A 131,149-nucleotide genomic window follows, 5' to 3' on the forward strand; every position below is an offset into this window, starting at 1 on the left:
CATCATTCAAGTAGGCCATTGGGCTGTTAATGCCTCATGATGGAGAGGAATTCTGGGACTTGAGTTGTTGGAGGAGAGAAATATTTGGTTCTTCATTTGTTGAAGAAAAAGGGGGTCCCGTGACACAACACATTTGTTGGTTTCTGTATTTTCACTACAGATAACAGACCTAATCATGGTGCCTGCTTAGATACTAAAGGATCACAACCTAGTAATGGTAGCTTTGTTTGCTAATAACCATCGTTTATACTTCTTCAAAGTAAACAAAAAAAAAATGGTTCTAAAAGATCATTAAAGTTCCAATTGTGTATGGAACCACAGAAAGCGTTTAAGGTTCCAATTGTGTATGGAAGGCAATTAATTACTAATGAAACAACCTTCAAACTTGCCAGTACCAGCGTAATACATATCCAATATTAAAGGTTTTCCATTCCATCTTTCCCCTTAGCCTGAGTTTGTTTGTATCCATGTGTAGGAATCAAAACCTCCATAAGACCTTTACACTCAGTAAGTGTTCAATAAACAAAACAAGATTTTTTTTTTTTAATATTTTATTTCAGACAGTAAGAACAGAAGAGAATACATGGTAACAACTAACAACTGTTAGAGCAGAAAGCCCTTTATTAGGCCTTCTCAACATTTCTTCCACAAAGAAACAAACACCTGGGTGAAAAGAAGAGAGAACATCTACCATCAAGCTCATATTGTCTAACCCTACAATACAACATCCAAAAGCTTTCCCACTCAAGAAAGACCGAGAACCTTTCCGGTGGCGATGTCGACATCAATGTCAAAGAAACAGGGGCGTGTTGGGAGCCCCGGCATTGTACTCATAGTCCCAACCAGAGGATAGATGAATCCAGCTCCAATGCTGGCCCTGACATCCCTGATCGGTATCACAAATCCGGATGGTGCTCCCTTCTCAGACGAGATGTGGGAGAATGAATACTGGGTTTTTGACATGCAAATAGGCAGACCAGAAAACCCTTGTTTGCTATACATCTCGATCTGTTTCTCCGCCTAAACAGAAAGGATAACGCATATCAGTATACAAAACCATTTATAGTGTAACCAATAACACATAGGAATTGCAAATGCAGTTAGACCAGAGATCTACCTGCTCTGAGTATTCAACACCGGCTGCACCATAGGACCTTGCTATTGCTTCTATTTTCTCTTTGATGCTAATGTCCAAAGGATACAGAAACTTCAACGGCTGTGTCACATTCTCACAGGCTCTTTGAACGGCGACACCAAGGTCAACCTAAAAATTTTAGCAATAGTTAGTCAGTTAAGCAATCAATCTATCTGTGGGCTTAGTGCCTTAGTGTGTGTAGCCAATTATAGAGACAAGCTAGCCACAAGTCAATGGTCAAGTTAGCCCATCAGCCCCTTGATTTTGATGGTATTTCTAATAAAAAATTGAAATGCATTTTCATAATCTCCATCACTGATAAATGCATATCTACTACTTGTGCCATTGTAGAATAATGGAAGAGATACAGTTCAATAAATATTATTAGAGACTCCCAACACATGTGGTGGACATAAAATTAAGCTAAGTTCATATCACTGGTCCCCCACAAGGAAATTTCCTATCCAACCCGGTCCATTGCATTTGACAAAAGGACTTCCTCCTGGATAATTCCAAGACTTATCCAGAATGGACAGAATTAGATGGCTACCAATCACCAGAATGTGCAAACAATTACAGTGGGAGTAATGGTATATCTAGATGGGGCCTGTAGACTGCCTATTTTGGAAGAATGGGCATGTAGGCAAGTTAAATGGCAAAGGTCCCATGCTTATTCTACAAAAATATTGTGCCATTTCTCTCTGTATATGCAAAAAAGCATATTGTGCCATATTTCCCTATATTACTACCACTTTAGTCTGAGCAAATCCAAGAAATAGAACCCAGGATTTGCCACCCCAAACACAATTCAAGCCATCTGACAAGTGACTTTCTTTCCTGGATGATTCCAGGACCATCCAGAAGGTAAGAGGCAATCAAGTGAATACTATCAAAAGATGGCTCAACTTATAGTTGGAAATCACCTGTGGAAACTATAGATTGGACAATTTGGATCAATGAGTATGTATGCCACTTACACTAACACAGCAGTAGATTTTTTTCTTCTTTTTTTTGGGGGGGGGGGGGGGGTTAGGGTGTAGTGGATTTTCTTGTAAAAAACAGTGTCATAATGAGGAAGGTGTTACTAACCGCTCCCTTTCCACCATGAGCATGATGTGAGCATATAACAGCATCAAATGCACCTGCATTCAAAGCAGCATTTCTTACTGCATTTAGCTCTGCTTCAGAATCAGTGGAAAACATGTTCACCGCAACCACAACATTTGCCCCATATGCTTTTGTGTTGGAAATATGCCTGGCCAAGTTCGCACAGCCAGCTTCCACAAGGGCCACATTTTCAGATGTATAGGCACGGTCTAGAGGCCTCCCAGCAACCACCTCCGGACCTCCACCATGCATCTTCAAGGCCCTTATTGTTGCTACAATAATAGCACACTGAGGTGTTAAACCACTGTACCGGCATTTTATGTTCATGAACTTCTCAGTGCCAATATCAGAACCAAAGCCAGCCTCTGTGACTACAAATCCACCTGGTCCCACCAGTTTTAGTGCAATCTTATCAGCTACAATGGACGAATTCCCATGAGCAATATTAGCAAAAGGCCCTGCATGTACAAGTACTGGTGTTCCCTCTAGAGTCTGCATCAGAGTTGGGTTGATGGCGTCCTTCATTAGCACAGACAATGCACCCCCAAGACCAAGATCATCCGCTGTAATTGGATCACCGGCCTTGCTGTTCCCTATAACCATTTTCCCTAGCCTCTCTCTCATATCAGATAGAGAAGTTGTAAGGGCCAGGACTGCCATGATTTCACTAGCAACTGAGATGTCAAAACCTGTTTCTCTCACCATCCCTTTTTCTTCAGGGCCTTGCCCAATTGTGATCTTCCTCAGGAAGCGATCATTGACATCCATAACCCTTCTCCAGGTGACGGAGTCAGGGTCAATGTCAAGCCTGGCAAACTTCTTCACTTCTTCCGGAGTAAGATCATCAGGATTGTCCTTGGAGATGCCTAGCTTCTTGAGGCGCCTGAACATGATGTCGGCAAAACTACGTTTGCGTTCTTTATTAGGTGGGCATAACCTGTTTAAAAGGGCCTTATCTGACTGAGTAGCCTCATGGAAAATCCGGGTATCAATGGCAGCAGCCAGGAGGTTGTTTGCAGCTGTAATTGCATGAATATCACCTGTTAGATGCAGATTGAACTCATCCATTGGAATCACTTGACTGTAACCACCACCTGCAGCACCCCCTTTGATTCCAAAGGTTGGTCCTTGAGAAGGTTGACGAAGGCAGGTGACGACCTAATAGTACAAATGGATACAAAAATGATTCATGGAGAACACAATAATCAAAAACCAGATTCAGGAGGATATCATCAAATAATAAATTTAGAAGCAAAATAGCCGGAAGCATCTTACATTTCATAATTACAATCTGTCATTATCAAAACTTCGTCGCCGTCAATCATGACAGAGAAAGTAAAAGCTGCTAAGAATCTAAAATTTCTTACAATTAAGAAAAAATCCAGAGCAACTTCAATGACAAGGTTCCAGCAGAAACTCTTTACCCCATCCAAGTGGGAAGGGAAGTTGATTATTGTAAATCTGCCAAACAGGCTGGCTTAAAAATAAAATGCAAATACTGTTCCATCCCCTCTATGGCACATAAATCTAACCTCCTTGAGGCTTTTAGAAAAATAAGGATCATGCTGCTTTTCTCAAGGATTTAGAACCCAGGATCCCAAACTGGATCGGAGGAGTATGACCCCAACCTGGATCACCCAATTCAACATTGGCTGAGATTTTTTATTTATTTATTTATTTATTTATTTTTTTTGGGGGGGGGGAGGAGGATGCGATTGGGGATATTGGTTTTGTATTGGTGAATTGGCTGGTACCATCTGACCCTATCCCAAGTCTGGAAATCCTTGGCCCTTCTCTTAAAACTTTTTAAAGTCTCCCACTGCTTCAATAACTGGGGCACGGCTGAGGAAGCAGCTACTGTACCAGGCTTGGGGTGGGGCTGGGGCTGGGGCTGGGGCAGGGTCACCTAAGCTTTGGGCAGGGTCACCTAAGCTTGGGTCTGCATACTGAACCATAGCTTAACCACAGTTTATGAATACAATAATAAGTTCAAGCACACCCCAGGAAGGCATTGTTCATCATTTTTCAGTGATAAACCACATGCATCACTGACTAAAACTGACCTCAATTAAGTAAATTATAGCTGTTACCATCATTCAGTCCATTCAGAAGGAAGTCTCCAACCAGAATCGAACCACCACTTCCTTGTGTGGATCCCTAAGTCATCTATGGAACTAAACCGGACCACCAAAAAGGAACCCTTCGCTGGTATGATTGCAAGCTTTTTCCATGTAAATGTCACAGTAATAAGGACACTTTAAGGAATCACAATCAGGAAGTTGAATCATTCCTCCATAAAGAGTAGCTTTCTCATGAAACTTAGACATAACCATTAGGCACCATCTTTACAAATAAACCACCAGTCCCTGTCCTGCTACTAGGACCACGGCTAGGTGTGAAAGAGGCCAAGGCTGAACTATCCACATCAATAGAATCATGAGAAGTCTCACGAGATACGCGTAGAACTCGTGAAAAAGTGTCAAAAAGTGTGGCTACCTTATCACCACCAAGTATCTGGGAGCAAACAGAGTCAAACTCCTTCCCAAGACCACCTAGAAATCCCATAACTGTGAGCTGCTCTCGCTGGTTCTGCATCTATTGCACATCAGAGGTGATGGGAAGTAGGAAATTCAGCTCCTCATACATCCTCTTAAAATCAGCAAAGTACTGGGTCAAGGGGCAACCCTTTCAATCAGCTCTATAGAAATCCTAAGACAACTCATAGATACGAGATAAGTTGTTCTCCCCAGGATATAGAACATTCAAATAATCCCATAGCTCCTTTACTGTATTAATATATCGTTCCCTTTCTAATTTTTCAATGAATCAAACTTTTTTTCCACAATAGCTTCTTCTCCACACCAATTTACTTATCTATCATAGTTAACAGACATTTTCACATGACAGACCTAGGAGGTGCCACAGAAAATAGGCTCATTGTATAGAGAACAACCACAAACTGCAAAAGGTTTATCTTTGTCCCCCCCCCCCCCCCCCCCCCCCAAAAAAAAAACACTATTCACTGATCTTTGGTTTATCTTAGTCTAACCTGCTCTCCCTATTTGAGAAAGTAAAGCTGAAGAATAGAGTAGAACTTGGAAGTGCTAACAAGACTTCTATTTGAGGCCTCTAGTCCTAATGTAGTCCTATGTAGGTAGGAGACCTACTAGGAGCCAGATAACAGGATCAATAGCAAAAGGGGTTGCTGGTTCGAATGGACAGCACTAGGTTTTAGGTTAATTCTAGGGTTTAGGATGGGAATTTGGGAATGGGTCTTATATGGCTTTAATATGCAGATCTAGGGGGTCATTATGAAAAATAATTGGATTTGGTTAAGTTTAAAATTCCTGCAAAATTAGGGTTAGGGTTTCGGGTTTTAGGAATTAGGAAATAGGCTGAATTTAGGGTTTCTAATGGTCAGATGGGACTCAAATTGGGATCGAGTGTAGGAGAGAGAGGGAGGGATGTTTGCTGGAAGTTTGGCACAGATCTGATGGTTGGAAGGTGAATGCTTGGGGATTAAGCTAAAATTCGAAGGAATAGTTGCAGGTTCAATGGAGGGGATGGAAGGCTGGCTGTAGTGATCTGATTGGGTCGATGGGAAAGGATGGATTAGGTTAGAGGATGAAGAGGGGAAGCATATATGTAGGAAACTAAAATTATTTACTGGTTTGATCTCCTTCAAAGGCAGCAGCAGCAGCTTGAAGAAGTTCGATTGAAGAAGAAGAAGAACCTCCCGGTACTGGACAGACACAAGGAGTCATGAGAGTCCACTCACCCTAGCACCTTGAGATCCACAAGGCAACACTCACACAAGGGAGCAATAGCAGCAACAAAGGCAGCAAGCATAAAGCTGAGTTCTTATTAATCAAAATTCGTATTCAATGCTGGCCTCCCTTACAAATTTATATAGAAGACTCAAAAATAGACTTAGACACTAAAAAGGAAAGGCCTAACCCTATCCCTAACCTATTAGGTAACTTAAGCTAACTAGGAAATTAGAATACTAAAAGAAATAGACTCAAAACATGGCTGGACTTATAGAGTCCTAATCCAACCCAACTTACATCACATGACCACTTAACCAAGTCACATGATCACTTAAATTGAACCAATTGGATGCAACCAATTTGAACCGGTTCAATTAAAAAACATAAAAATAAACTAAGTATTGGGCTAATCCCGTATGCAACCTATATACCCCTAGTTTAGGCTCATTAAAGTGGCATAATACATAGAAAACCCTTGGGAACAAAGGCCCAACATGTATATAACCCAACCCTAGGCCTATTTCTAAAGAAATAAGCCAATTTCAATGATGAACCTGAATCAAGTCCCTATTACCTGAAGTCTTGAACCAGTATTTTTTTTACCATAAACCTAAATATTGGATGTGCTTTTTAAGTCCCAGAAGACATTTCATTCACGAACTGTGTAGGTAACTCTTTAGGATATGAAATTTTCATTAAGTTGCATGTTATTTTGTTCAACCCCAAAAATTTTCTTTATGAAAAGCGATCTACTGAAGAGATTTATCCTATTTCCCTGTCAGGTTTTAGAAGAAGGGCCAAATTTCTGTGTGGGTTTGGAACTAGATGCATATAGTGAGAAACTGAGAATCGACTGGATCTTGATACAATCATGAGGGGAACATCCGAACATTATGATTATTCCAAACTGAAAGACACAGCAGAATCAGATATTCATGACAAGGTCCAAGTCTTTTCCTCTACAAGTTGGTAATCAGGAGCTTTGCCACCAAAATGGTTGCTTAACTTATAACAATGACAAAATCCCATTTCTGAATCCCATCTATGACAGAACTCAATCAGCTTAGGTCACAATTAAGATCATGTTGACTCAGCCAGATAAAACTATAACTCTAATTGCATTATTCCACGACTTTACCAGAAGTAAACTGTCTTAAGTCTCGGATGATTGGAATTTATTTCATCTAAAATCAAACTTTGGTGATACAGATGTTAATAGGCGGCCATCAAATATATTGCTAAAGAGTAGTATCCAGTACTTGGGCCATGAAGCCAAAGCCATCATAAGGTTTCTAATCTAGTCTAGACAGTTTTGATAAGTAAAGAAGTTGCCTCAGCACATCAAACAGTCATCACCAAAACAGGTAATGAGAGAAACCATCAACAGGACTTCTCAAAAATCTTTCCCTGTTGAAGACTTTCAACTATTGCTTTAAGATTCTATTCAGCAATTCATCTACATCTAGTAAATGTGAATATTAAAGAATTCAAGCATTGGATGTATCTTCCGATGAAACATACTATCAAACACAAGTCGATTGGATTTCTCCCCCACCCTCAAAAGAATACTTAGAAGGCTTGCGCAGTAAAAACGAAAGATACCCACTAACTAAAAAAAAAAAGCGGTTCATAAACAGAAACAAAAAAGATCACCTTTTTATCCATAAAAGCTCCCAGTGCTTGACATAGACCGACGGTAGTAGTAGATTTGCCTTCTCCAAGAGGGGTAGGAGTAATTCCTCCAACAACAACATAGTAGCCGTCTCCAGACCCTTCAAGTTCATCAAGAGCCGATAAAAGAACCTGAAAGCGAAAAACCAGAGAGTTCAAAATTCAAATCTCTAAGAAGCAGTAAACAATGAATATAAACAGAGAGACTTACAAGGGGGTCTGATTACCTTGGCCTTATATTTTCCATATAGATCGTAGTGTTTGGGATCGAGACTGAGCTCTTTGGCAATCTCTGAAATATGAAGAGGTTCAACTGAGTTCGCAATGTCGATATCTGCAGGGACGGGTGAAACAACCTGTAATCTCCTCGTAGTCATTTTCTGGATTTCGAATATTTCAACGTCTTTCTCTACAACCGCAACAAGTGCAGAAAGAACTGCAAATCGAGCGGTTTTTAAGGGCCAAAGGATGAAGGAGAGATAGACCGTCCAGAGAGCGAAGACATCGGCTATCGTGAAGTCAGCGGCATAAATTTTTGGTGGCAGAAAGGGAGTGATTGGATATCTTTTTTGTTTTTTTTTTTTTTTTTTTTGATAAATGGATATCTTTTTTGTTGCCCCTTTGTTTTTTTCATATATATTTCTGGGGCACGAGCACGAATAGTGCCATTTAAAAAATAAGAAAGAAAGAGAGAGATGATATTTTTCTTCCCCACCAATAGACGCAATATTCTATTTGGATGGTGATTAGGAACATCCAAGTATCCAACGAACTCTTATTCTCTGATCTCCAAAGTGGAAAAGTGGGGGAATCTTCAGCATCCCATTGATGGTGAAGAACGATATTGTTCACATGGGTGATGGGTCAGGCTATGGTAGGTATTAAGAGAGAAACAAATAAAAAATAAAAATCCATGAAAAGAATACAAAGGCAATGTTGGGATATTTTTCAAAAGTTTATGTATTAAATTCACTTACTTTGAAAATTATATAGGGGGTTTATCAAAAAAATAAAAAGGGAAGAACGTTTTCATACACGACTGTAATATAGGGGGAACGTATATATTTGGATGGTGTAAGAGAATCTTGCACATCAGCACCTTATTGACCATTGGATAAGATAAGAGGCATCTCAATCATTCGTAATCACCACCCTACATCAACTGTGATCCACCACCAATGCATGGTTTGTCTCTCTCCCAGTCCCCAACACTCTCTACCACCTACGAAACCCCACCGTTGTCACTTTCTATTGTAGTCGACTGTCGGTCCACATGTATTCCTTTCTTCTTGAATATCATCGGCAAAAATCAGCCACTATACGAAATCAAGACGAGAGCCTAGGCATCTAGGGTGCCAGAGTCAAAGAGGCTGTCAAGGGTTCGTTCGAAGTTAAGTTGTTTCTATTTTGTGGCTTTAGCAAAGGAGACAAAGAGAAACATTGAAGGGAGGTTATCAATGCTCTTGACACCGCAGTAGAGCGTAGGGAGAGGTAGAAATGGTTGAGGGGATTATTTAGGGATTGAGCTTATTGTGGTACTCAGGGTCTTGAGATTGGGAGCATGGTTCATAATCTTGGGATTAGATCAATCGATTCACACTGTTGCAATCAAGGTTGTGTAAAATTGAAGTTTCAATTTCAGTTTTGAGCTTGGCTTCTCGGCATTTATCTCCATGCCTGCAAATACGTATCTCGTTTACTTTGTTGTGCTTATTTTTGTTTCTTAATTAATCCATGTATTGATCTTGGGATTAAGGTTTTAATACCAGTGGCTAGGTTGTAGAGGTGCAACATGAACGGATGTGGGGTTGTAGCGGGTAGGGCAACAAGGAGGGAGGAGATAATTAGTATGCCTCAAAAGCTAACTGTAATTATTAACATATTCACACCATATAAACACACAAGAAATCATCTATGGAGATCAAAATATCAAATAGATATATCCAAATTGTATAAATTATAAAATTCAAAACATTCTAAGCTATTAAAAAAATTACAAATTTGATGTGAGATTTGCCCAAAGGATTTTCAATTTGTTTAGTAGTGAGATTGACAAATCTTGCCACATGAAAAAACTAAAGGGCATGTGAAAAAGCTTTATACATTGGGCGTGCACAAATCCTTGTTCTCAATAATCATTTCAATGGTTAAAGAATAATGACTCCCCCAATTGTTTTCTTAACACTGATTTTGTAAAATAAAAGTAACGCAAAACCCACTATTTTTGTTAAAATTTGCCAACCAGTATAATAACATTTCCAAGGATCAAGGAAGCCTCTATTAATGTTGCTTTAGAGGCTTTAGTGCTTACAATACAATATTAACAAGTGGAGGAGTGAGTTTTTTGTCTAAGAGTGCGGCTCCTACGCTAATACAAGTCAATAGGATTATAGGAGTGCGTGTAAAATTATAAACGAGATTTTTACCTTTCATTGGGGGTTGGATGGTCATTTCGTACCATCCTATCTTCCCGAGTCCCGATCGACTTCATTTACCCTATTAAAAAAAAGGGGGAGTGTTCTCTATGTGGGATGCAGGGACCACAGCTTGTGCCAAAAACACATTGGTGGGTGAAATTTCCGCCATTCATGGCGGTGCAGCGATCATTTCCACCCTATGTGTGAGGGCGTGGCCCCTGTGTACCAAGCAGAGAACGTTTCTCCAAAAAAAAAAAAAAAAAACCTGTGAGAGATATTTATTGGGGTTGTGGTGGGCCCTTACTCTGAGCCATCTTCTTTATTCCTTAATCATCCGACATCTCTTCTTCTGGATAAGGTTTCTCTCCAAGTGAACGAAGTCCAAGACTAAAACAAACAAATTCGTGTCTATCTCCAAGCCATTTTCACTTGCGAATTTCCAAGTCTAATAAGAAATCAAAACAAAGCTTCCCTTTTTAATTTCAACCCTGAAATCCTGCAATTTAGAGTGTTACCATTTCGAGTTTGATCGGCTCCATTAATGCTTTTCTTGTGGTTTCTCAAAGAGTACCCATCATCGGCTTAAATTACACTTAATTTCCTTTGCTTAGAAGAGACAGAGATAGAGAAAATGTCAGTTTTAGCAGCGAACTCTCACATTCTATACAGAGAAGTACATCAGAGAGATCAACAACAACAGCAGCAGCAGCAGTCATCAAGTAGCGGAAGCTGTTCAGTGACTGTAAATGGAGTGGGGTTGACGTCGTCTTCATATTTTGGGAACAATATTAAGCAGAGAGAGTACTGGAGAAGGAAATGGAGAAGAGAATTGAAGGCAGAAGCGTTTTGGCAGCAAGATGTGTCCAGACCCACCGTGATTGAGTTGGAACACATCGCCGATAATGATCAACTCGATCAGATTCTTCTCCAGGCCCAACAGCTTTCCCAACCCATCATCATCGACTGGTCCACCCTCTCTCTCTGTCTCTCTCTCTCTGAACTGTTAATTCTTGGGCTGTTAACTTCTAATATGAACTCTTGAGTTCTGTATTTGATGGGTTTGTTATTTTATGTGAATTTCCTTCGTCAGGATGGCTGCTTGGTGCCGGAAATGCATCTATTTGAAGCCTAAACTGGAGAAATTGGCAGCAGAATATGATAAGAGGTGAGTCAATTAGCCACCTCTCTCTCTCTCTCTCTCTCTCTCACACACACACACCCACACACACAGTCGCACAAAAAAAATTTAAGGTTTTATTTAACGGTATCCGCACTGGTAATCTGGTATCGGCCACCACCAAAACGAAACTGATTGATTGGAAATTAGGCTAATTTCATTAAAAAAAATTCAAATTTTGACCATGTCGATCCATATGTATCGATATTTGTCAAATGTACAAGAGAGAGGTAATAAAACACTTAGAAAAATGGTGAAAAAAACGCTACCTGGTCATGCGCCTTGTGTGGTTCTCACCTAGACACACAAAGTGCTTTGGATGCCTGAAAAGATTACCAGCTTATCCCATGTTTAGGCTAAAATCCCTGTCGTCCAAGGCAAGGCGCTTTGTGTGTCTAGGCATGGGAACCATGCAAAACGCGGATAATGTTTCTATTATTGATAGAAAAATGGACTTAACTCCTCTCAGGTTCCCTGTCCGGTCAGGTTCGTAGGTTCCTCTCATAGGGGATCGAAAATGACGACCTCACCCCTTGTCCGAACACACTACCCGGGTGGGGTGAGGTCGTCATTTCCGCCCTCCCTATGAGAGGAACCTACGAACCTGACCGTGGAGGAAACCTGAGAGGAGAAACATTCAGAAAGGTACATTGGTTCAAAACATATGGTCATAACCGTTGCTGAAGGAAAAGGTGGAGATGTTTGTTAAATCAAACCCATAGTCAAGCCTAGAAGTAATGGAATATGGTTTAATGAAAAAAAAGGTTGAGTGTTCTTTTCGACGCCGGTGTGCAGTTCAAGCGTTGGAGGGGGCACCATGGGAAACCTGTAAATAGGAGGGGGATTTAGGACATTTCAGGAAGGGATGCTATCTTAATCGGACCCTGATCCTCTACTGCCAAACTGACCGGTAGGACCCTACTGCCAAGACACAGCAAGGCGGGGAATGATCGCCTTACCCCTGCCAGAGCGCCTTGCCCAAGTGGGGGTAGTAAGATGGTCATTTACCGTCTTGCTTTGTCTTGGTAGTAGGGTCCTACCGGGCAGCTCGGCAGTAGAAGATCCAAATTGATCTTAATCTGAGGGGGGGGGGGGGGGGGATGGGTGCATGTATGCAGTTTTTTTATCTAAGTTGGCGATGTGGGGATCTTTTCTCATAAAAAAATTGAAATATATGCTATCGATATATACTTTCCTCTTACAATCCTCTTTCCTTTCTTCTTGTTAAAGATGCATCTCTTCTCTTCCCCCACTATTGGCTTGATGGGTAAGCTGTCAATATCAAATGACTAACGTCATAAAAAAATGGTAAAAAGAATGATGCCTAGTCATATGTCCCATATGCCTAGACATAGGAGCTCAAGAAATTATCCCTTTGTACCTATGAAATCAAAAATCTCATCCATGTTGATGCCCTTGTGTAGGCTCTCTCACTGACCCCTGTAGGGCCACACGACTAGACAATGTTCTCTTACCCTAAAAAATTTTACCCATATCTATTCCTGTGAAAAAAAAATGCTAATTGGTCACGTGGTTCCTACTCTCAAACACAGAACCACGTGAAATTACCACTCAGCCCCCAATGAACTAAAAAATCTCATTCAATTAGATATTCCTGCATGTGTTCCTATTTGGACCGTGAGGCACTACACGACCAAACAACGATCTCTTTCCTTTTTCCCTATGCTAAAGTTTCTTTAAATGCAATTAAAACACCATGAGCTCAACTAAAAAAAAAAAACCTTCCCTTTACGTCCCAACATTTCCTCTCTACATTCTTGTTCTCTTCTCTCAGGTCACAATTCACAATCAAGCTCTCGAAATCTTTCTTTATTAGTTACCAACCCTACTGGAATATAAGATGAAGCAATGGGTGAGGTAACAAAACATAGAATAATTAGAAAAATCTAATATGTGGCATGAATCGCCTAAAAAATTATTTGAATATATAAATATAGATATATAGTAAATTAAAGATGTGGATGGTTGGTACAGCTACTCTCTAATTTGTATTGCCTCAGGATCAAATTCTATTATGTGGATGTTAACAAAGTCTCTCAAGTTCTTGTGAAGCGTGGAAACATATCTGTATGTGAAGTTACACCCCTTTTAATCTCTCTTACCTTATTTCTATCATTCTATCATCCTCTCTCTCTCTCTCTCTCTCTCGCTCTCTTTATGAATAAGAATATCTAACATAACTGTTTTTTTTTTTTTTTTTTTTGGGGTCTTCTTCCCCTTTCTCAGAAAATGCCTACAATTCAGGTTAGTTGATCTCTTGATATTTCTTTAATTTTCATTCAAATCAAAATACATGAACATAATGAAAGAGAAGAAAATAAAAAAGAGGGGATGGGTGTGGTATTTTGCAGTTGTGGAAAGATGGAGAGATGAAGGAAGAGGTGATTGGTGGGCATAAAGCATGGTTGGTGATTGATGAAGTCAGAGAAATGATTCAAAAATATGTGTAATGGGGGACAACATTTTTTTTACTTTCTTCTCTCTCTTTTAGCCTATCTTCTTGTCCTTACTACCTCATTCAACTAATCTGAGTATATACTATTTCTTTACAAGTAATTAAATGTTATCTTGTAATATTAAAAAAAAATATATGGTTAAATAAAAAAGATGTGCATAGTACATGCTAAAAAACAAAAACAAAAACAAAAACATAAACATAAACAACATTTTAAAGGCAAGACTTACTATCCGGATGCATGAGGCATGCCTTGGTTGTTGGTTGCAGCAATTCATCTATAAGAAGAAGGTGGTTGGAAATCTTTTAGAAGGCCAACTCCCACTGCCCATTACCTGTTTGATGTGTGGCTTAAATTAAATGGTATTATCTTGCTAGCTAGTAAAGGACCGAACTACTTCTTCTCTTTTGAATTTTGGATGTCATACCAGTTCAAAAACAACACTAGAGTAGCTTATTACATCTCTCAAGCCCCAAACTGAGATTTGAATTGGAAAAGTGATTCAAGTTCAATATTTATTATAGGATTAAGTTTCTCTCCACCTCCAGAGGACGGTTCACAAACCCCTCCTAAGGTTTTAGTATGTTCCAAAATACGCTCCCTATACTCTTTTCCACCCTCTCCCGGGATCCCATTCACCGTGGGTGGAAGTAAACTCGGTCCTTAATCATAAAATGTTCTTAACTTCTAACTTCTAAGACCATCATCATTAGCCGGCTGCAGCAGGGATTCTGATCCTCTACGGCCGGGCAGGTAGCGGCCATTGTGCTGCCTACAACCAGACAGTGGCGAAATGACCGCCCTACCCACTGCCCGAGCACCCTGTCCGGATTGGGTCCATGCCCCTGTTTGGGTGTAGGCAACGCAATGGCCGCTACCTGGCCGGCCGTAGAGGATCCACATTGCTGCAGCAGACGCTCTTGTTAGGCTGTTGTTGGTGGCAGTATTCTGCTTGACAAAGGCAATGATTCCCCGGCCTGGGCATCTTGGTAAGGACGGCCATGATTTGGCATATCCTAAGAGAGCGAGACTTACAGAATTAAGGGGTATTTAGGTATCAGTATGGTATCAACAGATTTGTATCAGTAGTGACAGATATTGATATTGATACGATTCAGATATGGATTGATGGTATCGATATTTTTTGGGATAAAATGCTCTAATTGGATTTAAAAAAAAAAAAAAAAAGGGGGCATATCTAATGCACGAGACTTTACCCATTGCAAGGTCATAATGTATGCAGTTTTACCCCTGCTTTGCGAAGAGAGCTCTTAAGAGACCAAATGAGTCATTTCCAAACACAATAGAAAATATACAGTAGAAGCAAACTCTAGAATGGTTTATCTTTCAAGCAAAGAGGGTATTTTCTAGCATCCTTCTATCGAAGATGATATGATTCATTCCATTAGGTCTCCATTTCCATTCAATTTCTGTTCAGTGATTCGAAAACAATGTGGGCTGGTGCTACATATCGACTCTTCTTGTCTCCAATGGGTTTAATTGGAATCACGAGACTATTATCTGCTTTTATTAAATGCTTAGATTTGGATCTTTGTGAAAGCACCAAACCAAACAGTTTTTCAGTTCTTTGCCTCTCAACATATGTGAGACTGTGACAGACCAAGACCTCTCGACATGAAAGAATAAGACGAGCTTAAAATTTCTTGTGTCAAGTTTCAACATGAAAGATTCAGTTTTTTTGTTTTTTTTTGTGGGGGAGGGAGGGGGAATCGTTATTCTCTCCTGTTATAGGACGGTGCTGTAACGCATCGTGCGGCAACTGTAGAGGCCATGTGCATCATGTGGGACTCGTTGTGCCACATGACCTCTGTAGCATCACACGATATGTTACAGCACCGTGTTGTCACAAGAGAGGATAAAAATTCGAGGGAGGGGGGGGGGAGCGTATGCAGAAGGGAAATGGTTAAATCTGCGATTAAGGTTTTATAACATAGGGGCACATGAAATGATTGTCACACCCTTGGAACCCCATAAATTACTAGAAGTGCGACGGTCATTTTGCGCACCCTATGTCAAGGCATAGGGTGGCATACTCCTATATGGTTTTAGTATAAATCCCAAAAAACCCTTGTGATACCCTCTCGTGTCCATCCTTCAGCCATGGTGAATTGATTCCCATTCATCGTGGCTAAAGGAAAAGTTGGCCCTCAACTCAATAAACTATTATATCTTTGTCCCTCTCAACATCCCAAACAACCCCCCGTTAAAAAATTTGAAAGTCTATACATACGTGAATGCTTTATGAACAGTTTCATGATGACACATGTCTTTTTTTTGTTCTCTTAACTACAAGGATATTTATGGAAGCAAACCCCCATCGTGAAGCTTATCCAGCAGCTTCTTTTAACTAATTGCATTCACACCTTTTGAAAAGAGGTACTAAATTAGGTTCTCGTTTAGGTGAAGGAAGTATGATCGCCTTATTAATAGTTATGGACATAGGTCATCACGAAGACTCATTCGTGTAGGTAGGTGATCCAGGCTCAAAAAATCAACTTCAAAAACCCATAAGATCCGGATTGACTCAAAGGAACTTACTAAATAACATGAGTGCCTGAATGATAGAAAATTCATGAAAGAACCAGAGAAACCATATCCTCAGTTATTTACAAGCAAAGTCACAAAATAACAAATTAAAGAATAAAAGATCATATAAGATTTTGGCTCTAAGATACAAGTATTCAAAATAATACTAAGCAAAATAGCTAATTACAGTCCTCAAATCCCAAATTGAAAATAAGATTGTTTATAATAATCATTCCCCGCAGGCCGCAACAGAAAATTCTTCCAGGGATGTTGTTGGTGGCTGAGGCTGTGATCCCCTTGACGGAGGTGATGGTTCAGCGCCGGCAGGTAAGTCGGAGAAAGCAGCCAAGAATCGGCGTACACTGAGAGAGCTAACAGGTCTGAAACTAAGGGAGCGAGAAGGGATGTTATTGGAGAAGATGGGGGATGATTTAGAGAGGATGAAGTAAACCAGCGCTTGAACAAGTGCAAACATCCCCACCTTCAGTAGTATCTCTCCCAAGCTGCTGCTTTGGATCAACATTTCTAATTATAAATCTACAAAAGAATAGGAATAAAACCCAGAAGATGAAAATGATGACCAACTCTAATCCAAAATTTAAAGAGGAAAATGAGTAAACCCAGAAGATGAAGATGAAGAACAATTGAAGAAGATAAATAGGGAATGGACGGATTAGATAATTAGGAGGAGCTCTTGCGTTGGTTAAATAATAAATAGAGAGAGAGAGAGAGATGGGGAAGCAATTTTCACGTGTCATTTTGACCGGAGGCTGAAGCTCTGATTTTGATGATTGCGTCAACAAAGAGAAACAGCAGCAGCGTAGGAACTTTTGTTTGATTCATATTTTAATCCACAAAAAACCTATTCTTCATTTTATCCGAGTAACCTACCCAAACCCACTCCCATTTTTCCCTCCTTGGATTCAAACCCGACAATCAAAACTCTTCATCTTCCTTTGATTCAAAGTCTCAGGACTATCTTCCGAACCCTAGCTTGCTCGACTTGGATTCGGATTTTCTCCAACTACTTGGGCGTCCAACTCCTCTCCAACCACCTATCTAAAGGCTGGGAGGCTGAAGATGCGTTTTCAAATCCTCCCAACCGTTAGATGGATGGTTGGAGACTCGACCTCTCGCTGCGATGGGAAAAGACCTCCTCTCCAACCACCCATCTAATGGCGGGAAGGATTTGGACCCGCATCCCCAGGTATTGGGATGCATGTCCGAGTCCTCCTTGCCGTCCTGCGAATCTTCACTATTTGTCTGGGCACTCTACTCGAACTCTTCCAAAAGTTGTGATTCAACTTCTTGCTGCGGCCTCTTCATCTTCACTATTTGTCTGGGTACTCAACCTCTTCCAAAAGCTGCGATTCTACTTCTTGTAGCGACCTCGTACATCCATCGAAAAAACCTTGAAAAGCAGCATTTATAAATACAAAATCTACAGGCTTCTTGAAGCACATTTACCAAAATACATCTGTCAGAAAAACATTGATATAAAATTTACATTGTGCATTGCCATGCCTCTGTGGGTTTGTAACAAGAGAAATCCACAGAGAAATCAGAGCCTTGAATTCCAGGAAAATCACAAAAATACAGCTTGAGATGACTAATTATATTTGGTGAAGTTACATAACTTGGTCCTTGTCTCCTCAATCAAATCTAAGCATTTTCCCCAGAACCATTCATCTAGATCTGCAGCTCTGCTTTCCTAGTCGTACCCTGCGCAGCAAAATATAAACAAAATTTGAGTGTAAGTCGCTTTTATAAATGAACCAACATCCAATTAAGCAGGTGATATTAAAAATTCTAAAACACCTTGAAGTGTGTTTATGTTCTTAAGGCTTTTATTCTGTAATTTGGACCAATTAGTTCAGTACTCAGTAGTGATACCTTTGGAAAATAATAGCAGTTTTATCTGTGTATCCAATACATTTCAAGTGGACTTTTTCCTTCCACCCTTTTATTATTTTCTCTTTCTTGTTGGTTAATCCGTCTTTGGGGATCTTATCTGGTTTCAGTGATAGACTGAGCAGTTCTAGGGAGATAGATCTCTGTAACACAGTGAGCTTTGTTTGAGTTGGATGTTATTTCTGGTTTGTTCCCTCTTTCTAGCATTTGATTTTTGATTTCCTTGCTCTAATGTTGGTAGATGTATGAGATTATTTTATTTTGGGTTTTGATCAGACTTTGATCTTCGTCTAAGATCATTGTGTATATGAGGAGGGCCTGTTTGTCTTTGCCTATTTTGAAGAAGTCAATATGTTTTAAGAGGTGGGAATTTTGGTGACTGAATCCTTTTGGCATATCTGACTCCTTTCCAAAGGAGGAGGAAGAACAATTCAAGATGTTCAAGGGGCCCCAGAGGACCTTTCAAAAGCTAGTACTTTGAAACCTGTAATAGGAGCCCAAGTTCAAAACAATGAGCTAAACATGCCTGAAGTTTCATAAGATGTTTCCAAATCTGCTAAGCATGGCGCAGCTGAAGGGAGTCCAAACAAGAACAATAGAAAAATTGGGAGTTTTGTGAGTCTCCTGCTTGTTTTGCAGATCAATAAAGATGAAGATGAATCGCTGATTCCTGATTTTAAAACCCTGATTAAACTGTCCCTTATTAAACCCCCCCCCCTCCCAAAACCCAAAACCCAAAACCCAAAACCCAAAACAACAACAACAACAAGAAGAAGAGGGAGGGAGAGAGAGAGAAGTTGAATTTCTGGGTATTCTTAACCCAATAAAAATATTTATTATTTTCCCATAAAACGAATTAAAAAGAAAACGATAGAGAAATAGATATTGAAATTACAGGGTATTCCTCACTGTGAAATTTCTTCCTCTCCAGTACAAGTGAGGGACAAATATGTCTTTTAGGTGAAATTCGAGCCTGAAAAGATAAAAGAGTTCAGTGCATGAAAAGAAGAAGATGGGTTTCAAGCACTGTTTCAAAAATCGGAGTCAGATAGGTATTAGGTATTGGCCATAATCAATCCCAACTTCGGCAATTCTTGGTTGGAAACCCTAGAATCACTGAGTTTTCAGATCAGCGTGCCAATTCGAGGGTTTTTTTGGGATCAATGCGATCCTCATTTTGTGTTTTAAAATACAGTTCAGCGTTGGATGAGACATGCCAAAGGTGAAGGAATAAGCAAGAATAATATTCAAGCTTTAGATATGGATTCCTATTGCTGCTTCTGTATACAAAAAAAAAAGAGAGAGAGATTGACACGAGCTAGCATGTCTTCCTTTCCTGCGATTTCTCTAGAAGACTTTTAATGAATGGATCTAAAGCTGATAAACACTAATATCTGTGCTAGATACTCTCATTGATGGTTTTATGATTTGCATACCATAAGTTGGAAGTGGTGTCATGTCTTATTATTTGTTGCAACCTATATAAATAATGGCTTTGAAGGAAATTCACAAGAACTAGAGCTACGAGGAATATGCCCCGGCTGCAAGGAGCTCAAGAACAGGGGTGAGTAAACGCATGCTATAAACATAGTCTGGACGGACTGTCAAGAAATGGTAGCTTATCTAATCCAATAAAGTGTCAAAGGACTGACATTGAGATTTAATTAATATATTGTATGATGCATCTTAGCTGATGTATTTTGAATCTGTGTGCCTTGTTAAGAAGTCTAAGGGAGAGGTGTCTACTGCTCATAAATGGACAGTTAAGGCTATAATAGATAAGCTCTCCACCTCTAAAAAAAACATGATGTTGAAGCTTTGTTATTTCTTGAAGTAATTTAGTTTCGTTGACCTTCTATTTCTTGGTATTTCAAAGAATGGAAGCAAAATTAATGTACATTCAACAGAATCAGATATCAAAGGAACGGGTTCCATCTCACAAAAATAAAAATGTAACTGGTAGAGGAGAAGAAAATAAAAAATATCTAAGTCAAGAGACTAAAGAAGAAAAAATAAAGCACAAGAAAAACACATTACATCCAAGAAGTATGCAAGTCTTCCGATTCAGGTTACTTCTTTAACTAAGTAATTACAGTGGATTTTTCCATCCAGTTTTGGAGATCATCAGGAATTCTTTCTTCTTTCGGGGAGGAGGACAAACACATTTTGGATATGTTGGCTTAGGTCAGAGAGTAGAACACCAGAAATATCGGAAAAAGAATCGGGACATCAGATTACAAATTTAACAAATTAATTAATTACACAGCATAAATAGGGGAAACAATTCCCTCTAACGCCCTAGTGCAATTTCAGGCATTGGACGGGGGTATTATGGAAACTCAGCAAACAGGGGGGTATACAGGGCATTTTAAGGGGGTGGTGCTACAATGTTTTGGATGGCGAAAACGACGCCAACGTGCAATTTGGGTTTATACTGGTGTCTTGGGTAACTTAAACCCACATAAATAATACATAGAAAACTGTCTTACATTACCAGTCTATAGTTGATGAATACCAAGTAAACAACAAATTAGGTTACATTTGGATGGATTATTATCCTCTCCAATTCTTAAAGCCCGACAGTGCGGCAGTGCTAGGTGAAGATGCCGACACATGGCAGCTCGAACACATGGCAGTGCTTGGATGTCCGAGCTACCAGGTGTCGGCATCTCCACCTAGCATTGCCAAGCTTTAAGGAATTAGAGAGAAAGGCACATAAACCATCATTACTTCTCTCTTGTGGGAAAATCTTTTTGTGACCAAAATGGTCACAGCAAAGGCATACTGGTCTTTGTCATTTGACCCTTGAAGCAATCCTCTTTATTCTATCTTAGGAACAGTAAAGTAATATCAACTAACAAGGGCAGTTATTTTAGAATCAGTCTTTATTCTAACAATGGCGGTGCAGAAGATTAGTAATGAAAGTGTTCTCTCGAAGAACTGAAAAGTAGCAAGCTCATCGGGATCTTCATCAAATCATTTCAGCTATTTCTACTAGTCCAAGTTGGAAACAAAGTATAAGAACTAGACTGAAGGAGCTAGCAACAAATCCAAGCCTATCAATGAGTAACATTACCTATAACTTATAGGTTCTAATTTCTTCTTCAGATCACGACTTTAGCTGTTCAACTTAAGTTGTGATCGAGTGTTCAATTGTTAAACTCAATCAAGTGGAAGGAGATCCTAGACATGATGCTACATGGTGATTATTTCAATTTATCGTTTCACTTGTAAATGATTACTCACTTGTAGGTTAAGATAATTAATTTATAACTATTTAGTGATTTCGCAAACCTATCATCTACAAATTCACTCTATACAATGTCTACATGAAAAGAAAATTTTTAACAAAATTATATAAGCATAATAGTAACCTCATGGATAATGTTCAATATGGTCAAAAATGTTTGAAATGAATAGTGAAAAAACATCTACAAAGTCTAGATCAATTTTCTCGCTCCATAAAATTAAAAACAACTATTAAATGCAAAATCTTAAATTATTAATATTTATTAAAATTTTAAAAAATAACTAAATTTTTACCAAAAACCATTTGTGTGCAAACACGTTACGACTGAAACTAACAATTTGATGAAGGTAGAGACAATTAGCCCTCTTTTAAACTGTCATAGAAACACAAACACAATTGCTATGCAGATTTATTTACCAAGAATATAAAGGAGACAGAGAGAAAAAAAAAAATTGGGTTGGAAAGTGGACACTCCAAGTGAAAAGCTATACATAGAAGTTTTATATTGTAATAGAATTTTTTTCTCTCTCCCCCCTATATTCTCTCTAAATAAATCTGCCGAACGATTGTGTTTGTGTTTTTATGACAGTTTAAAAGATGTCTAATTATCTCTATCCTCACCAAATTGTTAGTTACATGCATAACATGTCCGCGCACAATTGTTTTTTGATAAAAATTTAATTATCTTTTAAAATTTTAATAAATATTAATAAATTGATATTTTACATCTAACAGTAGTTTTAATTTTACGGCACGAGAAAATTGATCTAGAATTCGTAGGTGCTTTTCCACTATTCATTTCAGTCATTTTTTAGCATATTGGACGTTATACATGAGATTACCATTATGCTTATATCATTTTACTAAAAATTCCTTTTCATATAGACATTGTATCAAGTGAATTTGTGGATGATAGGTTTGCAAAATCACTAAATAGTTATAATTAATTATCTTAATCTATTAATGAATAAATATTCACAAGTGGAAAGACAAATTAAAAATAATCACCATGTACTGATGTAGCATCATGTCTAAGATGTCCATTCCACTTGACCGAATTTAACTACTGTACACTTAATCACAACTTAATACAAATCGAACATGTATTGGGAATGTCTTTTCACACTCATGTGAAATAATGTTTTCCTGTCATCAAAGTAAGAACATGTTAGTCCTACAGTGAGTCGGAATGAGAATTTTCAAAATCATACAAAGAGATGCAACCACGCACATTTTGAATGCAATGAATTTGAGTATTTCAAACAATGCAATAGTGTTAAAGAGTGTGTGTGAGCGCTCAGCCATGTGAATTCAATGAAGATGGATTCCATATTGTGCAAGGTGGACTTCGTTGATGGCCTCCCTCTCTACTTATACATGTTTCCAGCATTCTAATGCTCCCATTGATATTTTAACTTCCAGATTTCTTTTTTCACTGTGGAAATCAGCATACATGAAATTGACGTTAATAAACCATTTTCACACCTTAATTTAATTCCACCACATTTTGATTCTCTAGTCTACATTTTGTTTTCTGTTAAAACATGTGATAGCAGAAAATGTGGCAAACGAGAAATCTTGAATAGAAGAATTAAGAAAAATGACAGCAAATATTGTAATTGAGAGCGCAACGAAGATTTAGTTATCCTTCAAAACCTAATTAGAGTAGGCTGAACAGAATAAATTAAAAAAGTGATTTGTAATATGCTGTAAAGGTTTGGGAGAAAAGGCCAACATTTTGGACCTTTCAATATGCAATTTGAAGAATGAAAATCTGCAATATGAGTGTTATAGCTATTTTTAGTCACTGATGCATGGAGACCCTCCCAATAGATTTTCTAGAATGGTAAAGGTTGTACTCAAAACTCACTACCAGCGAAAATCTGAACATGCTCAACGTTTGGTGCTTCAAAAGTTTTATTTCTTTGAAGTACAAAAAAAAATCCTACTGTAACTCACTCTATTCTGCACTCTAGAGTCTTGTTGAGAAGAGATTACTTGATTGAGTCCAGAAATTTGCCAAAGAATGTATTAGGTTTTATTTTAATTTTCTGTACAAGATTCTCATTGTATATTTGAATTGTGTTTTGATAAGATACTCGTAGGTTAGGGATTATGAGAGCCTACTACGGGTCACAATAATATAGATGATTGTATTTTCTGATTTAGACATAAATAATTGAAAGGAGGGTGAATTTGGAACATGGAAGATTATGGAGTGGTAATGTCCTCTTGTATGAGAAGGGACATTGAAAGTGTGATGTTTCTAAAAGGAGACTTTAAGTGAGACGTTTATGCCATCAAACAGTTCAGAATATAAAAGTACCACACAATGGCTGCTTGTGGCCACATCTTGAGATTGAATCCCCCCCCCCCCTCTCTTTCACCTCAATGCATGGTCTATTTTGTTAGTGGATCCATTAGGAGTTGATTTATTTCATAATTTCATTTTATGGCTGAGTCGTGGTAGAGTTAGAGTTAGGGTTTTATTTCTAAAAGTCCAACATATAATCAAGTTCTATTTTAGTTTTAGAGCTAGCATATGAGTGATTTGGAACTCAGATTGAATATGGAATAGTTGAGTTATGGTTTGAAGCCAGTGTGACTGTGCGTGTCCCCTCCCCCCCCCCCCCCCCAACCTTCTTCAATCCCCCTGCAACTCTGGTTTTTACCAACTTTCTCTCTTCTCCTAATCGGTCCTCCACCAATTTGGTATGAGAGCAGAAGGATCCAACTCCTTCTCTGTTAATCTCTCCCATCCCATTTTTAGAGTGCGTTTCGTAACGTTCAGAACAGCATTCTGAACAGTTCTTCTGTTCAAAAAGAACAAAAAAACATGAAAAAATGTTTGGCTTTGCGGTTCGTTTTTTTGTTCTTTTAGAACGAACCGGAGGTCTTGAGCACCAAAAGAACGTTCTTTGCAGACCGTCTCTGAGACGGTCTGTAAAGAACGAGAACGATTAGACGATCTAAAATCGACGAAAACCCGTGAAAACCCGTGAAGTTGGAGAAGGCTACTTGCAATCAAACGTTGGGAAGAGAAGGGGAAGAGAAGGAGCAGCAGAGGGGGAGACCTCTACCTGCAACTCCGGCTTCAAGGTAAGAACTTCAAACCACTCTCTCATCTCTCTCTGGCTCTCTCTGGCTCTCTCTCCCTCTCACTCTCTTGCTCTCTTCCTCTCTCTGTCTCCCTCTCTCTCTCTCTCTCTCTCGCGCGCGCGCGCAGAGTCTCTGCAAATCATTTGGCGCTTGTCTCTGTTTGTGAAGTTCCTTTATGGTTTTGGAAAGCCCCAGATCTGACAAATCTATACTGTTACACACGGTTTTGTCTCAGGAATCCGATTGCGAGATCTGGAATTAAAGGAGTTTTTTATGCTTTGACGAAGATTAGAAAGCTGTTGCAGAGATTTGGGGCTTAATCGTGATCCCAAGTTGAAATCGAGGCATTCCATCCAACAGGAACGCGGTTCACAGTTAAATTTGGGGCTTAATCGTGATTCTGTGCATACCGGACAGTTGCAACGTAATCCGACCACCAGATCTTTATCTCCTCTGCCTAACACTAATCTCTCAGATTCATTTAAGGAAGCTCAATCTGAGAAGAGGAGATTTTCTACTCCAGGCCTGCGAAGAAAATAACCCGATAGAAAGATTCCCATGAAGATTTTCCCTAGAGATTCTCATCGTACTCGGGCATCGGATTCCACGTCGTCGTCAACTTCGATTTCTGATAAATTGAATAGCCGAAGGGAGTCATCGTGGACGAAGTACTTTGATCATGGAGGAGGAAGGGTCACTGCGGTGGAAACTGCTGCAGATGAATTCAAGGTTGATCTCTCTCAGTTGTTCCATGGGCTTAAGTTTGCCATCTGAGCTCACAGTCGAATTTACCATGGAATTTATAAGGATGAACCTGTTGCTATGAAGATTCTTAGTCCACCTGATGATGACGAAAATGGAGCCATAGCGGCTCGGCTGGAGAAGCAGTTCACTAGAGAAGTTACTCATCTGTCTCATCTCCACCATCAAAATGTGATCAAGGTAGCTCAAGTCTCTCTTTTCTTTGTTTATGTTTTATTTTTGTTTTTACCTTTTTTATTTTCATCTTTTAGGGTTCACGGGCGAGGGATCCTAGTACTCAACTTTTATCGAATTATGATCACTGAATTATTATGTTGTAGCAGCAATATACTCTATTTCCCTTTGTGCCTTCATGTTTATGCGTTGCAGCCATTCTACTATTTGCATTGTTGAGTTCAGTGATATTGAACTGCTAGTTGTTCTGTTCTGATCTAATTTTTGTTTTAAGTTATCTTGTGGAAGACAATTGTGAGAGATTGCTCCCCAAGCTTATTACAGTGTGTCATTTGGGAACCTAGAGTCAGATAATTAGGGTTTTTTTTTTTTTTTTAGCAGTTAACCCTTAGTTTTTTGTGCCCAAACTATCTATTATTCCTATGAATCTGATTGTAATTCCATTTCAATTCATCATTTGTTTAAGCCATAAAACATTCAAAAAAAAAAAGCAAATCAATCCACAACTGAGTTTTAATAATAGGCAAACCTGATCTTCCTGTGATTTGGGTTTTGAACTGGAATTAGTTGACTCTCCACTTTCAGTTTCACATTGCTTCAAAGCTCTCTCTTTCATGGAAGGTGTTGAAGCAGGGCTTGGACTACTTGAGCTGAGTTCAGGTGGAGTACTTTGAGTACCCACATCTATAGTATTTATATTCTCTATTTTCTTGTCTACATTCAAAACCACAAAAATTTGGGAAACTGGTGATATCTCCCAAACAAGAAATCTGATCAGATTCCAACACTATTTACTTCAGATCTATCCATCAGATTTGAGCCAAAATTTGGGAAACCATTCTTCTCCATATAATTGACCTTCGACCAGCTTTTGGACCATATCTGAAACTTTGATTTGCTGTTATTAAATTTATTTTTAAATCTGGTTTCTAAATCTGTCACTGTGAAAACCATCCAAGAGAATTTGAAACAGGTCAAATTTTAATAAGATATTAATCATGAGATGTGATCTTCAGCCCAGAAGGACTTGATTGGATGATATTGATCTGGGTATGACAAGGGAGAATGGTTCAACCCTGAACTTTTGATTTCTGATCTGAGTACCCTAGGGGGGGACTATCATATGATTGCCCTTTAAATTATAAGTTGTTCAACTTTCATATCCATACCTTTTTTTTCCTTTACTTTTTTCCACTCACATAGGAGAAAGGGGATTGGGGAAGACAGAAATTACTGAGAAAGGAAGCAATGAATGGCAGGTAAGAGCAGGGCCCATTTATGTTATCTCTTAGGACCAATTTCAAAAGGTTCTGACATTGGCACCCCCATTTTTCTGTTTGTACTAATAGCCTTTTCTTTGAAAAACAAAAAATTTCTTTACTTTTCATGTCCAAAATAACCAAGTGCTTCAGTTAGTTAAGATCATTCAGTCTATGGAATCTCTTGGCTTTCTAGAATCCAAAAGAATGGAAAATATAATTTGGTTTAATCTGTTGTGTTAATTCATTGACAATTTGATGGGCCTTTAGCTCAAATTGGTAGAGCACTTGAAACATGAGCATGTTCCAAGAGGATGGTGGTTCGAGTCCACCTAGGCCCTCTTTATTCAACTGTTCATAGCATAGTTAATTATGCCAGTAATCCACTCAAAAACTCAAATTTAATAGCATATTTGAAATTTGACATCTTTTTATACTTACTTTGGTTATTTTAATGAAATATTTTAATTTTATGCTAAGGTTGGTAAGAGAAAAGAATTTTAAAGTCTTTTTTAGTATAATTGACAAAGAAATAACATTATTATAATTAATATCAAATAGGGAAGAACAGATTTTATCAAACACCATTTTCGTTCTGAACAACGTTCTTGAGAACGTTACCAAACAGTCATTTTCAGTCTCAGAAAGCCGTTCTAGACCAAGAACGTAAAAAAACGTTTCTAGTCAAGAATGGGCGTTCTTTGTTCAGACCATTACCAAACGCAGCCTTAGTCTTCTTCCTGTTCTCTTATATCCGTTTCTGTTCTGCCATTCGACCAGCCCATCCCCGCAGAAACCCTCTCCTTCTCCCAACCCCAACTGTAACCTTCCCTTTCCCTTCCACAGCAACCACTCTCCTCACTCGATTTCACCCCAAAAAAAAAAAAAAAAAAAAAAAATCCCTTTCCTTTGGTTTCCCTGCTGTGATTACAAGCAAAATAAACCGACCAGCAACCTCTTATCTCCTTCTTCTTCTTCTCTCGCTGCAACAGCGAGCAAAAATATAACCTCAACACCCCCCCTGGCTTCCACTGAAACCCTCGCCCCCGTGTTCCGCCAGAAACCAGAAACCAAAAAAAAAAGAATAAAGAGAGACAGAAAACATTAAAAAAAAGAAAAAGAAAAAGATGAGAGACCGCCAGAAACCAAAAACCAAAAAAAAGAATACACAGAGAACATCAAAAAAAAAAGGAGAGAACTCGTACCTGGTTCGAAGCTGCCGCTGCATTCTTCCGTCGAAGTCGCTGTCCTTGGCTAAAGTCCAAGAGCGAGTAGAACTCCACTACCACAAGCTTATCCGGATTTTTATCATCTCAATTTCTGACATCCTTAATTTCTCCCGTTAGATTTATGACACGTGTCCTCTTAAAATCCAACGGTCAATTTTAAATTCCAATTTTCGATTTTCGCAACCCTAACATCCTCTCTCCTCTCTCCTCTTTATTCTTCATTTTTTCGGTTTTGGTTCTTTTCTAAGGCCACCCCAAACACATGAGTAGAGCACTTAGTATAGGTTTTAGAAAGCCAAATTGGATTTATAGCCCTGACTAAATTGAACCATAACCTAAAATTTTCTTTTGGTTCTAACAACCTGCGGCACTCCTGTTCTGACCTCCTTAGGCTGCAACTTTAAAGGGGCTATATCTCTACATCTAGCCTTTGTTTTCATGAGATATTCTGGGGTTCCTACCTAGTTATTACTCCCTTGCATCCATCAAAACTTGGGCTTGAAAGTTATGTAGATTATAGACCTTAATTCACATGGTTGATGGAGGTAAGTGAGTCTTTAGTTCTAAAAGGAAGAGCACTTGGTTTGTTCTCAGGAAGTGATGGTTCGAGTCCATCAAGACTCGTTGAGCAGTCACAATTTAGGTATGATGGTTTACCATGCAAATGGTAATGGATTGTCCTGTATCGTCTGTCAATTGGGTAGCTGCTCCTTGTGTTGTATTTTAGATTGTTTGGTTGATTTATTCAATTATTTTTGGAAAATTTACACATACCATCCTTGAGGTTTGACGAAAGGATATTTTCACCCCCTAGTTTTGAAAAATTCTGCATACTCCCTTGAGGTTTACAAATGGTAACAAATAAACCCATTCCGTTAGTTTATGACTAACACTGTTAAAATCAAAAGGTAAAGTGACAAAAATACCCCTTCAAGGAAAAAAAAAAAAAAAAAAACTTGCAACTCATCTTCCCCAAATTGATTGGGGAAATCGATTGGGAAAGATGAGTTACAGGTATCCCCATCGATTGCTCCATCCATGGCTTCTAATGGAACACTTCAAGCCTGGCAAAGAGCTTGAAACACTTAAGTTGAAGGGATCTAAATCAGAGCACAAAAATAATAACAAACTGAAGACTGATGGGGATTTGGATTTGACGAACCGGTGGAGAACTAAAAACTAATGTCAAAAGACCCCATCTCTCTCTCTTCCCTCTTTATAACTTATAATGGTCCAGGAGCCTATCTGATCTCCTCTTTAACGGTTCTTTCATACAGAGCATGTAACTTGGCAGTGAATAATAACTTCTGAGCAGCAGAGGACTGTTTGAAAAAAAGCCCAAATTCAACGAAATTTCAGTAAAAGCTTCAATGGAGAACAGAATGCCAACAGTACAAGGGAATCTCAAGTGGGTATCTTTCTCTTTCTACTTTTAGCTGGGCTTTTCTTTGTTTCAGAGCTCGCTCTTTAGCTCTGACTAGGGTTTTCTGGAGGATTTTGAATGCTGGGTTATGATCCTGAAATCAATGGTCTATTGATGTTTCGGTGGAGTTTCCAGCTCTTGATTTGAACTGGGTTTAGGTTCTCTGGGACTTCTCATGTGAAAATTTGGAAGGATCAATTAGTTCAGTCTGCAGTGATAGCTTTGGAAACTGTAGCAGTTTTACCTTTTGTGAAATCGAATACATTTCAGTTTACTTATTTTCGCCTTGTCTTTCCACTTCAGGCTTTGAAGTGAACTTCTTCCTCTCTGTCATTATCATTGCTTTCTTGTTGATTCATCTGCCCCCTGTCGATCTTCTTATTTGTTTTCAATGATAGATTGAGTTCCTAGGGAGATCTCTATTATATCTGGTTTGTCCCCTCTTCCTTGGCGAAGTCGAAGAACCACACTAATCCTAAATCGTAAATCAAATAATTCCAGAAGAGATCTCAGATAAATGGCGAAGTCGAAGAACCACACTGCGCATAACCAGTCACACAAGGCTCACAAGAATGGAATTAAGAAGCCCAAGAGGCACAGACATCCACCAAAGGAATGGATCCCAAGTTCTTGAGGAACCAGAGGTATGCTAGGAAGCACAACAACAAGACCGGTGGATCCGGGACCGAGGAGGAAGAGTAAACAATGGAACACTACAACAAGACCGTTGGATCCGAGACCGAGGAGAAACAAAAGAAAAACCCTTATGGTTTTGAAACCTGCAACTCATCTTCCCCAATCGAATTGGGGAAAATGAGTAACAGGTTTTTTTTTTTTTTTCTTTGTAAGGGTAATTTTGTCCATTCACCTCTTTTTTTGTTTTTTAGGTTCTTCTTAGAAGGGCAATTCTGTTAGTTCAAGTCTAATTTTTAACAGTATTAGTCATGAACTGATAGAATGGGCTTATTTGTTACTGTTTGCAAACCTCAGGGGTACGCAGAATTTTTCAAAACTGGGGGGTGAAAATATCCTTTTGTCAACCCTGAAGAGTGGTATGTGTAAATTTCCCATTATTTTTTGAACATAACTTTTTATATGATTCAATTTTCTCTAGACTTAAATTATTCAATTTGATTCCCTACATGTATGCTGTGCAATTCAGTCTTGGGTTGAAGCTTGGACAGTGGAACTCTGATCCATCTGAACTCAAATCTTCAATTGATTGTTCCCTCACTTTATTATTGTTGTTTAACAACATTAAGATTTTATCTACACAACCTGCAGCACCCTTGTTCTAGGCTGTTTTCCTATCAAATTTCTTTGTTCACCTGATACAATTTTACTTACTAGTTTAAAGTGAAACTTAGGGATATTAAAGGGTATGTCATTACTGACCTTCGACCAGGATTCCTTCCTAATCTGAGCTCTTATTTTGAAGACATCAAAAATCTCCTATTTTGAGCACATGTTCTATTTCAGATCTGAAGAATTTCAAATTACTTTAAATGTCTATGGGTTGCTTTCCAATCTTTGCAAATTATGCAGTCAGATTCTTGAACGGCTCAAGAATCATTGCAATATGATCCCATTTTGATTTCTTCCATTATGCTCAACTTCTACTGAAGAAAGTTGAGAGGTTGAAATTAGATGTTCTCTTCTCTGGCCGGTTGTTTGACTAGTTTTCTTTAATCTCTCTAGAAATCCCAAACCTCAAATTTTGATTTTCCTTAAAGGTCCAATGTTGTTTCTTCTAGAGATCTTCTTTGGGCTGACTAACCTTGTCGATTTTTTATTTTCTTTTGCATCACTTTACATCACACTTAGGTCCATACTCCAGAGACCTTAATATTGTGAACCATAGCCCCAAAATTTTAAATTTTCTCTTTCCTGTTGAATACTTGAAGTCTTACATTATAGGTGTAAGTCAAGATGCAAAACCATAGATAGCTAAGCAAAAGCCTTAGTTAAATACATTCCAACAACCTTTGTAATGGAATCTTTCAATCAAATCAGAGCTGTATCACATATGGCTCACTTCTATTCACAAAACTAAGACTTTTGGTGACAACAAGATGCACCCTATATATATAAGCTGAAAGCAAACACACTGCATACAAATTTTTTTATGAGTTTCTATGCTGAAATATCTAATGGAACCATCCATGCCTTGATTTATATAACATCACTTCTGGTGGATTACCTATGCTGATCAAGAGTTATTCTTTTAAAAAATCCAGTTTCTACCAATATGAGAGTATCATGCATCTTAATTTCAGAATCAAAGTAACATAAATGATTAAAAATCATGCATCTTAATTTCTTTTAATTTCATTTGTTAAATCATAGCTTTTTAGGTCTCATATTCATGTATCTTAAATGACTAGATATAACAAAATTTGATTAATGCATTCTTATTTCTCATATAACTTGATATCAGAGCTTAGGAGCTTACCTTTCCAATGATTTGCGGTGGTAGCATTGGAAGTTATGATGTGAAAGCACCCGGAGAATTTATATCTTCTTTGTCAGTATCATCATCTAATGATTTATGATTTCCAGTTGGTGGATTTGTTGGGTCAAAGCTTCCACCTTCCATGGTTCAGTTAGCAGAGGATGTAGTTTTGTAGTTAGAATGGCCCTATCATGCACAAGTGCTGATCCTGATCCGGATTCATCCTCTACTGAGCAAAATATGCTTAAGAAAGTCATTTTTTAACCCTGATCTGAAAAAATTGGTCAAGAACTCTGCCCTTTTTGCTTGCCTCAATGGATTTACTTCCCTTGAATTCTTGAAGGGGTCTCCCAAGATTTCGAAGTCAGCACAGAACTGCAAGTACTTAAGGTGTTTGGTAGCTCAAAAACTCTACAAACAATTTGAATTTGGTGTATCTATAGATGAGCTTTTCATGGTATAAATCTATTAGATCTTGCTATATTGTATCTCTTAAAAATAGGCTTTTTGTATGTAGTTCTTCTCTAATTACTATAACTAAAACAGTGTTTTTTCTATTTTATTCACGTTGTAACTCACAAGCTTTATTTCTGTGGCATCAGTGCAACTGAGTTATCCTAGAGAAACACTAGGAACACTGAACCCCAGTAGTAAATGGAGTTATTGTTCTGCAAGTTTCTTTACTTCATTTTCTTGAGTGGATGAGAGTGGAGAAAAGTTGTCTACTACACCAACAAACAAATGCTGACACCATGTGAAGTTCAATAGCCAAATCTGCATTATTAAAGCCAACCAATTCGAAATCGGCACCTTCAACATAAATAAACCATGACAACCAACATCTCATAATCTTCCAAACTACATGCAAGTGACCTTCAGACTGATCATGCATTAATAGGCAAGCCCTCATGTGTTATTCATGCAATTTTTCCATGATTTTGGACAAGGTAGTCAAACACTCTGACTTAATTCGTCTGAACAGGAACTATGTATAATACTGACAAACAAGAACACAAACAACCAAATTGGTGAGTACCAACGTGTAAAAGTCATTTATTAGAATCACTATGTTTCTGTATCTGCCGAAGTACTATTTCACAAACTTAACGAAATTCATTAGTTGAGAGATGTTAGAAGAAAATCATGAGCATACACAAGGGATATGCACATTCAAGTAGAAAATAGTGTAAATACATTTAAACTAAAAGAATAGAAAAAATGAAATGCTTTAAAATCTTGAAAGAGTAAAAAGAAAAAGGGTTTTCTGTAACCCTTCAAGAAACAAATTGATTCTATAATAGACTCCCATTGACATAAACAGAGCAAAGGCACCTGCCATGTCTATATGTAAAGGACACACCACATACCAAACTGGCATGAGTTATTTATTTAGCAACTTAAAGCCAAGTAGCCAACTGATAAAATGCCCATGAGAATGGGATTCAAACAGATCTCATCTTTTAAAGCGATAAATAAAATAATAACATTGATCCTTCTTGTCCTCTATGCCATCATCAAATGCAATCGGAGGATCATCTTTTCATGGACTGCCCATGGTCACAACATATATGACATCAAGTGGGATTGATATCCAACAGCAGAGACACCCCTATCTCCACTGCAATCATAAGTCTCATTAACAACCAAAGGAACTATAGCAGAGAGCATTCTCAAAACAGCCTTAAGTTGCAGCATCATATGGAATATTTGGATTGGCTATTGGGACCTTATTTTCGGACATAAGAGGTTCAATCCTAGTGAGATCATTTTAAGAGCCATTTCTGGAGCGAAAGAGCAAGTTGAAGCGTTTCATTTTGAAAGAAGACAGGTTCCAAGACTGGTATAATGGATTCCTCCTTTGACTCCATTTTTCAAGTTCAACGTGGATGGTTCCAGCCAAGGAAATCCAGGCAAACCAGGTATCGGAGGAATCTGTAGAAGTGCCAATGCTTTTCTCTGCTGCTTTTCAGAAGGCATCGGCTGGAATTATGCCCTAGTAGCAGAAGCTACAGCCGCCAAAAGACCTATTATGATTGCAATGTCTCTTAATATTAAGAAGATCATCATAGAGAGTGACAATCTCCTTGTGCAGATTCTCAGTGGCAAATCTCAATCCATCCCTTCACTCCCAGTGTGGCCGATTGTATGTTTTTGGTTCAGTTTTTTGATGAGATTTACTTCTCTCATACTCTTCGTGAGGCTAACTCTATAGTAGACTGCCTAGCCTTTGCAGGAGCCGACTCGCAATGTTCTACTTTCTCTAATTCCCCCCCTCCGTGTATCCTCTCTTGCTTGTACTTTGATTTTGCTGGAACTTTGTTCCTTCGCTAATAAATTTCGTTTATCAAAAAAACAAATAAAATAAAATAATAAATAAGCAAATAGAGAAAAGTTACAATGCAAACTACATGATACTCTTCCTTTCAAATTACTAAAAATGATGCCCTGCCTATCGAGAATGCTTTAGAGTAAGTGCAAAGGCAATGTCCACTACCATTAAGCCATGCCACTGACTTATCACAGCTTCACAATAAATCTCACAGATAAAGTCAAAACAAGATACACACACAATAACAATCACCAAATTATTAAAATAAATGCAATAAACAATTAAGATATAAGTAAATCTCCTATCTAGCATGAGAATTTTGGTGGATTTGAACCACCATCTCCTGGGGACAAACCCAGGTGCTCTTCCTATTTGAGCTAAAGACTCACCTACCTCTTAACCCAGGTGCCCTCCTACATGGTTTTAGAACAACTTAGCACTATCAGGTTAGTCAATTGCCCAAGAGAATTCATGTAGTTGTTCCAACTATTACCTACATTTCCTCTTTTAATCCTGCTGAAATTTCTCATCAAAACCACTGGGCACACTTCTTTAAAAAAAATGAAGAAGAAATCATAACAATCAATATGTTTTTCATGCTAATTGCAAACTACTTTTAAGTGGGTTCTTTTCACTCCTTCAGATACATTTTGCTCCTGAATGTGAAAGCTTTATAATGGGGGACAGAATAGGAGAGGGGAAATTTGAGAAGAAATCAGAAAGAAGGGGGGGGGGGAGAAGAAGAAGGGGGGGTGTGCACACGCACAAACTCACTTTTTTTTCAATTCATTCTTGCATAATCTCTAATGATGGGGAATTACATCATATATAAAGAGAAATAAAAGGCACCCAAAATTAAAGACTCCTAATTACTTACTAAAACCAGACTAACTAAAATAGAAACCCAATAAAACTCAAATTTAAAATTTCTCTGTGTCTAATAACTACCTTAAAATAAAAGATTACATAATAATTTTCCAAATAAAATTAACTTCCTAAAATCCTACTAGATCCAAACACTCAAATTGGACCCGGTTCAACTGGGTTTGGGTTGGTCCAATGTAGTACACTAGTTGGGTCGGCCCGGTCCAAGATTGTCCTGCATCACTTTATCAACCTAATAACCACAGAACTAGCCCTTGCACATGATAGTTATACAAGGATACTGCAAGTAACAAAAAATGGGGACTTGGATCCATGAGTTGTTTGATCACAGAACACACAGCACTGAGAGCATATAGATCAAAGATTATAATCAGAAGGAATGACAACTGAGAGATGTTATATATCATTCAGAAGATGGAATTGCAGAGAGATTTCAACAACTTCAAGTAAGCAACAAATTCATTGAGGTTTCTCATTTGGCTAACCAACAGCTTTGTTTAAAGGGTACTGCAAGTAACAAAAAATGGGGCAATGCCCATGAGTAGACTATAATCAGAAGGAATGATCAACAAACAGATCATTAGAGGTCGCAGCAGGGTTCAACAGATCGGCGGAGACCTTACCATCCCAAATCGGCGGGATGAGCCTCACCTAAGCAGCAGGGAGTCAGAGCCTTAGAGGCTGATGCACGTGAGAGAGATTAGTCAGAGCCTTAGAGGTCGCAGCAGGGTTCCTCTTCCACGACGGGGTGAGGCTCGGGTTCTTCACAGGGTTCTTCCATGGCGGGGTAAGGCTGGGGTTCGCAGCAGCAGAGTTCTTCTTCCAAGGCAGGGTGAGGCTGGGGTGAGCAGCAGTAGGCGACGCTGGTTGCCATCTCTGAGAGGTACTCCGGCAGAGAGAGAGAGGGGGAGAGGAGTGAAAACTGCAGGAAAGAGGAGAGAGAAGAGAGGATGTTAGGGTTGATATGCATGAAATTTGGGCATTTAAATTTGACCATTCGATTTTCCTTGTACACGTAGTGTCATTTTGAGAGGGAAATTGACAGATGAAGAAATTGAGAGGATAAAAATCCATCGAGGTGGGGACAGCTTGAACACGCATCCAATGGCTCAAACTCTTCCAAAAGCTGTGATGCAACTTCTTGCTGCAGCCTCTTCATCTTCACTATTTGTCTGGGCACTCAAACTCTTCCAAAAGCTGCGATCCAACTTCTTGCAGCGACCTCATACATCCATTGGAGAAACCTTGAAAAGCAGCATTTATATATAGACAAATCTACAGGCTTCTTGAACTATATTTACCAAAGTACATCCATCGGAAAAACCTTGATATAAGATTTACATTGTACATTGCCAAGCTCTGTAGGTTTGTAACAAGAGAGATCCACAAAGAGAAGCCAGAGCCCTGAATTCCAGAAAAAAAAAAAAAAGGAAAATCACAAAAATACAGCTTGAGATGACTAATTATATTTGGTGAAGTTACATAACCTGGTCCTTGTCTCTTCTCAATCAAATTTGAGTATTTTACCAAGAACCATTCATCTAGATCTGCAGCTCTGTTTTCCTAGTTGTACTGGGAGTACCCTACGCAGCAAAATATAAACAAAATTCGAGTATGAATCGGTTTTATAAATGGACCAACATCCAATTAAGCTGGTAACATTAAAAATTCTAAAACACCTTGAAGTGTGTTTATGTTCTTAAGGCCTCTATTCTGTAATTTGGACCAATTAGTTAAGTACTCAGCATTGATACCTTTGGAAAATAATAGCAGTTTTACCTGTGTGCATCCAATACATTTCAAGCGCTTTGAAGTTGACTCTTTCCTTCCTCCCTTTTATTATTTTCTCTTTCTTGTTGGTTAATCCGTCTTTGGGAATCTTCTTATCTGGTTTCAGTGATAGACTGAGCAGTTCTAGGGAGATCTCTGTAACACAGTGAGCTTTGTTTGAGTTGGATGTTATTTCTAGTTTGTTCCCTCCTTCTAGCATTTGATTTTTTATTTCCTTTCTCTATGTTGGTAGATGTATGAGTTTATTTAATTTGGGTTTTGAACAGACTTTGATCTTCGTCTAAGTATCATTGTGTATATGAGGAGGGCCTGTTAGTCTTTGCCTATTTTGAAGAAGTTAATATGTTTTAAGAGGTGGGAATTTTAGTGACTCTGTGAATTCTTTGGCATATCTGACTCCTTGAGTTCTATTCCAAAGGGGGAGGAACAGTTCAAGGTGCTCTAGGGGCCCCAGAGGACCTTTCAAAAGCTAGTGGTTTGAAGCCTGTAATAGGGGGCCAAGTTCAGAACAATGAGCTAAACATGCCTGAAGATTCAAAAGATGTTTCCTTATCTGCTGAGCATGGGGCAGCTGAAGGGAGTCCAAACAAGAACAACAGAAAAATTGGGAGTTTTGTGAGGTCTCCTACTGGTTTTGCAGATCACTGAAGATAAAGATGAATCGCCGATTCCTGATTTTAAAACCCTGATTAAACTATTAATTCCCCCCCCCCCACACACACACAAAAAAAAAAAACAAGAAGAGGGAGGGAGGAAGAGAGAGAGAGAAGTTGAATTTCTGGGTATTCTTCACCCAATAAAAATATTCATTATTTTCCCATAAAATGAATTAAAAAGAAAAACATAGAGAAATAGATATTGAAATTACAGGGTATTCCTCACAGTGAAATCTCTTCCCCTCCAGTACAAGTGAAGGACAAATATGTCTTTTAGGTGAAATGTGAGCATGAAAAGATGAAGATGGGTTTCAAGTTCTGTTTCAAAAATCGGAGTAAGATAGGAATTAGATGTGGATTCCTATTGCTGCTGCTGGACAAAAAAACAAAGAGAGATAGATTGAAACAAGCTGGCATATCTTCCTTTCCTGCAATTTCTCTAAAAGAGTTTTAATGAATGGATCTAAAGCTGATAAACACTGTAATATCTGTGCTAGCTATCTCTCATTGATGGTTTTATGATTTGCATCTCATTGCCTCTAGTCCTTCCCATTCGATTGCTTAGAATCAGATGGAGGGTGTGTGGGAGCTTGATACATACCATAAGTTGGAAGTGGTGTCATATCTTATTATTTGTTGCAACCTATATATATAATGGTTTTGAAGGAAATTCACAAGAACTAGAGCTACAAGGAATATGCCCGAGCTGCAAGGAGCTCAAGAACAGGGGTGAGTAATAGTCTGGACGGACTGTGAAGAAGTGATAGATTGGCTAATGCAAGAAAGTGTCAAAAGGCTAACATTGGGATTTAATTAATATATTGTATGATGTATCTCAGCTGATGTATTTTGAATCTGTGTGCCTTGTTAAAAAGTCTAAGGGAAAGGTGTCTACTGCTCATAAATGGGCAGTTAGATAAGCTCTCCACCTCTTAAAAAAAACATGATATTGAAGCTTTGTTATTTTCTTGAAGTAATTTAGTTTTGTTTTCATAAAAAGAAAAAAAAAAGCTTCACCTTCTATTTCTTAGTATTTCAAAGAATGGAAGCAAAATTAATGTACATTCCACAGACTCAGATATCAAAGGAATGGGTTCCATCTCACCAAAATAAAAATGTAACTGGTGGAGGAGAAGAAAACAAACAAGATCTAAGGCAAGAGATTAAAGAACAAAAAGTAAAGCACAAGAAACACACATTTACATCCGAGAAGTATGCAGGTCTTCCGGTTCTGATTACTTCTTTAACTAAGTAATTACAGTGGATTTTCCTACCTCAGTTTTGGAGATCATCAGGAATTCTTTCTTCTTTCGGGGAGGATGAGGACACAGGCACTTTTTGGATAAGTTGGCTTAGGTCAGAGAGTAGAACACCCAAAATATCTCCCATCTAAGATAAACTGCAAAAAGAATCAGGACAGCGGATTACAAATTTAACAATCGATTAACTACACAGCATAAATAGGGGGAAGGATTCCCTCCGATGCCCATGTGCAGTTTCAGGCGTTGGAGGGGGGTATTACGAGAAACTCAGCAAATAGGGGGGTATACAGGGGATTTTAAGGGGGGGGGGGGTGCTACAGTGTTTTGGGTGGGGAAACCGACGCCAGTGTGCAGTTTGGGTTATGTCCTGGCGTCTTGGGTAACTTAAACCCACATAAACTGTCGGTCTGTCGTGCATCCAGTCTATAGTTGATGAATACCAAGTAAAAAGAAAATTAGGCTATATTTGGCATGCAAGAAAATAAATTTTGATAAAGAAGAGAGAAAGGCACATAAACTGATAAACCATCATTACTTCTCTCTTATGGGAAAATCTGTTTGTAACTAAAATGGTCACAGCAAAGGCATGCTAGTCTTTGTAATTTGACCCTTGAAGCAATCCTCTTTATTCTATCTTAGGAAAGTAATATCAACTAACAGGGGCAGTTACTTTAGAATAAGTCTCTGTTCCGGCAATGGCGTTGCAGAAGATTAGTAATGTAGACTACAGTGGAAGTGTTCTCTGGAAGAGCTGAACAGTGGCAAGCTCATTGGGATCTTCCTCAAATCGGTTTGGCGATGAAGCAGATCAGTCTAGAAGGAAACATTTCAATTATTTCTACTAGTCCAAGTTGGAAACAAATTAATGTAGCCGTAGAATAGGAGATAATCCTACTAGGAGCTAGATAAAAGCAAGGTCTGGTCAAGCCTGCTGTTTAGGGGCTGTTTTAGGGCAAAATTAGGGTTTAGGATGGGAATTTGGCAATGGGGTTTATAGGGCATTAATGGGCAGGTCTAGGGGGTCAATATGGTATAAAAAGGTTAGGGTTTGGATGAGTTTTGAAATTCTGCAATTCTGGACAGAATTGAGTTGCAGGTTTTGGGCTTTAATGGAGTTATGGTTTATGGGATTCAAACCAAAAATAAAGGGGATCAATTGGGGGAAAGGATTAGAGGATTAGAAGAAGAATTTTGGCGCCAAACTTACTGGAGATTCCACTGGCAGCAAGCTTCGACAGTTGTGAAGGATAAAGCCACCTTCGAATTTGAAGAAGATCCTCCCAGCCATCACGGCGTAAGGAGTCAACCGGATTCCACCAGTCCCTTTCCACCTTGATAGAACCACAAGGATGCACACTCACAAGGAGCACAAGAGCAGCAACAATGGCAGCCAACAAGCAAAAGCTTTTTTCATTAATCAAATTCGTGTACAATGCTGGCCTCCCTTACAAACTTATATGGAAGACTCAAAAATAGACTTAGACATTAAAAAGGAATGGTCTAATCCTATCCCTAACCTATTAGGTGCCACTTGCGTTTGAGTTGACATGTTCGGCAGTCCCTGTGGCTATACGGTCGATGTGGTCACCTTTGGTTGTAACCCTTTTAGAGTAAATAAATTGTATAGACGGTGTCGATCAGGTAGGACACACGAGTTGTTTTCAGGTTCAATCCAACATTGTCGCTCGTCTAACCAATCACCACCTACTGCAATAAAACTCTTTGAATGTGGTACCGGCTGATACCAAGCACCATCATGGTATGAAGAACACCCAAATTCAACACAGACTTTACCTGCAGGCATGATGCAAATCTCTCCTGATTGGGACAACATATCCACCACGAATTGTGAAATAATGTTGTTACGTCGCCTCTCATCAACAATTAATATGGTTGTGCTCCCATTGGGTAGACAAACTCGGGTCTTAAAAACGAATGGAGGTGGGTCTTTAGAGGCTTGGTTGGAGCTTCCCTCCGCCATAACTTTGATACCAATTAATGTAGTTGTAGAATAGGAGATAATCCCACTAGGAGCTAGATAAAAGCAAGGTCTGGTCAAGCCTGCTGTTTAGGGGCTGTTTTAGGGCAAAATTAGGGTTTAGGATGGGAATTTGGCAATGGGGTTTATAGGTCATTAATGGGCAGGTCTAGGGGGTCAATATGGTATAAAAAGGTTAGGGTTTGGATGAGTTTTGAAATTCTGCAATTCTGGACAGAATTGAGTTGCAGGTTTTGGGCTTTAATGGAGTTAGGGTTTATGGGATTCAAACCAAAAATAACGGGGATCAATTGGGGGAAAGGATTAGAGGATTAGAAGAAGAATTTTGGCGCCAAACTTACTGGAGATTCCACTGGCAGCAAGCTTCGACAGTTGTGAAGGATAAAGCCACCTTCGAATTTGAAGAAGATCCTCCCAGCCATCACGGCGTAAGGAGTCAACCAGATTCCACCAGTCCCTTTCCACCTTGATAGAACCACAAGGATGCACATTCACAAGGAGCACAAGAGCAGCAACAATGACAGCCAACAAGCAAAAGCTTTTTTCATTAATCAAATTCGTGTACAATGCTGGCCTCCCTTACAAACTTATATAGAAGACTAAAAAATAGACTTAAACATTAAAAAGGAATGGCCTAATCCTATCCCTAACCTATTAGGTAATTTAAATTGACTAGGAAACTAAAATACTAAAGGAAATAGACTTAAAACATGGCTGGACTTATAGAGTCCTAATCCAGCTCAACTTACATCACATGACCACTTAAGTTGTCACATGACCACTTAACCAAGTCACATGATCACTTAAATTGAACCAATTGGATGCAACCAATTTAAACCGGTTCAATTAGAAAACATAAAAATAAACTAAGTATTGGGTTAATCCCGTATGCAACCTATGTACCCCTAGTTTAGGCTCATTAAAGTGGCCTAATACATAGAAAACCCTTGGGAACAAAGGCCCAACATGTATATAACCCAACCCTAGGCCTATTTCTAAAGAAATAAGCCAATATCTATGATGAACCTGCATCACAAATATAAGAACTAGACTGAAGGAGCTAGCAGCAAATCCAAGCCTATCAATGATGACATTACCTACAACTTATAGGTTTCAATTTCTTCCAGTTTGCAGTGCCAGCAGCAACTCCTGGCTCAACTTGGAGTTCCACCAGATTCAAAAACGATTTTTCTGTTTTCCCATTTTATTTCAAATTGCATCCCTAGTTTTATTAGGTTAATTTGGTCAATAATTAGGTTAGTAATTAGCGTCCTACTTGTTTCTTTAGATTGAGCTTGAGTTCTTGGACGAATTTTAAAGTTTTACAGCACTATATGTAGAACCCAAAACAGGGCATTATACTGCATACGAATTGTATATATCAATGAAGTTATTTTACTTTAGCTCTTCAACTGTTCTTCAACTCTTTTCTAATTCTCTCTGTTGTCCGTTGCTTCCGATGCTAGGAGGATGGATTCCCTAAGCTCTGGGTGAATTCTTACATCCATTTCTTTGTCATCTACTTCTTTGGATTTCCTCCAACAAAGGTAGCTCCCATTGACATCTGCAAAGGAGAGAGAAAAGGAGAGGGCGAGAAGGTGCAGAGGACAAAGAAAGTATCTAAGGCAGATGAGAAAGGGAAAGGATTACTTCGGGTAAGCAAGAATTTGTGGGAGGAGGAGAGCTTGACATTGTTAGCAGGGAGACTGCTGCTCCTGCGACTATGATTGAGAAGTATAGAGAGAACAGGGTAAACAAAACAGCGATTGTGAAAATGGAATGACATAGGGAGTCCGGGAAGAGAGATCAATTTTTCTAGTTGAATGCTGGGAGATGGTTGCAGGGTGGAAGAGAGACGAGATGAATAAATAAGCAGCCATTACAGCAGCGACAGCAGCTCAAACTATCCCCTTAAGCCTTGGCAGTCACCTGCAGATGCATCATACAGGTGGCTTCAGTAATTCCTTTTCATCGTTGTTCCTCTCCTCCTCAGTTCCTCATTCATCCTCTTTCACCAGCCCTTCTACTAAGCCAAACCTTCCGATGCCATTACCGCTATTAATGGTTCTGTAATAATAATGAACTAGGAGAAGAAAAGAGAGAGAGGGAAGAAGAAGAAGAAGATGGTAGACTATAATCCTTTGGGGAGAACAATCGATTGGTTTGTTCTCCCCCTTTCACCAATATATATAGAATAGGGTAAACAAGTTACAAAGAGAAGAAAACCCCAAAATACCCTCACTAAACCAGTCTCGGTGTTAGTGCCAGTAGTTAATACCGAGATTCTTATTCTCAGTTTCTAACACTCCCCCTCAAGCTGGAGCATATATGTTAATCATGCCCAGCTTGTTACAAATATAATCAATTCTCACACTCCCCAAAGACTTAGTAAAAACATCAGCAAGTTGCTCTCCTGTATGAACATGTTGTGGAGCAATAAGACCTTCTTGTAGCTTTTCTCGAACAAAATGACAGTCAACCTCTATGTGTTTTGTCCTTTCATGGAACATAGGGTTGGAAGCAATGTGGAAAGCAGCTTGATTGTCACACCATAGTTGTATAGGTGACTTGTCCACAAACTTCAATTCAATCAACAATTGCTTCATCCACATCAATTCATAAGAAACCTTGGTCATAGCCCGATATTTTGACTCTACACTAGATCTGGCTACTACTGGCTGCTTCATGATCTTCCAAGACACCAAATTTCCTCCCACAAAGACAATATTCAGTAGTACTCCTATCCACGGGGGACCCGGCCCAATCAGAATCACAAAACCCCTCAACACGTTCATGACCATGGTCAGTGTAGAGTAGACCACGGCCTATAGCCTTCTTGAGGTATCTCAAAATCCGAATCACAACATCCCAATGCGACATCCTGGGAGAGGACAGAAACTGACTCACTATACTGACCGGAAAGGCAATGTCTGATCGAGTCACAGTGAGATAATTCAATTTACCAACAAGTTTTCGATATTTTTCCGGATCATCAAAAACATCACCTTTGCTAGACTGAGCAACCTCAACTCCAAGGAAATACTTCAACTTGCCAAGATCCTTGGTTTGAAATTTATGTTGCAAATGTATATTCAGCTGCTTAACGCCTTCAGCATCATCACCAGTGATGATTATATCATCTACATATACCACCAAAAATAACATGCCAGCCTTGCTATGCCGGTAGAATACCGAATGATCATTACCATACCGAGTTAGCCCAAACTCCAAAACCACATCAAAAAACCTCCCAAACCAGGCTCTACGATATTGTTTCAAAGCATACAATGATTTCTTGAGTTTACAAACCAGACTAGACTCCCCCTGAGTAACAAACCCCGGAGGTTGCTCCATATAAACTTTCTCCACCATGAAGAAATGCATTATTCACATTCAACTGAAATAGAGGCCAATGATGAGAAGCCGCAAGAGAGATTAAGAGGCGAATAGATGCAAGCTTGGCAACCGGGGAAAAAGTGTCAAAGTAATCAATCCCATAGACTTGGGTATAACCCTTTGCGACAAACCGTGCCTTCAAACGGGCCAAGGAGCCATCTGGATTCACCTTCACAATATATACCCACCTACAACCAACGGCCTTTGCACCAGCAAGTAAAGGCACTAAATCCCAAGTGTGATTTTCAGCTAAAGCAAACAATTCCTCCTCTATAGCTATCCTCTGGCCAGAATGGGATAATGCCTCTGAAACAGACTTAGGAGTAGAATAAGATTCAATAGTAGAGAGACAAGAAGAGAAGTTAGCAGACAAACCAGCATAAGACACAAAATTAGACAAAGGATGTTGAGTACAATTACGAACACCGTTACGATGAGCAATGGGAATATCCAGATCAGAAACAAGAACATTTAATTGAGGAACTGGATCTACAGACAAAGTAGATCACATCCAGAATGGTATAAGACATCTTGAACTCTTTGAAGCTTCCTCATTTGTAGTTTTAATATTTTATAATATTTATTTCTTTTTTATCAATTAGTCTAAATTTATTTATTTATTTTGTTGGTGGTCATTTATAATGAAAATATTGAAATCATCATTGAAGATTATTCCTTGGCATATGGGTGTCTTATAAGAAACATCATTTGACATTCAACCTTTGGGAGGACTTGACATTAGGAGAATCTATCTCAATATAAAACATGATATGTACTACAACCATTGAAATTACTCTACCTGAACATATAATATTTGATAAGGTAGAAAATCTTTCAGATATTAGGCGACAGAAGGATAGGCTTAGATTTTCGACGAACTTTTTTTTCCGGTGTGTCTCGTTGTTTCAGCGAGGTAGAAGGAAGGGTTGGGAAAGGTGAGGTTAAGGTTTCCTTCGATCTCTGTGTTCAACAGAATCGGTTTATTTATTTATTTATTTTTTTTTTACTGCTGCTGGTCGTATAGCATAAGTAATGGAAGAGAGGGGATAGAGAAGAAGAAGAAGAATGGGGTGAGAGAGATTGACAGGGAGGGGTATAGGAACTTCGTTTAAAACTATTCCTAAGTATCTCAATAAATCTTAAATTTATTTATTTATTTTTTACTGCTGCTGGTCGTATAGCATAAGTAACGGAAGAGAGGGGATAGAGAAGAAGAAGAAGAATGGGGTGAGAGAGATTGACAGGGAGGGGTATAGGAACTTCGTTTAAAACTATTCCTAAGTATCTCAATAAATCTTAAATATCTATTAGACTACTCAATCTGGATTCCCAAACGGGTTTGGGTCGGTACAAGGTAGTGTACATAACTGAAAAAGCAATCCATTTGAAGCTTCCTCTTCTCCAACAAATATTTACTAAATTAATACCAAACACAACGTCTATTACAAAATAATGCACAATAACCTTTTTCAATAACTTGAACCGTTAGCTCTTACATACTTCACTATGTTATAAGAATAATAAAAAAACCCCACCATATAGGCAAGTATGGTCTCCTCAAGTAATCTCTTCCTGATAGCAACAATAAGATTATAATAGAGTGCAGAATAGAGTGAGATACAATAAAGATTTTGTGTTTTTTCTTTTTAGAGAAAGAAAACTATCGAAGCACCAAAAATTGAGTTTTTTTTTACATATTACAAATCACTCTTTTAATTTGTTCTATTCACCTTGCTCTAATTGAGTTTTGAAGGATTACTAAATCTTCTTTGAGCTCTCAATTTCAATATTTAATATCATTTTTCTTAATTCTTCTACTCAAGATTTCTCGTTTACCACATTTTCTTTTATTACATGTTTTAACAGAGAATCAAAATGTGTTGGAATTAAATTAAGGTGTGTAACTGGTTTATTAACATCGATTTCATATACACTAATTTCCACATTGAAAAAAGAAATCTGAAAGTTACAATATCATCCCCCAAAAGATAACTTAACCTTATCAATGGGAGCATTAGACGGCTGGAAACATGTATGAGTGGAGAGGGAGACCATCAATGAAGTCCATCTTGCACAATAAGGAATCCATCTTCACGATGAACCCACATGGCTGAGCGCTCACACACACACACACACACACACACACTGTTTAACACTATTTACATTGTTTGAAATACTCAAATTCTTTGCATTCAAAATGTGCGAGATGGTTTTGAAAATTCTCATTCCAACTCATTGTAGGACTAACCAGTTCTTACTTGGATTACAGAAAAACATTATTTTACATAGATATGAAAAAATGTCAAGATACATGTCCGGTAAAGTTGTAGCTTAATAGTTTTATAATGTTTATTTGTTTTTTATCAATTTGGTTAAATTAATTAATTTATTTTGTTGGTAACCATTTATAATAAAAATATTGAAATCATGATACAAGATTATTTTCTTTGTCATTCTTAACTCTTAACTGTCATTCAACATTTGAGAGTATTTGGCTTTCGGAGAGTTTATCTTAATATAAAGACATGATTACTACTTGTAAAAATAAATATGTTCTACAATCCAATAAATATAATATTTGATAAGGTAGAATGACAAGGTAAAAAACATCTCTAATTATATTAGACGAAACAATATTTGATAAGGTAGAAAACATCTCTTCTATACGATATATCTAAGGCTTTGGGAGAATTTATCTTCACATAAAATATTTGATATGGTAGAAAACATCTCTAATTATATTAGGCGACACAAGGATGACTTGGTGATCAATCATACGGTTACAAAGAAGTTTGTGTTCCCTACTGATCGTCTCCAAAAACTTTGCAGGTTTTCTTTTATACGACTTATCTAAGTCTTGGCAATTTTTTACAATATAATTTATTGATTTTGATATTGTTATGGTTTTATAATGTAGGTAGAGAGATTTAAAGAATTACAACATCTACACAAAAAAAGTTCTAATGATTAACGATTCTCTTCTTAAAATTGTAATTGTAGTCAAGAATGAAAGATTCCGCTTTGTTTGTCTTAAGAATGCTAGTAGGTTAAATTATTAGTTTTTTAAGTATATATTATGTCTTCTAATATTTAGATATTAATTTATTTTAGGTGACTCATTAAATAAATCAAATAGATTTAATGTAACAAAACTATCTAATTGTTTAGATGTTTTATTTCAATCTATTTGATTTATTTCATAAATTAATATACAAATATTAGAATACATAACAAAACAAAATTTCTCATCCTCAGTCTTGTTTAAAAAAAATGTTAATAATCTAACTAATGTTATATACCTCAGTCTTGTTTACAAACAAAACAAAATTTCTCATCCTCAACTACGACTACACTTCTAAGAAGAGAGTCGTTAATCATTAAACTATTTTTTTTCTAGGTGTTGTTATCCTTTAGTATCTATCTATCTACATTATAAAAACCATAACAATGTCAAAATCAATATTTTACATTATAAAAAAATTGTCAAGCCTTAGATATGTCGTATAGAAAAAAACCTGCAAAACTTTTGCAGATGGTCAGTAGGAAAAACAAGTTACTTTGTAACCGGGTGATTGATCATCAAGTCATCTTTGTTTCACCTAATATAATTAGAGATGTTTTCTACCTTATCAAATATTATATGTTAAGATAAACTCTCCCAAAGCCTTAGATATGTCGTATAGAAGAGATGTTTTCTACCTTATCAAATATTATTTCGCCTAATATAATTAGAGATGTTTTCTACTTTGTCATTCTACCTTATCAAATATTATATTTACTGGATTGTAGAACATATTTATTTTTACAAGTAGTAATCATGTCTTTATATTAAGATAAACTCTCCCAATGCTAAATACTCACAAAGGTTGAATGACAGTTAAGAGTTAAGAATGGCAAAGAAAATAATCTTGTATCATGATTTCAATATTTTTATTATAAATGGTTACCAACAAAATAAATTAATTAATTTAACCAAATTGATAAAAAACAAATAAACATTATAAAACTATTAAGCTACAACTTTACCGGACATGTATCTTAACGTCTTTTCATATCTATGTAAAATAATGTTTTTCTGTAATCCAAGTAAGAACTGGTTAGTCCTACAATGAGTTGGAATGAGAATTTTCAAAACCATCTCGTACATTTTGAATGCAATGAATTTGAGTATTTCAAACAATGTAAATAGTGTTAAACAGTGTGTATGTGTGTGTGTGTGAGCGCTCAGCCATGTGGGTTCATCGTGAAGATGGATTCCTTATTGTGCAAGATGGACTTCATTGATGGTCTCCCTCTCCACTCATACATGTTTCCAGCCGTCTAATGCTCCCATTGATTAGGTTAGGTTATCTTTTGGGGATGATATTGTAACTTTCAAATTTCTTTTTTCAATGTGAAAATTAGTGTATATGAAATCGACGTTAATAAACCAGTTTCACACCTTAATTTAATTCCACCACATTTTGATTCTCTAGTCTGTATATTGTTTTCTGTTAAAACATGCAATAAAAGAAAATGTGGTAAACGAGAAATCTTGGGTAGAAGAATTAAGAAAAATGATAGCAAATATTGAAATTGAGAGCTCAAAGAAGATTTAGTAATCCTTCAAAACCCAATTAGAGCAAGGTGAACAGAACAAATTAAAAGAGTGATTTGTAATATGTAAAAACAAAACTCAACTTTTGGTGCTTCGACAGTTTTATTTCTCTAAAATAATTTTTTTTTTAAATCCTTACTATACTCACTCTATTCTGCACTCTATTATAATCTTATTGTTGCTATTAGGAAAAGATTACTTGAGGAGACCATATTTGCCTATATGGTGGGGGTTTTTTATTATTCTTATAACATAGTGAAGTATGTAAAAGCTAACAGTTCAAGTTATTGAAAAAGGTTATTGTGCATTATTTTGTAATAGACGTTGTGTTTTGTATTAATTTAGTAAATATTTGTTGGAGAAGAGGAAGCTTCAAATAGAGTGTTTTTTCAGTTATGTGCACTACCTTGTACCGACCCAAACCCGTTTGAGAATCCAGATCGAATAGTCTAATACATATTTAAGATTTATTAATAAGATATCTAGGAATAGTTTTAAACGAAGTTCTATACCCCTCCCTGTCAATCTCTCTCACCCCATTCTTCTTCTTCTTCTCTATCCTCTCTCTTCCGACGACCAGCAGCAGTAAAAAAATAAATAAATAAATAAATCGATTCTGTTGAACATAGAAATCGAAGGAAACCCTAACCTCACCTTTCCCAACCCTTTTACCTCGCTGAAACAGTGAGACGGAAAAAAACTTCATCGAAAATTCCAGCGAGCCATCCCACCCCAGCGATTCCCACCGACAAACCCCCAATCCCATCCCTTTCGATCCCCTTAGCAAAACCCCCAAACCACCATCACCCACCTTCTTGGTTTCGGCAGAACCAGAAAACAGAGAAAAAAAAAATGAACCTGAGACGAGATGGCGAGAGGCAGAGAACCACATTTTATAAAAAACAAAAGAGAAAAAGAGCGCAAGAAGAAGAAAAGCGAGAGAAGGAGGCCTCAAAAGAGAAACCATACCTGATTTCAGCAGCCCACAACCGTGATTTGAACTGAAGCTTCATCTTGCACCGCTGGTTCAACGGTAGAAGACTCCAATTAGGACTTCCCTAACCCTTCGTTGGTAAACTTGGTACCCACGATGGTTTTTTATCGCCTCAAGTTTCTAACGTCCCAGTAACCCCAAGAACGACGGTCAAAAATTGAACCATTATTTTTACCGGTCTTAACCCCGGAAACCCTCTATCCAAGGACGCTAACCTGGGTAACCTGATACCCTCACCCCTAACCAAGCATCTAACTCTTCGTCTCCTCTGGTTCGCTGAGATCAAAACGTCATTTTCACTTCCCTAGGAGTGGAACTCGACCACTATACCAGCCAGGCTATTGGACTGGAAAAAATTTCGCAGACCATGATCAAAAAGGGAATTGGATCTTGTGCAGCTGTGGCGGGAGCTGCACTGTGCAGCACCAAAACCCACCCTAAATACAGGGGGAGGTGGTCATTTCACATGTGGGGCCCAGGTGGGACCCACCTATAAAATGACTACCTTACCCCTATTTTGCTTGTCGTTTAGTGGTGCTGCACAGGTGCAGCTCCCGCCACGGCAGGATAAGATCCTTTTCGAATAAGATAGGAAGAAATTTTAAAAAGCAGCACAAAGTTGATGAGAAGCTAATACTGTAGTACAACTTAATCCCTTCCCTTGGCAAGAGTAGGGGTGTCAACCGATCGGGCCTAGCCAGGGCTCACGATGCTTAAAGCCTGCATCGTGATCGCCCGTTCAAGTCTTCGGGCCGAGTCGTGTCAGGCTGGGTCGGGTTTCAGACTATAATCAGGCCTTAACTAGGTTGTGGGCATGTTTAACTCTAAAACGGGCCTTAACAGATTAAGAATAATAGAATATTTATTCAACGTGGATCCTAGCTACTTGGTCCCTTTTTATTAGACAACCTATTGATATCACTCAAGGTTGTTGAGGAGGACTAATAAGAGAGAACCAAAGTGGGGGTGGAGTCATGAATAATTTATAAATATTTAGTTCACAATGTTTCAAAACCAGCAAATAAGGTCGGGCTAGCATTCAGTCGGTCCGGTCGGGCGCCCGACGGGCTAAGACCCCACATCGAGACCTCCCGGTTACTAAACATGTCGGGCCGGGCTTTAGCCGGTAGGCTCGATCGGTTCTACTGGGCTGGGCCTAGAATTGACACCCCTAGGCAAGACTCTGTGGTTGCTATGAACTATCGTTGTGGAATGCTAAAACATTGAGCTCTAAGAGAAATTGGATGGATCCGAAGTGATAGATGTAGAGACCCCATCTTCTACAGTTGACTACTCGGGAGGGGCGACCTAGGGGGGAGTAAAAGGGCTACCTGACAAAGTGGAGCTGTCTCTTTGCCTAAAGTGGGCCAACGAGGACGTCGTCGTCTACGCGTGGGGGAATGTTACACTCTTGAGTCCCACATCGGTTGCCTTGGTGATTTCATGTCTGCTTATAAGACTTTGGGCTCTCCCTCCTCTCAAGCTAGCTTTTAGGTTGGGCTCTACTGAAGTCTTGTAACATTTTCTCAGTTTAACGTTTTTCTCCAATCATACTAATTTAACATATAACCACTTTTTTTCTCCCTTCGTGTTATACACTACACTTAGCTGTGTTACTATCAGAGAAAGTTGCAAAGCCCTCTCGCATTACCACCTAACTTGTCAAAGGTTCTTGTGAACTTGTGATCAAATCATAGACATGATAGTGGATTTTTTTTAGTTGCATGACTGTTGGTGGATTTGAACCATCATCTCCTTCGTAAATCCAAGGTGCTCTTCCATTTTTGAGCTAAAAAGTCACCTACCTACACTAGCCATGTTAGTTCCATTCCGATTGCCAAAAAAAAAAAAAGACATTCACCAACTCAATTTCACAAACACTGTAACACCGTAGAGTTAATAACTTGTGAGTCAAAATAGGACAAATTAGGAGATTTCCATTGCAAATTGCAGATCAAGTTGCAGAATGCAGATTAACAACAATTTCAACCCTAATCTAGTTGAAGAAGAATGCATATCTCAGAAACTAGGTTCAAATAAAATATAGAAACTAAGTTTGCAGGCCGTACCCAGTGCAGAAGGGGTTTAACAGGGTCTGGGGAGGGTCAGATGTACACAGCCTTACCCATGTTCCAAAGAGGTTGTTTTCAGGATTTGAACCTGTGACCAAGCGTTCAGCAAGTGAGCACTTGACAAACGCGCCAAGCACGACCTTCCAAAACTAAGTTCGCAGCTTCCCAATTATTAAGAGCAATATTAAGATCTCAACCACTGCAACATGGGTGTCGTAGTAGTAAACCTAGCTGCGGTGCCTAGAGATGTAAACGGATAGTCGAAAATCCGTATTCGACCCAAGTTCGTATTCGTTTATGAGGATTCGTATTCGGAAATTCACTATCCGGAAACTATCCGAATCCGTCCGAAACTAATCAAATACAAATATGGTAATCCATATTTTCGACCGATTATTATCCCATTCGTTTAGCTATCCGACGGTATTAAAATATCCAAAATAAAATATTCGTATCCGTCTATCCGATTAAGTTGCCTTCTTGGATTTTGTATTTTATTTATATTTATAACTTAGTAGCTAGTAAGTTAGAAAATACGATTGTTTTATATGTATTACTATTTGACTATGATGGATGTTATCATATACCTATTAGAAAAACATATAAAAACAAAACAAAAAGTAGAAATACATAAAAAAATGTAAATAAGACCAAAAAAAAAAAAAAAAAGAAAAAGGAATTAGGAAAGCCAAAAGTCTAGATGAAAAGCCAAAAGTCTCGATGGAAAGCCACAAGTAAAAATGTGAATAAGACAAAAAAAAAAAAAAGATAGAAAAGCCAAAAGTCTCGATGGAAACTTGGAAAACCAAAAACCTCTTTGAAAATTGAAATCTCGGATTCTCGGTCTCTCAATTCTCAACTCTCAAGACCCTCAAGTATAACCCTAAAGCTCAACGTTCTCTTTGCCTTCCTTCGCTGTGACTACAAATCTACAATCCCTCTCTCTCTAGTTTCATATACATATCGTTTCATGCCTTCCTGCGCACATCTTCGTTGTTACAAGCTGTCGTTCTGCATGCGCAATCACCAGTAGCAACTGTCAAAGGTAAGTCTCTCTCTCTCTCTCTATTGTTTCTTATGCATCGTTTTCTTCTTTATAGCATTACCCCTGATGCCATTTCTACCATTCTAATTTCTAGCGAATCCATCTCTTGGATCGTCCTCTGAAGTCCCAGAACTCATTGTTCAGGTTGTCGATCTCAAGCCTTTCGGCAACAGATTTACGAGAGTTTCTATCTTTCAGATTCTTTTTTTTTTTTTTTTTTTTTTAACTGTATGTGTTGGATTTGTTATAGTCTTATCTACAGTATCACTTATTGCTGTATATTTGTTGGGTTGTTCCATATTTGGATACTACAGGTTTGGTTCGATTTTAGATCAGGCTCTTCTGTTTTATTATATTTATGAGTGAAATCTTTAAATTGGACTTTGGAGGAACTTGCAAACAGGATTTAAGAAGAAATAAAGCTCAATAAATAGAAAACAGTAAGTGGACAATCAGACAGTAATCGGATAGAAACATTCGGATATTTGGTATCTGTTGCTAAACGAATCGAACCGGATAATATCCGGAATCCGTTTAACAAGTCGAATTCTAATTTGATATTGTATTATTATATTCGGCGGATATTCGGATCGAATTCAGATAGCAGAATTGTAAACGAATTCGAATTCGGAGAGTACCCAATTCGATTCGAATTCGATCCGTTTACATCTCTAGCGATGCCCCTACTGTGCTTGAAGAGGGCATGCATTTTTGGGGTTAGGACGACGAACAAAGTCATGACCACAGCGAAGAAGACGACATCCATTAGTTAGGGTTCAATTTGTTTAGGAGACATCGTGGATCAGTTCGGTGGAGGAGATGAGGGTTTAGGGAGGAAGAGAGCTCTAGTTTCAAATCGGTAGAGCCGAAGAGTGAGACACTCGTAACTAGGGTTAGGGGTGAGGGTATCAGAATTTTTATCACCTGCAGTTCCCTTGCCCGGTACGGTTCCTTAGTTCCTCTAATAAAAGGGGGGTGGACCCCACCCAGGCAGTGTTTGGTCAGGGGGTGGAATGGTCATTTCAGCCCCCCCTATGAGAAGAACCGCACAACCGTACCAATCAGCAAACCTCAGAGGATAAAGGTCCGAGGGTATCATGTTACCTAGGTTAGCGTCCTTAGGTAGAGGGTTACCCAAATTAAGAGTCATGGTAAAATAGCGTTTCAATTTTTGACCGCTGGATCTTCTTGATCCACGTGTCATTCATATAGTGGGGTACTATTAAGGAACTTGTAGATTAGGAACTTGAGAGTCCATCCCCTGGGAAATTATCTCCTCTAGGACCCTACCTGGGCAGAGTGTTCGGGTAGGGCTAGGGTAGTCATTGCAACCCCCACCCCCCCCCCCCCCCAACCTCTCTTGTTAGGGGGGCTGGGAACTGGGCAGGGCAGGGAACTGGAGGGCATAAAGATCCCTATTCAGGGGAGACTAAAAAAAATGAACTTAAAAAAAGAAAGTACTAATGTCCACCAATACATCTCTCTATACATAATGAAAAATCAACAATGTTCATCCAAAAAAAAAAAACCTAAAGGTCCTGATTGACTCTAGGATTTAATCAAATACATGTATGTATCCCTTTCATACAAGTAAGACCCAAACGAACTCTACTAAATAACATGAGTGCATCAATAATAAAAAATTCATCCAAGAACCAGAGAACCCATATATATCTCTCAGTTATTTATGCACAAAGTCTCAAAGAACAAATTAAAGAATAAAAGATCATATACATATATAGAAGCCACACAGATTTAGGGTCGAAAATACAAGTATTCATGAAAATAATACTAAGCAAAATAACTAATTACAGTGCTCAAATCCCAAATTGAAACTAAGATTGTTTAAAATAATCATTCCCCGCAGCAGAATTTTCTTCCTGGGGTGTTATTGGTGGCTGAGGCTGTGATCCGCTTGACGAAGGTGATGGTTCAGCTCCGGCAGGTAAGTCAGAGAGAGCAGCCAAGAATCGGCGTACACTGAGAGAGCGAGCAGGTCTGAAACTAAGGGAGCGAGGAGGGATGTTATTGGAGAACATGGAGGATGATTTGGAGAGGATGAAGTAGACCAGCGCTTGAACAAGTGCGAACATCCCAATCTTCAGAAGTATCTCTCCCAAGCTACTGCTTTCGATCATCATTTCTAATTCTAAATCTACAGAGGAAAAGAAATGAAACCCAAAAGATGAAGATGAACAACAATTGAAGAAGATAAATAGGGAATGGATGGATTAGATAATTCGAAGGAGGAGAAGCTCCTCTTGCGTTTTTTTATTTGGTGAATGAGCTCCTCTTGCGTTTGTTAAATAATATAGAGAGAGAGAAAGATGGGGAAGCAATTTTCACGTGTCATTTTGACTGGAGGATGAAGCCCTGATTTTGACGATTGCGTCAACAAAGAGAAACAGCAGCGTAGGAGCTTTGGTTTGATTTCAGGTGGGCCTTAGCCTTAGGTGAGTCATCGTCTCTATCTCAGACCGACCTTGGTGGGTGGGGGCACACCATACCTGCCATGCCATGCACACATTGGTGGAGAACTTCATGACAGGAAGAGAGTTGGATTTTACCCCCAAAAAAAAATAAGACAGAGAGTTGGAGAGAAGAAAAGTAAAATGCTTGCTTTACGAGCTCTTCTTCTCCAGACTCTATAGCCAATTAGAAGAAAGAGAAGCAAAACTTCTAGAATGGTTTGCTATCTCTCTCTTAGCCAAAAGATGGACTTTCCTTCTTAATTCTTCTACAGACGATGATGATGATGAAATATTCATGCTTTCATGACGCAAGTAGAAAGAATTAGAGTGTCAATCGGGCGGTTCTATTTGGTTTTTCGGTTTTGGTGTAGCTTTTAGGGAAACCGAGTCCAAACCGCTAAGGGCTTTTCTGTTTCTGTTCGGGATGGGTTTGGGTTGTGTTTGTGCTATCAGGTTAGGTTTAGACCGGTTCGGTTTGAACTTGGGTAAGAACTGGTTTTCGGTAAGAATTAAGTAGATTTCCTAGGGTTCGTGGGTCGGCCTTAGGTTTCAGTTGGGCCTATCGATCGGGCCAAAAGGTGGTCCATTGGTTTAGCCGGAATTAAACCAAAACCGAAGTTCTTAATCATAAACCGAACCCAGCCCAATAAGGGCTTGGTTCGATTTGGATCAGCCTCATTGGGTTGGATCGGGCCAGTTTAACCAACTTGGTTCAGAGTTTGACATCCATTGTTATAGCCCTTGTAAAAGGTCGAAAGTATGTCTACATCTTGAAGCAGAAGAATCCTAAAAATCGATTAACCTTTTGGAATTGCTGTGGTTTGTATGATTACACTCTCATTAAGACAAAACTTGAAGAAAGAAGAAAGCCAAAACCAAAGGATCACGCCACTCGTAATTACACTTTTTCCTGTTATTTGCCACTCAAAATTACCATATCCGATCCCAGAGAAAGTCCCAATCAGAATTTAAAAATTCAGAATCAGAGTCGAATCGGTCAATTTGAATAAAAATCGGTGAATGAATCGTCTCTATCTCAGACCGACCTTCGTGGCTTCGTGGGTGGGGCACACCATTCCTGCCATATTGGTCGAGAACTTCAATAACTGACGTAGAGAGTTGGAGTGAAGAAAAGAAAAATTCTTTCTTTACCAGCTCTTCTTCTCCTCCACACTCAATATCCAATCAAAGAAATAAAAGCAAAACTCTAGAATGGTTCTCTCTCTCTCTCTCTCTCTCTCTGTATTAGTAAAAGATGGGCTTTCCTTCTTAGTTATTCTTTCTCTGATGATAATGATGAAGAAATATTCATGCTTTCACGACGAAAGGAGAGATACAAACGGGAATGCTGTGGATGCGTATGGTCACTTCCATTGAAGAAAGAAGAAAGCCAAAACCAAAGCATCATGCCACGCGTGATTACACCTTTTTCTGTTATTTGCTACTCAAATTTACCATATCTCGATCCGATCCTAGTGAAAGTCCCAATCAGAGGATTTTTCAAATTCATCCAAAAAATAAAATAAAATTCAGAATCAGATAAGTCGAATCAGTCAATTTGAATAAAAAACGGTGGAGGAATCGATTTCAATTCCTATATAATCTAATTGGTCAATCCATACTAAATTTCTAGCGTTCCGATTGATTCCTCTTACTTGAACCTTGATCCCAACCCTGATTCAAAAGAATAACAAGCTCATTTTTGACATGTTCTCTCTCTCTCTCTCTCTCTCTCTCTCTCTCGACTTTGCATTGTGGGTATTCTTCACCCACTAAAATATCCATTATTATAAAACGAATTAAAAAGACAAAAATAAAATAAAAAATAGAGAAATAGATATTGAAATTACAGAGTATTCCTCAATGTGAAATCTCTTCCTCTCCAGCACAAGTGAAGCACAAAGATGTCTTTTAGGTGAAGTCCGAGAGTGAAAAGATAAAAAGAGTTTAGACCATGAAAAGATGAAGATAAATTTCAAGCACTGTTTCAAAAATCGGAGTGAGATAAGTATTAGGAATCAGCCATGATCAAATCCCAATTCGATGCTTGACACCATGGTAATAAGCACATACGTGAAACAGAAATCAAATCAAATCAAATCCACTGACTTCCACCTCACATAATTTTTATCAAAACAACTCAAATCCATGACTTGATTGACTACATAGAGACATTTGGGTAGCCAATGTTGTAAAGATGTTTCTACCCAAAAAAATTGTTGTAAAGATGTTTAGAGATGCAAACAAACACCAATGTTAAAATAAAGCAGCTTCAGAGCTGAGAGTGTTAAGAGTAAGTTGTTAAGGTTTATAGACATGGATTCCTATTGCTGCTTCTGCCAAAAAAGGAGATTGAAACAAGCTGGCATGTCTTCCATTCCTGTGATTCCTCCTAAAAGAGTTTTAGTGAATGGATCTAAACGTCTTAGATCAGAATTCTTCCTTGCATCCAATATTCAGGACCTTGTCAATTCTATTCTAATGAATCCTACCATGTCTAAAGCTGATAAACACTGTAATATCTATGCTTGCTATCTATTTCTATTACCTGTGGATGTGTCGCAATAATGTGGTGTTGTTTCAGCAACAAAGTCCAAACCCAACCTTGATAGTTCGACTACCAAATGGGTTTATGATCTGCAACTTATTGCCTCAGTCCTTCCCATTTGATTGTTCAGAATCAGCTAGAGGAAATGTGGGAGCTTCATACATACCGTAAGTTGGAAGGGGTATCATGTCTATTATTTGTGATGACAATTATGAGCATACAAATGGAGCTGCAGGATGGCCCTCCATACTATTATTTCAATCACTTTGTTGCAACCTATATAATTAATGGTTTGAAGAGAATTCACAAGAATAAGAGCTACAAGGAGTATGGCAAGGGCTGCAAGGAGCTAAAGAACAGGGGTAATCGCATGCTATATAGTCTGGACGGACAGTGAAGAAGTGGTCGATTGGCTAATGCAAGAAAGTGTCAAAAGGCTGACCTTGGAATTTAACTAATATATTGTATGATGTATCTCAACTGATGTATTTTGAATCTGTGTCTTGTTAAGAAGTCCAAGGAAGAGGTGTCTACCGCTCATAAATGGGCAGGCTAAGGCTAGAATAGATAAGCTCTCCACCTCTTAAAAAACATGATGTTGAAACTTTGTTATTTTCTTTAAGTAATTTAGTTTCATATTCATATTACCACAAAAAAAAAAAAAAGCTTCACTTTCTATTTCTTGGTATTTCAACGAATGGAAACAAAATTAATGTACATTCCACAGAATCAGATATCAGAGGAATGGGTTCCATCTCACCAAAATAAAAACGTAACTGGTGGAGGAGAAGAAAATAAACAAGATTGTAAGGAGAGAGATCAAAGAAGAAAAAGTAAAGCACAAGAAACACACAGTTAATCCAAGAAGTATGCAAGTCTTCCGGTGCAGATTTACTTCTTTAACTAAGTAATTACAGTGCATTTTTCTGTACTTCAGTTTATCATTAGGAATTCATTCTTCTTTCGGGAAGTAGGACGCAAGGCACTTTTCAGATAAGTTGGCTTAGGTCAGAGAGTAGAACACCAGAAATAACTCACTTCTGAGATGCACTGCAAAAAGAATCAGGACAGCGGAATACAAATTTAACAAATCGATTAACTACACAGCATAAATAGGGGGAGGATTCCCTCCGACGCCCATGTGCAGTTTCGGGCATTGGAGGGGTATTATGGGAAACTCAACAAATAGAGGGGTATACAGGGCATTTTAAGGGGGTGGAGCTATAGTGTTTTGGGTGGGGAAACCGACACCAGCATGCAGTTTGGGTTTTGTGCTGGTGTCTTGGGGAACTTAAACCTGCATAAATAATAGATAGAAAACTATCGCACATTACCAGTCTATAGTTGATGAATACCAAGTAAACAACAAATTAGGCTATATTTAGAATGCAAGAAAATAAAATAAAAGTAGAATTTTGAAAAAGAAGAGAGAGAAAGGCACATAAGCCATCATTACTTCTCTCTTATGGGAAAATCTGCTTATAACCAAAATAGTCACAGCAAAGGCATAACTGGTCATTGTATTGACCCTTGAAGCAATCCGCTTCATAACTGGTCAGAGCAAAAGCATAACTGGTCTCTGTTCCGGCAACAGCGGTAGTACCACCGCAGAAGATTAGTAATGTAGACAACAGCGAAAGTGTTTTCTGGAAGAGCTGAACGGTGGTAAGCTCATCGGGATCTACATCTAGTCTGTTTGGCGATGAAGCAGATCAGACTAGAAGGAATCATTACAGTTATTTCTAGTATTCCAAGTTGGAAACAAAGTATAAGAACTAGCCTGAAGGAGCTAGCAGCAAATCTAAGCCTATCAATGAGTGACATTACCCACAACTTATAGGTTTCAATTTCTTCTTCAGATCACAACTTAAACAGTTCAATATGGGTTTCTCCATCATCCCATATCAGAATTGAGTTCTGAAATTCAACTTTACAGTGCCAGTAGCAACTCCTGGCTCAACTTGGAGTTCCACCAGATTCAAAAAGGAGTTTTCTGTTTTCCCTTATTTCAAATTGCATCCCTAATTTTATTAGGTTAATTTGGTCATTAATTAGGTTAGTAATTAGAGTCCTAGTTGTTTCTTTAGATTGAGCTTGAATTCTTGGAGGAATTTTAAAGTTTTTCAGCACTATATGTAGGAGCCAAAACAGGTACTGCATACAAATTGTATATCAAAAAAGTTATTTTACTTTCAGCTCTTCAACTGTTAACACTCTCTGTCGTCCGTTGTCTTCTTCTGTTTTTCTTTTCTTTCCTATACATTTCTTATGTTCTAAACGTAGCCTTAATGTTCCATAAATATTTGTTTATGTTTAGACTAAACTGCTTCAACAGAAATTGTTTTACAGGAACTATCTTAAAAGCAAAGAGACATTGTATAGGAATAAAAATAACAAAAATATTATAGTGAAATCATAAATCCCTAGAAAAAAATTGGAAAAATAACATCCAATTAACTTTTCTGGAAGTTATTTTCCCAAAGTGTGTGGTTGTATCTTGGTCAACAAAATAGTTACCACCCATGAAGGCCACTACTCCCATCATTTGGGTAGATTATTTCCTCCATCTCCCATGCCAAAATAACCTTCCATGTCATGTCAAATTTATTATAAAATAAAGATGAAATGACATTAGAATAACTAATGAATCTAACCAAAAGTTGATTTCCCCAGAAATTGCGTTCTATTGAAACAGATGGAGCTGAAATATAAAGGAAGCTAGAAAGACTCAGAGGAAGATATTGGTAGCCGACCAATGGAAGGAGTACAAAATGAAAACCTAATGCAATCATAAGATATAGCAACAACAAAACCATTTTCATCTTACCAAAAAATAAAATAAAACAAAATCATTTTCTAGCTAGATCTCATCCCTGCCATTCCATCCTGAGATTTGTGGGTTCTCAAGAATTAGCAGATGAATGTGATCAATGATTTCATCTGGATTGCTACAGGGGGGAAAGATATTAACAGGGGAAAAACCTGATTATTAGGTGCGAGACCCCAGCAGGAGCATCATGTGTCTCCAGATTTTGAAAGCTTAATACCACTTCTATATACTATAAAACCTTCGAAACTTAGAGAGGATATATAAATCAAATCCCAACAGGGACCATAAACCAAGAAGAAAGACTAGTAGAATGAGACAGAGAAATAGAAACCGAAAGAGTACCTGACGTCTGCAAAAATAGAATCCCCAAAAGCCACTCAATCGGAAGACAAATAACCCCTAATTTCAGACAATACAGTATCACCATCCTCATCCAATCCGGCGGTACTCTCGCCCACGCCACCACTACTAGCACTCAGAAGGGTCCTACTTCCTCCCTCAATCGGCCAGCTGGAAACAGTCTCACCACTATTCGCAGGTCCCTCGGAGCTGGTCTCAGCTTGTGCCATCTGAGGTGAGTCCGCAGTAGCAGCAGTTGACCTCACCGGAAACACAGACCTGTGCCTCCCATCAATATTATGCGCATTCCGCAAGAAAGCCTCAGCCACCATCAAATTCCTAAACCTCACTTGAACCCTAGACCCTCGATTAAATATGCTGCGGTTGGGCTGCTCGGGCTCATCTGTGGGGAGGTGAAAGCGACAAACGGGGCAAGAATTGTGCTGCGACAACCATGGCAGGATGCAATCACAATGGTAAAGGTGCTTGCAAGGCAACTGCTTAGCCTCGACACCGACAACGAACTCGTCCTTGCAGACCGGACAGAGGAGAATATCGGCAGCCAACAATGAGCTCGTGATTTTGACGGTGGGGATCGATTCGACGGTAGATTTCGATGCTGGAGTTGAGGCGGGCTGACGGAAACGAAAGGTGTTGTCGACGGGGCCGGGATCACCGACTTCTCCTTCAGAGTCGGGGGTGATTTGGAAGGTGTCGTCGTGGGTGGCAGGGGTGTGGTGGATTTGGGGAAGGGAGACGATAGGGAAAGGGTCGAGGGAAGTAGTGATTGGAAAGTGAGTGTCAGTGTTAGTGTCTGTGTTATTAGGGTTATTGGTATTGGAGGAGAAAGGGGGGAAGAGAGTAGTAGGGGATGATACCATCTCTTCAAGAAAATCGCCATGACAATGAGGGCAGACGAGATGCGAAGAGGAGAAGAGAGAGACGTTCATGTGGCACTCGTGACACCAAAACGTCAGCCTTCTGCTGCCGTTGCCGTTGCCGTTCTGCTGCCGTTGCCGTTGCCGTTGCCGTTGCGGTTGCCGTCATCGTTGCCGGTGATGATGGTGGCCGTGGCGCTAATTGACGACATTTCGGTTTCTCTCTCTCTCTCTCTGTGGTTTTGCTGCTGGCAGTGCCAGTGGCAGTGGGTGTGTCTTCTTGACTTCTGGGGATTGCTTTTTCTTCGCAGAAACGCTGGCGAGCTCGAGCCCTTGGCCTATCCGCTCCAAGTGGCTGAGAATTTCCAAAATGCCACTGATCTAATATTTTAATTTGTTTTCTTTAGGTCGAAACCCTATGCAAGGACTCATTTGCCCTCAAAGACATTCATTCTATACATTTTTTAGGAAAGATATTAATTTTATAATTTTTTATACATTTTTGTGCATGAGATATTTGTCAGGTCATGTAAAAACAAAAAAATGTACTAATGGATGCACGTGAGCCAATGAGATTACACGCAAGAGTATCAACATAGATGCAAGTTTTTATTTCATGGATGAGATTACAAACAAGAGTATCAACATAGATTCAATTTTTCATTTCATGAGCCAGAGTAGTATTTCCTTTTCCACGTGGTTATGTGTTTAGGCTTAATATAAACACCACGCGGTCAAGGGTTAATTTTATCCTCTATCTGTACCATACTAGTCGACACCAATACGAATCGATTTTGACCGATACAATTGATATTGAACAAATACCTAAAACAAAGGGTGTCAAAATCTAACCTAAACCGTTAAAACCAATCAAAAAAATCCAAACCGAACCGAATCAATCCTTATTAGATTGATTTTGAACTAGGTATAATAGGACGGTTAAAAATTGGACCACACTAGACCAACCGATAACAAACCAAAAACAAAACCAAATGAAAATGATAAAAAATAATGAATATAAAGTTATGAATAATTGAATTGATTTCAATATTAGTGAACTAATTTATGGTAATAAGGGAAATTGTTACAAATCAATGAGAGTTAGGTTATGAAAATAAGAAAATTGATTTGTAACAATGTTTCTTCTATTGATCTCCTTTTGAAGTGTGGGATTAATAAAATATTTTATGTAGTTGAAAAAAGAAAGAGAAGAAAATATACACAAACCAAACCTAACCTATTTAAAAAAACCCGGTACCGAATCAAATCCAAACCGCTATCAACCCATTATCATAAACCAAAACCAACACGAAACCAAACCACACCAAAACTAAACCGAAACCAAAAATTCCTTATTGGTTCGATTTCGATTTCCCTAAAAATCACACCGAAACCCAAAAACCAACCCAAACCCAAATCAAACCGACCGCTTGAGGTTTATCCTCAAACCATGTTCGTTGCCTATAAAAGATTTAAATCTGGCGGCCATGCCTCCTAAAGATATGAGGTTTCCCGCCAGAGTTTAAATCTTTTATAGGCAACGAACATGGTTTGAGAAAAAGATACTGGATAAGTAAGGAAGGTGAATCATCCATTTTGAATCTAGCTAATTTCTGTAACAATTTTTTCATTCATTCTTTCTTTTTATCTATTTTTCTTTTTTAACATTTCAAATCTCGTTGATCGAACAATCCAGTGGAATTAGCCAACCTTATATACCCTTGTGGCCTTGTATACCCAGCGGTTTGCAAAAAGCTCAAAAACAGTTGACCCAAATATGGAACTTTATCTGAACTTTGGGAAGACCAGGCAAGACAAGAAACTAAAGAAAACAGATCAACAAACAGGGCATGTTTCTTCTTCTCATCAAGCAGGGCCAGACAAGAAACATGTGGAAATGAATACATAAAACGATGTAGAAAAGAACAAAAATCACAAACAAACAATCACACAGCACAAAAGGATTTATGTGGTTTGACAAGATTGCCTACGTCCATGATGAGATGAGACCTGCTTCACTATCAATTTTAAAAAACAAAAGGTCACACCTCTCAGATTACAGAGAATTCACACTTGGCAACAAAAGTTATAAAGAAACATTATACAGATACAGTTTACTGAAGTCCTCTTAACAGCACTACGCCTCGAGGAATACAAGACATCGTATGCCAAACACTACAAGAAGCAGATCTTTCTTCTTCTTCTTCTCTTTAAAAACTTCAAGAAAACCAGGCAAGGCAAAAAAACTACACTACTATAGATAACAGAGCATTATCATCAAACAGGCCAGGCAAGAAACTAGAAAAAACAGACCCTTCTTCTTCTTCTTAATTATTGCCAGTTGAACTATCTACCTTCAAACAAGAAAAGCATTATGGTAAAAAAGACAGTCCGAGAGCGTGACTCCTGCGCCCAAACACAGGATGGGGGCAAAATGACATCCTCGCTCCCATGAAATACAGAAATCCTGCCCTATTGATTTTTCCACGCACTCACATTGGCCCCCGCACTGGTGCAAGGGCCACGTTCCCAGACAGAAAACTCTTCCCCAAGCTTTATTTAGCTTGTGGGAACCAGTTCATATGCGTAAAGCTCCAACCAAATATCACAAAATGGTATGCAGACCCCCAACAGGTTTTGCTGCTGAGCCTCCCCATACAGTAAACGAGATCTGAAAATAAATCCTACCCTCATACACCATTAGCGCTGTAAACCAGCCCTATCAAGTTCAAAGACTAAGGTAAAACAATAGGCACAAACACACAAGATTACAAATATGATATGGACCTCACCATGGATGCATAGACAGATGGATTTAGTGTGATTGATCTAAACCCCCACCTTGATCATTGTTCAACACCTCAGTTAACACCCAAAATTCTAACTTCACCAAGAAATTTCTTAGTACAAATTGCTCACTCAGCAACACAATCACCATTCCCACAGTGATTCGAGTATTAGGTCACTTCACTCCGACCTTTGCCTCATCTAACTTAATGGTTTTTACCCAGTTTTGTAACAGTCACCCAATAATAATTGGCAACGCAGCATTACTGACTCCTCCCTTGGATCTCACCTAGCCATCTCCAAAGCCTGGCAAGCCATGATTTTTATGTAGATATCAAACCTCTAGATGTATGGGTCTGTACCACCAAAGATGCAGTCTACAGTGACCACAAGCAGCAGCTTCCATGCCCAACGAGAAAGATGACTGATCATCCAACTTCAAGCAGCTTTTCCCATGGTGCAATTTTTTTCCCCAGTTTTTATAACAGCCACCCAATAATAATTGGCAACTCAGCATTACTGACTCTTCCCTTGGATCTCACCTAGCCATCTTCAAAGCCAGGCAAGCTATGATTTTTATGTAGATATCAAACTTCTAGATGTATGGGTCTGTACCACCAATGATGCAGTCTACAGTGACCACAAGCAGCTGCTTCCATGCCCAACAAGAAAGATGACTGATCATCCATGATCCAACCTCAAGCAGCCTTTCCCATGGTGTAATCCCAGTCCAAAGTCTTCTGCCTCAGAATATTCTTAAACCCTATCAACATACCAGATCTCGATCCCGCAAGAATTAACTTCTTAATGCAGTAGACCAAGCATGCATATTCATGCCTATTTGCAAGAACTATATACCTAATGACAACCTCTGCCACTGAAAAGAAAATTCTCAAATTATCTACATCCAGTTACCACATCAAGAACAGCCCTAATCAAGAACGCAGACACCACCCAGCCACTAAAGGAAGAAACCACATCTCAACTAGTCATAGGCTTACCCTTAGTTGCATCTCTATTAAAAGTTCAAACCTAGAATGATTTGATTAGAATGCAAATGAAATGACATCAGTTCACCACTTACACCCACTAAAAATTGCTGGAGAAACATTCAAAGGGAATAAGGTCATGGAAAGGGAACCAGCTTTCTCAGCAGTGGATGCAAGACAATTTTAACTGTTCCGCAGCTGGGGCCTTATTTGGAACACAAATCAAACTGTATGCAGAATTGCCTTGTGCTCTGAACAAATCTGCCACCTGATAGATACCAATACTTCTACATGAAACTCACCAAAACATCACCCACTCGAATGCATAACACCAATCAATATTCCAAAAGGGAATTCATAAGCAGAGCTGGAATGGGGATCCAGCTAAATAATGGAACGTCCATACAGAAATACAGAATGAGCCAAACCAAACCAGTGGACATCAGCACAACAGACAGGATTCAGGCTGTCACAGAACTACGCCGATCACACAGCACTCCAAACGCATCTCTCCACTTCATCCATCCTATTTTAATCCTCTGGGCAACATCATCCTCCATATCACCTTCTTTACGTACGATTGAGCCCAAATATCTAAAAGTCACCTTGTGGGATCTGAAAATTGAGTTTGTTTGGGTTTTCTTCCGTCTACATCTTCTACTTCTTTGCTATTAATCTGATTTTATTCCTTGGCTGTTGTTCCCTTCGAGCTTCACCTATTTTCTGCAACTAACGATAGTCATACCCTAATCTCTCAACTTGAGATTTGGTGTAGTAGTCATAAACCCTACGGTGATTCAGGCTGTAGAATCTGGGGCTGAAAGACTACCTGGTTTATGAGTTCTATAGGTAAAATCAGATCTGAACCTGTGATTGCCGCCAGGATTAGTCAGGTCTTAAACCCTCTTTCCATGTACTGTTTGGGGCTGTGATTGAATGATTTCAAGAGGTCTAAGTTTTATAAAGCCTTACCTGGAATTTCAGGTTGACAGGAGCTTTATCGATAGAGATCTTCCATTTGAACCAGGTCTGGTTCCGTGGTTTTCTATCACCCCTGTTTTGCCAAAGGTTGAAGAAGACTCCCTCAGCCCACGATACTGGTTTTAATTATTTTTGTTGTAATTTGGGTACATGTGTAATTTTGTCTTATTTTATCCCTTAGGGGTATTCTTGTACTTGTACCTATTCTAGAACATTCTCTAGTCTTATAAATAAAGTGGGCTGTGGACATAAGGTCACAAGCCATTATTCCCAATTTCATCACTTTTATTTGCTGAGTTTCCTAATATACCCCTTCTTTTACTATTTATTCCCTCATGTCCTATGTCTTATTTTTGCTTCCGAGTCCGTCCTTGACAAATAAATACTAATCCCTATTAGGTCCTTCTCTTCTTTATCTACCAATTTAATCCTTAGAAAATTCTGGTTATTACAAGATTGTCATTGCCCTTCTATTTCTTAGACTATTGGTCGATCAGGTGGGCCCATAAGCAATTTGATTTGAGTTTTGGAACCCCGGACTCACATCACAAAGTTTGGATGGAAATAGATTAGGGGTTTAGGTTTAATTATCAGATCACTAGATGCTGAAATTGACTGCAAAAGAGGGTACACGCAAGTTCAATAAATCTGAAATTAAACTCTGATTTGATCTTACCTGATGATAGGAATCTGATATAGGTTGAAGAATGTTAAGAGGACCAGATTTAGAACTCGATGCTTGGATGAGTTAGTCATCCCAAGCACATCTTTATTTATAATCATAATGAAGGATGAAACAATTGTACATTAGCAATGTGGGACTAAACCACATGTACGAAATAAATAAAATAACAAAAGAAAGAGGACCAGAATACCCCCACGGTATTCTGGCCATATAGCTAACACTCCCCCTCAAGTTGGTGCATATATATCATGCATGCCCAACTTGACTAAGATAGGATGAAACAGCTTGCTACTCAGCCCCTTAGTGAACACATCAGCCAGTTGATCAGTGGACTTCACAAAGGGAACACAAATGAGGCTGGCTTCAAGCTTCTCCTTGATGAAATGACGGTCAACCTCCACGTGTTTAGTACGATCATGCTGGACAGGGTTATGAGCAATGCTAATGGCAGCTTTATTGTCCCAATAAAGCATCATAGGAAGATGGACAACAACACCAATATCCTGCAACAATCCTCTAAGCCACAGAAGTTCACAAATTCCTTGTGCCATTGCGCGGAACTCGGCTTCAGCACTAGACCTTGCCACAACATTCTGCTTTTTGCTACGCCATGTGACAAGGTTCCCACCCACAAAGGAACAGTAGCCAGAGATAGATTTCCTGTCAGGAGAACCAGCCCAATCGGCATTAGTATAGGCTTCAATCTTCAAGTGACCATTGGGAGATAGAAGGATTTCCTTTCCCATAGCAAACTTCAAATACCTCAAAATACGACGGACTGCATCCATATGAGAGGAATAGGGATCATGCATGAACTGACTCACCAAACTTACAGCAACTGCAATGTCAGGGCGTGTGTGAGAAAGGTAGATTAATTTGCCCACTAACCACTGATAAGCACCCTTGTCAACAGGCTCACCCTCTTTCTCCCTAAGTTTTGTAGCGGCTTCCATAGGAGTATCTGAAGGATGACAGCCAAGTAGCCCTGTCTCAGTCAATAGATCAAGGACATATTTTCTTTGAAAAAGAAAGATGCCCTTTGAAGATCGAGCAACTTCTATCCCTAGAAAATATTTTAGGGGACCAAGATCTTTGACCTCAAACTCACGGCCAAGAAGAATTTTCAAATCCCTGATTGCAGCATCATCATTACCCGTGACCACAATATCATCCACATAGACTATGAGAAGAGTAACCTTGTTACCAAGCCGTCTGATAAACAAAGTGTAATCAGCATTGCTCTGCTTGTAACCTGCTGAAATCATAGCCTTATGAAATCTGCCAAACCAGGCCCTAGGTGACTACTTCAAACCATAAAGGGCACGCTTCAATTTACAAACCCTGCCCTTAGTCCTGTAATCAGAAAAACCTGGTGGAATGTCCATATATACCTCCTCCTCAAGCTCTCCATAGAGGAAGGCATTTTTGACATCTAACTGCTGAAGATCCCACCCAAGATTTGCAGCACAAGATAATAACACCCTGACGGTGTTGAGCTTTGCCACTGGTGCAAAGGTCTCCTGATAGTCAACTCCATAAGTCTGAGTGAACCCCTTTGCAACCAGACGTGCCTTATACCTATCCACCGAGCCATCAGCTTTTTGTTTAACCACAAAGACCCATCTACATCCCACTGGTTTTTTTCTTGGAGGAAGAGCCACAAGATCCCACGTATTATTTTTGTGTAGTGCTATCATTTCTTCCAACATTGCTGCCTTCCACTTTCCATTTGTAGATGCTTCCTGCCAATTTCAAGGAATCGAGATAGAGGAAAGAGAAGATACAAATGCACGAAAAGAGAGAAAAAGAGAGTTATAAGAAACAAAATGAGATATGGGATGTAAAGTGCAAGTCCTAGTACCTTTGCGAAGTGCAATAGGTAGGTCGGAAGGAGATGGATTACTAGGAGATGTAGGATCTATGTCTGGAACCGGTAATTGGATGGGTACTGGGGCTACAATGGGATGCAACTGCCCTCTGGTGGATCTGCCCCTTATATAGGTGATCATGTTAGAGTTGTCAATTCTCTTCTGAAATTCACCAATAGTTCTCTGGACTGGAGTCAGCTCCCCCTGAATAGGAATATTAACAACACTATTTTCTATGGTCTCCCCCTGTAAAGGATTGCCATTAGGTGAGAGAGGAACAGCCAGAGGTTGTTGGGCAGTCTCCAAAGTAGGATGGGCAGCAGCCGTGGGTGGTAAAGGGGGCTGGACAGCAGCCAAGGGTGGTAAAGATGGCTGGGCAGCAGCCAGAGGCACCTCAGGTAAAGGAATTTCGAAAGCCACATCTTCACCAGCACTCTCCCCCTGAAGAGGTGGCGAAGAATAATAAGAAATTGACTCATGGAAAATAACATCCATACTAACCACTGTACGGCGGGAAGGGGGATGGTAGCATTTATAGCCTTTCTGAGTTGGAGAATAACCCAAGAAAATACAACGGAGCCCCCGAGGTTCAAGTTTGCCTGGAGATTTGGTATCTCTAACATAACACACACAACCAAACACCTTGGGAGGCACAATAAAGGAGGAATTACCAATCAAAATATCAAAGGGGCTACGGGAGTTAAGCACCCTAGAGGGCAGCCTATTGATGAGATAGGTCGCCGTAAGAACCGCATCCCCCCAATATTGAGACGGGACATTTTTCGCAAACATCAAAGCTCTGGCCATTTCTAACAAGTGGCGGTTTTTCCTTTCTACCACACCATTCTGGGCAGGGGTATCAACACAACTAGTTTGATGAATGATTCCATGGTCAGCCAAATATTTTTGAAATAGTGATTCTTTATACTCTGCCCCATTATCACTTCTCAATATTTTGAGAGTAGCCTGGAATTGAGTTTGGATCATTTTATGAAAGTGCTGAAAACATGAAAAAACCTGATTTTTTGTGTCCAAAAGATACACCCATGTGTTCCTAACATGACAATCAATGAAAGAGACAAACCACCGATGACCAGAAATAGAGGGTTTACGATTAGGGCCCCAAACATGAGAGTGCACTAATTGAAAGCAAGAAGAACTCCTTTTATTTAAAATAGGATAATTTGAACGTGTCTGTTTGGCCAGAACACACGCCTCACAAAAAAAGTCATCCTTAGTACGAAGGGTAACCAAACTAGGAAATAAATGTGCTAAAATTCCTAAAGGAGGGTAACCTAACCTAGAGTGCCACTGGTAGAGTTCAGAAGAGACCATGGAGTTCTGGTGTAGTGGAGAAGGCAATGGTGGTGGAGAGAAGTGACCATCATCAAGCAGGTACAGCCCACCGTGTACCTTACCCAATCCAATCGTCCTCCCAGAGTCCAGATCCTGAAACACACAATGAGAAGGAAAGAAAGTGACTTTGCAGTTAAGATCACGAGTAATACTACCAATGGAAAGAACGTTAGTAGTAAAATTAGGAATATGCAAAACAAAAGTTAATGGAAGAGAGGAAGTGCAGTTGATGATTCCTTTCCAGAGATAGAAGAAAGGGAACCATCAGCTACCTTGACCTTGTCTTTCCCAGAAGTGGAAGAATATCTATGAAACAAACCAGAGGAACCGGTCATATGATCTGTAGCCCCAGAATCTATGATCCAAGGATGTGAAGCTACAGAAGCCCCCAAATGGAATACCTGACCGGGCAAAGTGGGAACCTGAAGTAGCAGAAGAATTGGCAATAACTGATGTAGTAGAGGCAGCAGCAGCGGAAGACCTCAGCATACAAAGGAGTGCTTGTAGATCATCCTGGGATCATAGTTGTCACGGCGATCCAAGTCGGTGTAGGGGTGTCACGTCGATATATCGACATGTCGCCCGCCATGGCGTTGCCATGGCAAGCATGTCAACCATGTTTTATTTTTTATTTTCTCTATTTTTAATGTGTTAATAGATGTATACTCAAGCCATGTTTTATTTTTTCTCTATTGTTTCTCAAGTTTTAAGAAGAAAATTCAGAAATCAAAAAGGGAAAGAAGACAGGAAGAAGAAATCGAAGAAGAAATCGAAGAGGGAAAGAAAAAATCGAAAGAAATTGAAGAGGGAAAGAAGAAATCGAAGAGGGAAGAAGAAATCGAAGGCAAGAAGAAGAAATCGAAGAGGGAAAGAGAGACAGGAAGAAGAAATCAAAGAGGGTCGCCATGGCGTAGGTCGCCATGCAACCCTCTCCAGCGCCAGGACGCCATGGCGACGCCATGACAACTATGCCTGGGATAGACCAGGGTCAATAGCAGGGGCCGCAGTAACAGTCTCAGTCTGATGGGCCTTGGTCTTAGTCTTTGTCTTGGTCTTGGCAGCCCTTTTAGCTTCAAAGTCAGCCGGTTTCCCATGAAGTTTCCAGCACTTCTCCTTGGTGTGGTAAGGTTTGTGACAGTACTCACAAACAACAGACACAGTAGTAGAATCACCAAGAGAAGCAGTGCCACTAGGTGCAGGAGTGGCAGGGGCAGCAGCCTGGAGTGCCGATCTGTCAGTAACAGGAGGATGCAACATGGCAGCCTGACGGTTCTCTTTAGAGGACACCAAGGCATAAGATTGTTCAAGTGTGGGAAAAGGCTTATGGCCCAACACTTGAACACGAATCTGATCATACTCCACATTTAAGCCAGCCAAAAAATCGTAGACCCTAATCTTGTCCACATGCTTCTTATAGGAGGCAACATCAGTAGCTGTACTCGGGTGAAAGTCAGAGAAATGGTCCAGTTGTTGCCAAAGGCTGCGCAAGGTAGCATAATATTTGGAGACTGTCAACTCTCCCTGAGTAGTGTGAAGGACCTTCTTCCTGATTTCATAGACCTGGGCATCATTGCCAAGCTGTCCATAAGTCTCCTTGCAAGCAGCCCAAATTTCCGCGGTTGTGTCAAGGAGAAGAAAATTGTGCTGTAGCTTTGTAGTCATAGAACCGATCAGATAGGACATAAGAACTCCATTGTTGGCAAGCCACTTGTCCTAAGCAGCTCCAACCTCAGTAGGCATAGCAGTGGTTCCCCCTAATATGACCAGTAAGGCCACGGCCTGCAATGGCAAAGGAGGCAAACCTAGACCAAAGCAGGTAATTTGTGCCATCCAACTTGATTGGATTAGGGGAACAAGTAAGGTAATCTGGTTTGCTGTTTCCATCACCCACAGAAGTAGCAGTCGAATCCACAGAGTCACCCATGACGACAGTGAAGAATTCCAAATCGCAGATAAGGGCTGTTGTGAAGAGAAACCTAAGAAAAATCTCCACGATAAGGGCTGCAACAATGATGAAAGCCTTCTAATAATGAAGGAATAAATATCTCCAAAAATCAGCAATACCAGACAGAGGAAACCTTGAGATCGATTTTTGCAGGGTTTTGAACAAAACCCTGAAAGTGCTGAAATCGATAAGAGGAGAAGATGCCCAACCAGTGAGTGGATTGAGGCTGAAATTGCAGTCGAATCAGTCTAGGCCAGAGGAGAATCACTCCTCAAAAATTCAGAATCAACTGATATATAAAACCCCAATGTCGACTATTGTCAGGGTTTTGAAAAACCCTGAAATCTTGAAAAAAATATCGACCTTGAGAGGCTGCAGGTGCTGGAATAATAAATTGCTGCAAGTCTGAAGCTCCAATATAGTGAACAAATCCCTTGTTGTATAGAGGGTTTCTGTCCAACGAAGGCTGAAGTCTTCAATATTCGCAGCAAAGAGAGAGCAGCACCCAATCGATCAAATCTTCATATCATGGGATGAGGTACAGGAGGGCAGCAGCTGGATCAATTGATCACCTCATCAGTGCTGCCCTATGGGACAGAGAAGAACAAAACGAAACAAAGGGAAGAAGAGAAAGGGAGAAAGATCGAGAATTAGAGAAGGAAGGAGATCGTGAATTGCAATCTGAGTTCTAATCCAGCTCTGATACCATGTTAAGAGGACCAGATTTAGAACTCGATGCTTGGATGAGTTAGTCATCCCAAGCACATCTTTATTTATAATCATAATGAAGGATGATACAATTGTACATTAGCAATGTGGGACTAAACCACATGTACGAAATAAATAAAATAACAAAAGAAAGAGGACCAGAATACCCCCACGGTATTCTGGCCATATAGCTAACAAAGAATAATCTACTGTCTTGAAATCAGAGATCAATTACACCCAACAGTCAAAGCTATCCAACAAGAATCAAGCACAGGTGTTGGGTGACGATAAAACTGAACAGAGGAAGAAGAAGATTAAGATAATTTGACCTATCTCAGGTCTGGGTCTCTCACCACTGTATCACACAGTTCTCTTGCAGCAATGCAATCTCAAAATATCATTAATCAAATCATGCCTGGCTTAGCAACCTTACATGCTTAAATGGATTAAAAATCAAAAGTCCTAATCCAACAAGGAAAGCTAGAAATCCAACTCCTAGTGTGAATAGGAGTTATTGCATTGCTTGCTGAAATTAAAAGCAACTAATAACAATAATCCCAAGTTTATTAGGAATGAAATAAAGCTAATAAGCTCTTACTAAGCCTAAATCCCTTATGCCTAGCTTGTACCCACATTTTAGGCCCATTAAAGTGGTCCATTACAAAGAAAACACATGTAATCAAAGGCCCAATGCATGCATAATCCAACCCAAGGCTTATTTCCACTAAAATAAGCCCTCTAGGTGATTTATCTGCATCACTATTGTTTCCCAGAGTTTGGTGTGATTCTGAGAGATTTGAGTTTTCAGTTAATTTCTGGGTTTTTGATTGGAATTTTGACTTAGGATTCTATCTGAGAGGGTTTTAGAGTTGTTCCTACCTACCCCCCCCCCCCCCAAACAACAATGTCGATTATAAAAGTGATGCAAAACCCGGGTCAGAAAATCATATTAAAAGTAACACAAATCAAGAGCGTAGTAGCAAAACAGTATACTAGGAACAAAAGGAATATTAAGAGTAAGAGTAATTGTAATTAATTGGAACTTTAACTTAGAGGAATGTAACATGTAGTGAAAGGGGTAAAGTAGGAACAAAGATAAATTAAAGGACAAAGAAGAATAAAAGGGAAAGGAAGGGGCAATTTTGGAAATAACAGCAAAAGGGCTAGTTGTAATTAAATAATGGACCTATCTGCCAGCAGTAACACAGCCAGCATGCAGGAGTGATAACTCACTCAAAGGGGATCATATGGGCCTGAGAGTTCAGGCGTAGGATCACACAAGCCAGAGGTCTGTCGACTCCAGCGGTAGCCACTCGATGTGGGAAAAGATAGTAGGAAAAAACCTGTAACAGGAATTGGTGACGGCCTGCAGAACCAGTAATAACTTCTGGTTCAATCTCACAGCAGAGAAGGGTTTTGTGGGTAATATTCTAGGATTTGATCTGTATGGGGTAGCAACCTTCACCCAGAATCTCAGCCTGAACCATAAGGATTCAAATGATTTCTAACAATCTTTCCCAAACCCAGTTTTACCGTCAACAGCAAAGAAAAAGGAAGAACAAAATAATCATAAAGGAAACAAGGAGTAAGAGAAGAAGAGGAAAGACAATACCTGAGACGAAAGGAAGAGAGAAAATCAGTGGAGGAGAAAGAGAGATGCTCAACTCTTGGCAGCCAATGTATTAACCTGAAACTTCAATTCAACTTTTAAAATCCAATCTTAATCGTCGGGTACAGACAAGTATATAAAGGGAACAACTCCTAATCCTATCTTGAAACTGAAAGAGTTTGAAGCAAACTCAACAACCCAGTCTCCTATGAGTCTATCTATCAAAGGATAAAAAATAATTAAAAAAAAAAGAAAGAAATTACAAAAATAACTCAAAAGATAAGTCCTATATCCTACACACAACAGCATCAAAAAACTTTACTGAGAATGTGGCCAAATACACACACCCCTCGAAAAAAAAATCTGGTAATCAACTGAATACCCCAGATTAGGATAATGAAAATCTCACTCCTATAGTTTCCTTTTCATGATTATCATGAAAATTTTAGTTTCCTTTGTCATGAACCAAAGCAGTCAAATGAAATTATTGTGTCTTTTATGGTGGAAACAAAGAGATTGCCCTGAAGAGACTTACAATCAAATCAACCAATTCACATTCTGAAACCTTAAACTTTTGTTAGGCATATAGGGAACAGATAAAGCTGCACATTTAATAGTGTAGGTAGGTCACTCGTCTCTGACCATGAATTAATTTTAAACCCCATTCTTTGCCTCACAAGAACAATTTCACTCATTATCAACAGGATAATGGCTTTCATTTCTTGTTGTTGTTAAAGTTATATGGTAGCTACATCCGAACATCCCTGAAATTATATAGGAAAAAGTTCCCTAAACAAGGTGGAGGTAAAGATATAAATATAACAAAACCAAATAGAAAGCAAACCAGAATCTATGAAGAGAAGAAAATGGTTGCACGGAGTCGCCTAGGCGGTCTTTTGGGGGGCTAGGCGATTGTTGCCTTAGTGCAAGGCGCTGGTTTTATTGGTACCGAACCAGGTTTGGCATTTATTTATGCCAAATATCATTTTAAGTAAACATTTTAATATTTGATATTTCATTTACTTAAGATATTATTCATAAATAAGCAAAAACCCTCCTATTTGAATCCAATAAAAATAATTAAAAAATTAAATTCCAAATTCCAAAAAGATAAAAAGTCAATTCCCTAAGTTCAAGAACAAAAACTAGATTTTCGACGGTAGGTGAAATCTTCAACTATCAAATGTTGGGGTTTTCTCAAATCTAAAAATTCTATAAATCTTATAATACTAAAACATTACTAAAAACCAAAAGAGAGATAAAATAATCTTTTCTTTTGATGTCTAAAAATTTATTTCCTTTCAAGGCAATTTTAAACATCATTCATGCACACCAAAAAAGGTTTGACCAGAACATAACTCATTCAATATAAATCATATTTAAGCAATCTTAGATTTTTTGGAAAATGGGTTTTGTGCTCTGTCTAACACAAAAAGTATCATATAAAAATAAAATCATTTGACCAGTCAAACTGATTAGAGAACAAGAACATTTCTCTGAATCAAGAGTAGATTAACTACTTATGATAAGATCATATTTTCCAAGAACAGTATAAACCAAATGTATGTTTTGATTGTTTCAAACTTCCAGTAGTTTGCTTCTTCAGTTTTGTTATATTCTAGTTCTATGTTGATTTTTTATGACCTGATGTGGCTTAATGTTGATTGTTGATGACTTAATGTTGATTTTTGATGACTTGATGTGGCTTAATAATGACTTTTGATGGTATAAAATATCTATTGTAGCATAGTAAATAATATCAGAAAAGCGGGGAAATAAAAAAAATAACACTTGGGAGCCTTGGTCGCCTAGGCAACACCCTAGGCAGGCACATAGTTAGTAAATACCCGTATCCGAACGTTTAATTGAAAAAAAAAACGGATTTTAACATATAAATGCACTTATACGAGAAAAAAATGTGTGTTTAATAGGTCAGAGAACAAAACACGTATAATACGCGTTTAAACGTATTATATGGCCATAAGAAACCTTGCTTTAAAAAAAACTCTCCATGAAGGAGGGGAATTGGTTCTTTTCCAGCAGACTTCGTGAAGGAGGGGATTTGTTTCCTTTTATGGCAAAGTTTGTGAAGGAGGGGATTGGCAGCGGTGGCCAAGAGAGAGAGATAGAGAGGCTGTTTTCGATGCTGCCAGATGAAGCCAAAGTTATGGAGAAAACGATATCCAACACAAGGCTCCAAAGGGTTTTACCATTTTGGAATTTGGATTTTGAATAAAGAAGTTGATGTGACTTCTTGAAATAAAGTGTGCCATTTTGGAATTTGGATTTTGAATAAAAAAAGTTGATGCGACTTGTTGAAATAAAGTGTTGGTGGCTTTAGCCTTTGTACTCTAATTAAATGGGATTTTTTTTTTTTTTTTGTTGGGGGGGGGGGGGAGGGGGGATAATATCCAACGCAATGAGCTCTCATTTGGATAGGATTTGGACACCTTTGGGGTCCTCTCCCATGTGTGTCTGTGTAGAATAATTTTTTATGCATTACTATTTGCTTTGAGATTGATTTCAATATTCAAAAAGAAAAGTTGTAAGCTCTCTTTTAACTTGAAATCCCAATTATGCATATATTACATGTAAATATATAGCCGTATTTTTTATCTAGAGAAAGCGTATTAAACACGTACTGTATCATTACCATATGTGTTTTATTCTGCCGGATTTTTTAAAAGTATTATTGCTGTCTAGTTTGTTTAATTGCCATACGTATCTATACATGTTCAATTGTCGTTCCTGAACTTACTATGGGCGGGCAGCACCTTGCCACCTAAGTACTTAGGCACCCCCTCCAATGCCTTGGGTCGCCTTGTCGCCTTGACAACTATGGAGAGAACAATGGGAGAGGATATGCTGAACCACGATAGATTCAGTCTGTAGAAATCTATCGTGGGTTGTGCCTTTATTTATACACTTGTAAATACAATAATAATCAAAATAGGAAACTAAACCTAATCTAAACAGAAAACTTATTTAGACTAAGAAACTGTCAACTAGCTCCTACTAACAAATTAAAGACATAAAGAAGTAAAGGAACCCACGATAAGGACACTCCCACTATCATGGTACATATCTTAATAATCCCCCTCAAGCTGGAGTATACATATCAAAGGCTCCAGCTTGGAACAACAAGAATAGAAATTAAAAGCAACGCCACTCTTGAATAACAGTTGTAGACACCAATGTGCATGGAAAAAACATCATTCAGGTAGCAATATCAATTCAATCATCAACAACATCAGTAGATAATAATCTTCATGTCGAATAAACCCAATCAGCAATAAGCAAAAATAAGTAGTAGTAAAAACCAACCGCAATCCACAATACCATGGAAGCAACAATAATATCAAATGCACTTCTCAAAAAAGGTAGGTACTAAGCAGTAATCTTCCCAAAGAAAGATAAAAGTGCAACATCTAACTACTTTATCATAAGCGACAGATAGTATGTAGTAATCTTCCCAACAAAACATAAAAGTACAGCATCTAACAGCTACAGCATAGGTCATTCCCAATGAAGGCACATAGTAAGTAGTACCTTGCTCAAACAAAAACAGACAAAAGTACAGCACCCAACAACTACACAGCCACACAAAATCCCTTCTTAAGGAAGGTACTCCAACAACATGGTAACAATGATGTGTTTAGCAAAGATCACATGACTCGAGATCTGATTAGTAAAAATCAGACTCATTTCTGAGCCTCAAACAGAAGTCTCAAATAAAAATTCTAATGATAAATTTGCAATATAAGTTACTGCGAACTAAGTAGCAGCATCATATTGTTAAGGACCAAACAACATCAGGTTGTTGTGAACCAAACAACATCAAGTTGTTGTGAACCAAACAACATCAAGTTGTTGTGAACCAAATAATTCAACATCAAGTTGTTGGAGACCTACCAAATAAATATGTTTTGTTGTTGAATACCAATTTCATTGATAAAATTGTTGCTTAGGACACAAATAAATAAATAATATCTTTCATTGATGATTTGAGTCGATAATAATCTCCAATCTCATAGATAATAAGTCCAATCTCCCCTTCACGTGTACCGACACATGAACAAATAAGGCATAGGTTGCAATAAATAATATTCAACCAATATATAATAATCAACATCATCAAGGGTAGTCGCAAATAATCCCCAATAAAAAAAAATTGAATCGCCAATCTCCCCCTCATTATAGCAAAGAATCTCTATGCAAGTACCAATCTTCAAAATTTTCAAATCCCAAACTGATGTAATCGAGGGCCCACAAAAACAATAATATGGCAAATATATAAGCCCAATGGCAATTCTGTAATAACTAGATGCAATCCCAAGTGATGCGGAAACTGGGTATACCAAATTGGGTTCAATGCGGACCCACCCAAGTACACAATAGGCAATAGTAAGGGTTAATGACATAAAGTAATTAACCAGAATGTCATAGGGGGTTCTTGGTAGGTAACAAGAGTGCAATCAGGTAAATAATAGCTACTCTATAAATACATTGAAGGTACTATGGAGAGTGGCAATTTGGTAATAAACCAGAATTTCAAAGGGCCAATTTGGTAGTTAAATAAGGAAATGGCAAAGGGAGAAATTAGGATTTATTGAGGGTAAACTTGGAAGCGAAACAAAATAAAGGACAAAGAGAAGGGGTAATAATGGAAATCAGAAAATGAAATAAGGCCAAAATTGTTGGCTTACCATTGTCTGCAACCACGATTCTCAGCAATTACCATCTTCAAGTAATACGAGGGGGAGATTGAGGAAACCAGAGGTAGAACTGGGTTGCAAGATGCAACAATCTCTCTTCTTCCTCAACAATATATATATATATATATATTGAGGGTAAACAATATATATATATATATATATATAGAGAGAGAGAGAGAGAGAGATTTTTTTTCCCTTTTTCCGCTTCTTGTCTCCCATCACAACTCGCAAGGGTTTAAAGATCTGATGAATCAGGATTTCAAGCCAACAACTTCCAGTGATGGCAACTCAACAACGGAGGTTACTGGTTCGTGAGAGAAAACACTCAACAGCGAACTGATCGACGATATGTAATAAACCCAGGCAACACTAGCAGCAATTTCAGCAACATACGACATCAATGGTTTATTCAGCAGTATATCAGCAGCTGATTACAACCGATTGAATGAATCAGAAGCAGCAGGGTAATATCGATTAGCAGATAAGAGAACAATCAGAAATCAGAAATCAATAAGAGTAAATCGAAGACGATGAACACGAGCAATAAGCAGTAGAAGTAGCAGCAAACGATACCCGATAAGAAATCCTTTTTTTGTTTCTTTATTTTTTTTTTTAAGACTTGCAAAAACTTTCCCTCTTCTCAGATTTGAAGATTTTTCTTTTTTCCCTTCTTCTTCAACGCTCTGATACCATGTAACAAAACCAAATAGAAAGCAAACCAGAATCTATGAAGGGAAGAAAGAGAGATCAATGGGAGAGGATGTGCTGACCCACGATAAATTCTGTCTGTAGAGATCTATCATGGGTTGTGCCTTTATTTATAAACTTTTAAATACAATTGTGATCTGAAGAGGAAACTAAACCTAGTCTAAACAGGAAACTTACTTGGACTAGGAAACTGACAACTAACTCCTACTAACAATTAAAGACAAAAAGCAATAAAGGAACCCCACAACAAGGACACTCCCCTTATCGTGTTACATATCTTAACAATAAAATGTAGCTATACACATTATTCAAAAACTCGTCGGGATTGAGATCTTGAATATCTCGAGAATCTCGAGCTCCTCGAAACAAGATAACATACGAGACACGAAACATGCACAGTTTTAAATAAATCAACCGAAGTTTCTAATATTTCAAGAATCTAGAAGAAATCTCAAATATTTCAAGAATCTCGACCTCCTCAATACTCATAGAGTCATAGTATTGTATTGTTGGGACTTGGGAGTTGAGACATGGAAGACTAGAGTAGTAAGGTGTCTATGACTTATGTATCATTGTACTTGGGTTGGTTGTCTATGTAATATGCATTGTGAACACTTCACTGTATCTTGTGATTTGTAGTAGAAAATTTAAGTCATTAACTATTTATTTCTTAAATAATTATTAAATATTATGTGTCTTCATCCATTATAGCATAATTTACTTGTTTTACTTGCCAATTATGTCTCATAGCACTCAAACAAGACAAAGTTGGACGTTCCATGAACACCAACAATATGCTTATGAGGCCTCATATTCTCCCATGAATTACATTACACGAAAAAGGTACAAAATAGACTCAATTCAAGAAGCATTGTTCTCCGAAGAAATATAAACTAGCAGATCAATTGTTGGCTACAGCATCTAGCAACAACCATTTATATCCATCCCTCATTTGACCTTTATATTCAATTAATATTCAAAAACTGAAAGACAAGATTGGTTTCAAGATTCTACATTGATTGGCACCCTTCAGTGCAAAATTTTAGACTCCGAAACCAAAAAGCGCGCGTATCTTGTGGAATATGAGGTCCCGCCATCCCCTCTCTGTGTTCTCAACAACAGTGGAGTTCCCATATCTGCATCATAACACAAACAAACAGACATTGTTAGAAAACAGAAGACATTGAAAGAATGCATAACAATACAAGCACTGAAAGAAACCAACCTGTCTTCCTCGGGGATATCAATTTGTATCAGCTTGACGATTGTGACTCCTGGTTCGGGCTCATCAAATGTAAGGCGTACCTGCGAAAGCAAACCCATCAAGTGTCAAAACGCAATTAGCTTTCTTGCTAATCTCCAATGGGCTGAAGACATTGAAATATGAGGTACCAAGAAATGAATTTACCGTAGAATGTATCCCATCAGCCCAGCTGCCGAACCTCCACTTCTGAATAATCAGCTTACCCTCCTGCAACTCTTGATTGGTCCCCGTGACTGAGCCATCAAAAAGACTAAACTGGCCCCCGACCTCCTTACTGATCTTCGCATTACTGTGAGTAAACCCTTTCCACCTGTTCTCATCCATCAAGATGTCGTACAAATCCTTGGGCCGACAATGAAACTTCTCAGTCAAAGAAATTGATTTGAACCCTTTCTTACTCGTGTCCTTCTTCGTTTGAGCAGCATAAGAAGCAGCTGCGGCGGCCGCCGGGGACGAAGAAGACTTGTTGGTGGAATGCTTCTTGACCTCCAATTCTTCCTTGGCAGGACCACCTTTGGCCATGCTCTGAACGTAAACCCTAACTTTCTCCAATACAATGGGTTTCCCCTTGGAAACGAATGCCTCTTTCAGTCTTCTCCCAAGGGGACCTTCGTCCTTGACAGTGACTTTGATTTCGGGGTCTTCGTCGGCGTTCTCGTCGGCAATGTAAGGGATCTCGATGGACCCATCGACCTTGAGGAGGGATTTGCCGTCGGCATCACGGGCCTCGCCTTCCCAGGAGAGGGAGACACTGATCTCGTAACCGGGGATGATCTTACCCTTGCGGATGTTAACGTAGGCCTCTCCGTCGACCTTGTCAACCTTCTTGGTTTTGATGTAGAGATTGCCTTCGCCGTCCAGGATGGTAAGGTCGGAGAGGAGATTGGTGAAGAGATTGCGGGACCATTCGAGGCAGTTGGTCTCGGCCCAGTGCCAGTTGTGGACATTGGTGCCGTCTGGTCTCTCTTCCACGATCCAGCGTTTGTCCCCTTCCCCGTATTTCGCCATGGATTTTCTGGAGCTCTCACGCTAGCTGAACAGAGAAGAGAAGGGAAGAGAAAATAATTAAATGGCGCAAAGTTCTAAGCTCTGCTAAAACGGATAGTTTGAGCTTCTGAAGTTCCAAGAAAGAAGGGAAGAGAGGAGGAAGACTTAGATAATTTGCGGCGTTAGGAATGTATGCACAAGCAGAAACGGAGAAAGTGAGAGGAAGATCCGGGGACAGAGAGCAAGTCAAATAGGAAGAGCGACGAGTACTGGTTTGCGAGTCTGGACTCTGACCAAAATAAGAAGTCTGGACTCTGGACCCTGGATTCTGGATGCTTCTTTTGTTGGGACTTCGGAAGACTCTAGAAGGAGCGAGGGACACCTTTTTCTCGATTTAGACAACTTTGGCTAGGGCATGAAAGATTGAAAGTGCACTGGATCCAGATCCCCTACGGCGCGCTGCCTATAGCGGCTTGAGCAGTGTAGATTGAGCTGTGTGCGCAAAGCCCGTTTTATCTTTGCCCAAACGTCTTACTCGAATGGAAATAAGATGGTCATTGCGTGCGTGGCCCAATCTGCATCGCACAGGCCGCTATAGGCAGCTACGCCATAGAGGATCTGTGTTGAAGCGCACTTGGCAAGGTCTGATATCCCTTTCGCTCTATGACTCAATCCTCTCCCCGTTCTCTCCCCATCCTGCCGTCATTGTTGGCATAATTAGGTTGTGTTTGGGTTTTTTTTTTTTTTTAAAACCTTTTTAAAGAAAGGGTGGGGCCATGCGGGCCTTGTGTCTATGTCACACTGGGAGGACAAAATGACCATCCCACCCCTGTTGAATGAAAATTTTCACCCTATTGAATGTCCGTGTGTACTCTCAATTAGGGGGTGTTAAACGGTCGATTTGGCCCAATTTCTTTCTCAGAATAAGTGAGACCAAAACCAAACTATTAGGAAACTTCGATATTTTAGTCAGTTTTATTTTGACGAATTTTGGTTTTTTAATATCAAGTTAATATCGATTTGTTCTCGGTTTTAAACCACAATGAAATTTTTTATTTTTTTTTTGGGTACGAAACCACAATGAAATCTTACGTTCATAACTTGTAGTGAGTAGAGATTCAATAAAAGCGCTTTAATTCATCTTCCCCAAGTCAAACAATTAAACAACCACGGATAGGAAAATTGATTATGTTGTAATCCGAACAAAGATGAATAAATAGCAAGGAGAAGATAACTAATATTGAAATCAATGGATAAATGAAATTTGCAGCAAAATCATTTTTACAGATCATATCATTAATTGTAAAGGAAATATAATTAATATTGAATTAATGAATAATTAGTCACTAATATTGAAATAACAAAATGAATCCTACTATCAAATCATCCATTTACTATTCAACTAATATATTGAATACGGAGATCAATGGAAGAAATTTTAAAAATCAATTTCTATTCATAACCTCATCACACTCGTTGATTTGTAACAATTTCCCTTACAATTAGAGATTTCTCATTAATATATGGATGATCAATTCCCCTATTGATAACCTTATACTCAATGATTTTTTATCAATTTCATTCGGTTCGATTTTCGGTTTGGATATCGATCTTCTCGGTGTAGTTTGATTTTCACCCTAGTTCCATCATACCCCAGTCCCAAAAACAATTTGATAAGGTTTGATTCGGTTCGGGTTTGTTCGGTCGGTTTTTGGCGTTCATATCAATTTGCGCTAGGTTTTGACACCTTTATCTTATGTGTTGCACTGGTCCAAGGGCCATGCAGTCTGACAACGATCCCACCTCCTTTTTTTAACTCATCCAAACAATTATTCAAACGAACGAAACCTAGTGATTCAGACAGAGTCGAATTTTTTTATTAATTTTAAAGGACAAAATATTGTTGCTTGGTTGCATAGCCCTGCATTAGACCAGGGTCAATGATAACGTGTGTAAAGGTATCAACATGGAGGGGATTTTATTTCATAAAGGATAGGACGATAAATTTGTGCGTTTTTGTGTTTAAATGTATAAGCCATGCGACCAAGTAGCATTCTTTTTTCCAATTTTAAAATACACTAAAGAAAAATCTTTCTAACCTAGGACATTTTCATTACCAAACATTAGTCATTTCACTTCTCTACTCTTTCCTCCTCCAATATCTCCCCCCACCCCCTCCCCCTCTCTCTCATATCACATGAACACCGTTGGTGGTGTTCCTGTCAATGGAGGAGAGAGAGAGAGTCACTATTAGATTCACCAACTCAACCCTGCTCTCTTATCATCACTTATATCCTAAGAGATTGCGGTGATTAAGTTTTCCTCCTTTGTCTTTCATATTCCCTTTCAAATGCAGCAGGTTGGGATTCAGAGCACTTTTCAACTGGTTTGAATTCGAATTGATAAGAAATCGATAGAAATTGGCCAAAACATGCATTAACGTAGTTTCCATAGAAAAATAAGACGAGCCGAATTCGTTAGAATTGGAATCGACAAAAGCCGATTTCGATTCTTGAAACCATATGTTGGACTCAATGCTTATTTTTTTGACAGATCCCATCAAAGCCCAATAGTTCACTAGGGCTTGGTGTCCCAACTTAAGAAAGGAAAACCAGGGAATGTATACAACAGGTGTGGGGAAGAGTCAACCAAGCAAGGATCTGATTCTCCTCCAATTGTGGTGGGAGCTGATGGGACTCCATCTATGAAATGACCATTCCACCCCTATTTTATGGTCGTTTTGCAACCCTCCAGCTCCCACCACGGCTAGAGGAAATCCACGGAACCCCCCCCTAAGTTAGCGCTACTGCAGCAGTAGTACAGCCCAAACATGTAAATTTTGAGTGTCACCAATAGGCATGCGACACGTCAATTGTCAAAATGTTGTTGCTATTGATTTACGAAAATAACCCTTATTCACAGACAAATGTTGCAGCAGAGAGCTCAGTTCCGCACCCCTCAACTCAACCGCCAGAATCTGGTGCAGAGTTAAGAGAAATAATGAAAAGCCAACGGTTTAAGCGCGCCATCAAGCCGAAGAAAACATTCCCGGCAAACGACGACAAACTCGAAGACGAAGAACCATTAATGACTTCAACCTCAACTTCAAGGTCTAAGAAGTCCATTATTGTTAGAGCCAAAGTCAAACCCAAATCCAATCCCCAGCTTCTCCATCCGGCTCTGGAATCGTCCTTCGTTCTTGAGAAAGCGGCGATATTGAGCCCTGATTTCTTCCAAATCGATGCCCTAGATCTTGCACCCCGTCTCCTCGGCAAGTTCCTTCGGCGAGACGATGTGGTTCTTCGGATTACTGAGGTAGCTTTCTAATGTAATGGAGAACAAATGAAAACCCCAAGCGAAAAGAAAAGACACACCAACGAGATTGAAAATAACCAAAAGGGTTTAATTTTTTTTTTTGTTCTGATTATAGATGATTCTTCACAGGTAGAGGCTTATAGACCAAATGACACTGCTTGCCATGGTCGCTTTGGTATCACAGCAAGAACAGCTCCTGTCGTAAGCAAACCTTTGCCCTCTACATTTTTCTTTCTCTTGTTCTGTTTAATCAATACTGCATTTATATTTTTTTGGGTAATCTCTATTGAAGTCGTTCTGGTTATACTTTTGTTGTTGGGTTTTAGTTTGGATCAGGAGGGCATGCTTATGTTTATCTTTGCTATGGTCTCCATACAATGCTTAATGTTGTAGCTGACAAGGAAGGGGTCGGTGCTGCAGTCTTGATACGTTCTTGTGCTCCTGTCATGGGTAATTTATTATACCATCCCTCATGCTTTCCATTTGATGAAAGTCCTGTATATTTGATAAACACTAGTACCATATGGGCTATTACAAAACGATGAATATCCTCATATTTGGTGAGTAATGAATCGTAAAGCTAATGATTTGGGGTGTTTGAAGCAACCATGTCTTCAGCTGTCAAGGATGTTATATTAGTAGACTACTATTTTACTTATGATATCTCCATGAAAAATTATAGGGTTAGAGACCATTCAACAGCGCCGTGGTCAGAAGACTGATAAACCTGTCCTCCTTGCTGGGCCAGGGAAGGTTAGCTTCAATTGCTTGCTCAATTTCTTTTGCCTGCCTGTTCAGCTTTGATGCATAATTTAGGAAGTTTACCACAGGTGTTAATGGTCATTCTATTAGTTTATATCAAGACGCTCTTACCAAAAAAGAAAACAGTTTTTTATCAAGATGCATAGATGGGATATTCTGATAGTGTTAGTTTTTCTAATTCGAACAAAACCCTCCATAAAATTATCTTCCATGTATGTTGGCTATGCACTTGTGCTTTTTGGAAAGAGAATGATAATCTCAGAAATCAGACAATATCAGTAATACAGTATCTGTTTGAAATAAAGGAGACAACTAATAGTTCCATATAATGATATTCATAGCCATACATATCAATGCAATAAAACTCACTGTTTTGGTGATTTACAATTGATACAAAAGAAAATCCCTGGAGAATAACTCCATTTAGATGATAACCTTAAGTGTTCAAACAGTACCTGTCAGATCATTGCATTTCCACTTTGCATCACATTCAAATGCATTGTTTTCATCATTTAAGATGGATTCATTAGCATACTTCTGAAAGGGAGGATAAAAAAAAAGGAAAGAGAAATGAGTTCATTTCTTGAGTTCTTAGAATGAGACTTAAGGTTCACGATTTAATTTGTCAGGCGCTTTTCAGGAAACGGTAAAATGATTAGTGTCCATATTCAATTAAGGATAACAATTAGTTAATGTTTAATGTTGTCAACTTCATGATGAGAATTTTTCTTCCCAAGGATAATATATAACTGGTACTCACTGGTTCTAGAATTACTATTTTCTAGGTACACAGGACCTGATAGAATTTTGCTAACACAGTGTTTGAATTGTTGGAATTCAAACAGCTCAGAATCCTCTATTTTTCTGCTGAATTGGATATAATTTTGGTAAAATGGTAGTCTTATGCTTATCTTCCAACTAAATCTCAACCTGATTGGTGTAAGTTTGAACTCTACAGAACAGTGGGAAATGGGATTACCTCATCAACTTAAAAATCTGATCTCCAATTGGCGATTGATATTATCCTGACCTGTAGACTAAGGATCATAAATTTTTGGGAATCTAAACTCCCAACTATCCTGATACAGCACAAAAGGAAATTTTGGTACATATATATTCAGATTAGCATGGTTTGTCCAACTGACTTATTGTTTTCTCAATTCCTTGCCAGGTTGGTCAAGCACTGGGGATATCAACAGAATGGTCAAACCATCCTCTTTACACTAAGGGTAAGCACATCTTCATCTGTATTTAGTTGGACACTTAGTCAGCCCCTCTTCTAATATGAGTATATGGGTTCTACCAGGTGGTCTTGAAATTTCAGATGGGCCAGAACCAGAGAAGGTGCTGGTTGGTCCACGAGTTGGCATTGAATATGCTTCACCTGAGCATGTTAGTGCTTTGTGGAGGTTTGCAATTGCTGATAACCCCTGGATAAGTGCTCCTAAAAGTAATCTTAGACCAGCTTAATATAAAATTTCAAGGACTGAAGGAATCCATGGATGGCAATAGAGAAAAAGAAGATAAAAAAGAGAAACCTAAACATATAGGTGACGAGGAATGTGGAAAGATGAACAGAAAATATGTAGAAAAGCTTACAAGTATATAGTCTTATTATTTAATTTAAGACATTTGGAAATGATTTGAGAAATGATCCTTTTGGAGTTGAGGAGGATGGCTGTATTATTCACCATGTGGAAGTAAATTTTGTAATTTGTCTTGGAATTTAACTGAAAATCTCGTGCATAGCAAAGGAATAATCTGGATTTGCTAGAGCTTAAGCAAATGTTTTGGGCTGTCCATACGTAATTTTGATTTCAATTCTTTATTTTGTATCTCACTTGGAAAATTTTGTTCTCTCAATGATTTTCTTATTGTTTTAAATAGTATGAGGAAAAATAAGAAAATCAGGTGTCCAATACCTTACTTCTTACATCTGTGTCCCTTTGGTTCGCTCGCAATGATCTCCTGTTTAGAGGAAAAAATTGGATCCCACTGGAAGTAATCTAGAGAACTGAGAGTGAGTTTGCTGAATTTTGCAATGTTGCTCCAACCAGAAGTCCTATCCCTACACGAGGCATCCTCCCCATTAGGCATCGCCATCAGCCCACCTGGTCTCCACACCCCCCCCCCCCCCCGGCGGCACTTTTTTAAGCTTAATGTGAATGATTCACTTATAGGCGCCAATAAAGGACTGGGATTCATCATCCGAGAATCCAGCGGCTGGATCATTGCAGCCATATCAGAGCCTACTGGGTTTGCATCCATCCTCCAAGGCGAAGCCCTGGCCTTAGGCGCTGACCTTCTCCATTCCATCTCGGAAGGCATAGATAACCTCATCGTGGAATCAGATAACCAGGAGCTGGTGTAGTGTCTAAACAGGAGTTATCAAGTTCCAATCTTAGAGGTCATCAATATTATTCAGGATAATTCATACCTACCCTCCTTTCTAAGATCATGTACTTTCCACCACATCTCCAGGGAGATTAGCAGTGTCGTTAACTCCTTGGCCAGTAAGGCTTTGTCTGTTGTGTGAGGCCACTTTCCATCCCATGGCTATCTGAATTATGTAATCTGGGTACCTTGTGTTCATTACACATCAATAAATGGTCCCCTCTTTACCAAAAATATTTTGCAGAAAATGACATGTTTCCTCAAAAATAGCTTGACCCGTGTGTGATGTGTGCTTTAGAATTATGCAATACAGTGATCCTCATCAATATTAATAAGCATTCTATGATGAAGATCCTTGGGTCTCCATTTGTTACAATGAAATAGATTTCAGTACAATTAAAAAAAGAAAAGAAAAGAAACTACAATTGTCGTCTTAAAAGCAAAAGAAATTTTTATACAAATGAAAAGGCAAATTATTTTACTGAAATGCAATATAAACTTGGTCAATGCAGCTGTATATGGTGGCTTTATAATTTCAGATTTCCACATTTCTTAACCCCAAAGACTTCAGTTAAAAGGCTTCATCTTATCATTTTACACTTCATCCCATCAAAAAGTTTTTCCCTAGTTGGGTGCAGATCCTATCCAAATAAATCTGCTAAATAGCTGATCTATAGAATTGATGACTTCCCATGGCAATACAATGATAATATAAAGGATGTGCGTGTGCCAATGATATGGGTGGTTCATAGTACGGCTCAAACAATCATACATCTAAATATCTATTTACTTACGGGGTTTAAAATATTGGGATCGGATTGAAATCGTTCGAGATCAATCCCAACTCTGGTTTATCCAAACTGAATTTCTTAGGTTGGGATATATTTTAGCCGATTTTGGCTGAACAGTGACCGATCCAGACCAATTCTGATCCAATTCAGATCGAAATCAACCGGAACCGATTTTATCTTGATTCTATTCTTTTAAGCCTAGGGGGAGGTGGAACCACTAAAGCTTTTTAAAAAGAAAAAAGGAAAAGAACGTTGCCTGCCTATCCAATCACAGCCCTATCCCCTGTGAAATCAAAAATCTCATCCATGTTGGTGCCCCTACGAACTCTCTTGCTCTCTATATTATTAGCGAAAAAGAACGTGGTTTTTGTGCCTAGACAAAGGTTCGCATGAAAGTACTGTTCAAACCCCAGTGAAATAAAAGTTCCAATCAGGCAAATCCCCTTTCACATGCTTCTATTGGCCCCCGTGCTGATGTAGGCACTACACGACCAGACAACAATCTTTGCCCTTATTATTATTTTAACTTGACATTTATGCGGCATTTTTATTCTTTCATCAAAAGTAAAATACTTTGATTTGTTCAGTCAAAACAAACTTAGCCGGGACATACCAGAATCAGGCAGCTTTCAATTCACGGGCCAGTCCGATTTTGGAAACTATGTTTTAAACAAGGGAAAAGAACTGTCCCAGAGTTTATGCCCTATGCCCAGACACATGACGGGGCAAAATGACAACCCCACCCCCCATCAAAGGCAGAAATCCCATCCCTGCGATGCCAACACACGTGTTCTGATTGATCCCCACACATGCGCAGGGAGAAGGCTCACCCATGCAGAACAAAGAAGAAATAGCATTAAGCCAAAACCTACAACAAATATCCAACGACATAACACCCCTATGCTGGGAGTGAAGCTATGTTATAGACAATGTTTGTTGTTGAGATAATGGGAAAGGTTTGGTGCCAAAGGAACAAATATTATAGAAACCGCATTTATGGAAACTCAACAAAACCCTACTATTACGTAGTCTCAAAGAAAATCCAACTAAATTCAATAGCTCAACTCCCAAGTCGACTTTCCATTAGGTAGAGAGAGAGAGAGTTCCATACAAAAACTCCAAAGTATAAAACACAATCATCCCCAGGTGTTGACATGAAAACAGCCCAAAAAGTAAACCCACAACTAATTGATCCTTTACTTGGCCTGTTCCACATCACAAATGTATCACAATACAGCCAATATCCTTCAATATTGATAGGTTCCCAATAAAAGAGTTGTGTCATGAAGTAGGGCATCAATTTGCACATTTCATGGGGGGCGGGGCATCATTTCGCCCACGTGTCTAGGCACAGGGCGTACACTCCTGGACAGAATTCTTTTTTTCCTAAATCAAATGATACATTCAGCCAATAGAATGATATCCATAGACATTTTTAATGTTTGCTTGGCAAGAACCATAGTAACACAGGGCAGAAGTATCTGCACTACCCATCTGTATTCTTGCGATGAGCAGCATGCTTCAATAAATAACATAACCTGTGGACTTGCCCTGTGGAAGCATATCGCAATTGCCCAGAAACATGTGATACTATTCGCCACACCTTAACCAACATCTCCACATGGTCAATCAAAATCACAGAGCCTAATCGTCTCCATAAGAATCCAGCATCCTGCAGCAGCAGCCAGGATTAAACACACGAGATTTGAAAGCCGAATTTGGATGTCATCCAGATTGGAGCACCCATATTTTACTGAGAGCTAAACTTGGACCTGCATATCGGGGAAAACTGCCAGACCAGTCAGAAGTTCCTCATTGGTTCAGATTATAGTCCTGAGAGGGGCCAAATTAGATTGCCATGTCAATCTGACATTCTTGATTGACATCAAAATTCTGAAAACTGGAACAACCAGTCAGTCATTCACCTACCTATTTCAGTGACCAGATGGTGTGTTAACAGATCAACCCAAAATCAACTAACATGTGCCCCTCAGCCCAGAATGCTTCAATGTAATCTTTAAAATATGATTCAGGACAGAGTATGAACCCCCCAAGATTTTAACACTCAGTATTGAATCAAGCGGATTGGCCGATCTGTCCTAATATCTGATGGAACCAATTCTGTAGATGCCCTACACTAAGGAACGTTCAGCCAATACTAGTCATGAGCTGGCCAGATTGGCTGATTCAGTCTGATAGCAGTATTCTAATCTATTCATTTTTGGGACCAACCAACCAGGTGCCAGATCAACTGGTTTGACAAGGCTGGGTCTCAGAACAGCTTGATGTCAGAAGTAATGATACCTCCACAAGCTCTAAACTGTTAGTGCTCCATTCTCCTTCCTTGCAAGCTTGAAGCCGGTGTAGAAGAAACGCAGACATTATCAGTGTCTAAAGAAAATCTACAAGCAGTGTTGTCATTACCATCAATCTGGTGACATGCAACACCAGTAGTGTAGAACCTGGTCAGCACCAGCAACTCCTTTATCACTTTTGAACCCTACTAGGACAGAATATTAATGGAGCAAATTGATGAGTTGTAGCCCTTCTTCGTCTTTTCATGGTCTTGGTTCTTCTCCTAGCATCTCTGGAGGCTCCAAGTCTTATCTTTCCAAAATAGGAACTTGATAGAAAGGTTTTAAGCTCTATGTCACTCCACATAAGCATTGTAATAGATCATATTCATTGTCCAGGTCAACCATGGCACTCTATTTAGCAAGGACTACACTGAGTTGATTCAACAAAAGGGCTGTCAGTAATGATTCTTGAGTGTTATGGAGATATTATAAATTCTATAATTTTTTTTTTTTGGTAAATGAATATATTACCGAACCCCGAGAGGGGGGGGAAGGAAAAGAGAACCAAAATACAGGAGGGGAGAGAAAAGAAAAAGAAAAAGGAAAAACAAAGGGGAGAGGAAGGGGGGAGGGGCAGCCAACCAGCCTAAGTAGAGGAGGAGTGCTATAAAAGGGCAACGTCGAGGCCCCAAAAGTTCACAATATGCCTATTCTTAATGTTGTCCTTGGAGTGCCTCAGACGGATACAGCTGAGCTTGGAGGAAACATCGAAGGAGATGGCTTTCCAAATCACGTCGAAAGACCTAGAGTTGGAAGTCCATCTCCTGAGGTTTCTCTCCAACCAAATATGGTGAATCGCAGCGCTGAAAACAAGCTTCCCGATAGTGTCACAAATGGAGTTCCCTGGAAAAGTTTTGAGGATCCAAAGCCATTCACGATCAAAGCTCAAGGCCCTTCTGCTACGCTTCCCGATAGTGTTATTGGGAAATTATCAGTGCCACCCACTGAGTTACACCCTTATTTTAATGCAACCCCATTAAGTACCCAAATATCAAAACCAACCCAAAATCTAACGGGGTTAAGTCATAGTGCTGTTAAGTGGGTGATGTCAGCAGGAAAATTATAATTATAGACAACTATACCCTTCCAACTCCTCCTCTTCTTCTTCTTCTTCCCCAGCTGCAATCCAACCCACCACCATGCTGGCCCCCACCACCCAAACCCCCTGCCCCCAGCCCACCTGCATGCCGACTCCCAAGATCCTGCAGCCCTTGCCTCCGTGCACTTCTATCCTGAAAACACACCCCAGCCCCTAAATCGATTGAGATTCTGGAGTAGACTTCACCATAGAATCGCTGAGAACTGTAGCAGACATCGCTGAAACCCTAGAAATCCAAAATCCACCAATACATAAATAAATCTTTCAAGAATATAATAACAAAACTGTGAATATCACAAAACTCAAGTTTGAAATTACCATTCTTGATTGATTCTCTTTCAACTTTCCGTTTGTCTCTCTCTGGATGATATATAGAATCGGTGCTTCGAACCCGTTATAGATAGGAAGATGCAAAGGCGAAGCAACAACTCGAATTTCCGAATTCTGATCAGTTTCCCTATTTCTCCTCGCACTCACCTTCTTCAGCTACCTTTTCTCTGTCGATCAAGGAAATTTTACAGAAAAAAGACATCTCAATCTCAAACTCTCTATCTTTCTGTCTGTGTGTTTCTGCTTACGAAAACTACGATCAATTCAGAATTCTGAAACTAAGAAGGACAGAAAAAGAAGAGCAAGGAACCTTTGGTGTCTTTGGGATATGCTCTCCAACTCAACCAAGGAGAGCATACACATGGCTTTGCTCGCAGCTGTGGTGTCGGTGCCTATGTCGTCACTTTCACCATCGGTGGTCTCAGCGTTATCAGTCATCCTTCCCGGGAAGCACAGGGGCATGAATTGCTGGAGTGGAGTTCCTGGGATTTAGCCGGACACTTGCAGGTTCTCCGACCGGTGTGCTGATCCCAAGGATGGAAGATGGAGGTGGGGTGCCCTATTTTCCCTTCACAGGTTTGAAGTGCAAAGCAAGTGATGAGGGTATTTTAGTCATTTGTATTTCACACAGTTAACGCCGTTAGATTTTGGGTTGGTTTTGATATTTGGGTACTAAATGGGGTTGCATTAAAAAAAGGGAGTAACTCAGGGGGTGGCGCTGATAATTATATGCAAGAGAGTCCAGTTGTTAGTTTAGTGACAATCCCTACTTTGGGACTCAGGATCCTAGCTAGATGAGATAGTCTACATTGAGTTAGCTTCTATTTCTAATCTTCTTACCTCTGTTATGATGAGCAATGTATGGAGTCTGTAAATATCCAATGTTGGGCCATGTAAGAGTCTTTTGATTGAAGAATGGAATAGAGTTCAGTTGCAGATATGCTCTGCAGTTAGTATAATTTGCAGCTGAAGGCCACTGTAATCATATTTCCTGGGTCATTTATAATAAAAGTGAATTTGTGAGTTCTTAAAACTTCATTTTCTCCTTTTAAGTATATCTGAGATCGAGAGGTTAGACAGACTTGAACAGTCCAAACTCAATGGTCTTGAGAAATTCTGTCAGGTTCTGAGAGTTATACTTAGCCTTGGCATGAAATTGAATTTCAGGACCAGAAATTTGACTCTGATCGTAGGCCCCCATAAAATACAACCAAGCTTGGCTGATTGAATTGAAAATTTGGTGATTAGTTGTTCAATGAACCTACTATCAAAATCATAAGTTTCAAAGTTTTGGTTGCTTGATTGACTTTTGCAAATTTCCAAAGTTGCGTTTGTTCCCTCCTGCAAACAAGAATCAAACTACAGCCCAAGAAGACCAGATAGCAGTGATATGTTGTGTTTTGGACCCATAACCCATCAGGATTAGCGTTTGTTTGGCCGGATCCTTCATCAATTCATCCAATAGCTTCTCCAACTCGCATTAGATCCACCTGTCATAACCTAAATCCACTGCCTATTGTCCCATCATCTCCTTGGTATATATCTAATATGAGTGAAACATCCATGATTCTCTCCTGTACTCCAAATCTCCAAAGTGCTTCTCTGAGCAGATCACCTGCATGTATTGGTGGTCTCTTGTAACCAAGACTTTTAGGCTGGTGAATAAACTTCAAATTCAAGTCACTACAACTCCCACACAAGATAGAGATATTTAAAACAAAAATCAAAATTAAAATCAATTTCTAGCACCTTCCTTAAGCCATAAATTTGTATACTTCTGCTCTATAAGGTCTCTTCATTTTTCATATCTTTTTAACTTTTAATAATTTTTCCATCACTACAGAATTCCTATCGTAATGTCCTTGTCGCAGTTATGACAGCACAAGAATTAAGAACTGTTAAGGTCCAAAAATTACCAAACAATTTCCTACCCCAAATCTTTATATGTGAGATGCCCCTTCAGAATCTTAAGCCTAGACTCAGTATTGCTACAGCTCCTAGATCCAATACTTCTGCGTTCTTCGTTGCATCACAGGTACTCAATTAGTGTGGCTTGGAAGTTGGAAGTATCAGATATACTCAAAACCAGGCTCTTTTATATTAGAACCAAGACATCATCATTTCCTATAATTCCTGATGATAGCTAGTAACCCAATTATGTCTTTACTCTATCGGCCTTCAATCATGCAGCTTGAAAGTGAAACCAGGTTCTTTAAATGCCTCACCACCATGTTTCTCTATGGAAACCCAGACATCCCAATAACCCCCTCAGTCTTGATGGGTCCAGCCGTCTAGCACCTTTCTTTATTGAATCTCACAGAGTTGCCGGGGCTTTCAAACCCCAAGAAGCCGGTGCACTCAACAAGTAAAAGAAATGGCAGTGGATGATAGCTTGTGCTATACTTCTTTCCCTGCATTACAGTACCAATGAATTCCATCAAGGTAACACACACAGAAAAAGTTCCTACAGGCAGAACTAGATCTTGCTCAAATTAGTGACTTTTCTTTGATCCTGATCAGCCAGCAGGAACCTGAAGATGGTGGAAAACAGACTAGTAACACTAGCAAAGATGGAACATGAAAAGACAGCAGTTCCCATCTACTGTGTTGGAAAATTAAGGTAGGGTAGTCGAAGTTCTGGGGATGCGAGCAGAGAACCTTCCACATCTCAAGAGAGGAAATGTGCCATCAAACTCAGGTATGAGCTCCTGAAGGTAGCTGTTGACAACGACTGTCAAAATGATAAACCGAATGAAGCTGTGACGACTCAAGACATTGTTCTTACTGTCAGCATTTGTTGAATTCAGGATTCCATTTCATTGCTTAGAAGAGAAGACCCCCAAGGTTAAAGATCATGTTCCTGTCTGTCATCCATGGGGTACCGAAGTCCTGTTATGGACTGAAGTTGGACGTTCACATAAAATTGATCCCTCGTTACTGCAAAACTCATGGACAAGTTTTTTCAAGCCAGGGAGAATTGATGCAGTATTCAGCTAGAAAGAAGAAAAGGTTTTTCTACGATTTCGGTTGTTCTTGAAGAGGTGGAGCTTGTGCCTCAAGTCTTAGATGAGAAGGTTACCAACATTGAAGACTCTATGAACACGACATTCACAGTTAATATTGATTCAAAGGTCGAGCACATAGAGTTTGTTCTGCCACCATGGTTCTTTGAAGAGAAAGCTCCACGCCTTGAAGATTACATTCCTAAGGTCTACAAGCAACCAAAATTCTGTTTGGGAACGGTAATGTAGTCCTAGGTAGGAGTATTCCCACTAGGAACCAAGGTAATAGGATCATCAAACAAGACTGCTGATTTGGCTGGGCAGACTCAGGGTTTTAAACTAAAGTCTAGGGTTAGGTATGGGGGAATAGGACACTGTATATCTGATTTTAATATGCAGGCTTTGGGAAGGCTTTTAAAACAGAATTGCTACAGATTTAAATCAAAATTCAGATTCCAAAATTTTAGGGTTAGGGTTTGGGTTTTAGGAATTAGAATCTAGGTTGAAAACTAGGTTTTAGGAAGGGAATTTTGGGCTGGGTTTCTGGTCGAACTTTACTGGCAGTGGGGGAAAGGTTCGATCAGAATATGGACAGATTCTGATGGTTAAAACAGTCTGGACAGAACTGAGACTATCCTAGGGTTTTTGGGTTTTGTGGGAGATGAGGGGATTAGGGTCTTCGAACTAAGGATGGGGGCAGCAGTAAGGATCGAATGTAGGGCTGGTGGAGGGGAAGCTGTGATCAGGATTTTATGAAAAACAGATGAGGGATGAAGGCTGGACAGAGATTAGCAGATCTAGGGTTTATGAGAATTCAAATTAAAAATAAAGGGATCGAATGGGGAAGGAGAAGGAATAAAAAAACAGAGTTAAACTTCAAACTCACCACTGGAATCCACCGGCAGCAGCTTGAATGATGAAGGATGAAACCACCTTCAGAGAGAGAGATCCTCCCAGCCGTCACAGCGTAAGGAGTCGCAGGAATCCACCCACCCTTTCCACCTTGAAATCCACAAGGATGCACACTCAAAGGAGCAGGAACAGCAGCAGCAGTCGGCCAGCAGCAGAAACAGTATTTTTTTTCAAAATTTCAATGTGGGGGAGCCTCCCACGATTTCTACTTTTATAATAAAGGGCCAATGGCCAAATCCTAGTACAAATTAAAGTCTCCTCCTTCTAAAATCATGGAAGGGAGAGATTTAATCTAACTTAACTAATTTAAAACAGTAAATTGACTAAGATAGTAAGATATCCCTACTAACTTAAAATAAAAGAATCTAACTTAAAACAACTAATTTAAAAGAAGATTCCATACTAGCCAATAGGATATAAAGACCTATTGACCAATAGGAACACTTCACTTAAATTAGACCAATTGAACCAATTGGATGCAATCAATTCTAAACCGGTTCAATCTAAAAACAGAAAAATAAACTAAGTATGGAAAATAATAATCCTAATCTATGGCTCCCTATTCAAACCCTAAGTTCAGGGCTTCTTCTTCTTTTTCTTCCTTCTTGGAGCTGCATCAAACGGTCAAGCCTGCAACCCACATGTTGTTTCCCCCTCATCATTACAAAATTCGAGGACAAATTTTTTCAAGATGGGGAGAATTGATGCAGATACAACACCAAAAGAGGCTTATTTTGATGGGAATAAGGATAGGGTTAGGTTATATACATGTTGGGCCTTTGTTCCATGGGTTTTCAATGTAATAGGTCACTTTTATGGACCTAAAGTAGCCAGTAGGGGTAAATAGGTTGCATACGGGATTAGCTTCTATACTTAGTTCATTTTCATGTTTTAGTGTTTTAAATTGAACTGGTCCAAAACTAGTTTGAACCAGTGGTTCAATTTAAGTGACTTGAATCACCTTTCTTTTATTTGCTTTCATTATAAGTTGGGTCCACACCTCTCCACGAATTTGAGAGAGGTTGTGAAGTGTAATTAGAGTTGGCTAGGAGCATTTACACTCCTAGGCTGATTAGAAATATGGCCTATGGCCACAATAAATAAAACAATTCGCTGGTGGGATTGGTGTTTGATCCAATAGACACTTTGCGGTGTGAAGCCCGGTGGTTCTTTTGAAGCTCTCCCTCAAGTTCTTTAAAGATCTCCTTCAAGTTCTACTTTCTAGTTTCAGTCAAAGATTCAATTTTTATTCAAGTTCCTCCATCAACAAGTTGCTGCCAATAATTTTCTGCCATTACAAGTAAGTTGGAAGCATTCCCATCCCCATCCTTCTTCTTCTAATCCTCATCCTCCTCCAAACAACATTCCCATAACCTAAATTCTGCCCGATCAACCAGCCAGAAATCCTCCCTTTTTGATCAAACTCTCACCCCGCCTATAGTATCGATCCAAACCCTAGCCCCATCTCCTCATTCTAAACCCTAGATTCCCCTATTTTACACTTTTCAAAAACCCAAAACCCTAACCCTAAATTGCTGTTAATTCAAATTAGCATACTTCCCTCTGATAAATACTGAAGAAAATGAAGAAGAAGAGAAGCCGAGAGAGAGGAGGCGAGATTCAGCAGAACTGGGAGAGTTCCACGATATGTGTAACTCTCCTCTCAATCTTCATTATATCAATCACTTAAAGGGTAAAATATTAAACACCTAAATAAAATAAAAGAAACACCCTACCAACATATTAGACTGAAATACCCTTCTCATTATGATCTCGGTATTAGCTCTCTACGCTAATACCCAGCTCACGATAACACTCCCCCTCAAGCTGGAGCATAGATGTCAATCATGCCCAGCTTGTTACAAATATAATCCACTCTTGTACTTCCCAATGACTTTGTGAACACATCTGCGAGTTGTTCTCCTGTACGGACATGGCCAGGAGAAATCAAACCTTGTTGTAACTTTTCTCGAATGAAATGACAGTCAACTTCAATGTGTTTCGTCCTCTCATGAAACACTGGATTTAAAGCAATATGGACAGCAGCTTGATTATCACACCACAGTTTCATTGGAGCACCATCAACAAAGCCAAGTTCAGTCATTAATTGCTTTACCCACATCAACTCACAGGTAACATGTGCCATAGCCCTGTATTCTGACTCTGCACTGGAGCAGACAACAACTGTCAGTTTCTTACTCTTCTAGGACACCAAATTTCCACCAACGAAGACACAGTAACCTATAATAGATCGTCTATCAACTGGAGATCCTGCCCAGTCAGCATCTGAAAACCTACTATCCGCCCATGACCATGATCACTGTAGAGAAGACCACGTCCAGGAGCCTCTTTAAGATAGCATAAAATATGCACAACAGCCTCCCAATGAGTTGTCCGAGGAGCAAACAGAAACTGACTCACCACACTAACCGGAAAAGCTATATCAGGCCTAGTCACTGTGAGATAATTCAATTTACCAACAAGCCTCTGATACTTTTCTGGATCACCTAAAATCTCACCATCCTCTGCAACAAGTTTTAAGTTAGGATCCATAGGAGTATCTAGAGGCTTAGAACCTAGCATTCCTGTCTCTGACAAAAGATCAAGAACATATTTCCGCTATGAGAGCGAGATCCCTTTCTTTGATTGAGCAACTTCCACACCCAAAAAATATTTCAGCTTTCCCAAGTCCTTGGTCTGAAATTTCTGCTACAAGTGTGCCTTCAAACCATCAATTCCAGAAACATCATCTCCTGTGATGACTATATCATCAACATAAACCACAAGAAACAGTTTTCCACCTCCAGAACAACGGAAAAATACAGAATAATCACTATCAAACCGTGTCAGCCCAAACTCTAACACAACTTTAGTAAACCTGCCGAACCAAGCTCTAGGGGGACTGTTTCAGCCCATAGAGAGATTTCTTCAATTTACACACCAAGCCAGACTCCCCCTGAGCAACAAACTTAAGAGGTTGCTCCATATAAACCTCTTCATGCAAATCACCATGCAAGAATGCATTCTTGACATCAAGCTGATATAAGGGCCAATGATAAGTAGCAGCAAGAGATATCAAAATACGAACAAAAGTAAGCTTTGCCACGGGTGAAAAGGTATCCAAGTAATCCACACCATATACGTGGGCATACCCCTTAGCAACCAGACGGGCTTTCAAGCGAGCCAAGGACCCATCAGGATTCACCTTCACCACATACACCCAGCGACAACCAATAGCAGTCTTCCCCGAGGGTAAGCGAACAAGATCCCAAGTCTGATTTTCTTCCAATGCCGATAATTCCTCACCCATAGCAGTCCTCCAACCAGGACTAGACAATGCCTCTGCGACAGACTTAGGAACAGGATGATGCTCAACAGTATGTAAACAAGAATGAAAGGTGGAAGACAAACTACCATAAGAAACAAAGTTAGAAATGGGGTGTTGGGTACAAGCCCTAACCCCTTTACGAGGAGCAATAGGAATATCAAGATCAGAAGAAGGGTCCAAAGGAGGAGGATCATTACCTATCACAGGATCTGCAGGCAAAGTAGGAGATGGCGTAGAAGTCGATGTAGCAGGGGTCCAAGGACATACTTTCCATTGGTAACGTTGATACACACTAGGTTGAGGTGCCGGTAATGAGTCAGCCTGCGGAGCATGATGAACAGTAGATCGAACAACAGTAACAGGAATATCATCATCCAAGTCAGACACAGTACTAGAAGAATGGACGAACGGTGTAGACTTAAAGAACGATACATCAGCGGTAACAAAATATTTTCGCAAGTCAAAAGAATAACAACGATAACTCTTTTAAGTGCGAGAATAACCAACAAACATGCACTTGAGAGCCTTGGGATCCAACTTGGAAACTCCTGGACGATGATCACAAATAAAGCAAATACTACCAAACACACATGGTGGCAAAACAAACAGTGGCTCAGAAGGAAACAACAAAGAAAAAGGAATACCACCACGTAAAACCGAAGAAGGCATTCGATTAATGAGATAACACGAGGTTAAAATAGCATCTGCCCAAAAGGATTTAGGCACTTTCATCTCAAACAAAAGACAACGAGTAACCTCCATCAAATGTCTATTTTTCCTCTCAGCCACACCATTTTGTTGAGGGGTGTAGGCACAAGAGGACTGATGACTAATACCACGTTGAGTCATAAAATCAGCAAAAGGAGCAGAGAAATATTCCTTAGCATTATCACTACGAAGAACACGCAAAGAGTGTGAAAACTGATTATTCACTTCATTCACAAATGCACAGAATATAGAAAATAACTCAGAACGATTTTTCATTAAATAGATCCAGGTAACCCTGGAATAATCATCAACAAAAGTTACAAAGTAACGAAAACCCAAAGTGGAAACGACAGGACATGGACCCCAAACATCAGAATGAACTAAAGACAGTGGTTGGTCAGACCGTTTATTGACTCTAGGTGGATAACTCGCACAGTGGAGTTTCCCAAACTGACACGACTCACAATTAAAACTAGAAATAGACCGAAAACGACCATCAAGAAGCTTCAAACTCTCCAACTAAGGATGACCCAAACGACAGTGAATCTGGTGGGGTGACGCCACACCGGTACACGCCATAGATGAAGTGTCCTCAAGTATGTAAAGTCCCCCTGATGCACAACCTCTACCAATCATCCTCTTCGATGAAAGATCCTGAAATACACAAGAGTCAGAAGAAAATGTTACAGAACAGTTATGGGATTTAATAAACCGACTAACAGAGAAAAGGTTAAACGGAAAATCAAGAACATAAAGAACGGAAGACAAAGAAAGAGAAGGTGTAATATGGTCAGTACCAGTATAGCATACCACCTTAGCCAAGGAACCATTAGCTAAAGTGACACTCAAGAGGATTGTTGAAAAGAAGAAAGTATACCGAAACACCATACGTAGAGCCAAGGCCCTCGAATCAATGATCCAGGGACGGAAGAGACAATGAAAGGCATGCAGTGGCATTACCTGCTCGAACAAAGGTCGCAGCTTGGAGGTGGGCTGGTTGAGAAAATCAAATCGTATAACGGGTATATTCATCATCGACATCTTCGCGCCTTACCCTCGCATGCTGGAGAAACAGGAGAATCAATCAGTAGGAATTGGCAAACCGTTGCGAGTTGGTTTGCACGTAGTTTCCAAAGAAACGTTGGACATGTCCTGGACGACCACAATGATGACAAGTGCGCACGGAACCACCAGAAACATCAGAGGTACCTTGAGTACCCAAGGTAGGTGCCTTACTAGAAACACCAGCCGCACCACCACGACCACAGCCACCACCAAAACTGACATTACCACCACCACCAGCCCCACTGTTGGGCACACGGTTGGATGGAAAAGAAGCCAGGGCTGAAGTATCACCATCAGTAGTGTGTTCCCGAGAGACACGAAGAACCCTGAAAAAGGTTTCAGACAAAGTGGCTACTTTGTCACCACCAAGAATTTGGGAACGAACAGAGTCAAACTCCTTCCCAAGACCTCCCAAAAAACCCATAACAGCAAGTTGTTCCCACTGGCTCTACATCTGTTCCACATTGGCAGTGATAGGAAGTAAGGAATTAAGCTCTTCATACATTCTCTTAAAATCAGCAAAGTACTGGGTCAAAGTACAACCCTTCCTATCAGCCCTGTAGAACTCTTGGGACAAGTCATAAATACGGGACAGATTGTTTTGTCCAGAATACAAGATATTAAGATACTCCCACAACTCCTTCACTGTGTCAATGTGTGTCACTAGGGCCACAATTTGGTGATCCATAGAATTCAGCATCTGTCCCAATATTCGAGCATCAACTGTCTCCCATGAAGAGTCATTCTCAGGCTTGGTTTCTAATAGATGTTTATGCTGATCACGGCCAGTTAACACTAGGCGAACAATTTTCTTCCACTGTAAAAAATTGGTAACCCCTTCCAACTTCTTCTCGGTAATACGATTTGAAGAGGAAGAAAAAATTTCTGTTGTGACTGACTTTGAACCCTCAACAGGTTTCGGCTCATCATCCATGATTTACTTGATGAAGTGAAGACAAAAGAGACTGAAAAATACTGAAAACAGGGGACAGAAGTCGATCAAGACTGAAGAACCTTGATAGAAATCAATAAGGAAAGCAAATAACTCCCTCAGATAAAACCTTGAAAAATCTGAAACCAACAGTAGAGACAGCAATCGATCTTCTCAACAAAATCCGGACAAAATCTTCACTTCATCTAATAACTTCTTCGAATAATCCTTAAACAAAAAAGGGAGAGACCTAGTTCTTAATTCATATCATGAACTAGTCTCTAAACCAATCCGTAAAACAGCATAGGGTGCTGCACCCTTCAAACAGAAAATAGGAGAAGCCGCAAGTGCCGCAAATCTTCAAAAAAAATATTTCTTCAATTGAATGCTGTAAAGAAGGGAACCAATGATCCACGAAGTATGTAACAACCCTTACAGCTCTGATACCATGATAAATACTGAAGAAAAAGAAGAAGAAGAGAAGCCGAGAGAGAGAAGGAGGCGAGATTCAGCAGAACTGGGAGAGTTCCACGATATGTGTAACTCTCCTCTCAATCTTCATTATATCAATCACTTAAAGGGTAAAATAGTAAACACCTAAATAAAATAAAAGAAACACCCTACCAACATATTAGACTGAAATACCCTTCTCATTATGATCTCGGCATTAGCTCTCTGCGCTAATACCCAGATCACGATAACACCCTCCATTAAAATAGACTCCCCTACCTTGACTTGACATAACCCATACATCAAACCCTAACCCTAATTTCACCAAAAACCCTATTTTGACTAGCCGATTCACCTGTTCATAACAGATCCTGGTTGATTGGCTCCTAGTTGGTCCTCTACCAATCTAGGACTACATTACCTAGTTCAATCCTGGTCTATATTACTATTCACGTGTTACTGTTCATGCCAGTTTTATTCTCTTATTTTATTGTTAGTAGGTTGCTACTAAGGCTAGGATATGTCCAGCTCGATTTAATCCAGTCCAAGTCTTAGTCAAAGAAGGGTCAAAAGTAATTAATGCATGTGTGTAGAATTTGAAAGGCATTATCTAGTTAGTAGAGCGGTCAAAAGTAATTAAAAATATGTACAGAACTTGAGAAGTATTTAGTAGTTAGTTACAACTATGATCTAAAGTCTTGAAAGAAATTATTTCAGTCAATAAATCAGTCCATTGATAGTTGTGTAAGTCCTTGAAAATGTGCAGTTCATTAAATGGTTAAAGAGTCTAAGAGAAAGTCCCAATGAGAGTCTAGAACCCTCCTAGCCACTCTATAAAGGGCTGCTTGTAAGCATTTTGACGGAAGTTAAAAAAGTTAAATGAAATTTCTAGTTTTATGCCAATAGCTGTGAGATGCAGTGGAGCTTAGTAAGAAGCTAGGTCGCTTGGAGCGATGCGAACTTAGGCCTTGGTGACAATCCTTGGTCATATTCCTCTTATCTCTTTCTTACTTCTTCCTTTGTTAGTAAAAAGTAAAATTGCTTAATTCTTGTTGTGTCATCGCCTCCATACGATTCGATTTATTGAGGATTCTAATTCTGTTGCAAGGACTGAACCAGGATCCCATTATAATCAATCTCCCAGCTGAAGTCATAATGAGATTTCAAAATGGATAAAGGTTTTGTACTTATTTTGTAGACCATCTATTAGGTCTGTATTATATTGTCTTTTTTCTTTTAGCACATCCTATTCGCTCAAGGAAAAAGACCAGTGCAGTCAGTAATGAGAACCTGGCAGGTAACATTCTTTCTTTTCTGCCTAATGTAGCATTCAAATAGAATAAACAAATTAATGTAGTCCTAGATAGGTAGGAGACCTACCAAGAGCCAAACAACAGGATCAAATAACAAAAGGGGCTGCTGGTTCGAATGGACAGCACTAGGATTTAGGTCAATTCCTAGGGTTTGGGTTGGATATTGGGAAAGGGGTTTATAGGGTATTAATGGGCAAGTCTAGGGGGTCAATATGGTATAAAAAGGTTAGGGCTTGGATGAGTTTTGAAATTTTGCAATTCTAGGCAGAATTGAATTTTAGGGTTTTGGGTTTGGATTTTAATGGAGTAAGGAGATGAAGGGGTTAGAGTGGGAGTTTGGGGCTGAAACTTGGATCGAGTGTCAACAATGATGTAAGGGATGTATGCTAAAAGTTTGGTTTGAAACTGATGGACAGATCTGAAGTTATGAGGGAGTCCTAGTGGAGGTAGGAGTGTAGGTTTAATGGAGAATTAGGGTTGATGGATGAAGAGGGGTGTGGATTAGGTCAGAGGATGAAGATGGGAAGGATACATGCAGGAAACTAAGATTACTTACTGGTTTGATCTCCTTCAGAGGCAACAGCAGTAGCTTGAAGAAGAAGAAGGACCTCCCAATCTGCAAGATGCAAGGAGTCGATCGGAGTCCACCAATCCCTTCACCTTGATATTACCCACTAGTTAGCATTGATATTACTCACAAGGTTCACTCAACAGAGCAGAGCAGCAGCTATGACAGCAAACAAAAGCCTTTTCATTAATTAAATTCGTATGTAATGCTGGCCTCCCTTACAAACTTATATAAAAGACTCAAAAATAGACTTAGACACTAAAAAGGAATGGTCTAACCCTATCCCTAACCTATTAGGTAACTTAAACTAACTAGAAAACTAGAATACTAAAGGAAATAGACTCAAAACATGGCTGGACTTATAGAGTCCTAATCCAGCCCAACCTACATCACATGACCACTTAACCAAGTCACATGATCACTTAAATTGAACCAATTGGATGCAACCAATTTGAACTGGTTCAATTAAAAAACATAAAAATAAACTAAGTATTGGGCTAATCCCGTATGCAACCTATATACCCATATTTTAGGCCCATAAAAGTGGCCTATTACATTAGAAACCCATGGGATCAAAGGCCCAACATGTATGTAACCCAACCCTAAACTTATTCCCAATGAAACAAGCCCTATTTGGTGATAAATCTGCATCAACTCTCCCCAACTTGAAAAAATTCGTCCTCGAATTTTGTAGTGATGAAGGGGAATCAACATATGATCGGCAGATTTGACCATCCCCAAACAGAATTCTGATGAAGCAAGGACATTAGTAATAAAATCTTCAAGGTGTGGAGCTTTCTCTTCGAAGAACAATGGTAGCATAACAAACTCTATGTGTTCCTTTTCTAAATCAACAGCAACTGTGAATGTCCTGTCCATAGAGTCTTCAGTATTAGTAACCTTCTCAACTAATGCTTGAGATACAAGCTCCACCTCTTCAAAACAACATCTTGAAGGTCATTGTTCTCCTGTGGAATCACCTCTTCATTTCCCGTTGTATCAGCACAAGGACTTAGGCTCTCTTGAATGAAACCCTTTTGGAGCAGCTCTCCGACCTGCTTCTTGAGTTCATCATGCTCTGTAGGATTCATTCTGTAGGCTGGCAGATTTGGTAAAGTAGAACCAGGCACCAAATCAATTACATGCTGAATATTTCTCAGTGGGGGTAACTCGTTTGGCAGCTCCTTTGACACTACATCAGAAAAATCATGCAATAACTCCTTGATGGGCTGTGCTAACTTGACCTCAGGCTGGGCAGCAACTTGTGTAACCACGTCTAGGATCAGACCTGAATCATGGCTGGTCTGCTCAAATTCCTTCTGTGGTACAGCTAAGACTTTACTCACAATCTGTCCCCTTCTGGTTGGTGCACATAATTTGTTGTTTGCGCATCTCGGAGGGTAGATTAAGAGGATTTAGAATGATTTGTTGTCCCTTGTGTTGAAACACACACTGATTTTTTCATCCATAAATAGTAACATCGTTGTCATATAACCAGGGTCTTCCCAATAACACATCAGTCATTTGCATTGGGATGATGTCGCACCAAACCTCTTCAGTAGTATTGGAGTTGTAAAGGAACATAACACCTTTCATTTACCTTTAATTTGTTGCCATTCAGCAGAGCAACCTTGTAAGGTAGAGGATGTTTTTCACGCTTCAGATTGGCCTTCTGCACACATCTTTCAGAAACAACATTAACACAACTACCACTATCAACAATAATCTGAGCAGTGCGTTCTCCAGCCTTCATACGAGTATAGAATATGCAGCTACGTCACCAATCTTCACCTTCAGTTTCAACCATCAATATACGTGCTACAACATGTACTCCTCGGGTATCTTCATAATCTTCACTCAAGTCTTCATAGTAATCAACCCCATCATCACTATCATATGAGGGTAGGGCAAATAAACCTTGTTCATCTGGTGGAGGTGGCAGAACTGAAATGCCATATACATCCATGGCTTTGATACCAATTATGGACTGGGTTTAAGGTCGAATGTAGGGAGAGGTGTGGGGAATATAGGCTGGAAGTATGGTTCGAAATTGATGGCCAAATCTGTAGTTATGAGGGAGTCATAGTTGAGATAGGAGTTGCAGGTTTAATGGAGATTAGGGTTTGATGGATGGAGGGGACGGTGGATTAAGTCTAAGGGAAGATGAAGGATGATAGAAGAAGGTTTAAAATAAGAAAACAGGTTCAAACTCACTGTATTGCAGGAACAATGGCAGCAGCTTGATGATTTGAAAGAGCCTTCCGATCGTCACAATGCAAGGAGTTGCAGGTGTCCACCTACCCTTCACCACCTTGAGATCCACAAGGATATACACTCACAAAGAACAGCAGCAATGGCAGCAAGCATAAAGCTAATTTTTATTAATCAAATTCGTATGTAATGCTGGCCTCTCTTACAAACTTATATAAAAGACTCAAAAATAGACTTAGACACTAAAAAGGAATGGCCTAACCCTATCCTTAACCTATTAGGTAACTTAAACTAACTAGGAAACTAGAATACTAAAGGAAATAGACTCAAAACATGGCTAGACTTATAGAGTCCTAATCCAGCCCAACCTACATCACATGACCACTTAACCAAGTCACATGATTACTTAAATTGAACCAATTGGATGCAACCAATTTGAACCGGTTCAATTAAAAAACATAAAAATAAATTAAGTATTGGGCTAATCCCGTATGCAACCTATATACCCATATTTTAGGCCCATAAAAGGGGCCTATTACATTAGAAACCCATGGGATCAAAGGCCCAACATGTATGTAACCCAACCCTAGACTTATTCCCAATGAAACAAGCCCTATTTGGTGATAAATCTGCATCACAAATTACAACCCTAAAAGAATGAAGAAGCCAATCAAGAGATCAGCCGCAAAGTAACAATAGAAGTACATAAAAGTCCAACCTCACATTTAGTCAAAACCTCAGAAGAGCTACAGAGAACATCTTTTCCCAACTCGCCCAGCCACTTCAGCAGACCTCAATTAGCATCGGTTAGGGAAGAAATGGGTACACGAAAAATGTACATTAACTTTTCACTATAATGTAACATATAATACAAGAAAAAGATACAGAAAAGGAAGGGGGAAAAAAGGGAGTGAAAACAGGAAGATGCAAAAAACAAAATATCTAAAAGAATGAATCCATACACTGCTTATCATTTGCCAAGACAAATATAGTACAGATATACAAACTCAGGCTAGAGAACTTGCAAGAGCTACAAAAAAAAATACCCGCACATCCTTAGAACCATCAAATATAATGTGTGTACAGTAGTATATGACACACCCTGAAACCTGAGTTAATGATATATCAATATACCTCAATTTCCAACTTCAGAAAACTTCCAACCAAGCCATCAAAAAGGAGCAAACGTCTGCAAAAGAAGCAATAGAGAAGATGTCAAACAATGTTGCACTTGTAAGTTGTAATTCTGAACACAGTTATGACTCTTACCACTGTTTATAAACATCATGTAGACCTGGTTGGACCCAATAAGCAAGCCGCGTCACTCCATTTGAACTCATTTGTTCACTCAACCAGTTTAGTTATGCACTAGGATGTTGACGGTTATAAAATTCAGTGAAGTCTAACCGGAATAGAAGGAACTTCAAATCAACATGTTGCTGCACAGGTAATTGAGCAATGAATCCTTCAAGTAGTGATGAATACTCTTTCCCAATTGTGTCCAAGTCCTCTTGCATGTTTCGAAGAAATTCTCCAGCCTGCTGTGTTAAGGCCTTCCTGCCCCCACCAGCCCATGTTCCATAGCCTGAAGTTTCATTATTTAATTTTGATCTTGATCTGCCCCTCGTCCGAGAGGACACAGAAGAGTCCACCGTTCTGCAAAATCAGGGCAGTTAAATGTGATCCAACAAGCAGAATAATTCCAGAGAATTCGGATAACCCCCACAGACACAGGGAGGGAGAATGTAGATAATAAAAAATGACAGTTACCTTGCTTGCAACTCATGGATACCTTCATATAACCAATCAGCATGACTACGGAACCGCAATATAAGGTCAAATAACACAAAAAGGGTCTTACAGAGGGCTTGGGAGCACTCCCCAAGAAGAGCCTTTTCCACAGTAGAAAGGAGATATTTCTCATGTGCTGCAAGCAGGTCATCTAGATCTTTTGCAGCATCCATTTCATTTGCAAAATTGGACCATGATACTTCCAAGACCTCAAACATTATATAATATTGCAGATTCGAGACAAAATGGTTCATCTCATCCCAAAGAACTTGGCAGCGCCGCAATGTTGATGTGAAAAGCAGTTTAATAGAACTTTCCTGCTTCAAGAAGAAGTGAGAAGAAATGCAATTCGGCTTCATCGTCTTCCAAGCTCCAATCAGGGCATGCTCAACACGTCTAAGCTTCCAAAGGAAATTAAAAATTCTAAGATACCGTGCCATGACAGATTCTGTAAAGACAGTATTCAAGGGAACTCTAGCATCGTACTCCAATGAGAATACATCCCAACCCCTGTCTCCAGTACCATGTGGCATCATCTTGACCCTTAATCTGTCCAATATATCTCGATCCTCATATTGTGCATTTGATGCCCGGATTGCGCTTTCCAGCAACCCAACTAGTTTGAATGAGCTGATAGTGTTTGCAGGTTCTGAAAGCTCAGGCCCTACGATATCCATTAGATACTGAACGAAATCACCTTGCCCGAGGAGCAAATAGCGCTTAATTGCAAGACAATGCTCCTTGAACTTGTACCGCTTGTACATGACATCCATCAAACGCTTATCTATCCTCTTGGCTGCTTCAACCACCAGAGATTCTAGTGCATCAGTTTCGCCATACCCAAGCCCACCTCTCCTAGTTGTAGTCCCAACGACAGCCGCTGCTTCTGTTGCAGTATCAGCCCAACCCTGATCCTCACAACAGACTCTAAGAAAGTTTATTGACTTCCCAGTTCTCAAAATCCTTTGAGCGAGTGATTGTGGGATGAAAGAGGGGAGCATTCCTGCATGGAGCTTGTAACCTTCTTGCCAGAGTGATTCAGCTTTTACAGGCTGTCCCAGAACAAAGAACTCAGCAAAAATGTCATCCAGCTCCCCTTCCAAGACCCAACTTCTCACCATTTCAAACAGTGGAGAACAGACCCGGCGAAGTAGACGTCTCATGAAGTCTTGAACCAAAGGGTCTCCATGCTGGGCGTGCATATGGATTGCACCTGCCATTGTACCGCCCCTCAAAACCCTGCAACTATCAACGAGAACAGCCATCAGCCTCATCTTCACCATCGGTTCTGCAAACCAAACCGACAACCTCCTCAGGGAGAGATAATTTCCCGAGTTCGGTGTCTCCGAAACTAAGGGGATGGGATTCATCGACTGCGCTTCAAGGACAGCCAACAATTTGTAATACGCAGCAAGCTCGTCCTGCAATGCCGTGCAAAAGGCTTGCCCGACTGTTCCAACATCTTCAGTAGGGAAACCATCCATGCTCTCCGAGATATAACCTTTGACTTTCCTAAACAACCAACCCAACTCGCAGAGCTTTCGAACCATAATTCTTGTTGCTCTCGGCATTTTAATCGATTCCGGGATCACATAGGCGTCAATACTTTTATCGAATTTCACATATCTACCGTTGATACCTTGACAGGCATACAAGATATCCCTAACCAGAGCACCCTCAGAGACCTCGCTCTCTTCATTTAACAAATACGCAAACTCCCGAAAGGCGATATCCCTAAGATTGTCAGGATCCTTGGAGACCAGCAAAACGCCACCACTCCAACCCTTATCAGGGGGCTTCTGGTTCCGAGAGCCCCCGTCGATCTCGAACAATACAGGGAGACCGCCGGAGACGGTGGAAGAGAGAAAAGCGGAGGAGGGAACCCTAGAATCGGATCTCTTCTCTTTGCGTCGATCTTCGGAGATGACTTTAAGAAGGTAAAGGATGGACAACTTGTTCTGGATGCTACCGGGGCCAGACTTGGAGGAGAACTTAGTGTAGAGATCGGCGAAGGTTAGGGCATCGGAAGACTTACCTTGATTGACGAGATGGCGCTTGATGGACTCGGCCATGGCGGCCTCATCTATGGAGATGGAAGGCGTCATTCGACTGCCCAGGATACGCATTGCGTACTTCAGTGCCTTGTCCGTATTGATCGAAATGGTCGACTGTTCCGAATCATTTCGACTATGAGAGAGTAACCGCAGAACGAGCTGTTTCACCAGATCCAACACTCTCTGGTCTTCCATAGAGAGAGAGAGAGAGAGAGGGTGATCAGATTCAGGGGATCTTCTTTAGCACTAAAGCACTAACTGCAACTACTACTGCTACTTCCACTTCCTCGATCAATACTTCGATGGTAGTAGCAGTAATAGTGAGAGAGCGACTGTGGGCCGTGTGGCGCTGTAAGAGTGAACTGAGGATTAACGGTTCAATTTCTATATCCCCTGATTTTTTCTGATTTTTTTTTTTTTGTAGTTCTGAATATTTTGTTCCCTGATGGTTTCCTGTTCGAATTTATGGGCGCGGAAATGGGAATTTTGAAAGAGAGAGAAACGGAAAGGACTTTGGTTTCCGGCAAGCATAGTTGAGAGGGCTTACGTGAGCCACCCAGCCAACGGCATCAGACACATTTCGCTACAGCGGACCCAGCGGTGAACTTGAGAGTGTTGGGCATAAGAGTGTTAAAATCAAATCAAAACCGTTTATTTAAATCGAATCGAATCATTTAAACCAAAGTCGAGAAATCGTTTAATAAATGGTTCAATTATGATTCTAAAATTGAGATCGTTTAGTTAAACAATTTGAATTGAACCGGACTGTTTAACATTCTAAAAGGTGCCAAAAGCAAATAGAAACTGTTTACCAAATCAAACCGAACTTAAAGCCGTGAACTGTTTAATAAATGGTTCGGTTATGGTTTCAAAGTTAAGATCGTTTAGTTAAATAGTTTGAACCAAACCGATTAACACCCTTAGTTGGGCAGTGGCATCTTTTTATCCTCTCAAGTGTTGGGTGGATGGTTGGATTCTTAAGTGTGATGGAATGGATAGTACACCGCACTTGAGAGGATAAATTTTCGATAGCCTAAGTTGATCCATAAGCGCGACAAATGTTTAAAACTAGATTGAACCATAATTTACATATGACCATCTACAAATGTGGTTCTTTTTGAAACCGGTGTCAAAGTCAAACTATAGCAATTGGTCAAAAACCAACAAAAAATAAAGGGTAGGGTCGAACCATTTTGGGCTTGTTGATTGTCAACCAGCTCATTCGAGGTTAAGTGAGGTCATACTAAAACTATAGAGTTTAAGCTATGTTTGGAAGTTAAGAAAAAATTTTAATTTAAGGAGAGAGATAGACACATAAATCAATCATTGTGTTAACATAGTTTTTGTCCTTTTTTTTTTTTTTTTTTTTTTTCCTTCTTTTAAGAATTGACATTTCATTTACCCAAGATTTGGAGTCTTGTATTCACGCAAGCCATCTCCCCAACTTCTAATAGCATTGGGTGATGATTATTTCAAAGTGAGGCATTCTCTAGGTTCCATCTTTTTTACTAGGGCATCGCTGCCTAGTCGCACCTGCAACAGTTGGGGGCCAATGAGAGCATGTAGGAGGAACATGGATGGATTTTTTATTACATGGAAGGTAGGATGGTAATTTTGTACTCTCCTGTTTCTAGGCTTAGGATACACGCTACAAGGCAATGTTCTTTTTCCCTTTTTATTATCTAAATTTTTTTTGTGGTGAAAAGTGAACTTATTTATTAAAGCATGCAAAACGCGAATTTTTATCCTCTCAATTACACTGCCCGTACTTGACGTCAAGTACATCTAATAGAGGGAGGTGGACCCTAACTCAGGCAGTGTGTTTGGGCAGGGGGTAGGATAGTCATTTCTGCCTCCTCTGTTAGATGTACTTGACGTCAAGTACAGGCAATGTAATTGAGAGGATAAAGATCCGCAAAACGCAAGGCATCTGAGTTACGAAGGTTAGATAACTAAGGAGTGGAAAGCAACTAAATTGTATCGCATGCCCAAGACAAAACCTTCCTAGATAGAGAGTCAGCCACGCTGTTAGTCTCTCTTGGTGTAAATGAAAAGGAACACACACTAAAGGACTCTTTAAGGATATAAATATCATTGAGAATACTAAAAATCTCGATAGGGGGATTAGGAGGGCTCTCAATGAGAAGCATGATCAAATATTTGTAGTCAGACTCAACCTCTAAGTCGTTGATACCCTCTGCCACAACATGTAGAAGACCCTGGAGAGGAGAGGAGAGGAGCATGGAGGCAAAGACAACAACTGTGGGGATGCCTCCGGGGTCTCAAATTAGACATCCCAATCCTCCTTTTCCATCCTTGAGAGAGGCATCAAAGTTTACCTTAAAAAATCCAGTCTGGGGTGGTTGTCACAACTGATGATGGTCATTAGGAAGAGGGCTACCCATGTTAACACATAGCACCTTCCTTGAGGCACTGTAAAACTCCTAGAACTGGGTTTCAACCAAATGAATCACTTCCTGTGGGGACTTGTGAAGATCATTAAAGATGAGGTCATTCCTTGCCAGTGATAATGACCAGCAAAGAAAGGAGATGAAGCATGAAGTTTCTTGCGCCAGTCGATCTGTTTTGAGAAAAGAAGGTGTTCCAATGCCTGATAAACTGGGGAAGCTGGGGATCATCCTGAGGAGGAGAGAATGAAAGGCGACTACCAAACCACACAACATGGGCGAACGGGCAATCCATGAGAAGATGATGAGCTACAAACTCGATCTTCAAACCACACCTGTGCAGGAGGTCTAGCCACCGGGAAGGACCTTGTCCGAAGAAATGCTCACATTGAAGGAAAATTAGAAAGCCATTAAGTTTACCCAAATATGCCCCCATTTAAAATAAAATAAAATTTACACTATTGTATATTGGAACAATGTTTTCTATCTAGGAGCAGAGGGTGCGTAGCACATCCCGCTCTCTATTTGTTTGTTATGTCCATGGCATTACCTTTTTAACCAAAGGAGAGAGACAGAGTGGGATATGCTAGCTCATCCTCCGCTCCGGGACAGATAACATTCGCCCTTTTTCTATTTTACCCATGGTTTGCATATTTTTTTCTCTAAGGGCAGATTTGTGGTTTATTGTTAAGAGATGAGGATGGGTTTTGAACTATGATATAAAATATGAATTTTATAACTTTTATTGAGTGAATACGTTGGCATGCCATTAATTTATATTGTGTATAGTTTTAATTATATATAATGGTTTAAAAACCAATCAGATAATTATCTAAATATTTTAGAACCGAATTTTCCTTCACCCACAATGGGCATGAATACCCTCGGATTATCGGAGGGGATGGTATTCGATATAAAGGGTGGGGGTGTAATGATAACCCAATAGGTCACTTCACCGGTAGAATTTTTTTTTTCCTTAATGCCTCATTTGTTGGAGGGCCAAGATGTGGTGGGAATGTTGTGGGACTAGGTCCCATAGTATATTGGGTCAAGAAACAGGGGTGGGGTTTTTACTTTTCCCATGATCATTAAACAAAGTCCTTTTTTATTGTAGGATTTAGGATAGCATAGGGGTGGTTTTTTCAAGTGCCATGTCAATAGACAAAACATTTAATATTGTTTCCTAAATTTCTGTAAGTTCACTATCCCAGGTTAAACAAACAAGGTTGGGGTGGGATTTTGAAGTGTCTTATTAACACTTTCCTACCGCAATTCTCCCACCTCACCTAAGTCCTTGTCAAATAAATAGCTCCTTGGCCCCGTTTGTTTGACGGGGAGGATGATGTGAGAATCTCACCCCTATCCTATCCAAACTCACAGTGTACTGGGTTGGGAAAGAGGGGTAAGATTTTTATTTTTTCCATGAAAAGAAATCAAAGTCCCATGAATTTGGTGAGACTTTGGATGGGATAGGAGTGAGATTTTCAAGTGTCACGTCGGCAAACAAAGCATTTAATGTTGTTCTATGAGCTTTTGTAAGTTCATCAACGTAGGTTAATCAAACAAGGTTAGGGCAGGATTTTGAAGTGCCACATCAGCACTTTTCCACCCCACCTAAGTCCCCTCAAACAAATAGCCCCTTAAGGGTAAAAGGAAAACTTTCGCATGTATTTTATTTCATTGATATTGTCAATGATGTATGATCAAATGAGTTAAATAATTAGGCACCAAGAAATCAATGCGACATACGACCTACCACTTTCGTTCGTCTTTTATTTATTTATTTATTTATTTTATCATTTTTTGTTATTTGGAAAAGTTTTCCTTCACCACACCATCCTAGGGTTCGAAAACTCCTATAGGGTTTTAGTATGTTCCCTAAACTACCCTCCGATAACATCTCACACACATCTGAAGCCCCATGATGAATGGATTCACCACGGCTAAAGGAAAACTCACTCCTTCCCCCTCCCCCTTTTCTACTGAACATGAGCTGTAAAAAAAATAAGTTTCTTTAGTGATAATGATTGCTATAACATAAAATAAGTAGAGAATTGTTTGATTGCTAAATTTTATATTTAGTGGGATATCCCAATAATATGTTCTCCCATGTATCTAACTATCTGTACATCTAGTGATTATAATCTAAAAATATGAACAAGTTTTAATTTATAGAATATTAAACCTTTTTACCATAGTATATGGAAGGATGTCATTAGATTGGAAACAAAACAGTAGAGAATAAATTAACATGAACAACGCGTTCACAAAGTTGACGTTAACATCATATCCAATCACATGATAGATATAATTATTAGCATATGAATAATTGTTAATACGATTAGTGGGTCATGTATCTACAATTTAATATATGTATATAACAACACAATACGGTTTTCAAAATTCATTGCCACCATTTGACTAGGTTGGGGTCTTAGTCTCAGTATCCACATTGAATTTCTAGGGTTTTCTAATTGACATCCCTTAAGATGTTAATTAAATTGTAACTTTACTCTTTTTTTTTTTTTTTTTTGCCCTTTTGGCATAATACATTTTTTCTTCATACAGAAAAAAATATTGTCATTTCACATATAAACTCAAAAAGTATGAAAAGTATGCAAGATGACATTTCCTGAAAATGACATAATGATAAAAATGTGAATTCTACAATAGGGATTTGAATATGGATCCCACAAGGGGTTAATACGATGAAACACTTGCATGTAAGGGGAAAAGAAAATAATCAATATCCGAACTAGATAAAATTATAGATATTGTGTTTGCAACTTAGCAAGATTAGGATTGGAACTGAACTTACAAAGGGAAGTTTCTATTACATATATGAATTTACATTTATCTTTGTCAAATTTTACACCTTAACTTGGTAGTCTTCCCCCTACAAGACCATTTGATGTAGGTTACTGAGAAAAGCCTCTCTATACGATCTATCGTTCTTTTATAATATTTTATTTTTTCTTAGAAATCTAACCTCTTTGAAAATTTTCCTTTTGAAGCAACATTCTGAAATTATTAGTTAAAATGTTAAGAAATAGTAACTATTTAAAGGGAAAAACTCTTTTGAATGATATTGGATTGACAAGTTTATCAAGGCAATCCATTTCATTGTTTTAAACTCAAGAGTCCAATGCAATGAAATATTCTCTGAAGGATCGAATTCTTTGTCCAGAAGTGTAGCATTCGCTAGCATCTTTCTTTGTCTATTTCTCTCCTCTTACAATAAAGTAGACATGTCATTTCATTCGGGGAGGGGAGAGATAAACACAAAGAGGCGATAGTGTACATTATGCTATCAAACAAAGAATATTATCCCATTCTTTTATTTTGTTTTGACTGGATGTCCTGCACATTTACAATACTCCTACTACTACTATCCACTCTCGTAGTCTTGATATTCAAAATTCTATTTTGCTAATTGGCAAATTCTGTTTGGGCCAAAATTTTAAAATTTTACATGTGATGAGGGAACCTTGTGGTTTACTCTTTCTTCTTCGTAACCATATGGGCTCTTGTATGTGAATCGTGAGACACCATATTGATTTTAATATATGCTAGTGGCGTGTAAATCCCCTTCACTAAAGAGAAAACAGTACAAAATCTTGGTAATTTTCTTTGGGACAGGTTTTTGTATACGACCATATATGGTACACAGTCGTGCTTTCAACCATTAGATGAGCATGACCGTGTACAATACACGACTTCTTATCCCCATCCAATGGTTGATAGTATGATCGTGCACCATACACGATTGTGTATGAAACCTTTTGCCATTTTCTTTTCCTTTCTATCTATATCTACTATCTAGACAACCAAACAAACACAACATCAGTGATTTTCTTTTCTTTTCTTTTCTATCCATCTGTAGACAGCCAAACAAACACGACCTTACTGGGTAGGTAAACAGTAGTATCAAAGGAAAAAATTAGTTGGAAAACAGTCGTAGAAAAGACTAGAAAAGGTCATCACTATTATTAACGGTTGGATGGGTACTCAAGGAGCACCTCCACAATTACATTTTGATACCAGATCCATATCCAACGGATACAAAAAACTCGATAGTACAGCATAATCGTAGGTCAGACCGTAGAAGTGTAGAACTGACCACTAGCGCGTCGTGTTCGTTTGGGAGAAACAGAAGAAGTAAACGTCAACGTTAAAAAAAAAAAAATTAATAAATTCAAACGTTGCGTGCGGGAAGCGGCACCGGTCCCGAGGGGCCATGGGATAGTTTGCTCAAAGAAAAGCATGAAAAAAAGCAAACAGAGAAACTATATTAATGGCGTCGCTGAAGCAAGCAATTAACTGCTACTAATAAAGACTAAAAGAGAGCTATATTTAGCTCTCAAGCCTCGCACAATGTGAAGAAGGGTTTTAGACAAAGAGTCCCAAATCTAAATCCAGATAAAAACGCGTAAATTTCGGAGCTCGTTTCACGAGTTCCTTCACTGTTCCTCGCGGTGTCCCTCGGCTCTCCTCGCCTCGGTTCACGCTTCCCGTCGTCTTCTCCTTCTGAACAAAACCCAACTTCACTTTCTTCTTTCTTTCTTCAATCGTGCTTCTCATGGATCATTGATCGCGGCCAGATACAATCAGATTCAAGAAATCTCAAATGGGTATTTCATCTCTGCATTATTTCTCCCCCAAGCCCCCTTTTTTTTTGTTTCTATCTCCCCCCCCCCCCCACACCCTCTTTCTACCTGTTTTGGTTGAAAACGACAAGTTGGCTGAATGGGCTTTAGTGGATATCTTTCACCTAATTCATTTTTTGAACTATTTTGCTTTAAGAACTGAATTTTTAAGGAAATGCAAATCGAATTCGATAAGGGATATTTTCTATTTTCAGGAATTAACTTGTTTAAGAAGGAAAGAAACGAAAAAAACCAAAGCATAAGACTTCCCTAAGTTTGTTGCACTTTATTTTCAGATGATTCGCTGCTTCTAATTTACTATGTTAATCTTTGAACGATGCATGATTGTGGTTCCCGTGTGACTGAGCTTTCATGGATTGGTTAGTTTGCGATGACAGTACATGCGGGGAATGACTGTTTATTTTGAACTCGAGCGTTTGTGATAGTTGGAACTCTAATTTGCTTAAATAAATTTGTTGGTGATATTCTTTTGAGCTATTCTTTTTATATAGTGCATACTGAATTGTGGTGATCGGCACAACACTTATATCATATCCTTCATAAGTCACCGTAGATGCATGTCGTGAGTATGGAACAAGAATCACTTTCAAAGATGCATTTGATGTGTAATAGCGGATTGTTCTTCTTTTCACTTCTGATATCTAAGCCAAGGGTATTAGATTATCTTCCTAGAATAGTATCCTTACCTTAGTTCGGTTGAATGGTTAGTCAAGAGTCCTGGTTATTTCACATTGAATCGTTCATATCTGTCATTCACTATAACTCAGTTTGGTTGTTGCCTGTTGGGCATGGTCATTTCACTCCAAGGTCCTTGGGGCTTTTCTCCTCATCCTTGTTTCCTTGACAGGATTGCTTGCTTAAACCTTCTTATGCCTCACAGCTTCAACCATAGTACTAAATCTCGCGAAATCTCGGTCGAGATCTCGAATATTTTTAGTATCTCGACCTGACTGAAACAAAACAGCAACTCGAATAAAAAAAAATGCAAAAACTCAGTCGAAATTTCGACCATCTCGCGATATCTCAAGACAAAATCAAAGTCTTGCGAGATATCGAGATTTTTTTTTCAAAAGTAGTTTTATAAATACCGAAACTCGTTAGTCTTGGTCGAAATATCGACCGAGACTTAACAAGCTCTGGTTTTTTTGGGTTTTTTTCTCCTTGTTCTTCATCCTTTCACTTCTCCTTGCTGATTTTTGCACCGGCCTTCGAATCTTCGCCGCATCTACGCCGAAGAACACACGATTAGCACATTTGTGAAGCTTTTCCACTATTTCTGGTAAAACCAATTTCTCCAAAAATGTTTTTTTGAAAGAAGCATGATCAATACTTGTTTGTTTGTGATGAAATTAATATATGTTAGACACCGGAGGCTAATCTACAATCTCACGGTGTCGAATTTTTTTTTCTTCTTCTATAAATATATATATATATATATTATTTTTTTATTTTTCTGCTTCAAAATTTTGATTTTCTTACAACTACAATGTAAAAAAAATAGGGGTTATGTACATTGTATGGTGATCAATAAAATATCTTCTCCATCCATTCCCAGTTTTGAGTATGACTCCCACTCACAGGGACATAGTGGATCATCTTTTGTAGATGATATCTTTTCCAAACCAACCCACCAGCCGTACCCGTACATGATCCAAGAGGCATCATATCATAGTGGATCAGTGGGTAGTACTTCTTCATAGTTTGGTGACCCAAATCCTAGGATAGGTTACCTTCAGCATGTTGATGATGCAATTTACATGGCCACTATGGATGACTATACTCGTTTCTTCTCTCATACTATGACGTGGCATTAATTTGTCCTATAGTCGGAGAACAATGCACGTCGGTTATATCGGACTATGAGTGGGGTCGATCCTGGACGTCGGAGTAATTATTATTAGAAAATTTGTAAACATTTGAGTCACTAGATGACTACTTGACTTGTATTGGACTATTGGGGATACTGTCATATTGATATCATCTTCTTAACTGGTTATTTACTTATTGTCCTTAATATTATGACTTCAGTTATGACTTATGAGTCATTCACTTTATGTTTCCAACTTCCAAGTCAATTTACTTGTTTAAATTGCTTATTAATCATTAATTTATTATGTCCTCTAGTACTTAAAGTCTTAAACAATATGTATGTGTAATTAACGAAGTTATACATTAGGATTCGACCGTAAATTGCCAATCAATTGTGCAAATCCAAAACACCACTTTGGGTGACTATTTGTGCACTTCGAACATTTAAATGTGTTTATATAACCTAAAATAGGGTTTCCATGAAATTTCAGGCCTTAACTTGGCCTAAAACCTACCGAAACATAACAGAAAAATGCAAAATTTCGACCGAAATATCCGAATAGTTAGCCCGAAACACTGAAACGAAACGAGTTTTCAAACTATGGCTTCAACACCTACAACCTCTCTACCACGATAACCAAAGACAGCTGAGACTACACATTGTAATTTATATTGTTGAAATGAGATGTAATTCCTTACTCAATTCAATGTAATGGAGTGAGAAAATCTACATGGGTATGTAGCCAAGAAAAGATCCACTACTTCCCTTCTTGGTAACAGATGTATCATTGGCTGGTGAAAAAATGGCTTGAATGATAATGTTGTGATCAGGGTGTAAGGGCTCTTAGCCATTGTTGAATCTAAAATAACAACCAAGTGTGAACCCATCTTTGATTGGATATCTGCTTACCTGAACTTGATATTTTCTGAGAAACACTAAACGGGTATTTGAAGGTGATATGCTCTGCCAAGTCTTAGAACTGGAATAGCTTGGACTGGGAATCACACTGATCAATGAGGTAGTTCCAGCATTCTGCTCCTAGCTGCAACACATAAATTCACTCCAAATATCATACTAGAGAAAGACCAAAGAGGGTTGTAAATACTGAATGCTCACTGACGGAAACATATTACCGTCTTTTCAGTATTACATTCATTCATTTGGAACTGCATAGACTCACTTTTGATTTTGCCAATTAGTAACCAGAAAACATCACAACATAGTTCACTTGAGAGATTAGAACTGGAATTGGCGGGACATTCTCACAAATTCTTAAATTTTCTTTTTTTTTGGTAAACAATTCTTAAATTTTCTTATGTCTTGATGGTTGGTCATGCCCTGCAGGGACCATCTTTAGATGATTCTTTGTGGCCTTGCACTTGGGTTACCTGATTGAAAGAGCGTGTAAAGTTCTTTTGTGCTTCAGCCCGTTTTCTCTGTGATAATTGGGTTTGCTTAGTGTTTACAATATCCTAATGATATTTTATGGGCCACCCATCATTATTAAGAATCTTGACTGCTTTTCACAAAGAGAGAGCTTGTTACTATACTAATAAATATACTGGTATCCAATGGGAGACAAAGAAGTGAAAATAGTCTGCCTCTTCTCAGAAAGTTAGAAAAATTGTATGTGCACAACTGTAGGATAGAGCTGCTAAAGTGGAACAATTGGGACTTTGGAAAGTCTTTTAATTGGAAAACATTTTAAAATGTTGGACGAATTGAATTCAGGTATAATTTTGTGTGCCTTCATGTCCATTTTCTGTTAAACTTAAATCAGATTAGAAAACAACACGCCTCTCTTATTTACTTTTTAAAAATAAAATAAAATTAATGCTTCATTGTTTTGAAGCTAAAAACCTCAATGTATGTTGTCAGAGGTATAATGGGGAGGGACATTGGAGCAGAAAGCTGGCCACTTTGCTGCAGCAGAATTGGGGAGAACACCTGTTCTATGGATATATTTCATTTATTGGCTGAAAATGTTAACTTCTAAATATAGTAATTTGCCAGAAGGCTTAGAAGGGTAGTTTCATAGTTTAGAGTACAATGACTGGAAATTAAAGAGAAAAAAAAAGTCCATTTTCTGTGAACAGGAAATTCTCAAATTGTCCCATAATACCACATTATTCATTTATTTATAAACTAGTTCAGTTGAATCATTTTTTGAGCATGGTATATCTTGCCTACAAACAATTTACTTTGGCTAAAATGGGTGTCTCAGTTATATTTCTTCTTTGTAGATATCTTGACTTTATGATCTCTATTTGACAGATCATGGAAATCCTTAAAGTTGGGAAAAGCTAGGTCTGATGGTATTGGTTCTTAGTTGTTGAGCTAGAAATAATTCAGAATTCGGCAACTGCAAGCATCACTCGTGGAGGCAGCATGTGCGACAAAGTTCTTGATTCTCTTTCTTCGGTTGCAGATAATTTTATGGATACAAATGTAGAGAATAAAAGTGTCCCATCTATCAGGCCTACCATTGCTTCTACTCGAAAGCCTTTGGTATTGTCAACCAATGGTGTGCATGATCTGCTTGTCTGTCCTATTTGTACCAGCTCAATGTACCCTCCCATTCACCAGGTTTGTACTTTCTATCTGATTCTGTCATTCCATGGTCCCATATTCAGTTGACAATGTGCCTGCTTAAGATTTTGTTTTAAAAGGTGCCTGCTCTTTTCATTTTAATTTTTTTGCTTCCAAATAATGACACTCAACGGATTCCATTTTTCGGATGTAGAAATCCAAGAATTTTACACATAAAACATTCCCAACACTCCTTCATTAGGACCCACATGTCATTCTTGGAACTTTCTTTTGCTTTGGCGTCTAGGCAAGGTTCTAAATTTCGGTTTCAACCAGCTAGAAACCGAGATTGTCTCGGTTTCGACCTTATCTCGGTCGAAACCTGGTACTTTCTCCAGGCTAACTTGATCCTTGGTTTCGAAGCCCATAAGTTGTTTTTTTGCCCTGATTCTCGTTGTGCTGCCTATTTTTGACATTTTGAACCCAATCCATGCATTAGTTTCACATAGAGAACACTCAAAATAATACTTATGGTTTTGACCTAAGTTTGATAGTGTATATTGTTCTTGGACATGGTATCTAATAAGGTTTGACCGGAACGTAACTCCTTCAATATATATCATATTTAACCAACAAAGTTTTCAAACAAATCCAAGATTGCTTAAATCTGATATATATTGAAGGAGTTATGTACCAGTCAAACTTAATTTGGTGTGTGCGAGTGAATGTTGTTTAAAATCGCTCTGAATGGAAACAAATTTTTAAACATCAAAACAAATGAATATTGTACCGCTATTTTGGTTTTTAGTCCGAAAAAGAAGAGCAAAGCAAAAGAAACAGGCCCAAAAGTAAACCAACCCCTTGGACTGCTACGAAAAACACCACCGGATTTCAAAGTAGCACGATCTAATTCAAACATTTCACCCAATTGAGCGCGTCTAGCATATTTTTTCACAGTAGCAGGATCGCTATAACTGACTCCATTGAGTTCGCCACCATAGAACTCAACAGTTACACCTACTTGTTTGACACTATACTTCGATTCTGCATGTTTTATCATATTAAGATTTATGAAATTTTTAGATTTAAGAAAAAACCCAACATTTAAAAGTTGAAAATTGCACCTATCGTCGAAAATCCAGTTTTTGTTCTTGAACTGGGGGTTGACTTTTTATCCTTTTAGAAATTGATTTTTAACTATTTTTATTGGATTCAAATAGGGGGTATTCGCTTATTTATGAATACTATCTTAAGTATAAAAACATTTACTTAAATGATATTTGGCATAAATAAGTGACTGTCCAGGTTTCGAACCAAGTTTCCTCAAGTTTCGATGGGGATAAGTGAATTTATGTAGGTGTTTAGGTCGAAACTTGCGAAATTACCAAAATATGGTCAAAATAGGGTCGAAACATGTCGAACATTGCATTTTTAAAAGTCCCATGCCAACTCGTCTCGGTCACCTGCGAAACCGAGATTTAGTTCCATGCGTCTAGGAGAGATACAACTGTCATGGTCTTATTTGGATGCTTCCTGATGGCTGATGCAGGATGTCAATGATCAGTGGGTCTCATGTCTCAAAAGTTGCTAGTTCGTTGAAGGTCTAGGAACCTCTAGAAAATATAGGTAGGAGCAAGAGAATGAGGAGAAGGGAGATAAATGTAGAGTTTAACTAATAACCTGACCTCTAATTGAAATTTCAGTAATTAGAGACAAGCAAGGTGATGGAATTGCGAATTTACCCTTCATAAAAAGGAAAAAAGATGGAATTACAGCACCACCAATTACTCCTCTAGAGAACCCAAGAGTGTGGCAGAGAATATATAAATAATTTTCTCATCCAGGAATAGCAGATTACTAGGACTCTTTATAGGGCTTACAAGGGAGTTACTAATGCAAATATCCACTTGAAAGTGAAAACTCAAAATATTTTCACCTAAAAGGAAATATGGCGCTATTAACAGGAGTAAAAAATTTCAATGGATCTGTATTAAATCATAAAAATAACTCAGTTTGGTCACAACCAAGGTTGGGTCTCTATCTCCAGCTAGGTTCCATCTGAGTTCTTTTGCCTATGATGTACACCTTCACCATGATCCCTCTCTCCCTTTTTCCATTTTGGTTATGTGCAGCAAATGCCAATGACTGCAATCAAGAGTCAACCGCCACTGCACAGTGAGGAAGGATATGGTGTGAGTTGATTGACCTATGTTGAAGTAGTAAGACCATAAATGCTCATGAGTCATTGCCCTAGATATAGTGGAGTGGTGGAATTGTATGTCTTTCTGTCCCCAAGTAGGTTGTGTAAGGCTTGGTTAAGGATCCCCACATGTTTCCTTCTCCTTTTTACCTTTTTCTGTTGCTTCCCTTGATAATATTGACTAATGCAATCAACACTTCTTTCCCTAAGCAAATGTCCTGATGTAAGGGTTCAAGCAACATTGGTTTGATGTTTTGGAATTCTACAAATTATTTAAAATTAGACTTTTATTTGTAAGTGATTCTTGAAAAGTGTGCCTTGAATTTGAAAATAATTTAAAAATGAGTTAAGGGAGAGAGAACTTTGGTTGCATTTAAGATGTGAGTCCTGAAGGTAGATTTGAGAACGTAAGACAATGAACGAGTGGCTATTCCAAAAAAAGTATTCTCATGCAATAAGAAGATAGGGTTTGTGACCTACCAGAATCCAATTGAAAAACTAAGCTAAGAGATCTAACTTCACTGAGAAAGTTCCTTTCTTTCTCAAGCACTTAATTTCTCTCTTAAGAAAGTCCATTACTCCTTCAATTTCCTATTTCTTCTTCTCAAGTTTCTACTGCAAATTTTTTTTTTTGGTGGAATATAAATAGAGTTATTTCAGAATTTGTTTAATTCAAGTGTGCAATTAGACAGATATAAGATTGGTTGTCAAATCCTGTAAGTAGATCATATCTAATTCCTTGTGCACCAAAGAATTATTTATGGGGTGAAAGGAGAATTATTTGTAGTCATGCCTCAGTATCCTTCTTGAAATTGATACGTTTTTCTTTATTTTACTGATTTGTCATTTATTTGTTTTGTTTATTCTTTTTGTATGGATTGTGTTTACATGGTTAACAACTTACTTTTCCACTCTTAAGATGTGTGTGTTTTAGTGGGAACGTACACATGTACACACACGGTATAGACACAAAGGCACCATATATAGCATGATGCGTTGTTGTTTGGTATTTATGGTTGAATTAACCAATACAAAAGCTTAAGCTATTAGGTGGGGAGGACCAGCCTTTATATGAAAGTCATCCAAAGTCTCAAACTTTGTTGACGTGGGATTATTTCCAAACACTCCTCTCACATGTGACAGTACACGTGACATGTATGGCCCCTCATAACTGGGTAGCACATATAGATTTACAATCAAAGTATTGTTGGTCGTGGCTCTGATTCCATGTTGAATTAATCAACCAAAAAGCTTAAACTCTTAGATGGAAGGCTCAACTGGTATATGAAGTTATCTAAAGTCCCAAACTTAGTTGAGCTGGGATTATTTCCATACATTTATTCCTCAAATGTGAGTGTGAAATGTATGTTTGTGATAGCATAGAAAATGAATAGATTATGAGGTGTGTATTTCCCTTTCTTTGTTATTTGTTAGGAAACTATACTCTGTTCTTTCTTTTTCCTTTCAAAATCTCTTATGTGGTTTCAGTTTTTAATTGGTTTTAGTAATTAGTATAATCAAGTAGGTAAGCCGTAAGCCTAGGTTTTCATTTTGTAGTTGAGCCTGAACAGGCTATGCTCAGAACCTGTATCACTAAGATGTCTTGTTTGACCATGCATGGAAGGAAATATGCATTTTTTAACAAAGGGACAAACTTTAGGTTGCCACCATTATCTATGTTCTCTATGTACCAATTTTATTGATTATGTTGTGTATGCATGCTATGATCACATTTATAGTTTCTTCCAGCAACTTCAAAACTGAGCACATTCCCTCCTGAGTACATTCCTCGTATTGGTATTGCTTTGATTTCAGCCAATGAGTCCATGTTTGGCCAATGTGATTATCAATATGAATCTTAGTGTGGACTTGGCCAAAGATCCTGCAACTCCAATAAGTTCAAATTTAATGATATAGTTTTACACAACTCAATCCAGTTATGCCAACTCATGTGTACACCCTGAAACAGAGAAGTGAGATGATTAAAAGGTTATTGTGCTGAAGATTTTGTGCATTTAAAGCACACAAATAATCTCGTGTGCTACTAAATCAGTGCATAACCCGCCTAACATGCCATACGTGGCAACTGTCAACTGTTTTACTATATGAATGTCAAATGCTTTTTACCATGTGATGGGCACAAAATTCAGTGAAATGAGCAGGACAGGGAATTTCACAGATTCTTGTTTCACTTCACCCTCTCATTATGACTTTACACTCAATTGTTTCATGTTTTAGCATCTTCTGATTTGGTATGTTACCTTCAGAGTATAAATCTTGATATGCCTGTACATCACAGCATTTTGATATTCCAGATGATCTATTGAGTGATTATAATTTTTCTTTTAAATGTAGTGTCCAAATGGCCATACTCTATGTTCAAACTGCAAGGTTAGAGTGCAGAACCGTTGCCCAACTTGTCGCCATGAACTTGGTAACATAAGGTGCTTGGCTTTGGAGAAGGTGGCGGAGTCCTTGGAACTCCCCTGTAGTTACAATGGCTTGGGTTGTCACGATATACTTCCATATTACAGCAAGCTCAATCATGAACAAAACTGCCAATTTCGACCATTCAACTGCCCTTATGCTGGGTCTGAATGTTCTGTCACTGGGGACATCCCAACCCTTGTTGCACATCTCAAGGATGAACACAAGGTTGACATGCATGATGGATGTACCTTCAACCATCGTTATGTGAAGTCCAATCCTCAGGAGGTTGAAAATGCTACATGGATGTTGACTGTAAGTTCTTCTATGATCTTTAGAATGTAATATATGATCAAGTCTAGATTGGGAGTCTTGTGGCCTATGATAAATGTTCATTTGTTATCAGCCATGCAGCTGCAAGACTGTGCTTTCGGTCAGATTACCTTGTGGTCCAGCGCTTGGATTCGGTAACCCAAAATATTAATGCATCAGACTATTCTCACAATTCTAAGAGCTGCTTGAGTTTGAGTGGTCATTAAAACTTGGATAAACTGCAGAAAAGGTCAGCTTGAAGGATGAATAGTATGGAAGATGGTTATGTTTTGGGTTATGCACCACCCAAGAGGTGGTCTTTTGATCGAATGCTTGGCTTGATGGATGATATTTTCTTATTCCAATAGCTAATGACTGACTACCTGCTAAATCATGTGCACTTAGGCTATTCCTCCTTAAGTAATTATAATAATGGATGATTATCATAATAATCATGTAAGTTGCTTCCCAAACATACCTGTTGTGTATGGCGGCTACCTTCTAAAATCAGCCTGTTCTATTTTTGCAAGGATAATAATATAAAAAGAAGAAGAAGAAGAAGATATGCTAAAATTCCTTTCTCTTATATCTCCCCCAGCCATCCCACCCTAACAATCTGATCCATGTGGAATTTTTTGACATCATTGCCTAAAACCCTTTATCTGCTGCAGGTGTTCAATTGTTTTGGTCGACAGTTCTGCTTGCACTTTGAGGCTTTCCAATTGGGAATGGCACCAGTATATATGGCATTCCTTCGGTTCTTGGGTGATGAAGATGAGGCAAAGAAATTCAGTTACAGTCTGGAGGTTGGTGGGAATAGCCGGAAGGTAACATGGCAAGGAATTCCAAGAAGCATTCGTGACAGTCACAGGAAAGTTCGGGACAGTCAGGATGGACTGATCATTCAGAGGAACTTGGCACTCTACTTTTCTGGTGGTGATAGGCAGGAGTTGAAGTTAAGAGTGACAGGTCGTATCTGGAAAGAGCAGTGACATACAGCTACCATTAATCTAAGTTCATGTAGGAAAGGAAGATTACATTAGACCCACTGGATTGGTGGATAATCCATTTGAGGATTTGAACAGACAAATGTTTATCTATAAACAGGGTATATAGATATTGGTTCAAGTTCGGGAAAATCAGTTTCTGTTTCATACAACTGTGTGCATTGGTTGAGTTGGATTGGTAAGATAGACAACTAGCGTTATGAGGCAATTTATGTAAGGTTTAGCCAGCCTGACAGATATATCAGTCAGGCAAAGTCACTGTCCTATTCGAATAATGCACACTTTGGATCCCACGCATCAGAGAACCTGTAAAATGAAGGGGGCAGGGGGAATATACATTTTCCTGGCATGTGATTAGACTGTGATGACACTGAGTCTGAGGTTAGAATTTTTGTATGTAAAAAGTTCAAATATCTGGATGTCCATATGTGTTTCTTGGCATACTCGGCTTTCTGTTTTTTACAATGGAGTGTTTCTGCTTTCAATGATGTTTGCTATGCAGCTGAAATAAACTTGCCAGCGAAAGGGAGAAACAGCAACGCGGGGTAGTAAATGTTGGAAGCATGTATTTTGGTGTGCCATAGTTTATGAATCCATCTGAAGTTGGTTAGGGCTTAAAAGGGTGCTTTCACAATGCCCGTGTTATGGGAGGGAAACAAGTTTTCAGTTTTTGAATGAATATTCGTAGTTTTTTTTTTTTTTTTGGGGGGGGGGGGGGTTGACGGACTTCATTAGTGATATAGGTGATTTCCTGCTAAAATATGTCATACTTTCATGATTAAATGCAATTTCTCTTCATTTTATCATTATTTGAAGAATATCTTCTGAACTGGCTAATTGTAGGGATGTAAACGGATATTTGAAAATCGGTATTCGATCCGCATTCGTATCCGTTTAGGAGAATCCGAATCCATCCGAAACTAATCGGATATGAATATGATAATCTCCCTATCCGACCAATTATTATCCGATTCGTTTAGAAGGATGGGTTTTCTAGCCCTGGCATTAGGCCATGTGACAAATTATATTTTGTCATTGGCAAGGTCAATTTCTACCCTCCTTGTCATTAGGCCATTTGTTTAATTTTCTGATTAATTAAAATTGTTTGGGCATACCCAAGGTCCTAAACTCTTATGGGCTGACTCTCTCTCTCAAGGAATCATAAAACCATCATTTTCTCAAACATATTTTAGTATTTTAATTTGGTGAAGGTTTCCTAAACCGTCCACTCAGGAAGCCTTACCAACACCACCTAAAAATCTGTCACATGACAGATTAGATGGGGCCTAAATTGGTCTTTTGCTTGCATGTTAAATTTCAAACCAATTGAAGTGTGTGAAGTGGTAAAATAGAGCTTTGAAAATCCTAAGCTATGAGAGAATGCGGTCAGACTACCGTACACATGTATAGAAATGGGAATGCATGTCCCAACGATACCTATGGGAGAGAATCTGCATGCCAAACCAATGGCTGTACAAAAAATAATATCCTCCACGTGAGATTTATAGAGTCAAAGTAGGAGAGAGAAATAATAAAACATCCATTTGAGGGAAAAATAGTTGCCTGACGTTTCGGGAAACTTTCTCCCATTTTCATTAGATAGTCAAAATAGACACCTAGGTCAAATGTCATACAATGTACTTTATATGGATTCCATGAGGGCATTCTAGTAATTGATGGCATTATCCATCGGTGATTGGGATCCACCAAATGTTGCCAAGGGGATGAAATTTCCATCCTCCATTCCTCCTCCTCTTAAGTAATAAGAAATGTTGACAAGCATGGCTATAAATATCAGTATCGAGATATTTATCGGACCTTTTACAAAAAAAAAAAAAAAAAAAAACGTATCGG

The 131,149-nt window shown here is 39.0% G+C and overlaps 8 protein-coding genes, 1 long non-coding RNA gene and 1 pseudogene across 11 annotated transcripts; 4 read left to right on the forward strand and 6 right to left on the reverse strand.

Annotated features, from left to right (window-relative positions):
• Positions 1 to 626: 626 nt before the first annotated feature.
• On the reverse strand, positions 627 to 8,067 carry LOC122642990 (formate--tetrahydrofolate ligase). Its single transcript, XM_043836620.1, has 5 exons — positions 7,911 to 8,067; positions 7,666 to 7,815; positions 2,225 to 3,400; positions 1,118 to 1,264; positions 627 to 1,020 (listed from the first exon to the last, which is right to left on the reverse strand). The coding sequence occupies exons 1-5, from the start codon at positions 8,058 to 8,060 to the stop codon at positions 745 to 747; spliced, it is 1,899 nt and encodes a 632-aa protein (XP_043692555.1). The 5' UTR covers positions 8,061 to 8,067; the 3' UTR covers positions 627 to 744.
• A 2,422-nt stretch (positions 8,068 to 10,489) lies between these two features.
• On the forward strand, positions 10,490 to 35,514 carry LOC122643000 (thioredoxin-like 3-1, chloroplastic). Its single transcript, XM_043836631.1, has 8 exons — positions 10,490 to 11,066; positions 11,191 to 11,265; positions 13,299 to 13,365; positions 13,525 to 13,542; positions 13,650 to 13,759; positions 23,794 to 23,801; positions 29,731 to 29,737; positions 35,501 to 35,514. The coding sequence occupies exons 1-5, from the start codon at positions 10,732 to 10,734 to the stop codon at positions 13,746 to 13,748; spliced, it is 594 nt and encodes a 197-aa protein (XP_043692566.1). The 5' UTR covers positions 10,490 to 10,731; the 3' UTR covers positions 13,749 to 13,759; positions 23,794 to 23,801; positions 29,731 to 29,737; positions 35,501 to 35,514.
• Positions 29,889 to 30,116, forward strand: LOC122643002 (annotated as a pseudogene).
• A 3,008-nt stretch (positions 35,515 to 38,522) lies between the features above and the next one.
• LOC122643855 (E3 ubiquitin-protein ligase RING1-like) lies at positions 38,523 to 61,955 on the reverse strand. The gene is made up of 3 exons (XM_043837428.1): positions 61,078 to 61,955; positions 46,451 to 46,468; positions 38,523 to 38,912 (listed from the first exon to the last, which is right to left on the reverse strand). The coding sequence occupies exon 1, from the start codon at positions 61,953 to 61,955 to the stop codon at positions 61,113 to 61,115; it is 843 nt and encodes a 280-aa protein (XP_043693363.1). The 3' UTR covers positions 38,523 to 38,912; positions 46,451 to 46,468; positions 61,078 to 61,112.
• Positions 54,722 to 63,630, reverse strand: LOC122643854. The gene is made up of 2 exons (XM_043837427.1): positions 63,609 to 63,630; positions 54,722 to 55,047 (listed from the first exon to the last, which is right to left on the reverse strand). The coding sequence occupies exon 2, from the start codon at positions 55,025 to 55,027 to the stop codon at positions 54,722 to 54,724; it is 306 nt and encodes a 101-aa protein (XP_043693362.1). The 5' UTR covers positions 55,028 to 55,047; positions 63,609 to 63,630.
• A 17,529-nt stretch (positions 63,631 to 81,159) lies between these two features.
• LOC122641862 (activator of 90 kDa heat shock protein ATPase homolog) lies at positions 81,160 to 82,653 on the reverse strand. The gene is made up of 3 exons (XM_043835180.1): positions 81,712 to 82,653; positions 81,529 to 81,608; positions 81,160 to 81,439 (listed from the first exon to the last, which is right to left on the reverse strand). Exons 1-3 carry the CDS (start codon positions 82,573 to 82,575, stop codon positions 81,346 to 81,348), a joined length of 1,038 nt encoding a protein of 345 aa, XP_043691115.1. The 5' UTR covers positions 82,576 to 82,653; the 3' UTR covers positions 81,160 to 81,345.
• A 2,849-nt stretch (positions 82,654 to 85,502) lies between these two features.
• Positions 85,503 to 88,321, forward strand: LOC122641865 (DNA-3-methyladenine glycosylase). Its single transcript, XM_043835184.1, has 6 exons — positions 85,503 to 85,869; positions 85,999 to 86,070; positions 86,196 to 86,319; positions 86,552 to 86,622; positions 87,803 to 87,856; positions 87,934 to 88,321. Exons 1-6 carry the CDS (start codon positions 85,555 to 85,557, stop codon positions 88,099 to 88,101), a joined length of 804 nt encoding a protein of 267 aa, XP_043691119.1. The 5' UTR covers positions 85,503 to 85,554; the 3' UTR covers positions 88,102 to 88,321.
• A 20,712-nt stretch (positions 88,322 to 109,033) lies between these two features.
• On the reverse strand, positions 109,034 to 109,414 carry LOC122641866. Its single transcript, XR_006329974.1, has 2 exons — positions 109,360 to 109,414; positions 109,034 to 109,279 (listed from the first exon to the last, which is right to left on the reverse strand). It is a non-coding gene; the product is annotated as an uncharacterized LOC122641866 (long non-coding RNA).
• Positions 109,415 to 112,130, reverse strand: LOC122641861 (gamma-tubulin complex component 3-like). The gene is made up of 2 exons (XM_043835179.1): positions 109,861 to 112,130; positions 109,415 to 109,746 (listed from the first exon to the last, which is right to left on the reverse strand). The coding sequence occupies exons 1-2, from the start codon at positions 112,128 to 112,130 to the stop codon at positions 109,452 to 109,454; spliced, it is 2,565 nt and encodes an 854-aa protein (XP_043691114.1). The 3' UTR covers positions 109,415 to 109,451.
• Positions 112,131 to 118,860: 6,730 nt separating this feature from the next.
• Positions 118,861 to 129,419, forward strand: LOC122641864 (E3 ubiquitin-protein ligase SINAT2-like). Of its 3 annotated transcripts, none has more exons than XM_043835183.1 (4): positions 118,861 to 118,952; positions 123,092 to 123,406; positions 127,905 to 128,291; positions 128,960 to 129,419. In XM_043835183.1, exons 2-4 carry the CDS (start codon positions 123,209 to 123,211, stop codon positions 129,278 to 129,280), a joined length of 906 nt encoding a protein of 301 aa, XP_043691118.1. In that variant the 5' UTR covers positions 118,861 to 118,952; positions 123,092 to 123,208; the 3' UTR covers positions 129,281 to 129,419. The 3 variants fall into 3 exon arrangements, with proteins under 3 accessions (XP_043691118.1, XP_043691116.1, XP_043691117.1); XM_043835181.1 differs by having other exon boundaries at positions 118,869 to 118,974; positions 123,095 to 123,406; XM_043835182.1 differs by lacking the exon at positions 118,861 to 118,952 and adding an exon at positions 119,277 to 119,369 and having other exon boundaries at positions 123,095 to 123,406.
• The last annotated feature ends 1,730 nt before the right edge of the window (positions 129,420 to 131,149 follow it).

The sequence above is a fragment of the Telopea speciosissima genome, chromosome 10 (assembly GCF_018873765.1).
Source record: "Telopea speciosissima isolate NSW1024214 ecotype Mountain lineage chromosome 10, Tspe_v1, whole genome shotgun sequence".
Lineage (NCBI taxonomy): Eukaryota > Viridiplantae > Streptophyta > Magnoliopsida > Proteales > Proteaceae > Telopea > Telopea speciosissima.

Bases quoted from the DNA above. Each gene is read 5' to 3' on its own strand.
- LOC122642990 (XM_043836620.1), bottom strand. From the start codon at position 8,060: ATGACTACGAGGAGATTACAGGTTGTTTCACCCGTCCCTGCAGATATC. The intron at 7,816-7,910 runs GTAATCAGACCC...TTTCGCTTTCAG, and splicing joins ATGGAAAATATAAGGCCAAG to GTTCTTTTATCGGCTCTTGA. The intron at 1,021-1,117 runs GTAGATCTCTGG...CTTTCTGTTTAG, and splicing joins GTGTTGAATACTCAGAGCAG to GCGGAGAAACAGATCGAGAT.
- LOC122643000 (XM_043836631.1), top strand. From the start codon at position 10,732: ATGTCAGTTTTAGCAGCGAACTCTCACATTCTATACAGAGAAGTACAT. The intron at 11,067-11,190 runs GTCCACCCTCTC...TTCCTTCGTCAG, and splicing joins CAACCCATCATCATCGACTG to GATGGCTGCTTGGTGCCGGA. The intron at 11,266-13,298 runs GTGAGTCAATTA...GTATTGCCTCAG, and splicing joins GCAGCAGAATATGATAAGAG to GATCAAATTCTATTATGTGG.
- LOC122643854 (XM_043837427.1), bottom strand. From the start codon at position 55,027: ATGATGATCGAAAGCAGTAGCTTGGGAGAGATACTTCTGAAGATTGGG.
- LOC122643855 (XM_043837428.1), bottom strand. From the start codon at position 61,955: ATGGTATCATCCCCTACTACTCTCTTCCCCCCTTTCTCCTCCAATACC.
- LOC122641862 (XM_043835180.1), bottom strand. From the start codon at position 82,575: ATGGCGAAATACGGGGAAGGGGACAAACGCTGGATCGTGGAAGAGAGA. The intron at 81,609-81,711 runs GTAAATTCATTT...TTGCTTTCGCAG, and splicing joins CTGATGGGATACATTCTACG to GTACGCCTTACATTTGATGA. The intron at 81,440-81,528 runs GTTGGTTTCTTT...GTTATGATGCAG, and splicing joins GATATCCCCGAGGAAGACAG to ATATGGGAACTCCACTGTTG.
- LOC122641865 (XM_043835184.1), top strand. From the start codon at position 85,555: ATGAAAAGCCAACGGTTTAAGCGCGCCATCAAGCCGAAGAAAACATTC. The intron at 85,870-85,998 runs GTAGCTTTCTAA...GATTCTTCACAG, and splicing joins TGGTTCTTCGGATTACTGAG to GTAGAGGCTTATAGACCAAA. The intron at 86,071-86,195 runs GTAAGCAAACCT...GTTGGGTTTTAG, and splicing joins CAGCAAGAACAGCTCCTGTC to TTTGGATCAGGAGGGCATGC.
- LOC122641861 (XM_043835179.1), bottom strand. From the start codon at position 112,130: ATGGAAGACCAGAGAGTGTTGGATCTGGTGAAACAGCTCGTTCTGCGG. The intron at 109,747-109,860 runs GTAACTGTCATT...CTGATTTTGCAG, and splicing joins ATCCATGAGTTGCAAGCAAG to AACGGTGGACTCTTCTGTGT.
- LOC122641864 (XM_043835183.1), top strand. From the start codon at position 123,209: ATGTGCGACAAAGTTCTTGATTCTCTTTCTTCGGTTGCAGATAATTTT. The intron at 123,407-127,904 runs GTTTGTACTTTC...TTTTAAATGTAG, and splicing joins TGTACCCTCCCATTCACCAG to TGTCCAAATGGCCATACTCT. The intron at 128,292-128,959 runs GTAAGTTCTTCT...TATCTGCTGCAG, and splicing joins ATGCTACATGGATGTTGACT to GTGTTCAATTGTTTTGGTCG.